This window comes from Arvicola amphibius, chromosome 6, assembly GCF_903992535.2.
Source record: "Arvicola amphibius chromosome 6, mArvAmp1.2, whole genome shotgun sequence".
In the NCBI taxonomy this organism is placed as follows: Eukaryota; Metazoa; Chordata; class Mammalia; order Rodentia; family Cricetidae; genus Arvicola; species Arvicola amphibius.
This window is the reverse complement of record NC_052052.2, coordinates 3,986,114-4,122,587: the sequence shown is the minus strand read 5'-3', so window position 1 is coordinate 4,122,587 and position 136,474 is coordinate 3,986,114. Positions and strand designations below refer to the sequence as shown.

Sequence of the window (136,474 nt, the reverse complement as noted above, 5' to 3'; positions counted from 1 at the left end):
GGAGTCTCTTAAGTCTAGATCTGAGAAAAAGAGAGGAGACAGAAGAAGGCAGAAAGAGAAAGAAAGGAGGGAGCCAGAAAAATGAGTGGGTAAAGTTTGGCTTTCTGCCAAACCTGACAACCTAAGTTCCGTCCCAGGGACTTAGAGGGTTGAAGGACAGAACCAACCCCCATGAGCTGTCTTCTGACCCCCACACGCACACGCACATGGACCCCCCAAATAAATAAATACAATGATTGAAAAACCAAGCCAAACCAAACCACCACCAACACCACCAAAACCAACCCAAACCCATAGGATCTTTTTTTTTTTTTTTTTTTTTGGTTTTTCGAGACAGGGCTTCTCTGTAGCTTTGGAGCCTGCCCTGGAACCAGCTCTTGTAGACCAGGTTGGTCTCAAATTTACAGAGATCCGCCTGCCTCTGTCTCCCAAAGGTTCTGTTTCTTAAATGAAAGGAAGGAAGGAAGGAAGGACAAGCATGTCGAGGTGTTTTAGAGTTGTTTGGAACAGGATGCTGGAGATTCTGATTAACCCAGGCTGCAGTGGGGGATGGGAGAGTGGATCACGAACTTGAAGGTGCAGGGCTGTCAAACAAAGAGACCAGAAATGAAGGACGTGAGGGCTGGGGGCTGGTAGGCAGACGCTCCAGTGCCTTCGTCCAAAGAGTAGGTATCACCACGTGATCAAGGACACTGGGACGTGTTTGGGGGTGCAGACAGGTAAGTACAAACCACCCTATGGGCCATGGCTGGACATAGATCATGGGAACTGGAGGAGGCAAGGTCTGCTGGACTGGAGCAAAGGCTCCCAGGAAGGAGTGTGTGAGCCGTGGGAGCGCAGCAAGCATATCGTGCAACCTTGAAACAGCTTGTGCTCTCCCTCTTCTTCCCCCACGCACAGCGGAGGTCTGTCAGAACCCAGGCACTTTCCCGGCCGATGTTTTCCAATCGAGTGCCTAACTCCTATCAGCCAGGGAGGCGCTGGAAACAGAGACGGAAGCTGTTTGCAGAACACTGAATCGTTAATCTCCTGGTCCTGAGCAGTCTCAACTACCATTTCTGTTTTCACCACATGGTGGCGCTATGCATGGTGGCTGGAGCTACCAGGTGAACTCCAACTTCGCTTTGTGCTCAAGTGAGCTTCCAAGCACTTCTGCCTAGCTGGTGAGGCCTCATTCCTGCTGTTACTGGGATCTGTGACCTTTCCCCAGAGATTTCTGGATTCCTTACTGTGTCATAACTATGCCTGCTTGGTAGACAGGCAGGAACCCCCGACTACCGGTAAGTGGCAGGAGTCTCTAAACTATGATGGCTGGACTTGGTCTCCATGCCCTGTGCCTCCTTCATGACAAAAACTCCTGCCATCCTTCCACCCTGTGAGGTTGCTGCCTTGACCCTGGACACCTCACATGGCTTTTTCATGCATTGCTCCTGCACTTAAAAGCCTCTGAGTCATTCCCAACTCAGCCAGTGACTCTGACATAAAGCCAGGTGTTACTACACGTCCTTGCTGACCAAGTAAGTCCTCAGATTCCTTGAGGACACAGCTGATCCTCAGCCTGAGAGCCAGGCCTTTCATCTGTGTGTCTGTCTGTTTGTCCTATCAGGACTTTTCCACTCCACTAAATTCTCCCCAACAGTTTTAAAGAGGTCGTCAGTGGTGATACAAATACAGAAACCCTTGCTACTAGCCAGGCATGGTGCCAAGCTCATCATTCAAATGGTTAATCCTTATAGGAGGGCTTTTATTTTATTTTGTTTCGGAGATTGGCTTTGAACTTGCTATTCATCCCAGGCTCGTCTTGAACTCCTGAATCTCATTTCCTCTTTATGATGCTAGGATCACAGGCATGAGATACCACAAGTGGCTCAGAGAGGGATTCAACTCTCATTTTACAGCTGTGGAGACAGAGGCATGAGAAGTTTGTATTCATTCGTGCGTGTGCGTGCATGCGTGTGTGTGTGTGTGCGCGCGCGCGCGCGCGTGTGTGTGTGTGTGTGGTTGGTGCTCTCAGTACATGTGGAAGGTATGTGGAGGTTAAAGAGCAACTTGCAGGAATTGGTTCTCTCCTCTCACAGAGTCCTGCCTGCATGTACATCTGCTGGCCAGAAGAGGGCACCAGATCCCCCCAGAACTGGCGTCACCGGTAGCTGTGAGCCACCTGTCCTGGATCCCCCCCAGAACTGGAGTCACAGGTAGCTGTGAGCCACCTGTCCTGGGTGCTGGGAATCAAGCTTGGGGTCTCCACAAGTGCAGTGCTTGCTCATAACCACGGAGCCCTGAAAAATTCTAAAGCCCTTTTTTGAGCTTTCTTTCTTTCTTTTTTGTTTTTGAGAACGGGTTTTTCTGTGTAGCCTTGCTGTCCTGGAACTTGCTCTGTATATCAGGCTGGCCTCGAACTCACAGAGATCCGCCTGCCACCACCACCGGCCCTTTTTGAGCTCTTAAGGAATAATTAATGAGTGAGGTGGTGCACACCTTTAGTCCCAGTACTCAGGGGGCAGAGGCAGGTGGATCTGTGTGAGTTTGAAGCCAGCCTGGTCTACGTAGTGAGGGACTAGCCCATAGACATGCTAGACCAGACTGTGAGAGAGAACTAGGGAATCAGGCATCTCAAGGCCTGCTGGGACAAATCCTCATGTTAGGACCATTGGGTTGATGGTCGAAAACAACGAGCTCTGAGCTTGCACAAAGTAACTCCTTGGTGGATGTTGTGGGACCTTGTGTGCCATAGATAGAAAGAGGAAGGCTGAGCTTTCATGCCCAGGCTGCCTTGCGCCCCCTTCCTGGTGCACTGGCCTCCATCGTTTTCGAAGGCCTGCTGTGGGGTTACTTCCAAGGATTTGGGGCTAGCGAAAGGAATGCGGCTCAAAGGCAGGAAGGAGGGGGTCCTTCCAGTACCCTGGACAGAGCATTCCCCGGCTCCGCCCCACGGGCACCTTCTACTGGTTCTGGTTGTGGGAACCTCGCTTTCCGGGCCTGAGACTGCCTCAAAGCTGCAACAGGGTCCGAGGAGGCGGCCGTTGCCCTGCCAGCCGACCCAGGGAGGGGAGCCGGCAGCAGATGGGCGGGGGACGCCTGCCAGTTTGCCGCAGCAACGGCCACGCGTTGTGGAGGCGTGTCTGGGCCCGCTGGGGCCGAGGGGAGCAGCCGGGGCACACACCCAGGACCGCCCCTACTCGCCAGCCATGTGACCTCCGACTGTCTTACAGCAGGAATCGAGAACCCAGAGCCCATTGAATTGAAAATGAACTTCGAAGATTTTGGGTTGCCTCATCCTTCGGGAGTGGGGCTCAGGTTTCCTTTTCACACTCTAGGGCCGGGGAACCAGGTGGGGTGCCCTAAATTCTACAAAGTGTTTAGAGACAGGGGTCCAGCGACCTCAGTTCTGGTTCTGGCAGTCCGAACCAGATTGGACCTTGCTAGGACTGGATTTCCAGCTCGGGGCAGTTGGTAGAGCGAATGATCTCTCTGAGGTCCAGGGCTCCGTAGCTTTGCAGCCGCTGGAGCCCTTGCGGCCCAGGGAGGAGCTCGAAGCTCGGTGGGCGTGAATGAAGCCATAGGGTGCTGGAGAAGAGTCAAAAATCGGTCCCACCCACCCTTCCTGTCCAGGGAGTCAGCGCCCGCACGTCGCGCGACCCTATCACAGATGGGACTCTAAGGCCAGAGTGGCATCTTTGGGGGGTAACACTGACTCGTCCTCTCCAGCCCCACCCTGAGCAGGGACAAAGGCGGGAGGTGGGAGTGGCGACTGGCCGGACTCTGTGAGGCGGGGCGGAGCAGGGACACAACCTTCTTAAAGGCCAGCGGCTGGCTGGGCGTGCACTTCTTTGGCGCGAGATTGGGCTAGGCTTTGAACTTGGTTCCCGGCTTCGTTCTTAGCTCTGCCTTGCAGCAGGGACAAGGATCCTCCACCTCGAGGTACCGGACCCTGCGCGCTCTTCGCTTCTCCCCGGAGCATGAGACTGCCTAGAAGAGCAGGGGACGCGGCGGAGCTGCGCAAGGTAGGAGTGGGAGGTAGGGACTCGTGGCAGGGTGGGTAGGCACCCGCGGTCTTCCTAACCGTGGCCTTTGCGCCCATCCACCTTCGGCCAGAGCCTGAAACCGCTGTTGGAGAAGCGCCGGCGCGCACGGATCAACGAGAGCCTGAGCCAGCTAAAGGGGCTGGTATTGCCGTTGCTGGGCGCGGAGGTGAGTGTCTCGGAGCTCGGAAAACCGAGGTGGAGAGTCCTGGGGCACACAGTGGGGGGGGGGGCGTTGTCCCGGGGCTCCTTCGGGATCAGAAGGCCTCCTGAAGAGATCTGAGCGATGGAGTGGTAGAGACCATTGGGCAACTGGCTAGCATTTGGATACAAGAACGAAGTGCCCAGCTGCCCGGTTTGTTATGGGGTATCTTTCTTGCCTGGCCTGGTGCAGACTTCCCGCTACTCGAAGCTGGAAAAAGCGGACATCCTGGAAATGACCGTGCGCTTCCTGCAGGAGCAGCCTGCGTCCCCCTACCCCACTGCAGCGCCGGGTGAGTGACCACGCTCCTGGCTCCCCACGGCTTTTGCTGCGAGCACAGTGCTTGCACCTGAGCCTCACGTTGCTCTCTGTCCGCAGGGTCCTTGGATAGCTACCTCGAGGGTTACCAAGCCTGTCTGGAGCGCCTGGCCCGCGTGCTGCCGGCCTGCAGCGTCTTGGAGCCGGCCGTGAGCGCGCGTCTGCTGGAGTACCTGCGGCAGAGGACTGTCAATGGTGGCCCGCCTTCACAGACGCCAACGCCCGCCCCTGCTCCAGCTCCCTCTCCGCAGGTGCCTTCTCCGTGCAGCCCTGGCCTCTGGCGGCCCTGGTAGGTAGGGTCCTGGATGTTCCAGGACGGGGACCTGGATGGGCTAGCTGACCAAGAAAGTTCCAGGTGGTGGCTACATCTCCCTCACTTCGAGAACAGTCGAGCGCCCACACCCTAGCAAGAATCCGATGCTCATGACCTATCCGGATGATGAAGACTTCAAGGGCTCAGCTGGAGGGAAAAGAGAATGTTTGGGAAGGAGAAGAAAGCAATGTCTGTCGGGTGAGGAAGAAGCCCAGACTTGGACGGGTCGAAATGGTTCTGGCACTGGGCCAGCCAAAGCTGCCTCAGCAGGGACAGACCTGCCCCAGTGTGGGCAGCAGACCAACCTCTGGTCTTGGAGCTCACTTGGGCCACCTGCTCTGCTCGGTGACGGCATTCCCGGCCACGCCTGAATATCAGCTGGGCTCGTGAACCTCTCCATAAACAGAGCAATGACGTGGGAGGACTTTGACCTTTGACCACTCGGAAGCTCATCAGAGCACTGAGCAGGGAGGGCTTGGCGCCCACCTCCTCCACTCCTAGGCTTCCCCTCCCAGTGACCTCTACTGCTGGTAGTGGTGGGGAGGACTTCCTAATTTACTCCTCCACACATTCTCTTTCCCATACACCAGGCCGAGTGGTCTTCACAGGTGACAAAGGATGAGACAAGTCTGAGGCTTCCCTGTGGCCTTAAGGAACTTGGTGGCTTCGGAGGAATGGAACCCAGCACAGACTGCAGAACTCAGACTTTGGGATGGCAGGGACCCAGGAGGTAGCAGCAGGCGAAGGAGCACGAACCACCTTGCCTGCTTTCTTTATTAAACCACTCCCTGAACCCAGGCAGTTGGGCTACTATAAGCAATTTGTTCAGAAGTTATTTCTCCCAAATGGAGACTCGGAAGCCTCTGAAGACCCAGAGAAGGGGCCTTGGGATCCCAGGAGTGAGTGCTCGGGGAAAGCGGAGAATTCATGGACCATGGTCACTCCAGGCCATGGGGATTTGCTAAGCCTTGCAGCAAGGTTGCTTCTCCCTCTGCCTGCGCTGGGGACCAGGACACTAAAGCCAAGGAGACAGACGGACCAGGAAAGGGACAGTCACCGCTCTGCTCTGCCATGTACATCTATGATGACTCTGAGCACTGATTTGGGTGGCGGGAAGGAGGTGGGGAAGTCGGAGGCATTCTTAAAAAAGAAAGAAAGAAAAATCCACATGAAGATGGCAGGGGCTCCCAGAAAAGCTGTGCTGGGCCCTGTCGCCTAGATTGTGATTCTGGGAGGCAGGGCAGGCAGAGTGCACCTGTGTATCTCTGAGGCATGGCATACAATGTTGCTCAATAAACGCAATGGATTAGAGGGTTCGATGTGACTGGCTCACATGGTGGTGAACCTTGGACAACCTGACTTTTGCTTTGACTGCCACTCCAAGTTCCTTGCCCAGAGGTTCTCAACCCTCCTAATGCTGCGACCCCTTAATATAGTTCTTTATTTTATGGTGACCCCACAACCATAAAAATATTCTCGTTGCTACTTCATAACTGTAACTTTGCTACTGTTTATGAACTATAATGTGAATATCTGTGTGTTCTGACAGTCTTAGGCGACCCCTACGAAAGGGTCGTTCGATCCCCAAAGGGGTTGTGACCCACAGGTTGAGAACTGCTGTCCTAACATCACCTGCTGGCTGAGGCTGCTTGTTCATTTCCCAGCCACCCAGACCCGAAATACAAAAACTATATGAATTGCAATACTGTTTGGCCAATGACTCTAGCATGTTTCGAGCTAGCTCTTACATCTTGAATTAACCCATTTCTACTAATCTATGTATTACCACTAGGCTGTGGCTTACTGGTGCCGGCATGTTACTCCTTTGGCAGCTACATGGTGTCTCTTTGACTCCGCTTACACTCTCTCTACATCTTTGTTCAGATTTTCCACCTGGCTTTATTCTGTTAAAGGATTGGCCAAAAGCAGCTTCTTGATTAACCAATGGCAATGAAACATATTCTCAGCATACAGAGGGGCATCCCACATCAGTTGCTCACCTAGCTAGATGTCCCACCAAGGCACAAGTGGGTTTTCGTGGAGCAGTAGAAGCAGAGGACCCTGCCTGTGGCCCACCTGTGGCTGGAGCTCATCCAATAGACTCTGGGCTTCTCCTTGAATCTAAAGGGACAACCTTCTGTCTCCATACATAAGAATTCTCCACACTGGTTTATGCTCCATCTCTCCCCATGGAGTGAGACTCTGTCTCAAAAATCCAAAAGCAAGGGCAGCAACAAGAAACAAAACAAAATCCCTAAAAACCTCAAAACGAGCAGCCAAGGTGGTACATGCCTATAGTCCAACGTTGGGAGGGGATAGAAGTATTGAGTTCAAGGTTAGCCAGGACTACCATTTCATGGCCCACCTCAAAAAACAAAGCAAGGAGCCGGGCGATGGTGGCGCACGCCTTTAATCCTAGCACTCGGGAGGCAGAGGCAGGTGGATCTCTGTGAGTTCGAGGCCAGCCTGGTCTACAAAAGCTAGTTCCAGGACAGGCTCCAAAGCCACAGAGAAACCCTGTCTCAAAAACCAAAAAAAAAAAAAAAAAAAAAAACAAACAAACAAACAAAAAAAAAAAACAAAGCAAGGGGCTGGAGAGATGGCTCAATGGTTAAGAGCATTGCCTGCTCTTCCAAAGGTTCTGAGTTCAATTCCCAGCAACCACAAGGTGGCTCACAACCATCTGTAATGACGTCTGGTGCTCTCTTCTGGCCTGCAGACATACACACAGACAGAACATTATATACATAATAAATAAATAAATAAATAAATATTTTTTAAAAAACAAAGCAAAAGGCTCTCAGCACTAATATTTTAGTTTACTGAGATTCACAGTTGTCTGCCTGCCTCTGCTTCGTGAGTGCTGGGATTAAAGGTATGTGCCACCACCCCAGTTTAAATGTATTTTTGTTGATTTATTTATTGTATGTGTATGGGTGTTTGGCTTGCAGCACATGGGTGTCTGAGGAAGTCAGAAGCCTTCAGATCCCTTGGAACTGGATACCCGTGGTTGTGAGTCGCCAGGTGGGTGACGGGACTCAAACCTGGGTCCTCTGCAAGAGCAACAAGCGCACTTAACTGCTGAGCCATCTTTCCAGAGTCCTGTTTTTATTTTTTGAAGTATGATCTCACTATGTAGCCCTGGCCTGTAACTCCTAGTGATCCGCCTGCCTCTGTCTCTCTCAAGTGCTGGGATTAAAGGTGCGGTCCACCACACCTGGCCCTCCACATGGGTTTAAACTCTGTGGGAACCGACAGACTGGAACCCTCCTTTTAGCTCTATGCCCTCCACGTCCTGCTTCTGAGTGCCTATCTTGGTTTCTAGTTCTCTGACACGTATTGACCTGGCCTCAGGCCATCAGGCAAGCAGCTCTGAAGCGGTGTGTGCATGGGTAAGCTGGTGACTCATAGGGTCAGGGCCCTGGCATGCCCAGGTGGGTGAGGTGCTCGGCCTGAGGCAGGAAGCCAGTTTCTCAGCGTAGTGTGCTGGAAGGTCTGGGCTGGAGTTCCCAGCAGGGTGGATGAAACACAGATGCTCACATCCTTTCCAGAAGACGCTGTGAGCTCTTCTCCCTGACAGCTCCTTCGCTGCCCCCAGAGACCTGCCTGGGATGAGCAGGCCAATGGCTCTTTCTGTGTTCAATAAAGGCTGCTTCAGAGAGGCTCTGGCGTGAGCGTGAGTGTGCACATGTGCACATGGCAGATGAGGGTCACTCCTCAGGTGCCTTTACCTTTGTTAGAGATAAGATCTCTTACTGGAACTTTCCCAAATAGGTTAGATTAGCGAGCTGCCAGGGTTCTACCTCTCTTCCATCCGGCTGTGATTGTTAAGTACCTGCTATGGGTCACAGCCAAGCAGACATTCTATGACCCTAAACAAGTCCATAACTGACCAAAAGCTATTCAGATATCTGTTCTGGGGTGTCTGCATGTTGAATCTAACTAGACATCACGCCAGCTGGAGAAAAGGTCTCTATTGTCTCTCAACTCCAGTGGCAGAGAGGACTGTGCCTCAAGGATGGGATGACAGGTGGCTGAGCTGCCTGGGAACCTACTCTTGCTGAGATGCCCACTTTGGAGGAGACCCACTTGCCCCTCTGGCACCAGAGAGTGAGGAGAGGTGGTATCCGCCTTCCATAAGACTGAGAGTAAAGGGCTGTTTGCTGCATGTAGAGGAAGCCTCTCCTGCACCTGTCGAGTTGTTCTGCCCCACCTGTGAGTTGATGCGGTGCCAGCGGAGGCCCCACTGGTCCGCTCCGGATGAGAGAAATGAGCATAACCTGCAGGAAACACCTAGATGAATCTGTAGCCCTGCAGAATCCTGCTAAGTTCCCTCTGAGCTGTGGGGTCTCCCCTGTGGAGTGGTGGTGGGGCTGAGGGATCTTCTTGTGTGTGTGTGGGGGGGGGGCATCTATAGCAGTCTCTGGCCACAGCAAAGCTGAAAGGGCAATGGACTCGCAAGGGAGGCTATTGAGGTGAGACACTGGGTACTGATCCAGGCAGCCCTAAAGAGCCAGGTTTGACCACTTGTCCTCAAGCCAAGCAGCTCATTAAGTAAAGGGGTTTGCATGCAAGACTGGTGACCCGAGTTCGATCCTCACATCCTGTGTAAAGGTGGACAGAGATAACCAACTGCACAACGTTGTCCTCTGACCTCCACATGCAGCCCATGGCTACCTGCATCCACCACATAATAATTAATAACCACCACCACCACCACCACAATCGTAATAATCTTAAAAGAGATAAAGTTGCCAGGTATGGGGGTATGCCTTTAATCCCAGCACTCGGGAGGCAGAGACAGGTGGATCTCTGTGAGTTTTGGGTCAGTCTGGTCTACAAAGTGAGTTCCAGGACAGCCAGGGCTACACAGAGAAACCCTATCTCCAAAAGAGAAGGGGTGGGGGCTGGAGAGATGGCTCAGAGGTTAAGAGCACAGGCTGCTTGCTCTTCCGGAGGATCGGAGTTCAATTCCCAGCAACCACATGGTGTTTCACAACCATCTGTAATGAGATCTGGTGCCCTCTTCTGGCCTGAAGAACACTGTATACATAATAAATAAATAAACCTTGAGACACACGGGGCGGGGGGGGGGGAGCAGTGTGGACACACCCAGAGAAGCACAGCAATCCCGTGACTTCTGGTAGTCTGTCTTACAGGGTTTAAACTGAAGACAAGAGATGTGTGAGCTAAGCAGTCCTGGTCAGAGTGTGGGCCCACCCCATCATGGTCTCAGCTCCCATCTCTCCAGCAAGATGGTCTGTGGTGTCAGAAGTGTGTAGAATCCTCTGGCTGGCATCAGGCCTCAGCCCTTTCTGTTTTCCAGGCTGAGCATGAAATGCCTGGGGAAATTCTAATTCACTGGGGTTCATTGTTCAACAGCTGGAGAGCCAAGGGGTGTCTGTTCATAATTTCTGCCCTGGGGGTTAAAGTCTCAGGCAGGCTGGCTGGGGATGACTTTATTCTCCTCACGGACTCTGGGAGCTTTCCCCAAGGAAATCCCAATTCCAATTATTTTTAAACCTTTTGCGTATTTATTTTGTAGAGCATGTCCGATGGTTCGAATTGTTGCAGAGAACAGCCAGCCCCGCCTGTGGCCCTTAGTTCCTATGTGGGCTGCCAACATGTGTGACACTCTCTGCCTGCACATCTCTGGGCTGCACCGGCCTCTGGGAGAGCTGCCTGGGCATGCGATATCCGGGAGAAGGCAGCCACCCATCGAGGCTTCCCAGTGAGTAACTAGTTTCTCTTGGGGTTTTCAGCAGCTCCAATAAATCATGAATAATGATTTTAGGAGCGTGAGAAAGGCGCTGGGGGACACACCCCATACACAGGGCGGCTTGTTATGTACGGACGACCGGCCGGGCCGCGGGGCCAAAGCGAGTCGCGGTTTGTCCCACGTAAGGTTTTTAAGTGGATGTAGCCACGTTGGGCGCCAGATGATGCGGCGAAGATTGGAAATAACCAAAAATAGTCCTTTTATAATTATTCAATTTTAATACAAAGGGAGATAAGGGAACTTACAGAACCAAGGGTCCAGCGGAGTGAGCGCGGGGCAAACGAACAGGGCACCTTCCGGCTCCCCAATCCTATTTAAGGGGCATGGCTACCCCGCTGGAGCAGCCACGCCCCTGAACGCAGGGATTGGGCCAGCTGCCCCAACAGTAACATCCACTAGGGGGCAGCAAGAAGCAGGGCTCTGTGGATTGTCACAGGGCCTGTCTGCAGGAATGTGGCGTTTCCTGGCATAGAGGTAAGGAGGGTGAAGGGAGAAGACTTCAGGCTGAGTATGTGCCTGCTGATGCTTCTGCTGTAGAGGGTTTGCCCAGAACCCTATCTTCTTGGGGTCTTATGATAGTTTTAACATTGGTTAAAGTGTGTCAGTGTGTGTGTCAGTGTGTGTGTGTGTGTTCGTGTGTTCGTGCACACCTGCCCTCAGAGTCCAGAGGACGCAGAAGTTACAGGTGGTGGGGTTATAAGCTGCCCAACATGGATGCTGGGAACTGTTCCTAACTGCTGATCCAGCTCTCCAGCCCTGCTCCTTGCATTTTGAATGGATATTTTATCCATGCAAGATTAGGTAGCTAGCATACCTCATTGGTCATCCGGAAAGTACTAGCTCGTAAAACCTGCTGCTGCACGATTCTCCCCACTGTTGTTCCTTTTTACAGTAGCACCACAGGACAGGGGGCTGCGGCCACCACCGCGCACTTGTGAGAGAATGAGACTGGGAAATGCCATCTGTGTTTAATACTGTGGTCAAACCATGTCTCATGGGCCGGGAAAGAGTCTTGGTACTTCTAGGATTCACAGAGAAAACTCGGAACTGCTTAAATGTGTACAATACAAAGCCATAAAAAATACAGAATCTGGGGGCTGGAGAGATGGCTCAGCCATTAAGGCCCTGAGTTCAATTCCCAGCAACCATATGGTGGCTCACAACTATGGCTGTAACGAGATCTGGCGCCCTCTTCATGTATACATATCTGCATAGTATACATGCAGATAGAACACTATACACAATAAATAAACTAATTAAAAATACAGAATCCATCAGCTGGGAGATGGCTCAGCAGTTATGAGCACTTGAGCATTTGTTGCCTTTCCAGAAGACCCCAGTTTGGTTCCCAGTACCCTTATTAGGTGGCTCACAACAGCCTGTTACTCAGATACCTCATTGTGGCCTGTATGGGCGCCCACGTGTACACACACACACACACACACACAAATAAAAGTAATTTAAAAATAAGTAGTTAACCAGGTGGTGGTAGTGCATGCCTTTAATCCTAGCACTTGGGAGACAGGTGGATCTCTGTGAGTTCAGGGCCAGCCTGGTCTAAGCTGTTCTAGGAGTTCTAGGTAAAGCGAGTTCTAAGACAGCCAGGGCTACGCAGAGAAACCCTGTCTCAAAAAATTAAAATAAACATATAAATATTTTGAAATACACAATCTAAATTCAGGCATTGAGACTTGCTCCTGTAATCCTAGCACTTGGGAAGCTGAGGCAGGAGGATATGGAGTTTGAGGAAGTCTGGGCTACATAGTGAGACCCTGTCTCAAAACAAGACAGAACATAAAGTTAGAGTAGCCACACTAAAAAAAAAATTATTTTGTCTGGGCATGGTGGCACATGCCTTTAATCCAAGAACTTGGGAGACAAATGCAGGCGATCTCTGTGAGCTCAAGGCCAGCCTGCTCTACAGAGTTAGTTCTAGTACAGCCAGGGCTGTTACACAGAGAAATCCTGTCTTGAAAAACAAACAACAACAAAACCAAAACCAACCAACCAACCCAAATAAACAAATAAATAATAAATTTGTATTTATTTGAGACAGGACTTCACTGTGTAGACCAGGCTGTCCTGGAACTCAGAGATTCCTCCTGCCTCTGCCTCTTAAGTGCTGAGGTTAAAGGCTTACATCACCATGCCTGGGAATTTTATTTTTGTAATTGTATATGTGTGTATGAGAATGTGCATGTGAGTGCAGATGCCTGCAAGAGCCAGAAGAGGGCGCCAGAGCCCCAAGAGCTGGAGTTGCAGGTAGTTGTGAGCCACCCCACCTGGGCTGGGAACCAATATAAGTCCTCCGAAAAGAAGCTGTTAAGTGCCGAGCTGTGTCCCCATCCTCTAGAGTAACCAAAAATTTATTGATTAGATCAAACAAAAATTAGCCACCCACCCACCCAACCAAACGGTTTGCAGATGTTATGGCTCCTCCGTGGTGAACGGGACATGGACATAGCCAAGGAGACAGATACAAATGATGCACGTGTAGTTACTGAGGAGGTCCTCGCTCAGTAGTGCTCAGTACCTGGGCTTCAAACTGCAAGGTGCAAAACACAGCTGGGGGCTGGGGCTGCGGTTCTGTGATAGAGCATGTGCCTAGCATGTGTAAGAGGCCCTTAGTTCGACCCCCAGTACAGAAAATATTTGACTGAAAAAAATAGTCAAATGTATGATTAAAGATTTAAAACCCGCCCCTCTATGTGGCTGGTAAACATATACAGAAAACCAGTAACGGTGTAGAAGACTAGAAGGTTAGCAACAAATTTAACCCAGTTGGTCCTCTGCCACCATCAGCAAAACAAGCACCATCTCGAGAGGTCACGGAACAGTTGTCAAGGAGACCATCTGCTGGGATGGAAGACAAGGCTCTGCAAATCTAAAGGAAATGAAATTACACAGAATGCCCTTCAACCACAACAGAATTCAATTAAAAGTCAACAACAGAGGGGGATGCAGGCAGCCAGCAAGGGCATGGATGCTGGGCAGAGAGACTTTTGAGACCTGAGGCTGAGCAGGGGTGAGGTACTTGAGACCTGAGGCTGAGCAGGGGTGAGGTACTTGAGGAGCTATATGTCTCAGGTGCCGGGCTGTAGAGATAAGCAGCATTTCCTTTGTAGGCTTGTATGTAGGTAGGTTAAATAGACAAAAGGAGTAGATTTGGGGGCTGGAGAGATGACTCTAGCTATCTGGTTAAGAGTACTGGCTGCTCTTCCAGAGGCCCCCAGTTCAGTGCTCGGCCATGCACATGGTGGCTCACAACCATCTGTAGCTCGGGTTCCAGGGGCTTCAATGTCTTCTTTTGACCTCTTCTGGCACACACATATTTTATGCATATGCACACAGGCAAAACACTCATATACATAAAGTAAAATAAGTCTTTAAAAAATCTGAAGCCTCGACCCAGAGGCGGTGTATGCCTTTAATCCCAGTACTTGGAAGGCAGAGAAAGTTGGATCTCTGTGAGTTTGAGGCCGGCCTGGTCTACCAAGTGAGTTCCAGGACAGCTAGGGCTGTCTTGACACAGAGAAGTCTTGTTTCAATCCCTGTTCCCTGCCCCAAACAAACCAAACCAAACCAAACAACAATGACAAAACCCCAAAACAAAACCCAGACAAACCTGAAGCCTGAGAAGTCATCTTGAGATTACCAAATGGGATGGAGCTGGCATATGGGTGTTGATATTCAATCTGGTTGGCCTTGAATTTAAGATATTCCTGCCTCAGCATCCTGAGTTCAAGGATTATAGGCATCACTGGACCCAGATATGACCTACTAACAATCCTAACTCCAAGATATACACTCAAGAGAAAGGAAATGTATTTACACAAAGCCTTGAAGTGAGTGGGCATGACAGCTTTATCATAAAAGCTGAAGGTTAGAAAAAAAAACGATGACCAGGTAGAGATAGATAACCCAACATGTCTGGGTGAAAGGAATTGTGCTGTCCCTTGGGAAATTATTTAACTGAGCCCTCTGGGAAACAGACTTCACCAGAGACACACATGCTCCCTGTCCGCTCAGGGAGGGAAAGGCTGGTGGGCATCAGGCACACTTACTCCAGTTACAAGGAAACGGAGATTGTGGAAATCACGTAGACGTGATACAAGTTATCTGTAGCTAGTGACCCATCAGAAAAGCCAGCAGAAGGTTGGGGTGTGGTGCAAACCCTTGGTTTCAGTGCTTGGGATACAGAGGCAGGCAGATCTCTCTGAGCTTAGGGCTGGCTTGGATCTACATATTGAGTCCCAGGTCAATCAGGGTTACACAGCAAGATCCTGACTTAGGAAGTAAGGGAGGAAGGGAGGGAGGGCTGAAGAGAAGAAAGCCTGCAGAGTCAATAGGAAGGCTCTTAAGGACCGGTAGAAGCTGAGCAGCCTGGCTGGTTGGCTGATGTGCCACAGCTCTCTAGGACAGCCACAGTCAATTACAAGTAAACTGAACCCAGGTGGCTGAGGTAGCTCGGTTGGGAGTACGTGCCAAGATGCACGAAGTCCTGGTTTGATCTCCAGCACTGAATAAACCGGCAGTGGCAGTGCAAACCCGTTATCCCAGCACTCAAAAGTGGAACCAGGAGAGCCAAAAGCTCAAAGTCTTCCTCGGGCAGGCAGTTTAATGCCCAGCCTGGGCTACACGAGACTGTCTTTTGCGAGAGATAAAGTGAGCAAAGCTCCCAGGTATCCACAAATTAAATTAGGCCGGTGTACGTGGGCCTGGGGGACTCTATGAAAACATCTGACTCTTTATAATGAGCCCTTCTTTCCCCGGAGGGACCAGCTCGGAGCCGAGGAATTATGGCAGCGTCCAGGGAGGAAGGTGTGGATCTCAGACACAGACCTGAGTTTCCTTGTTTAGAGCCGCTTTTGGCCAACAGTATCTAAGTCACCGCCTGGTGGCAGAGATGTCACCTCTGCTGAATTCCAGAGTGACTGAACCAGACCCAATTGCCAATCCCAGCTTCACTTGCTGACTGAACCCCCAGCTTCATACCACTGGGAGCCTGACAGCTCAGCCCCAGCTGCGAATCCTGTCAGCATCCTACAGGAAGGAGAGGTAAGAAGGTTACAGAACTGAGGTAGATCCCTGCTCAGCCACACCTCTAGGCTCCCCCCACCCTCTGCTCAGCCACACCTCTAGGCTCCCCCCCCCCCCCCCCGCTCAGCTACACCTCTGACCGTGCCCCCCCCCCAGCCACACCTCTGGTAGTCCCGTGTCTGTGTCTCCCCCCACACATACTCAGCCACACCTCTCGTCCCCCCCCCCCCCCCCCCCCCCCGCTCAGCCACAACCCTCGTTCCTCCCCTCTCTCCATCTTCCAGCTGCAGGTATCTGACCCTACCCTGGGACCCTTCAAAGAGTTCTTCTAATGCTTTTATCTGACCCAGATGTCACACAGCCTGGGGGAGCATTTACAACCTGGTAGACCCATAATAATGTGAGACACCAGCAAGTCAAATATGTATTAAATATTCATACTAAGCATATGAACTTAGTCCAACCCACATTGAATGTGCTAAAAACAAAGAAAAAGTTCAACATTAGCCCAAAACCAAATAAAATTATGGGGCACAAGCATTTTTAAAAAACAGATTTATTTTAGTTGGTTGTGTGGTAGTACATGTCTTTAATCCCAGCACTTGGGAGGCAGAGTCAGGGGGATCTCTTTGAGTTCAAGGCCAGGCTGGTCAATATACTGAGTTTCAGGACAACCACAGCTATATATATAGACCCTGCCTCAAAAATCAATCAATCAATCACCCCCCCAAAAAAACTAGGCTTATTTTATTTACCTATTTAGGTGGGTTTGTTTTTGTTTTTTTTTTTTTTTTGTTGTTGTTGTTTTTCCCCAGACAGGGTTTCTCTGTGTAGTCCTGACTGTCTTGGAACTTGCTCCATAGATCAGGCTGGCCTCGAACTCCCAGCTTATTTTATTTTAATGATGTGTATAGATATGTCTGTGTGTGGGTGTGCACATGTGTGAATACAGATGCCTGTGGAGGCCAGGAGAGGGCATTAGCTCCGCTGAAGCTGGAATGACAGGCGGCTGTGAGCCATGCGATGTAAGAGCTGGGAACTGAACCTGGGTCCTCTGTGAGGACAGTGTGTGCTCTTTCCTGCTGAGCCATCTCTCCAGCCCCAGTGAATTAATTTTGAGACAGAGACTCACTATGTAGTCCTGGCTGTCCTAGAACTCACTATGTAGAACTCACCTGCCTCTGCCTCCCCAGGGCTGGGACTAAAGGTGTACACTCCTATGCCTGGCTCTTCTCTTTCTTAAATTTGATTTTCTAATTAGTTTACAAAGCATGGGGTTTCCATAAGGCTTTTTCATACAACCTTAGTTTGTATCCTCTGATGTATGCTTAAGAATTGTTTTAGGGCTGGTCAGTGCCAGGGCACACCTTTAATCTCAGTACTCAGGAAGCAGAGGCAGACAGACAGATCTTTGTGAATTTGAGGCCAGCCTGGTCTCAGAGATAGTTCCAGGACAGAAAGGCCTACACCAAGAAACCCTGCCTCCAAAAACAAAACAAAACAAAAAATAATAATACAAATAATAAATTCTTATTCAGTGTGTGTGTGTGTGTGTGTGTGTGTGCGCGCGCGCGCGCGCGCGCTCCCCCTACATTAACATGTGGGTGCTGGGAATCAAACCCAGGTCCTCTGCAAGAACAAGTGAGTTGTCTTTCCGGCTCTGCAGTTGCTCCACCTTATATTTTGAGACAGGGTCTCTCCTGAGCCTGAGGCTCGCTATGCCAGCTGGAGTGGTTGGTCCGTGTGCACCTAGGATCCACCGTCTCCATCCCCAGCACTGCTATAGACACACATCTGACATGGTGTTGATCTGAACTCATGCTTACAAAGCCAGTGCTTCCCCTACTCCCCCAGCCCTTATCCTCATTCCTTAGAAAGCACCAAGGCCACATAGGTAGGAGGTGCCTGGAGATGGATTCATGCTGCACAGCTCTGGATTCTTCTGTCTTGTTTGTCTTTTGATGGGTATGGAGCCCATGACCTCTCAGGATGCGAGGTAAGTGCTCTACCACCAAGAGACACCCTGTCCCTCTCCCCACCTTGTTACTTCCTCTTCACTGTAATTAATGTCTTTGTGAATTACATTCAAAGCCTGGAACAGACTCCTAGGTTGGGGCCTCAGCCTCTAGGGTTTCCTAGGGTTTCCTCTGTCACTTTAATTTTTTTTTTTTAGCTTTTAGTTATTTTCTTTCCTTGTTTCCCCCTTCCCTTGCTCCATCTCTCCTTTTGTGGGTGCAGGACAGAAGCCAACCTCATTCCTCAGTCACTGTTCACTTTTTAAAAACGTGTTTAGCCTGCATATGGAAATGTACGCCACAAGCTCGCACACAGTGCTGCCAGGGAGAGCATCAAATCCCTGGGACTGGAGTTGGAGATGAGACTCGAATCTGGGTCCTCTGCAGGAGTTGCAACTGCTTTTGACCTCGGGGCCATCTCCCCAGCTCTACAAAAATAGTGGGGAAAGGAAAGGGAAAGGACAAGGGGAAAGGAAAGGAAAGGAGGAAAGGGGAAAGGGGAAAGGAAGAGGAAAGGGGAAAGGAGGAAAGGGGAAAGGAAGGAAACGGGGACAGGCGGAAAGGGGAAAGAAAGGCGGAAAGGGAAAGGGAACGGAGGAAAGGGAACGGAAAGGAAAGGGGAATGGTAAAGTTGCCTCCCTTCCCTTCCCTTTTCTTCCCTTTTCCCTTCCCTTCCCTTTTTCCTTCCCTTCCTTCCCTTCCCCTCCCCTCCCCTTCCTTCTTTCTCTTCTTTTCCTTTCCTTTCTTTTCTTTCTTTCTTTTTTTTTTTTTGATCAAGGAAATGTTTCTTCCAGGATCTGCAGGTGGGCTCTGGCCTCAGCAGCCAGATGGTGTGGAAATGTACTCTGCCTCTAGGTGGCGCCACAAGGCCACAAACAGAGCGCGCTGCTTTCAGATTCCAGCGCAAGGATGTCGAGGGAAGGGATCTTGAAGCTGTCTTCTCACTGACTCGTTAGTTTTCAGTCACCAGGCACGGACTAACTCCAGATTTAAAGTTAGTTCCTATCCTTTTTTACTTCATGCGTATGGATGTTTCGTCTGCACAAACGTAGGTGTAACACACGCACGCAATCCTATTGGTCCAGAAGAGGGCGTGGTGAGCCTCCATGCAGGGGTGCTGGGAACTGAACTCAGGTTCTCTGGAAGGGCTCTTAGTTGCTGGGTCATCTCCAGCCCTAAGAAGTGATGCTGGGGAATGAATACGTCCCTACTCCAGACTCATGGCTGCTGTTCCTCATCACGAACTCTTCATTCTCTCCCTCTTGGCAGTGAGTCCTATTTTGGAGTCCTTTATTAGTTTTGAGTTTCTCAGGGAGTTTGTGCTGGGCCAGAGGATGTGACTCTAAAGGTTAAGTTGGCAGCGGGGTGACATGAGGTCAGGGTCCTCCTCCCAGGAGCAATAAGTGCGGGGAAGTCCTTCAGGGGTTGCATAGACTTCCTGCTGGCAGCATACTTGGAGCTTTGCCCAGTAAGCACTAAGGACAGAAGGCAAGATTTCTCTGCCATTTCTCTGAACAGAGAGGGCACCACAGGGGTCTTTCCGGGATGCAGCTGCCTGAGCCACTGATACTCTTAGGGTCCAGTCTAATTTGGTTGTTGGCACAAAGTCTAGCATGCACCTTGTGATGTTAACAGCATGGCTGTGTTCGGCAGGTAGGCCTCTGCCTCGAGGGTGAGCTGTTGAACTCTCCACAGCTAGACTAGAGATCTTGCGCTCTGGCAGGCAGAAGTGGTGCTGGTCAGCTCATTGTCACAGCCTCAAGACACTCCGCAGGTTCTCAGGTGAATGAACACCCTACCCTGGAACGCCCAGGAAGCTCTTAGTGGTGTTTACAGGGCAGTTGAGCTTCTGAGTGGGGAGGAGTGCTCTCTGAGGTTCCTCAGAACCGGGACTCTTACCTCAAAGGCAAACACCAACGTTTGGGCAAGGGGCTTCAAACAGGTGTGTAAAGTATTGTTTCAATAAGCATTCATTCCTGTGTGCCTTCATTTCCTCCTCATTTCCACCTCTTCCCAACACATAAGTGCTCTGAGGTGAGAGAGAAAACAAACCTACAAACTGAAGAATACAACATAGGCTGAAGAGATGGATGAACTGTGAGGATGAGGAGGCCAGGGCCCTTCTCCTGGCTGTGTCCTCTGATGCAGGGGGTGGGGAGAACATGCGGGTCCTGGGACCCTGCAGCATGCGCCTCCTCTCTCAATCTCAGATTGAACCAGGCAGCATCAGGAAGGGGCTACTTCCCGGCCTGGACTCTTTGAATCACTTCATCAACACCCCTGTGGCTCCAGACTTCAGCGCAGCCCTTTGGTTTCCCTGCACCAGGTCCCTTTCCAAGCACCTGAAATGTTCATCAGATTACTCCTTGCACAACCTATGGTCAGGTGCTCTAGCGCTCCACATACGGGGACCTGAGCTGCAGCTGGCTGGGAGTCCTCTAAGCTACACATACTGGTGTTGGCTCCTTTTCTCTTAGTTCCTAATGTGCTACCCTGTCCCCGGTACTCTCTTGTCCCAGGTCTTCAGGGGGTCTTAATGAGACTCACACACAGGCTGGATGCTCCTTTAGGCTCTCAGAGGTCCTGCACTCCATGCGAAGATGGAAGCAAGCTGAGATGGAAGATCTGTACACATTCCCAGAATCCCTTCTGGAGTCCTGGAGCTCAGCAGCCACTCAGTCAGATGGACAGGCCACATGGCCACACTGACCACTCCCAGGAGCCATGCTCATTTGGTTGTTTCTATGGCAGAAAATTTGTGAATTCAAACTTCTACACGGACCAAATCTTTAGCCTATAATGATTTTTATTGGCTACAGGTAGTTTGGTGGTAGAAAGCTTGTCTTATACTCTTGACATAGTAGGTTTGAGCCCTATCAGCACATGCACAAGCAACACACACCCAAACACACACACACCCTACGCAATGTAGTTAAGTATGTGTTGTCAACTTGAAGGGATTCAGAATAGATTTAGGAGACACAGCTGAGTTGTGTCTTCGAGAGTACTCCAATAGGGCAGCTCAGATAGTCCAAGGGAAAAAAAAATCTAATGTTTCCTGACTGTCTCCACTTCTTCCTGAGGAAGGAGGGCATCTGTTTCTGCTGCTGTCACCTTCCAGTGACACGAGGCTCCAGTGACATCAGCCTTTCAATGCGGATCAAAAACTAGCAGCTTTGGATTGGGACTGCTGAGGCACCCAGTTTCATGGACTGAGCAGCGACCAGGTTCTCTGCCTCTCTAGCATGCGGACAGCCATTGATGGGCCATCCAGGCAATCCCTATCACGAGAGCCAACACATCAAATCCCTTTACAAGTTATTGTGTGCATGGGTGTCTTCCGCACATGGAAGCAAGCCTGCTAGGTAAGTGCAGTGCATAAGGGGCCCAGGAGAGGGCACTGGACTCCCTGGAGCTGAAGGTTGTGAGCCCCCTCCTGGGGCTGGAAACTTTGGAAGGAGCAGCAGATGCTGGTTGCAGCTAAGCCCCACAGTGGAGAAATATTATTATTCCCTGTGTCTCAACATCTGGAAAATTGACACAGGAGGATAGAGAGTTTGATGCTGGCCTGGATTACATATTCCATATTGGGTTTCTTTTTGTTTGTTTTTTGTTTTGTTTTTGGAGACAGGGTTTCTCTGTGGCTTTGGAGCCTTTCCTGGAACTAGCTCTTGTAGTCCAGGCTAGTCTTGAACTCACAGAGATCCGCCTGCCTCTGCCTCCCAAGTGCTGGGATTAAAGGCGTGCGCCATCACCTCCCGGCTTCCATACTGGGTTTCTTGGTCTGAGCTGATTAGTTCGACTAAGCAGGTCTCTTCCTCAGAACAGCCACTGAATGTGTATGAGACGGCACGTCTCAGCAGGATTCTAGGCATTACACAGGTTGCACAACGATGACATTAAGAAACATTTCCGGCCGGGCGGTGGTGGCGCACGCCTTTAATCCCAGCACTTGGGAGGCAGAGGCAGGCGGATCTCTGTGAGTTCGAGACCAGCCTGGTCTACAAGAGCTAGTTCCAGGACAGGCTCTAAAGCTGCAGAGAAACCCTGTCTCGAAAAACCAAAAAAAAAAAAAAAAAAAAAAAAAAAAAAAAAAAAAAAAAAAAGAAAGAAACATTTCCGGGAGAGGGAAATGGGAGGAGGTGAAAATTTGTAGTAATAATAATAATAAAGAAAAAAAGAAAAAGAAACATATTTCCAGCTACAGAATGAAGTAAACTACAGGATACAGCAACAATGCTTGAGCTACTTTGGCCATGTTATGAGAATGAATGACGCAGATACCTGAAGATAGCACTGTTTGGAGGAGTGCACAGGATAAGGCAAAGAGGGAGGTTCAGAAAACAATGGCTAGACAGCGTAAAGGAAGACTGTGGAACTTGGGTATGACAATAACACAGGCATCTAGGACTGCCCAGGACAGGAACAACTGAAGAACCGCCATAAACGGGCTGCCCATGCATGCTTCAGCACTGCTGGGGCATAAGTGATATGATGATGAGTTACATATTGATATTGTTTCGATACTTAAAAAATTCATAGTAGTACTTTTTTGAAGGTGTAGACAGTCTTAAAATTATGACTTGTAGACTTAATTATTTTTTAAATATGTATTTATTTATTATATATACAATATTCTGTCTGTGTGTGTGCCTACAGGCCAGAAGAGGGCACCAGACTCCATTACAGATGGTTGTGAGCCATCATGTGGTTGCTGGGAATTGAACTCAGGACCTTTGAAAGAGCAGGCAGTGCTCTTAACCTCTGAGCCATCTCTCCAGCCCTAGACTTAATTATTAATTATAAAATCTTGGCCGTAGCTTAGGTTTGTTCCTAACTAGTTCTTATAACTTAACTCCTAATTTTTTAGTCTACATTCTTCCACAGGGCACATTACTTCATCTCTGTACTGCTCATCCTGCTTCCTCTGGCTGGCAACTCTGCCTTTCTACTTCCCAGAGTTCTCTGCCTGCAAGTTCTGCCCACATTCTTCTCCTAGCTATTGACTGGTCAGCTATTTCTTACAACCGGCACAGCACCCCTTCTTCACACAGGGTACAAAAATCCCACAACTAAAATGAAAACACCTTTCCCAGCACAGTCATATGGCTCTGGAATTTGAGGGACAGGCGAGGCTGACTGCAGCTATGTGCCATGTAGAGGAGACTTAAATCATGGGACAGAGTGGGAAGCAGAAGGCTGTTCTGGGGTGGACGGTGGAGAGGGAGTGGAAGAGAGCATAGCAGAAGGAAGAATTTGGCCATGGGGGGGGGAACGAAGACAAGTGTGGGGGTGTGGAGGGAGAACCTAGAAGAGAGAGATCATGGTGAGTCAGGAAGGTGGCTTCTCCAGGAGAATTTTAGGGCTTACTGAATGGGAAGGATTGAAGTGTTGTGGTAAGGAGAAGAATCTAGATGGAGTGATCCCAGTGGAGACTGGGAAGACGGGAAGGCAGGGGCTGTGCTTGCAAGCAGCACTTCTGAGGAGTTCTGCTGACACAAGGGACAGAAAGGGTCTAGTAGTTTGAAGAAACCAGAAAGCCATCTCAAAGAGGAAGTGAGAGGCTGCAAAGACCAGAGCAAACTCACCAGCACTGTCGCTTAGCAACGGAGGGAGTGTCAGCCCAGAGAAGGGATCTCCTACATGCCCACAGGCCACTGTGATGGAGACAATTCCCCAATTCAGCTTCCCTCTTCCCAGGTGATTCTAGTTTGTGTCAAGTTGACAAAATTGAACCAGCATGCCATCTCTCTACCCACCTGGAAACCTTTCTTATTTCTTTGATGCATTCCAAGTGAAGCTAAGGGGCAAGAACAGTATTTCAGAGTGTAGCTGTGCTAGAATTTGTATCTGTTCACAATATTTTTGTGTGCCAGCACAGGTGAGAAGTTTACACACAGTTCTAATGATGCATCTATATCTATATCTATATCTATATCTATCTACATTCTGTGAGTTTTGAAAAACTTACCTAAGACCTATGTGCTGGCTATTCTTGGCTATTAACTACATCTGGAATGAATTTAAACCCCAAACAGATGGCACACTTGTGAGGGATTTTGCTTAATTTGCAGTGGGACAATCCACTTCTAATCTGGATTTTTGAGGTAGGAAGACATGCCTTTAATCCAGATCGTTTGAGGTAGGAAGACCTACCTCTGATCTGGGCCCTGCCTTCTGAAGGAAGCTTATATATGGACGTGGAAGGAGAAAGTATTTGCTCTTTGTCCGCTTGCTCTAGCCTTGCTTCCAAGTTCATTACTTCACTGGCATTAGCGCCTACTTCTTTGGGATTCGGGTATATACTGAAGACCAGTTGAGACCATGGAGTGAACAGCTACTGGAGTCTTGGACTTCCGGCTTATGGGCAGCCATTGTTGGATTAGCTGGACCACAGCCTGTAAACCATTCTAGTAAGTTCCTTTCTGTATATACAGAGAGATTCACTCTGGAAGTTGTTACTCTAGAGAACCCCGACTAACACACCCGAGAAAGTCATGGACTATTATCTCTCCAGAGCCTTCCCTCACAGCTCTTTCTAGTCTTTTGTCCCTGCTGGCAACCGTAGTTCTGTTTCCACAATAGCTTAGAACTTTCAGAACATTATATAAATGGCACTATGCTATTCTGTACTGTAGAATTGCACGTCACAACCCCCGTTCTAGTCACATTTTCTATTTTCTTTTTTTTTTTTTTTTCGAGACAGAGTTTCTCTGTGTAAAAGACCTGGCTGTCCTGGAACTAGCTCTTGTAGACCATGCTGGCCTCGAACTCAGAGATCCGTCTGCCTTGGCCTCCCAAGTGCTGGGATTAAAGGCTGAGCCACCACCGCATTTTATTTCTAATATTTGTGTGAGTGTAGTGTATGTTATGGAAAATCTCAAAAGAGGCATCGGCCCCCTGGATCTAGCGTTACAGATGAACCACTATGTGGGTGCATGCTAGGAACCGAATGTAGACCCTTGACAAAAACAGCAGTTAAGTTCTGAGGTATCTCTCTAGCCCAGAAAATCCCATTGTATTATTCTGCCAGACTTAATGCTCTCAGGGGTTTGGGGGTGTTGTGAGACCCAGCTAGTAAATAAGGAAAGCTCTAGGCTTAGCAACACCTTCCTCTTAGATCTGGACTCTGTAAGGGGAAGTGGTGGTATTTTAACAGTACCTAAACCCTGGAGGGCTTTCTCAATTCATACGTAAATGCTGGGAGAACACCGGGTAGAAGCCACTGCCACTAACCCTCTACTCCCAGCCCTAAAAACTGAACCCTTTGAATAATAATTGCGAAATCACAGGGAAGGCTGGGGTGTGTAACATGTGTCTGCTAGGCAAGGCCTGTATCACTAAGATCCATCTGCTGGCACCTGGTAATGCAGAAGTGGCAGCTCTCTCAGGGTTAGCGGGCTTTAGTTAAGTGGGTCGAAGTTCTGTTAACGGGTCAGTTTTCTTGGGAAACTGCACAGGTCGCAGAAGCCCTGCAATGATTTAGGTAGGGGTGGCTACATTTCTCTTCTTTGGTGGCTTCTGTGGCCTGCGACTTGGACGGACTCGATTTCCACGCATCTTAGGCACCTTTGGGGCAGCGGCTGCCCCTAGCTTGCGCTTGGGGGTCCCGGGGTGTCTTTTGGGAGGCGACCTGAGCAGTGTAAGCGGAGGCGGTGCTGGGGTAGGGGAGGGTCTGCGGCCCACAGGCTCCCCGGGTTCCGGGTCAGCTACCGGAGCCAAAGCCTGCCTGTCCAGGAGGCCTAGGCCGGGCGCCCGGGTCGGAGCGCGGCTCGCGGGCACCGTTCCCGTCCGGGTCGGGCCTCCCCCCGGTGACCTCATCGGGTGGCCGTCCCGGCTGGGCAGCGAATCGCCGCGCGGGCGCCCAGGAACGCCCCGCAGACGCTCGGCGGAGGGGGACTCTCGGCTCCTCGGCCTCCGGCCTGCGTGGTGCCGGCCGCTCGCCTGCTCCGCGCCGGCGCGTGGGGTGCGCGCGCGCGCCCTCGCTTGCGGGCGTCCGTCCGCGCTCGCGCCACCCAACGGCCACCGAACCTTCTGGAAGTGGAGTCCCACGGCCGCCCCCGCGCCCAACCGAGCTCGCCGCCCTCGCCGGCGCCGACGGCCGTGGAGGCCTCTGGGCAGGGGAGAGGGGAGGGGCCTGAGCGCGGGCGGGGCCTCCGGGGGGCGTCCGCTTGTGATTCGCCGCCTCCGCGCAGGCCCCGCCTCTCCGGCGCCATGGCCCCGCCTTCTTCCTCCCCCTCCATGGCGCCTCCCAGGCTCATTCATTCGGCGCCGGGCCTGCTAGACACCTGTTCTCAGCTCTCGCCGTCCTCCGCCGTAGCAGAGACGATGTCAGACCCCGGCACCGACACCCCGTCCGCCATCCAGATCTGCCGGTAAGACGGAGGCCTCTCGAGTCGACCCTTCCCCGCTCGCTCGTTCGCTCGCTCCGGCCGGGGCCGGCTGAGGCAATGCTCGCTCTTAGGCTCGCTAGGATGCCTCCCTCATCCTGGGCCGCCCTGCCCGGCTCCACGCTCCCGGGACCCCGATCCTGGAACCCGCCTTTGACCCTGTCTTTGGACCCAGGTCCGGGACCCCGCCTTGGATCCTTTTCCTGGTCCCCACCCTGGACCTCCGCGTACCCTCCTCAGGGATGCTCCCCGCCATGCTGCAGAACCCGGCCGGCTCGTCGGCTCCTCCCACCGGCCTCTGGCTGCATCCCAAGGGCGGCGGCCGCAATCCTGAGGAGCCTCGGGCTTCATAGACCGGGCCGTGCGGGACACTGGGACAGGGAGACTGGCAAAGGGTCTATCCTCCGTCTTCTTGTTCGTCCTACAGGGCTTGCCCCACCCCGGGCTCGGCTCGGCGCCTTATAGTCTGAGCTCAGCCTCCTGCGGGGTTGGGAAAGGATAACTCAGGCTCCAGAGGGTGGTGAGGAGGATGCCCAGCGCAGTGGGAGCTCATACGGATGGGTGTCTCCGTGAGAGCAGGCCCGGACCCGCTGTTCCTTCAGAACCCCGCCTCAGCTGAGAGGAGCGCAGGTGTGAGAAGGGGGAACTCATCCCTTCAAAGGCTTTATTGCCCAGGAAAAGGGAGTGAGTGGGTCATCTCACACAATAGGGGTAAAGGATTGTTCTAACCTATGCATCCTCCCCAGTCTTGCTCCTTTGGGGGTGCTGCTTAGATGTGGGTCCCCAGAGGAAGCTGGCGCTGATAAGCAAGCTCATCCTCCCCCCCCCCCCCCGCAGGGAGGGCAGCCTCAAGGTTACCCTGCGGTTTTGGTTCACAAAAGTGGAAGCCTAGGCTAGCTGGCGGGTTTACAGCAATACAGCAGCTAAGTAAGGGGCGGGGGGGGGGGGGCAGTGTGCGCTGCCCGCAGGGCATCTGCTCTGTCTGACAGACTGCTGAGAGTGAGAGATTTGGAGTGGGCTCTTCAGTTTGGATGCTGGGCTTCACACTGACCTTGTGTCCAAGCCGTACCCAGCAGAGGCAGGCTCCTTTTTTTTTTTTTTTTTTTTTTTTTTTTTTTTTTTTGTGGATAGCTGGAGCTCTTTGCTCTCAACCTCATGTTCTAGCCTGGAAGAGGCCATTTCCTGTCTTCAAGGACAGTTGTGACCTCCTAGAGAGCATTTGTTTAGGTCTCATGCTTCCGTATTGGCTATGCGGCTGCACTGACCCTTGTACTTGAACTCTCTGGGGTCCGAGAGTGCGCGTCACTGGCATTTGGAGATAACAGGAGTCTTGGGCATTAGTGTTTGGGAAGAACCTGTTCCTGTCCCATGGTACCTTTCCTGGGAGCTGGGTGGCAGTGTCCTTCCTCCTGCTGTATGGAGGAGGGAGTTGAGGAACTCAATAAAAGCCATCCAGCTCCAGAAGCTTCAGGGTCAGCTCTTACATGGGTTTGCTTCAATCAGCGGGGCTCTTAGTTTACATCACCAGGATGGCTGGTGACTAGACTATCTTTTCCCACTAGCTAACAGCTGATGGATCTTTATGTAGCTTGGATACTTTGATATGTTCACAAATGTCTTGTGTGTGACTTTTCTCATTGTATCCCACAGGGCCATCGCTCTGACTGTCAGAGTTACAATTGAATAATTTTTCCTAAGTGTCAGAAGGGCTTTATGGCCAGGAGGCCTGGCTGAGACGCTTCGGGTGCAGAACACGGCTGTCAAGGGAGGTGGGGCTGTGAAGTGCATTGTGGTCTTTTGGGTTTGACCCAGAGAAACTCTAGGATACTGGAGCGTGGACCTAACAGAGTGGAGAGCCCTTTAAAGACATGTGAGCCAACCCATTGAAAGAGGAAACTTCTGGCCTGGTACATTCAAGTCATGAATTTAACAAGACTTTACCAGACACCTCCAAGGAGCATGCCTTGGGAAGGACACCAAATAGAAAGTTTAGTCCTTATCTTAGGAGAGAGACAGTGTCATATAGATGGGTTCCCATCATCCTCGCTTTCAGTTCCCAAGCTGTTGAAGGGAGAAAGCTTTAAAGACAGGGGCCAGGGAGATGGGACCTGAGTGCAGAACTCTCGTAAAACCAAACAAGGTAGAGTGTGCCTGTAACTCCAGTGCTGGTACAGCAAGATTGGAAGTGGAGACTGAGAACATTCCTGGATGCTCGGGTCAGCTAGCCCTATAGCTGTTGCAGTGAGACCCTGTCTTCCCTGACCTCCACCCTCATACCATGGTATGAGTGCACCCGCGCACACACCCGCACACACACCTGCACACACACACCTCCTGCAAAGATAAAAATAAGTGTGGGATGTGGCCTCTGCCCTTGGTGACTGAGTGACCTGGAAGCCCACTGCTTAATTCTCCTGTGTCCCTGTTCTCTTGTGGGTCTGAGTATTGAGTAAGCGTCAAGATAGACGTGGTGCTGCACACCTTTAATCTGAGTTTCAGGTGGATCTCTGAGTTCAAGGCCAGCCTGGTCTACAGAGTCAACTCAGTACAGCCAGGGCTATGCAGAGAAACCTTGTCCTAAAAAAGCAAATTAATAAATAAAGAAAAGAAAGAAAGTGTGGCCAGACCTGGTAGGAAGGTTAGCACGTAAGTCAGCAGGCGCTCTTTATGTGGAAAGTGGGCCACCAGCTCGGGAGGCCGCCAACCTGACTCCACTCCTGAGTCTGACCCTTGCAGGTTGCTTGAGTGACTTACCTCACTTTCTTAATCTCACAGCAGAATCTCACTTGACCTTGATTTTCTTATCAAGAAGATCTGTTTATTGGAGCTTGTACAGGGCCTTTCTTCAACTTGCTGCAGTGATTGATACCTTTGTCCCATTTCCTGCTGGTAGAAACGTTACAAAGGGAGCCATTTGAGAGCCAGCTCTTTGGGTACTCACTCAGGCCACAGCAGGTCACTGTCCTGTCTTTGGGTTTGCTGCAAATATATTGTCAGCTTTCAAGCGATGTGCTGGTGAATGGGGCCTTGGTGCAAGATGAACTAGCAGGGCCATAAGCATGTGTTCATGTGTGCACATATATGTACATTTATGTGGAAGCAAGTTATCCATATTGGGTATCTTTCTGAATCACTCTCTATCCTGTATATTTCTTACATCTATTTGTTTATGACATCTGTCTTTTAGTGGCCCTTTTGTTTTTGTTTTTTTAAGACAGGGTTTCTCTGTGTAGCCCTACATGTCCTAGAACTAGCGCTGTAGACCAGGCTGACCTCAAACTCCGAGATCTGCCTGCCTCTGCCTTCCGAGTGTTGGACTTAAAGGCACTGCCCGTTGCCTCTGTTTTACTTATTTTCTTTTTTTTTTTAAGATTTATTTATTTATTATGTATACAACATTCTGCCTCGATGTATGCCCGCATGCCAGAGGAGGGCGCCAGATCTCAGTACAGATGGTTGTGAGCCACCATGTTGTTGCTGGGAATTGAACTCAGGACCTCTGGAAGAGCAGCCAGTGCTCTTAACCACTGAGCCATCTCTCCAGCCCTCTGTTTTACTTATTTATTGCCTTTCTTGCATCCAAGTTTCACTTTGTAGCCTATGCTAGTCTTGTCCTTGGCTTCTGCGCCAGCCTTGCCTGTGGAATCTGTGGTTTGGGGCTAAGGATGTGACGTCTGCAGGGTCTGTCTCACTGTGCTTGTCCTGCTCTCCTTTTCCTGGGAGCTGGGATGCACTATAGTGTGAGGATTCCTGCAGTGCCTCCTGGAGTCTGGCTTGAAGGTGGAATTAATGAAAACATAAAACATAGTGCTGGCTCTGTCCCTGGGAGGATGTATGGACCCTGATGAGGTGACACTCTCTGTAGCTCAGTAAGCCTGTGGTGGAGGGCACCTAAGTCTGCTATTGTCCTGTTAAATGTTCAAGGCAGCCCAGTGTCACTCTGGACTTCGCCCCTGCAGCTAGCCAGCTCCCTGGTATCATTCAGGACAGAAGGCGTCTTTCTCTTATTTCCTTAAATCTGATTTGCTTATTATGAGTATGGATGTTTTGCCTGCATATATGTCTATATACTGTGTGTGCCTGGTGCCAGAAGTACACATCGGATCTCCTGGGACTGGAGTTGTGTATTGCCATGTCGGTGCTGGGAACCAAACTCAGGTCTTCTGGAAGAGCAGCCAGTGTTCTTAACCAATGAGTCATTTCTCCAGCCGAGGTGCCTTCTCCTGAAGAGGACCCATGTGCCCATGTGAAGGGTTGGCCCTGTTCAAGTGGGTTCTTGTCAGGGCCGACCCCACAGGTGTCTTGAACTCCCATATGGGTGCTGGTTTTCACTCTTGGAGACTTCCTGGGAAGGAGTTATTGTATGTCCTCCCCACCAGCTGCCTACCTGTCCCCAAATAGCTGGGGAGGCTCTTCACCATTGTGGATGTCAATTCCTGAAAATAATATTTCAGTAGAGAATCAACAGAATACAGATTTTAAGTATTTATGGATGATATTCCTTGAAATCTGGGCAGTGTAGCCTTTATTCCCATAGACATAGTCATTCCCTCAATTGAGGATGAGGCAGGAGATTGAGTTTAAGGACAGGCTGGGATACAGAGTAAGTTCCAGGTTTATCTAGGCAACAGGGAGACTATCTCAAAAACAAATAAACAAACAAACACCCTCTTAGCTGGGAGAGAGTCTTAGAATAGAAATAAAAAAAAAATCTCTTGGGGCTAGAGAGATATCTCAGTGGTTAAGAATGTTTGCTGCTCCTCTGCAGGATTCTGGTTCAGTTCCTAGCATCTGTGTGGTCAGCTCACAACCATCTCTAGCTCTACCTTGAGAAAAACCAGCCCACTCCCTCATGTATACACATAATAAAAAATATTAAAATAAGTTAGAAAAAAATCTTAGTGTGAGCTGAATGACACTTGTCATTCTAGTATGTGGCAGGCAGAGAGAGGCAGAAGCCACCTGGACTGTGTGACGAGACGTTCTCCCTTTTTCCTCTTTTTTTTAAATTGATTTTTATTGAGCTCTACATTTTTCTCTGCTTCCCTCTCTGCCTCTCTCCTCCCCTTCAACCCTTCCCCAAGGTCCCCATTTTACTCCCAATTTACTCAGGAGATCTTGTCTTTTTCTACTTCCCATGTAGATTAGATCCATGTATGTATGTCTCTCTTAGGGTCCTCATCGTTGTCTAAGTTCTATGGGATTGTGATTTGTGGGCTGGTTTTCTTTGCTTTATGTTTAAAAACCACTTATGAGTGAGTACATGTGATAATTGTCTTTCTGTGTCTGGGTTACGTCACTTAAAATGATGTTTTCCAGCTCCATCCATTTTCCTGCGTAGTTCAAGATGTTATTTTTTTCTGCTGTGTAGTACTCCATTGTGTGAATGTACCACATTTTCCTTATCCATTCTTTGGTCAAGGGGCATTTAGGTTGTTTCCAGGTTCTGGCTATGACAAACAAAACTGCTATGAACATAGTTGAGCTCGTGTCCTTGGGGTACGATTGAGCATCCTTTGGGTATATACCCAAAAGTGTTATTACTGGGTCTTGAGGAAGGTTGTTTTCTAATTCTCTGAGAAATCGCCATACTGACATCCAAAGGGGCTGTACCAGCTTGCATTCTTACCAGCAATGCAGAAGTGTTCCCTTTAATCTAAAACTTCTTCAGCATAAGTTGTCATCAGTGTTTTTGATCTTGGTCATTTTTACAGGTGTAAGATGGAATCTCAGAGTTGTTTTGATTTGCATTTCTCTGATGACTAAGGATGTTGAGCATTTCCTTAAGTATCTTTCAGCCATTTTAGATTCCTCTGTTGAGAGTTCTCTGTTTAGGTCTGTACTTTATTTTTTTTTTTATTGGATTATTTGTTCTTTTGATGACCAATTTCTTAAGTTCTTTGTATATTTTGGAGATCAGACTTCTGTGTGATGTGGGGTTAGTGAAGATCTTTTCCCATTCTGTAGGCTGTTGTTTTGTCTTGTTGACTGTGTTCTTTGTTTTACAGAAGCTTTTCAGTTTCAGGAGGTTCCATTTATTAATTGTTTCTCTCAGTGTATGGGCTGCTGGGATTCTATTTAGGAAGTGGTTCCCTGTGCCAATGCATTCAAGTGTACTTCCTACTTTCTCTTCCATAAGGTTCAGTGTAGCTGGGTTTATGTTGAGGTCTTTGATCCATTTGGACTTGAGTTTTGTGCATGGTGATAGATATGGGTCTATTTTCATTCTTCTATATATTGATATCCAGTTATGCCAGCAGCACTTGTTAAATATGCTTTCTTTTTTTCCATTTTATATTTTTTTGCTTCTTTGTCAAAAATCAGGTGTTCGAAGGTGTGTGGATTAATATCTGGGACTTCTATTCTGTTCCATTGGTCCTCCTGTCTGTTCTTATGCCAGTACCAGGCTGTTTTCAATACTGTAGCTCTGTAGTAGAGTTTGAAGTCAGGGATTGTGGTGCTTCCAGAAGTTCTTTTATTGTACAGGATAGTTTTGGCTATCCTGGGTTTTTTGCTTTTCCATATGAAGTTGAGTACCGTTCTTTCGAGGTCTGTGAAGATCCCTTTTCCTTTTAAAGTATAATTAATGTTATTAATGCCAGGTAAAGACACGTGAGATGACTCAGCTCTTGAAGGTGCCTACCTGCTAAACTTGATGAGCGATTGGAGTTTGGTCCTTGGAACAAGGCAAGAACCAACTCTTGTAAATTGTTCCCTTCCACTCACCTGTGATATACAGGCAGTGGTAAGCCCACCTCTTTTCTATATATAAATACGTGGAAAAAATTGCTCCCCCACCCTATGTTTGACCCAGGGCCTTATGTATGCAGGCAGCTGGTTGTCATTTATTATGTATTTCACACACAAAAGAGGCATTTATTATTATTTATTTATTTATTTATTTATTGGTTTTTCAAGACAGGGTTTCTCTGTGTAGCTTTGTAGCCTGTCCTGGAACTATCTCTGTAGACCAGGCTGGCCTCAAACTCACAGAGATTCATCTGCCTCTGCCTCCCAAGTGCTGCACCACCACTGCCCGGCTTATTTTTTATTCTATGTATGTAGGTGTTTTTGCCTGCATGTGCACACAGTGCCTGTGGAGGCCAGAAGAGGGCGTCAGACCCTCTGGGACAGGAGTTAGAGATGGTTGTGGGTTAGAGATGTAGCTGCCTTGTGGGTTCTGGTAACTGAACCCATGTCCTCTGCAAGAGTAAGTGCTCATAACCACTGAACCTTCTCAGTTGTCATATTGTCCTTTGCTGTTAAAAAATATTTATTTTAAATATTTATAAAATGTTTTGTCTTTCTGCAGGGGAATGAAGCTTAGGGCCTTGTCTCTGGCACCTGAGTGCTTTCCCACCAAGCTGTAGTTCTATATTGAGCTTTGCTTTTGTGAAAGCCTTTTTAACATATAGATGCAATTAAAACGGCGCACACTCTATAAACCATTCTGTCTAAAATGCAGCTGCGTTAAATGTACATTTCACTGAAGTTTGTTTTCTTTTAAAGCGGAGTCTCATATAGCCCAGGCTATTTTCAAATTTGCATGTGGTGGAGGATGGTCTTGAACTCCTGATCCTCCTGCTTCCATCTCCCACCACATTGCAGGTGTGTGTGCCCATGTGCGACCATCTGACTGTGACCCAGGATATCTTTATCACATTTGATAGGGAGGGGCATTATTTCCTTCCTTAGCGACTGGCATCCAGCAAGCAGGTCAGGGGCTTGTTCTACGATTTGCCTGGGGAGGACATCATACTTAGCATAGTGCCTGTGAGCATCACCCGGGTGGGTGCCAAACTGGTTTCTGTGAACATTTGTGATTTTAGCTGTTTGGGGATATGGTTTACAAATGCAGGTTTCCTAGGCATTGGGATGTAATCTAGGGCATGGAAACAGTCACTTGGCGTTTGATGAGGCTGAGGGATTTTTATTATTTGTTCTAGGTGTATTTATTTATTTATTCATGTGTTTACTTATTTTAAAATGGGAAGCCAGGCTTGGTAGTGCATGACTCTAATCCCAGCACTTGGAGGCAGAGGAAGCCTTGGGCATCTTTATGGGTGTGAGGCCAACCTGGCTTACATAGGTGAGTTCTAGGTAAGCCAGGGAGACATAGTAAGACCCTGCTTTAAAAACCATACCGCACCACGTGTAAGGCTTCACTGTGTTGCCCAGGTTACCCTGAAATTCTGGGCTCAAGTGAGCCTCTTTTTCTGCTTCCTAAGCTTCCAGCAAATGGAAGAACAAATGCTACCTTGCCTGTGGTGGGTTTGAGATGCCCCATTGCCTGTGGTGTTTTAGAGAGGATGCTGAAGTATCTGTGGATTCCAAGCCATGCTGGGATTTGCTGCAAGATAACTTGGCATTGGAGCTTGCTGGGAGCGGTTGAACTGACTTTTTGTTTTGGAGCCACAGGGTGGGGGACAGGGGACTCTGAGCTTCTGGTTCTTTCCAGGATAGAGAGTCAGCTCTGGAGCCTCAGTCCCTGGAATGTGAGGGCAGGCAGAGTCCAGCCCTGTGTTTTCCTCTGTGGTCCGTCCCACTGCAGCCCTTTCTTGTCCTCTGCCCTACTTGGCAGCCCAGCCTTGCTGAGGCTCTTTTGGCCCAGGTGGGACCTGTGCTTTAACTTGGCATAAGCCAAGCAGGGTGAAGCTTAGCTTCAAGTTCTTGGAGATGGGGGTCCTGGAGGGAGCTCTGTCAATTCGCAGTAGGCGATTTGTCTCTCCTCCCCATTTCCTCCCTCAGAGAGGTAAAGCAAGGCTGAGTGACTTTACACCTCCTCACCTCCTCGTGAGCTGCTTGCATCACTGGGCCGCAGGAACAGGCCCACCAGCTTGCCTGCCTGCCCAGCAATCATTTCCCTACTCGCTAGTGGTGGAAAGAGGAGCCAGTCAGATTCCCTTGAGGAGGCCCCTTCGCTAAGCTGGGTGCTAGCTGGTGGCTGGTGGACGCGGCAGCTAAGCCTTTGGCCGAGAGGGAGGAGTTTGTTTGTCCCACTCTACAGGATGAAACTGCTTTCCAGGACTCTGCGCCTCTGGGAGGTGGCGAGGCAGGTAGCCTCCTGGAGCCTGGTGACAGACCAGGGGTGTTTGGGGCTCAGGGAAAGAAGACGCTGGGCTTCCATGAGGGCTGTCGGAACCAGAGCATATCACCAAAAGCCTGATGATTGCGTCATTGCCACGAGAAGGTAGGATGACTGGTGAAATTCCGTTCCCTCAGGACTCTGCCCAGGGCCTCAGGTTGTAAAACACCGAGGGTGTGCTGTGACTTCTTCAGAATGAGGGTTGGTGAAAGGCCTCTTGTCACTAGGTAGTCATCATTTGAGACCTGTAGTGCAGTTCTTTTGGGGACCAGTAGCTCCTGGACTCTAGGCCTCGCAGCTCCAGGCTGTAGGAAGCTGGGCCCTTCCTAGTCATGAATTCCTTTGGGTATGGTTGAAAATCACCACTAAGAACCAGCAGCTGTGCCTGCCCATGCCCTCTTCCAAGCTGCTGTTCCTGGTGGCCTAGAGGCGAGGCAACTTCCGCACATGTCCTGTTTGGTCCCGGATAAATGAATGGGCTTTTATTTCGCCTGAGCTTTGCAGAAACTTTGTTGGGATGTAATTCACGTCTGTACCTTTTACCCATTAAAGTTCACAACCTGGGGGCTGGAGAGATGGCTCAGTGGTTAAGAGCACTGACTGCTCTTCCAGATGGACCTGGGTTCAATTCCCAGCACCCATATGGTAGCTCACACCTGTCTGTAATTCTAGTTCCAGGGAATCTTCACACCACTGCACATAAAATAAAGTTTTTTTTTTTTTTTTTAAGAGGTATACTCTTAAAAAAAGTTCACAACCTGGTGGCTTTAGCACCTTCTCTGAGCTATGTCACTATCACTTGCCACAATTTTGCCAGGGACGATAAGGTGTTCTCCCAGGTCTTCAGACACGGGGAGTACAGGGAATGTTTTTGTATGCTAATGAGGCGACTGGGGGGAGGGGCGGGGGCTGGCCTCTTGAAAGACTGCGGGAAGGACAGAAGGGTTTGAACTTTTGGCTCCACCCCATTACTTGCTACTCCCGGGGTAGAGGAGGGTCTCAGCTTGAGTTAATCACCCATGACCAATGATTTGAGCAGTCACGAAATCCCCTTTAAAGCTCCTGATGCTGAGGTTAGCATTTATTTCCGAGAGTCCCATTGGCAACCACCCCATCAATCTGGCTGATCCTGGTTGTGTCTTTTATTATTTGTGTAATTTTGAGCTAAAACCTTAGGATATAATTCAGGCTGTCTCTCAGCTCTCTTCTGGACCTGCCCGCCCAGTGCCAGGATCCCAGCAGAGTGCCCGGTGCCGGCAATCTTGGCCTGGGTAACCAGTCTCTGAGATAGCAGATGGAGGAGGGGCTTGTGGGAAGACTGATTTAGGTGACAGTGACGAATGGGCTTGTGTCTGGTGTCTAAAGCAGCTGGTCTCTGGGGACTGACAGAGCCTTGGGCTGGTGGAGTTGGTGGCACAGGGGCACTGAGTTGAAGGAGTGGAAATGTCACCTGATTTGTCAACAGAGGTGGTGTGTGCAGAAACAGCTCACTTCTCTGGGAGTCAGAACCACCTTTGGGGCATGCAGGGTGACCCGGGTTCATCAACCTCTCCTGGCCTGTGGGAGGGCTCAGTGTCCCCACATCCTGGCCAGTACTTGCTTGTTAGTGGGTGTGAAGTACTGTCCCACTGCAGGTCTGATTGGCACTCCCTGGATGATTCAGGTTTTTCTTTGCTTTCTTATTCCAAGACAGGGTTACACGGTTTCTCTGTAACAGCCCTGGCTGGGAACTTGCTTTTTTTTGTCTTTTTGTTTTTCCTGACAATGTTTTTTTAGCCCTGACTGTCCTGAAAGTAGCTCTGTACATCATGCTGGCCTCAAACTCAACAGAGATCTGCCTGCCTCTGCATCCAAGTGCTGGGATTAAAGCTGTGTGCCACTACACTTGGCTTCTTTTTCTTTTTAAGGATTTATTATTTTTTAATGTATGTATATTATGTGTGTAGGTCATGTGTGTAGCTGCCCTCAGAGGCCAAAAGAGGGTGTTGGGTCTTTTGGAGCTGGAGTAATAGGAGGATGTGACCGTCTGTGGGTGCTGGGAATTGAACTTGGGTCCTCTGGAAGAGCAGCAAGCATTTTTAACCAATGAGCCAGCTGTTTACCACACTTCCTCTGACTCCTCCCCACCCTTTGAGAGATGATGTCACTATTTAGCTGGGTTGTCCAGGAATGAGCTCTGTGGACCGGACTGGCCTTGAAGTCACAGAGCTCCATCTAAGGCATGCGTCACTGCACTCAGCCTTCTTTTGACTTTCTGGGGACAGAGTCTGATATCAAGACTAGCCTCAGACTCGATTCTAGTGGAAGCTGGCAGTGAACTCTGACCTTTCCGCCTCCACTTCCTGAGTAGCTGGGGTTGCAGGTGTGCGCCACCACACCTGATCTTGGCCTGCTTTCTGGTAGGCTTGTTTTTTTATTAGTTGAGTTCATAAAAGTTCTTTATACATTTTAATACAATTTTCCTTCTCAGATATTTTTCCTAGCTGCCAAAAATTTGTTAAAGTTCAGATAAGATCACATTTATGAACGTAACTATTTCAGAGTGTGGAATTCAGTGCTGTTTAGTTCTATCCATACCACATTGTCTCCAGAGAAACTCTAGTCCAGCCCCATCAAACTGCCCCCCCAGTCTCTGGCAGCCCCCCTTCTATGGTAGCGAAGGTAGAACTTTCTGAATCTGACTGCTCTGGGGCTCCGGGTGAGTTGTACAGTGTCTCGTGATAGTGTATTCATTAGTACAGGGCCTTGCTCATTCGCGTGGTTGGATGTGTCCTTCCTTCCTTCCTTCCTTCCTTCCTTCCTTTTTCCCTTTTGTTTGTTTGTATGATATATGGTCTCATGTAAACCAGCCCACCTTGAGCTTTTCCATTTTATTTATATGTATGGGTGTTTTGCCTGTATGTGTATTTGTGCACCATGTATGTGCAGTGCCCTAGGAGGCCAGAAGAAGGTGTCCCATCCCCTAGCACTGGAGTTGCCGACTGCTTGAGCTGCCATGTGGGTGCTGGGAATGAAATGTGAGTCCTCTGTAAAAACAACCAGTGCTCCTTACCCACTGAACCATGTCTCCTGTTGTCAGACTTGGTGCCTGGTTTATGCAGGGCTTAGAATCAAACCCAGGGTCTCATGCTTTGTGGGCAAGTGTCACCTCTAGAGGTGGTGGGACCTGGGAGAATGAAGCGGAGAGATGAGATGGGTGCTTTATTCAGAGCCTCTGACAGTTTATACGCCGAGGGTTGAGGGTCACATGAGTAAAAGTCTCTGAATTCAAGCTGTATACAATCACAAAGATTAGCCACTCATGGCAAAAACGTGTTTTTCCATAGAGCCATGGAAAGGACAGGTTAAACATTTAACTGAATGACAGCAGCAAGCAATGATGTGTTCTCTGAAGTGAACTCACTTCTGTCCACTCCACCTGGGAGAGTGTGAAAACACATTCAAAGAACAGTTCCATGTTTGAAGAAACTGAGGTCACGACACTCTTGATCTCTTGGAGTGCTCTCGCAGTACCCAGAATTGTCTCTCATGGCTTTGCTCCTGGGCTGTGTGCCGACAGGTGAGGACTCTGCCCACGGTGCTGTGTCCTCGGCCTCTTTCTTCCCTTTTAAAGGCAGGGTAATGTTCCTCATGTGGACAGCACATGCTTCCTGTTTACATGCCTGATGGTGGTTCGTGAGCAGGTCCCCTGTGCTGACTGTGACATAATGCTGCTGTGAGCATGACCCATTGGGATAGCTCTTTTGATTGTTCCAACTGGACATACTCCCGGAAATGGTTCACGAGATGATAGGATAATTGGCTCTAGTTCTAATTTTTTACGGAGCACACCAGGTCCCAACCCCAAACCAGCACACTTGTTATTTTCTGTTGTTTTTAGTGGGACAAACCACTATCATGCTGTGTCACCTAGCTGGTCCTCGACCTTACTGTGTCCGTCTCTCCTCTTGAGACAGTGTCTCATTGTGTATTCAGACCCTACCCTGTACAGGCCTCCTCGGCTTTGTGAATATTGGGTGTTAAGGTGCTTCATGCCCGGCTTGCTTATTAATTTGTTTATTTATTTTTAATCTATTTTTTTATATCTGTAAGACTTATCGCAGCTTTCCAGGAGGTAGAAAAGTTAACTGTTTCAATAAGAAAGTCTTGGTCATCCCAGGAGCTAGCGGATAGGGCGCTGCCTTCCTTGGTCATTCCAGGAGCTAGCGGATGGCCTCAGGGTAGGGCGCAGCCTTCCGTGGTCATCCCAGGAGCTAGCGGATGGCCTCAGGGTAGGGTGCAGCCTTCCGTGGTGTAGGTGTCACAAAGTTCACTCTGCAGCCTCCATTCCTGAGCAGTCACCAAGCTGAGTGAGAAGCTGCGGGAGACACCCTGGGTGGGCGGAGTCTTCAGTTTCACTTGGCGGAGCCATCTTGCTCTTCATTCTCTGACCCTCTGGTGTCCTCAAACACCTGGGAAGCAAGGAAGAGGGCTTGGGTAGCCATCTACCACACAGGCTTTTGGGTTCTCCCTCTAGTGGAGGTACCTGTTGGCGGGTGTCAATTCTTCTCCACAGGCCACCTCTCCGTGTGTCCCTTGACAGTCAGAGTGAGACGGGGTGACCTCATATTTGACACTCAAAGTGAGATGGGGGTGACTTCATATTTGGGATTGTTTGGGGCACTCTAGCCTGCTGCCTTGCCCATGGTGCATCCCTGTAGATATATAAGTATCCTCATAATTGTAGATATGTAAGTATAAATATCTCCCATCTGGGACCGCTCTCCTAAGTAGCCTCGGCTTGCCTGGAATTTGCTTTGTAGACCAGTCTGACTTCGATCGTTCTGCCTGTGCTTCCCAGTTGCTAGGATTGCAGGTATGTACCACTATGTCCAACTCTTCTGGGGGCCATGTGCCAGCATGGTGTCTGTTAGTGCAAGGCTGCAGTGTTCTCAGTGATGTCCTTCCTGGGGGTCACGAGGCACAGAGGGCTTGGGATGGGACCAAGTCTCAGTCTCCATCCCATAATTGTACTTACTGAAATGGACTGAACTCTGAGAGTGCACCCAGGGTCAGTGTGTCAATCCGAAACCAAAGGCAGCTGCCAAGAGCATAGGCTCCTGTGAAGGGACAGTGGGGGTGGAGTTGGCACTTGTTCAAACTACTTTATGGAGGCATAATTTGTGTATTTCAACCCACTTAATGTATTTGCTCAACTTTGATCTATATGCAAACATGCCTGCAAGGCCAGGCCATGGTCAAGATAAGGGACAGGCCATCACCCTTGGGAGTTTCCTCCTGTTAAGTTTTATTTCTCCCTGCCTGTGGTGGTTTGAGTAGGCATAATCCCCATGGGCTCATATATTTGAAAGCATGGTCATTGGGAGGGGCGATACTTGAGAGGGATTAGAAGGTGTGGCCTTGTTGGAGGAAGTGTGTCACTGGGAGTGGGCTTTGGGGTTTCAGAAGCCTAAGCCAGGTCCAGTGGCTCACCTCTCTCTTCCTGCTACCCTTAGATGCAGATGTAGGACTGTCATGGTGCTTCTCTAGTACCATGTCTGCCTGTGTGCTGCCACACTTCCTACCAGGGCAATAGTAGGCTAAGCCTCTGAAACTGTTAAGCAAGCTCCAGTTAAATACTTTCTTTTCTAAGAGTTGCCGTGGTCATGGCGTCTCTTCACAGCAACAGAACACTGACTGAGACACTACCCTCTTGCCTTCCCACCTTCAGGCACCTGCTTGACTGGCTTTTAGTGTTGTGGTTTTCGTTTCCCTAGAATTTTATAAAAATGGAGTTTGAGCAATGACTTTGGTGATGCATGTCTAACACAGGCAGCAGTGTTGCAAATTCAGAACTAGCCTGAACTACACAGTAAGGACTGTCTCAATAACCAAGAACATGGGGCTCAGCAGTTAGGAGCCCTACTGCCCTTGCAGAGGATCCAGGTTTGGTTCCCAGAACCCACATGGGACACCTGGCAACCACCTGAAACTCCTGCCCTCTTTTGGCCTTCACAGATACCTGCACACATGTGGTAGGCGCGCGCACACACACACACACACACACACACACACACACACACACACACCCCTAGCATGTGCAGGGTATGAATGGATTCTTAGGGGGCTTAGGCTGTTGTATAGAAGACTGATGTGAATACTTGATCACAGGCCTCACTGGTGCCTGTGGGTGATTGTAGGGACAGGCACGCTGCAGGTGGATGTAGGCTGGTGTGCTCAGCATTGGTCCTTGAATAATACACATGCTCTCCGGACTGGATCTGCTCCTTATACAGTCATTCAGGGTTCCCTCAACTCCCCACAGCCTTGCTGGCTCTAAGCTTATTTCTGTACGTGCTTAGAGCAAATGAATACATTCAGATATCTCTGCAAAAACAGAAGAATTAAATGTTAGTGCCTGGGATCCTTAGATGCCAGGTTTAGTGAAGTTTCCCACAAAGACTTACTCGTTATATAAGCTTCAGGGCTCATCTCCATCTTCAGGTCAAGCTACTGAGGTTTTTACTTCTTTGCTTAAGTGTCCATGAAATAGCTGGGGTGAGACAGTGATGTTGGAGATCCCAACCCTGGTGTTGGGTGTTCCCCTCTTTGGACGGCTGTAAGAAGGTGCAGAGAGGTGATTGTCTCAGGCTGTAGTTCCATTTTCCAAGTCTTCAATTTCCTCACTGTTTTCTTTAACCCTTCAAGCAATAGTTGGAATTTTCTGGGTTAGCTTATTGCGTTCGTATGAGTCTGCGACTTCCTGCCACCCTGCACTCAGCTTTCAGTCTCATAATGAGCTGTGCTGTCCACATGGTGATCTCACATCAGCTAGTGTTTGTTTTGGAACTCAGATTCAGAACTGAGCCCACACTTCACTGGGTGGAAAAGTACTGGGGAAACTGGTCACGCTAGCAGAGGACCTGGTGACTGTGTCAAAGTGGCTTCTTTCTGGTGTCAGTGTGTGTGTGTGTGTGTGTGTGTGGGGTTCTTTCTACTTCTTACTGAGACAGGGTTTCTGGAGGCTCAAGGACACAGGTTCAGGGGTATTAGCCCATTGTTGTCAGGAGGGCGGAGCAAAAGAGTTACGCCACCGTGGTCAGGAAGCCTGAAGCACAGGTTCTAAGAGATCATTTTATTTACTTATAGTTAGGATAATGAATAACCGGTTTTATTATTAGTTCTTCCTTTTCCTTCTTGGTTTATATATATATATATATAATATATTTATATATATTATATATATATATATATATATATATATATATATATATATATATATGTCTGTGCACCATGTACATGTCTGGTGTCCATGAAGTTGAAAAGAGGGAGTCAGATCCTGTAGTGTGGGGTTGCAGGCTGGCTTCCCGCCGCCCTGCTCCCCCATGCTTAGCTTTACACGCGAAATATCAACACACAAACTGTATTCATTTAAACACTGCCTGGTTCATTAGTTCCAGCCTCTTACTCACATCTTGACTAACCCATATTGAATAATCTGTGTAATACCACAAAGTGGTGTCTTACCAGGAAAGATTCAGCACGCCTGACCTGGTGGCTGGCTTCATGGCATCTGGTGGTAGAGGCAGGGCAATTGTCTGAGCCATCTACCTCACTTCCTTCTTCCTGTTCTGTCTACTCCACCCACCTATTTTCTAACCTATTAGGCCAAGCAGTTTTCTTTATTAATTAACCAATGAAATCAACAGATTGATAGAAGACCCGCCTCCATCAAGATCCCCTGGGACTGGAGTTCCAGACAGTTGTAAGACATCATGCAGATGCTGGGAACCAAATCTGGGTCCTTTGGGAGAGCAATAAGTGCCTTAATCTCTGAGCCAAAACTAGCCCATCAATATGACATTTAATACACTTGTGTCATTGTCTTTTGTTGACATTTGCATACCCATCATCTTTCTGTCCCCACCCTTCTGTCCTCTTCCTTCCTTTCCACAAATAGTTCTCTTCTGTTTTCATGTGTGTGTGCGTGCAAGTGCATGTGCCACATGCACGCACACACACTCACATACACACGCACACACTCACACAATACACACGTACACAAGCACACACGTGCACACATGCACACTCAAACACATGCACGCACGCACACACAATCACACATACAATGCATGCATGCATGCACACACGCACACACACACACACACACACACACACACACTCACATTCAACTTTTTCGAGATATCTTTTTTTTTTTTTTTTTTTTTGGTTTTTCGAGACAGGGTTTCTCTGCAGCTTTTTTTTAGAGCCTGTCCTGGAACTAGCTCTTGTAGACCAGGCTGGCCTCGAACTCACAGAGATCCACCTGCCTCTGCCTCCCGAGTGCTGGGATTAAAGGCGTGCGCCACCACCGCCCGGCCCATGTGGCTTTCTATATCCGATTGGCTATTTATAATTTCTTGAGATAAAACTTGCAAACCATAAAGTTTACCCCTTAGGCTATACATGCTGTCCCTAATGTTTAGTGAACTCAGATAGTGCCCAACCTGTGTTCCTGGGCACTTTCATCAGCCACAGAATTGCACCTGTGCTCTACACAGGTTCCTCCATTCCCCCACCCAGGCCCTGGCAGCCGTCGTCGGTCTACCATCTGCCTTCTTCTACTCTATTCTTTGTGGTTTCGATGAGTGTTTAGTACTGAGTCCACAGCCCTTTGCTTCTCGGAGAAAGACTGACAGTGTCGCCGTCAGCCCCAGTCACAGCCTTCCTGCCTCAGCTCTGAGTGCACAGGTGGACCACCACTCTCTCTGCTTCTGATACTGTTGGTGTGTAGGCCCCTCAGTCCTTTTTAAAAAGTTAATTTGTTTATTCTTGTTCGTGTGTATGTGTGGTGTGTGCATGTGTGTGTACATGTCTGTGCAGGTGTATGTGCCTGTGCTTATGTGTGGAGCCCCAAGTTCCTGTGAGGTGTTTCCCTCCATTATTCTCCACTGGTTTCTTGTTTTGTTGGACAGGGTCTACCTCTCCACTGGAACTTCCTGATTTGGCTAGACTGGCATGTTCTGCAAATGCCTTGAGGTCTTCCTGCCTGCACCTCCCAGCTCTGGGATTACAACACTATTGAGCCTGGCTTTTATGTGGATGCTGAGAATACAAGCTCAGGTCCTCTGAGTCATCTGTCGATCTCCCCACCAATCCTCTTTAGGGTCAAATGATGCTCCGTTTGTGGACTTAGGAGTGATGGACATGAGGGTTGTTTCCATCTTTTGGTACATGAGTGGGGCCGCGGTGAAGGCTCCCAGACGTCTGGTTTTGTCACATAGGTGACTTCTGGTTGACTTAGTAGGCAGAAGCATCAGCTCTGACTGTTCTTTTTTGGAATTATTTATTCATGTGGCTGAACCTGGGCTGTCATCCTCTGTCATGCTCAGTCACCGTTACTGTGGAGGCCTAGTAGGTGCCTTACTGCTTGGGGTGGGTAGTGTGCCTGATATAGCTGGGGCCAGGCATGGGAGAAGCGGGGGTTGCTTAGGGAGGAAGCAATGCCTACCTGGAGGGAGGGGGCAAGTCCAAAGGGCACAGCACTGGGTGCCAGGGCTGCTCCCCTACTTGCTTTTGACTGCAGCTTCTGGAGGGAGCAGAGACGGAAGAACATGTTCCTTCTGCAGCGAGCCTTGTCTCTCCAAGTCCGCAGAAAGGGAGTCACCCAGGCCTGCCTCAGGGAGAAGGTCAAACAGTGAGTTAGGACCTGGGAGGACCTGGGAGGAACTGGGAGGAACTGGGGTTCCCCAAGTAGGAGAAGTATGTTGAGACCTGCCTTGATACTTGGGTGGTCGGAGCTGTGGTGTCCAGCTCTGGGTCCTAGGATGCTTTGGTGTCCTTGGGGTGCTTTCTTCTGACTTGAAGGTAAGAAATAGACTGGAACAGCGAGGCTCTGGAGCCTTGTGGTGTCTGGTGCTTGCAGGCATGATGCCTGCTCCCAGGTCTTTCTGAAGCAATACTCTGTCTCTTGGTCCAGGAGAGGGAGTGGGGGTAGGGAATGCCTATCCTGGCCAGGAGATCTTTGACTGACCCAGGGAACCCCATCTTGCCTAGTGTACAAGGCATGGGGTAAAGATGGGAGAGATGCGCTTGGTCCTGTCTTGTAGTGTGACTGTTTAGTACTGAGTCCACAGCCCTTTGCTTCTCGGAGAAAGACAGTGTCGCCGTCAGCCCCAGTCACAGCCTTCCTGCCTCAGCTCTGAGTGCACAGGTGGACCACCACTCTCTCTGCTTCTGATACTGTTGGTGTGTAGGCCCCTCAGTCCTTTTTAAAAAGTTAATTTGTTTATTCTTGTTCGTGTGTATGTGTGGTGTGTGCATCTGACACGATCATGTTGATTTGCCTGGATAGGCTGCAGTCAGGTCTGGCACATCCCAAGCCTGCCCACTGTGCTCTCTGCAAATGAAGGCGTTTCTCCTCAGGATAAAGTACCTCTGGGCAATCAAAGACCCAGGTTCTGCTTCCCAGGGGTGGGGGAAGGCCCTGAGGTCTCCACAGAGTTGGTCTCTGACTTAGAGCTCTGAGGGCTGTGGCCTCTGGCTTCCCTCTGGGGAGAAGTTTGGTGTAGTTTGGGGAAACTTGTTTAGAACCATCTGTCCCCAGCTTCTAGGTGTGCACTAGCCCTAGGCTGTCAGACCAGGAAGGGAGGGCCAGGGAGTCCAGGGGGCAGGGCTGCACACCCTCTCCTTGGGGCCTAGCTCTTGTGGTGATCAGGGGAACAGGGTTACTACCCTCCTTCAGGGAGGCTGGCTTATAGAGGTACCTGTAATAATTTGCCTTGGTTGCTTTTATCAGATAGTCACCTAATTAGGAAGTCCCTCAGGGCTGGGCCTGTCAGGAGAGGAAGCTGGAAGCAGGTCCTTTGATGGGCCTGGCTGCTGCTTTTTGTCTGCTAGGCTTTCTGGCCTCAATCCCTGTGACCGTATATATATATACACGCAAGGCCTGGGCCAGGTCAAGATGCTCTTTCTGGAAGGACACCGAATAACCTACAGTTGGCTGTGTCCACTGCATAAGCCTGTTAGCCCTGTAGCTTAGTTTCCATTTCAGTACTGCCTGCAGGTTTATGGGGAGCAGTGCTGTGGAGGGTGCTTTGGGAGTCGTGTGAAGTCTGGTCCCTCCCCAGGGACCAGCCAGTGCACTTGTCCCTGGCCACTGTGGCTTTTGACTTTGCTAATGAATGGTGGGAAGTGGGCGTGGTGAGAAGAACTGGCACTGGGGACCCTCGGGGTAGCTGGTAGCTCTAGAGCTGTCCTGTCTGAGGAGTGGTAGGAGCAGACTGTGAGGCCCAGACAGTTCCCATGATCATGTGAGGTCCTGCTGCTAGAGTCAGATCTGAGATTCAGTGGGATGCAGGCTTAGATTAGGCAGGCTCCTTGCCCATCAGCCTTTCGGCAAGTCTAGATGGCTGGCAATAGCTTCTGCTGCGGCTCTTCCTGTCTGAGCAGGGCTCCAGACGGCATACTGAGTACTGCTCAGTGGGGACACCTCGGCTTTCCGCTCCTCTGGTGTAGTTGCCAGAAAGGGCTGCAGAGTTGCTTCTTCTGTAATGATCGGTAAAACAGTTTCCATGACAACTGGCTTCGGTTACTACAGCCTCTTCCTGTTTAGATTAAGCAGTTCAGGAAGTCAGCACCATAGTCCCTGAAGCCTGGTCTGTCAGTGGTTTGTTGAGATGGGATTGGTCCAGGCAGGCCTTGCCCACTTCTAAGGATGAGTGGCTCTAGCTACCATTATCCTTGCTTCCTCCTCTTCTTATTCCCTCCTCCCATTCTTTTTTGTTTTTTGTTTTTTTTTTTTTTTTGTTTTGTTTTTTGTTTTGTTTTTGAGACAGGCTTTTTTTCTATGTAACCTTCCTGGAACTCACTTTGTAGACCAGGCTGGCCTCAAAACTCATAGAGATCCACCTGCCTCTGTCTCCCAAATGCTAGGTGGGATTAAAGGTATACACCATCATTTTTCTTCTTCTCTGAGCTTGTTTGGAGGTTGTAGCAGGGGAGTGCAGCTACTCATATACCCTTGACTGAAGATAAACCCTCCTATATACAAGGAAGATCATCCTCTTCCATCAAGAGCACTGAGTGCACAGCTTTGGGGCGGATGCACATGAAGCAGTGAGGGAGGAAGAGGACACTTACTTAGCCAGCCAGATCAGCCAAATCAGCCATTGTGATGGGGTGACAGATGTCACAGCCAAATTGCCTTTGTATCCTGTTTTTGTTTTTGAGACAGGGTCTCACTTTATAGCTTTGAATGGCTTGGATTCTCTTTGTAGATCAGGCTGGTCTCGAACTCAAAGAGATCTGCCTGCTTCTGCCTCCTGAATGCTGGGACTAAAGGTGTCTTTCATGAGGGCTTTCTTGACCCCTTTCTGAGTCCCAGTCTGGGGAGCCCTAGTTTCATGGTTTCCTAGCCCAGCAGGTACTGTTTATCACACAGCTCTATCCAGTGCCAGATTGAATATGTGGGGGACACTTGGATGTAGCTCCTGTGCCAGGCAGCCTGGGTAGCCTCGTGTAGCCAGGGAGGCCATCAGGAATACCCTGGTCCTGTGTCTACTCACTGTTAGGAATTTTTCCTCATGCGAGCTCTCTGCCAATGCAAAATCCCAATCAAGCCAAATTAAGAAATATCCAGGTTTAATGGGATTCTTGGCGCTCTCGGGTGGGTGGCCCCAGGGGCAACCAGGAGGTCACTAATGCCACCACCAGGAGGAAGGAAAAAGGGACCATGTGATCCTTTTTTGGGAGTTCACTTAGATATTCTGTGGGAGTGGTCCTGCTCCCTGTCCCTGATCTGGCATCCTGGGATTTGGAGTCCAGACCAATACAACTCTCAGGCCTGGCGGCTGGGGGCTACGCTCCCTACTTAACACTCACCCTAGACATTAGGAGGCACCCAAAGCTGAGACAGGAAGGGAGAGGACGGGAAGTCAGCACAAGACACCCAAAGACCAAGTTCTCAGTACAAAGGAGATTGACTTGCCCCAGAGGGACAGAGGTCAGGGAATAAGAGACAAAGACAGGAGACAGAGAATAAGGGAGAAGGAAAAATAATAAACAAGAGATAAGGGGAAGAGATATTTGCCCCAGAGGGACAAAGGACTGCCTCTGGATAGAGCGGAGACAGACTTGACCCACAGGAAAAAGGCAGTTTATGAAGGGAAAAGGGAGACCCTGTGTTAGGATGAGTTGGTTAATTTTGATTGGGCATGTTAATTAGGGTCGCCACAAGGAGATTTTTGATTACTGGACTTCAGTATTTTGATAGCTGGACCTTGGTAGCCAGCCTCAGGTGGAGGAAGTGGCCAAATAAATAGCCAGCTTTAGGAATGTAATCTAATGGTTTTTAGCAAGGCAGAGGGAATGGGGGAGAAGGGCAAAATGCAAAACCTGTGGCGCCATGTTTGAGATGTTAGTGCCTGCATTTGCCATGCTCTGGCCTGCTAGAGCCCTTCAGGAAGTCTAGCCCTGGTGACCTGGCTCTGGATGGAGTCAGAATGTTCCCCATTTGGAGCCTCTGGGGTTGTGGCTGGTCTCTAGTCCCAGCCTCACCCTGCTCCCTGTTAGGAATTTTTCCTAATGTGAGCTCTCTACCCACGCAAAAATCCCATTCGAGCCAAATCATGACAAGCCAAATTAAGAAATATCCAGGTTTAATGGTATTCCTGCACTCGTGGGTGGCCCCTAGAGGGAACCGGGAGGCTGTGAACATGACCACTGGACCACTGGCGGGAGAGGAAAGAGACCACACATTTCTCCTTTGGGATCTCACTTAAATACCCTGTGGGAGTGGTCCTGACCCCTCCCTGGAGGGATCTTGGCATGCTGGGATTTGAAGTCCAGACCAATACAACTCTCAGGCCTGGTGACTGGGATGGATGTGAGGGGCTGGGGGCTGCGCTCGCAACTTAACACTCCCTCTCTTTCTCACCTGCCTGTGTCAGACTGTCTTGTTGACGTTGTGGGTGCTGGTCTGTGGGCCACACATGGAGTCTTTGGTCATTTCCCTGCCCCAAGCATGTATGAGGTCGGGAGTCTGGGAAAGGTTGTTGGCTCTTTCCCCTTCTGCTGTGGAGCCTAGAATACCCTTAGAACCTTTTCTTGCTGTAGACAGTTCTCCTACCCCTGCCCACTTCTGGGGTTTGTAGTTTTGTGGCCATGTGGGAACACACACCCTCTCCTTGTTCTCTGGGCACCTGCTGAGACCCAGGGAGCTTCTGACCTGTCTGTGCTGGAGCTAGTATGACTCAGCCCTGCCCACACCCCTGCAATAGGCTCAAGGGTCCTTCCTGTCCTTGTCTTTGGGTGGGACCACGTCTTAGTCCTTTAGGTTTTCTCTGTTGAGTGGAGGGAGCCGGCACACCCCTCCCCTAGTTGTCATGGTTTCCACACAGCAGTGGTTTAATTTTAGCACTGACATTTCCAAGGCGGATTTAGAGATACTGGCCGCAGTCTCAGTGGGCTGCGGGAGGAGGAGACAGAGGTCATCCCCCCCCTCCCAAGCAGCTGCCAAAACGGGGTGTGGGGCCTCTGAATGGCTCACTAGTGCCACACACTGTTGCCTCAGTGGAAGAAGGAAAGGCGTCTGAAGGGGATAGGATGGATTTGGGGGTGTGGCCCTGCTACGGGAGTGACTTAGAGCAGCCGAAATGTCAGATCCAGGAGTCAGAGTCTTTCCTGCCTCGTGGTTTCTGCTGGCTTCCAGGGATCTCCGGCGTTTCCTGGCTGTAGCCGAGGCATGCTAGTCTCTTACTCTCTCTGCAGTGGCTTTTCTCTGTGTCTCATAATTTCCCTGTTCCTATAAGGGCATTAGAGCCCGTTTTGGATGTGAACCTTAAAATACTCATGCGTTGAAAGCCTGGTTCCTGATGCAAGAGGTGCGGCTTTGAGGAAGTGGCAGGCTTTCTGAGGGCTCTGCCCTCATCAGTGAGTTAGTTCATGGGTGGATTTGGAACTGGAATAAAAGTGTGTGTGCATGCGGGAGCGCGTGTTGGGGGGGCATGTGGAGCAGCAAGTCACTGGTTGTATAACTTTGAAGAGTCCCCCCTACCTCGTCTTCTCTCCACTTTCCAGACCACAGCGGTTGACATATAGGAAGGGAAGATTGGGTCTGGCTCCTGGTTTCCTTCAGTCCATGGTGGTGGGGAAAGCAAAGGCGTGGCAGGGCAGGCAAAGGTTCATATCATGGTTGCCTAAGAAGCAGAGAGTGAGGCAGGAACTGGGCCTACCCCTGCTTCTGCCAAGGCTCTGCACCCCACTCTCAGAATCTCTCCAGCTAGTGCTCCCAGCTGGGGAACAAGTGTCTAAAGCATGGGCCTGTGGAGGAGGACATTTCACCCCCTGTAACAGGTGAGCCTCTGCTGTCCCTCCGTCCCCATGCTGCTCTGCTGCGGGCTCTAGGGCCGAAATCCATCTGCCCTGCTTTTAGATTGCTCCAGGTCTTTGTCACGAAGTCTGGCTACAAGCAGTGTGGGTTAATTAACATCTGCAAATCAGCCACTTTCCTAATTGTTGGGTGAGGCTTGGTCCTAGAAATAAACCAGGTTCAACCCAGGTTATGGGTTCCATGCAGGGCTCTGGGCTGGGCTCTACCTTGGAAAGATCCCAAGGAGTTTGGGGCCAGGTACCATCAGAACAGGTGTGGCCAGAATGCCTGCTGTGAGGCTGTGGCTTAGAATGGCTTCTTGGCTGGAGAGGTGGCTCAGCGATTAAGAGCACTGACTGCTCTTTCAGAGGACCTGGGTTCAATTCCCAGCACCCACATCACAGCTCACAACTGTCTGTAACTCCAGTTTCAGAGGATCTGACAACCTCACACTGACACACACAGACAAAACACCAATATACATAAAATAAAAATAAATAATTCATAAAAAAGAATGGCTACCCCAGCACTCTGGAGTCAGAGGCAGGTATATCTCTTGAGTTCAAGGCCAGCCTGGTCTACAGAGTGAAGAGCTACACAGAGAAACCCTATCTTGAAAAACAAACAAAAACCAAAAACTACAGAAAAGAATGGCTCCCTGACCTCGGTCCTTCTCCCTTATTCTGATGCTTGCGTTTGCTTTAGAACAGCATTCCCTGCCTCACATATGCTCCCTGGACTGCATGGACTGCATGGGTATCTGCAGTCCCACGGGCAGATATGGGCTGCACCCTGAGAATACACCTGCAGGGTGCTGCAGGAATGGGTGGGCCTGGCCAGTCTGTGAGTGCGGAGGAGATGGCCAAGTAGACTATTAGGCTGATGGGATGTAAAACTGAAACCCAGTCCCAATCCAGTTGACATCTCCCTTCTCCAGGGGCAGCTGGAGCTTCTAGCTGGTCACTCTCAAATGTGCTTCCAGGTCAGATTGTTCCCACTATTATTCTTTATTCTTTCTGAGACAAGGTCTTGCTATGTTGCCCATGCTAGCCGAAAGGTAATGTTAATCCTCCTGCTTCAGCTTCCTGAGTGCTGGGATTACAGGTGTGAGTCACTATATCTGGCTTTGTACCCATCATTATTTTTTTAAAAAATTATTGTTGAGCGGCTAGAGAAATGACATAGCAGTTGAGAGCATTTGCTGCTCTTCCAGAGGACCTGAGTTCAATTCTGAGCACCTACATTGCATGGCTCATAGCCATCTACAGCATTGCTCTAGGGGATCTGACACCCACTTCTGGCCTTCAGAGGTCCCTGCACACATGTAGCATACACTCATACAGACACATAAACACAACTAAATCCTTAAATTATTGTGTGTGTATACACATCCACGCATAAATAGCTTTAGATGAGCTCTGTGTGTGCAGGTATTTGTGGGGAACTTGTAATAGGTCTGGCTCCCTCCTCTAGCAGTCACCATCTGCCACCACCTCCTCTAGCTAGGGTGGGGGTCGTCACCCCCTTCCCAGGGCTCCCCTTAGCTGTAGTGTTGATTTGTGGTGCTGGTCTGGCAGGCACCTGTAGCTGGTGTGAGTCCCTTCATGTCTGGAAGACATTGCTTTGTCCCAGTCCTCCTCAACCTCTGGTTCTTAGTCTCTACCCTGTCTCTTCCATGATGCTCCTTGAGCCTTGGGGAGAGGGCTGGGATACAGCTGCCCCAGTTTTGGCTGAGCACCCTAGATACTAATTTTTTTGTACTTTATTTGGTAGCTTCTGCGAAAACCACAAATTCTTACAATACTTAAGTGAAGGTTCTAGAAGCTGCCTTCATAGTCTAGGATTCCTTGTGCATTGTTAAACCTCATGTTAGCATTACAGCGTGCAGCCACTCTGCAGCTCCGCACCCCAGTGTCAGGCAGGCTTGGTTGCCATGTGCCGTTTCACTTGGTGAAGGAGTGGCCTTGAAGGTGGGTGGCATCAAGAGTGTTTGCCATTTGCTTCTGGCTCTTTCTTAAAGCTTCCAGCCCTGCTGGCTAAGTATGTGGTGAAGGGAGCAGCACGGCTTAGCATGTGCTGGGTGCCAGCTGTGCACAGTCCCCTGGCTGGGCAGCAGGGCCCTGGCATGTTCCCAGGCTCTTTGTCTACCTGAGCCATCGTTGAGGCATCCCTGCTGTGACATGTCCATTTTACAGGTGAAGAGGTGAAGGAATGATTAATCCAGTTAGTAATTGATTGGCAGCTTGTTCTGGAGTCCCGCCTGCTCAGAACTGGGGCCAGGCCTGATCTCTCAGAGTCCTGACTTGCTCAGACTGCCAGCTGCTGCTGTTAGAAGGCTTGGCATCTCTAGGCCTGAGACTGCTGGTCTGGGACCTCACTCAGTAGGAGTGAGCCGCAGACAGCTTAGACACATAGGCATGCTCCCATTACGTGCTATTAGTGATGTGGATGTCTGGGATGTTGCTAGTGCTGCCAGGGTGGTTTGTGATAGCACCGAACTGGCTTGTTGAGAGCCCTGAGGTTTTGTGCAGCCTCTGAGTGACTGTCTGCTGACAGGAAGTGCAACATCTCTTTTCTGGAAGAATGAGCTAGTGTTTCTATTCTCCCTGACCCTGAGAGCTCCCAGTTCCCAGCCTTGGGTCTTTGGTACCACGTTGCATCCCTTGAGGACAGGCAACCAGTGGACCTGTGAGTATTTAGTCCAGAGGTCTTGAGGCTGTGGCCTATGCCTAATTTTTAGAACAGCTCCAACTACCCTGTCCTCTGGGCCTCCTGATAAGTTCTGCTCTGGGGTTTGCTCCTGGGTTGGCACCCAGCCTGTCTTTGTGCTTGTTTATCTCACCTATAATCAGAGACCCGGCCCATGGTGAATCTGGCACATGCTCTCTGAGGGACTTGTGCAGCTGAGCCACCTCCTTCCTAGTGGTCTTGGAAAAGCTGTTTCTGTCAGTCCTTTCAGACCAGGATAGGAGTCTCCCTATGGCACCTGTGACCTCAGGAAGGGAAGGTCCCCTGCTTGCCTTCTGTTCCTTATAAAGAGGACTATGAAGCCCCCTCCATGCCTGTCAGATTAGCCTTGGTGGACACGCTGTATTGAGGGAGAGCCAAGATGTGTGGGAAGTTCTTGTCCTTCCTGTGGGAGCCAACCAGAGGGTACACTCGCTTCTCTCTCCAGGGGTTAATGTTATAGTAGCGTTCTCTTGAAGAGGCTTACCTCGTTTCTCTTACCTGCTGTAGGATCATGCGGCCAGATGATGCCAACGTGGCTGGCAATGTTCATGGAGGGACCATCCTGAAGATGATTGAGGAGGCGGGGGCCATCATCAGCACCCGGCACTGTAACAGCCAGAATGGGGTAAGTGCCCGGGCCCCTGTTCACATGTGCTACAATTACCCATGAGATTCTGGACTCCACAACGCCATAGCAGTGTGGGGGTCTGGACAGCAGTTCACGGGGAGGCCACATCTGCGGCATATTGCCTTGTCTACTAGGTCCGGGTGTCTGGAGGTTCTGGCACAGTCAACCCTGCTTGGGTCCCAGGGAATAATAAGGTTTGGCCTTGGCCTCAGTGTGGAGGGTGGGACATCAGGGACAAAGTTGCTGAGCGGCTGAAGGGTCTGCTTACTACCTCCATGCTGGGTCCTGTAGGAGCTGTGGCTCGCACGTGGTCTTGTCTTGAGCCTTGCTAGCTCCTTGGTTGTGGTCAGAAATATTGTATGCCTATGTGAATCTACCATTTATTTAAGAGCTGAAGTGTGGGTGACAGGCTGCCCGAGTCCCATTTGTGTCCCTGACTGAACTCTGGTGTTGTGGGCAAATGCTTTGGCTTTCTGGGTTTCAGCTATAGTCTGAGCATTGCTGGCCCTGCATATTGCTGGGCCAGTGTTTGACCTGCTCAGGAGCTGTGCAGTTGGAGGTGACCCTGCATATTGCTGGGCCAGTGTTTGACCTGCTCAGGAGCTGTGCAGTGGGAGGTGACCCTGCATATTGCTGGGGCTACTGTTTTACCTGCTTAGGAGCTGTTCAGTAGAAGGTGACCCTGCAGCTATTTTGGGGTCTGTAGGACAGTCTCTCTGGGTTTAGAACCTTAGGTCTCTATAAGTTGTCATGAGATGAAAGCTGGAAGGACCTGACATTTTTCGGAAGGCTAACCAGGGAGAGAGCATCTCCCTTGACAGCAGCTGCCTGTTGGGATAGGTACAGAGGTGGGCCTGCAGGGGGTCTGCAGTGCATCGCCTCTGTGAGCTGTGGGTCTCAGCTAGAGCCCTGCTGGGCATAGAGGAGGAAGACCCTACCTCATTTAAAGACCCCTCTTTGGGCTGATGTGAACACAGGGTTTATTCAGGACAGGGAATCCCAGAAAGGCCCTGTGTATTTTGACCTGGCAAAGTTGGCACAAGGGACATACTGGCCTGGCTGTGCAGCCTGCCATGACAAGGCTCGGATGCCTTTGTGGCTCCTTGTTTATTGTTCTCACATTGTCCTTTCACACTTGGCATTGAACAAATAAATCTATTGATGCTGTTTAAGCAGGAATGTCCTGGCTGTATGAATGTGTATGAGCCTGTGGAACCTTTTGATAATTCTTCTGTTGTTCACTCTTTGTTCACCAGATCTGCTCTGAGGCAGTTTTTAAGATTTTTAAATAAGAAAAATATGTGTGTGTGTGTTTGTGTATGTGTGTGTGTGTATACATGAGTGCAGGTGCCATGGAAGCCAGAAGAGAGTGTCAGGTGCCCTAGAGCTGGAGTCTTAGGCAGTTGTGAGCTGCCCAGCTGCTGGGAACAGAATTCTGGTCTTGTATAAGATCAGAACATGCACCCAACCATCTATCTCTCCAGCCCCAATATCCTGGGTCTTGTGCCTGCTTAGGCAAGTGAGTGATTCTGATCAGTTATTACTGTTGTAACTTCCCCCCAGGACGGGATTTCTCTGTGTAGCCTTGGCTGTTCTGGAATTCACTCTTGAAGTGCATGCTGTGGTGCTGTGTGTCTGGGAAGGGCAGCTCCACTGTGACCTCATTGTCCTACCTGAAGATAATCTGGAGTGCCTGCCATCCTGGCACCTGCCACCCTGGTACCTACCATCCTGGCACCTGCCATCCTGGTACCTACCATCCTGGCACCTGCCATCCTGGCTAGCCAGCAGCCACCCACGCGGAGGCAGCTGAAGGCTTAGGTCATGGTTAACAGATTGTCAAGGCTGCACCAGACATTTGAACCAGGGTTTTGCTATGTACGCCAGTGTTCCTGGAGTGAGGCTGTTTCTTAGTTTTTTGGTATCATGCCGTTGCATCCTTGGCAGGCCACTGCAGTGCGAGCAGTTTCTCACAGAATGCCTCTGGGTTGCTTGCTTATATTTTCTTTATTATGGTATCCTGATGAGTCTCTCTGGTAGGCTCCAGAAATCCAGGATGGCCTGTGGGCAGCAGAAGCTGATCTCTCACCCGCGAATTGTCTGGGTAAGACCTGCTCCCTAGATCACTGTTGGTGCCGTCTCATGGTTGGGTTCACGTGGGACCTCTGTTTGTCTAAAGAGCACTTACCTTACCTCATTTAAAGGATGTGCCCCTGGCCCCATCACCCCAAGCACTGCCCAAAGCTCCTCTTCCAGTTCTGTCCCTTTGGTGGGTGGAGTTTACACAATGAATTTAGACCAGAGCACAGCATTCAGTCTGGTCAGGGAGCCACCCATGTCACAGCTGGAAGGAGGAGCTTGTGTGTGTAGAACGAACCCTGCCAGCCATTTGGGGTGGCTGTACGGGCCTTGGCGGGGTGGTGGAAGCTGGCTTCCTTCTTTTGGAAGGTGCTGCCCTTAGAGCTTGGTGCATCTGGGTGCCCTCTGGTGGCTGTAGGAAGGAGGTGACAGTCTCAGAGGCCACCCTTTCTGTAGAGAAGCTTCAAGAGAAAAAGACAGTGTGCATGCACCTCAGGAAAGCTTGACAAGAGAATGGACTTGGGAAGAGGAAGCTGCCTGAGCTTGGGGATGAAGGAAGAGGACGACTTGGGAGGACAAGTGGGCAATGATGTCAATAAAAATTGTAGCACTCAGGCTGGACATGGTGGCACATGTCTTTATGACCAGCACTCAGGTGGGTCTCTGTGAGTTCAAGGCCAGCCTGGTCTACATAGTGAGTTCCAGGGTAGCCAAGGCCTTGTTTCCAAAAAAATTTAAAAATGTGGAGTAGCGGGGGGCTGGAGAGATGGCTTAATGGTTAAGAGCACTGGCCGTTTTTCCAGAGGTCCTGAGTTCAATTCCCAGCAACCACATGGTGGCTCACAACCATCTGTCATGAGATCTGGCACCCTCTGCTGGCGGGCGGGCATACATGGAGGCAGAATGTTGTATACATAATAAATAAATAAATAAATCTTTAAAAAAATGTGGAATAGCTATCACCATCCTGGAAGATGTGCTTTGGCTCATGTGACCTTATCTTACCCTAGAGATGTGGTGACATTGTCACTGCTGCTGTCTCTGAGGGTTTGGGCCACTTAAGGAGGCAGGTGGCAAGTCTGGTCCATGGAGCTTGAGTCCCTGCTTCCTCGGGATTCAAATCTGTTTGGATATTGTTGTGTTATGCCTTAGACACCGGACATAGGTGACTCCTAGTCTGAGCACCCTGATTGGCAGTGCCACCTCATGTCCTTGCATAGTTGGGAGAGCCTTTTGGCAGAGTGCCTTTCTGGTCATTGCCCACCTCCTGTGGTGTCTGTACCCAGAATAGTAGCCCAAATCTCTTTAGATGTGACTGGAGCACACCACACAATAGGGCAGCAGGCGCTAGTCCTGGAGTCCAAGCCCAGCCCACACCCAGACCCTCCTTTGCCCCCTACTCCGGAGCTTACTTCCTGTGGCTCTTTCTCCTCGTCTGCCCTGGGTGTGTTCCTGCCTCCAGGCTTTTGTTGTGCTCTCCTCTGGTCTGAGCTGCTCTTCCGTAGATGCCTGCAGGGTTTCTTCCTCTCTGTGGACAGGGCTATTGGGGACCGAGAGGGAGCAGGGGGTGCAGGCTGGACTCTGCTTTCTTTGGACCAGAAGCAAATCAGAAGACTCCTGAGGTCTATCCTGGGGACAGCATAGGGGGAGGTCTGTGTTGTCCTCCTGCCTCACTGAGGAGACTGTCCTTGCTGTCCTTGCCTCCCGCCCCAGGGCCCTTGGTCTGCCTTTGACTGCAGCTCTCCTGACTTCACATGTGGTGCTGGGCCTGCCTCAGGACGACTGTCATTGCTGCTCTGGTCTGCCCCTCCTGACCTCCTTTCTCCCAGCTTGTCACCTGGGTTTCAGTCCAGTGTCCCCTCATCTGACCTTGTCTGTGTGCGTCATCCCACCGGGACTTCTGAGCATCTAACTGTGCTGCCTCATTTGTCATCTTGGCCCCAGGGCAGTGCTCTGACCTGTCCCACTGGAGATGGCCTCCATGATTCAAGGGAGAAGTGACCTTAGTATTCTAGGTAAGCAGCGGAGCGGTTGAGCTTCGAGGCTCCTGCCTCCCAGACCTGGACATGTGCACGAGTTTGTGCTCATGTTTTGTCTGTATTGGGGTCTGTGCTACTCTTCGGCAATGCTGCCTGGCCCTATGCACCGCTTGGTTTGCTAACAGTGCCTGGGTGAATAGGGCCAGGCGGCATTACCAAAGAGTAACACAGACCCCAACACAGACACCAAGGTAGTATTGCCATGCTCAGAGTCATGCCTGCACTCTCCTGGTTCTGGTTAGCCTTTGCCTTTCCAGCTTCTGCCAGTGGGTGGTGCCATAGTCATGAGAATGAACTTGAGGGAAAACTAACTCCTCCTTGATCTTTTTATTTTGCATAAATAGGCAATGTGGCGGGTGGGAGGGCACAAAGCCCTGCAGATCCAAATCGGAAAGTCCAGGGCAGGAAAACATAACACCCCTCTTGAACTTTCTGTTTCCTGCCCAGGCTTAGTTGCCTTGCTGAGATCTGCCTCTGTGTTTGTTGTCTGTAAGATCAGAAGCTCACAGTCTCCAGCCTGTTTGTGTACGAGTTACCCGGGAAAGCGTTGAGCAAGGTTCTTGGTCCCATTTCCAAAGAGGTGGGTTCTAGGAGGGAGGCGTGCTCCTGACTCCTTTCCTCATCTGCCAGGGCCAGTGAGTTCTCAGGCAGATGGGAGAGCTGTCTATGTACTGGGGTAGAGACAGACTCAGCAGGCGAGGAGCACCTGCTGTGCAAACGGGGACCAGAGTTTAGATCCCCAGCTTCCGTGTTAAAACTGGCCCTGGCCGAATTTGCCTCTGATTCCCGTGCTGGCAGGGGTGCTGAGTCGGAATGCTGAGGTTTGCTGGCTGCCAGTTTACTCAAAAAACTGTGGTGGCGCAGGCCTCTAATCCCAGAGGCAGGCAGATTTCTGTGAGTTCAAAGCCAGCCTGTTCTACAAAGCGAGTTCCAGGACAGGCTCCAAAGCTACAGAGAAGCCCTGTCTTGGGAGAAACAAAACAAGCAAACAGCGAGTTCAGGTCCAGTGAGAATTCCTGTCTTGAGGCAGAAGATGGAGAACTGTGCGCTGCTACAGGGCTTGGATATCGAACCCTGACTGGGGCAGCAGGGGAATGAAGAAAGAACACAGACACAGGGTCAGGTGGGGACATGCGCACTCTGATGGAAGGCACCTAACCACACCCAGCTCATTAGGTGCAGCACAGGAGAGGGCCTAGATAGTCTCTAGGAGGTCTCCGTGGGGGAGCAAACATCTTGGAGAGGAGGGAGCTAAGCTGCAAGTCCTTGCGGGCACCGATGACTCTCACACTGGACTCTGGAGGGAAGCTTTGCCATCCCTCCTGATCCTTGGCAGGCTTTGCCACTCTTGTAAGGCTGAAGAGTTGGAGCCCTCAACATGGCTGTACCCATGTCAACACAACATATTCTCTGCGGTCTTTAGTCCTTCAGGGGCTCCTCCGTTCCCTATAGTGGAGGCTGATAGAGGACTCCTGATGCCTCCCTCTGGCCTCCCTATGTGTGCACACCTTCACACATGTGTGAGCACATGCATAAATCATATGCACACATGGAGGATACAACAAAGGCTGGAACTGTTACCTGCCTGCTGTGCAGTCACAGGCAGCTGCCCTTCTATCTTGGTTCTTGTCAAGGGCTACTATGAGGCTTGGCTGAGAACTGACACCAGGGCTGCTTATGTCCTCGTCAGTCCAGTTGCTGCCCAGGTGCTTGGTCAGTGGAGGGTCCCAAAGTGCCGAGTGCTCCTGTGGGAAATGATGGCTCACAGTGCCACTGCGAGGCACCAGACAGACCATCTTGTCATTGTCTTGGTAGGGATGGAAGAGAGGCTGATTGAGTAAGGGCGCCCTGAGGTCCTGTGGCCATGTGGGTCACTGCTAGCCTTCTAAAAAGGCCTTTGTGATTGTGTATCAGAACCCTGACTCCTAAAGTGCAGATGACGTTGGATGGGCAAGGTTGTCCACTATAGTTATTGCTTATGCCACAGCTGAAGCTGGCACGTGTCTAACAAAAGATGGGGTTCCTATTCTGTCTGATCATGAGAGCAGCTGTGCAGTGGGAGCCTAGGAACAGGTTAAGGAGGTTCATACTGCTATGGTCTCAGTGTCCTGAAAGGGGAGGGTTGTGGAAGGGAGCGCTCTTCAGGTGGTGGGTCTTCAGCTTGTGTGAGGGGCTCAGCGCCCCATTGATTTATTTACTTATTCTTTGTGAGACCAGGTCTTGTTTTGTACTCTAAATTCACAGTGTAGCCCAAGCTTCTCTTGCAGCCCTCCACTTCCTGCCAAGTCCTCCTGTTTTACATAGTCCTGGAATTGCAGGTGTATGCAAGCAGGCCCTGCTCAATGGCCTTATGTTAAGGAACAATCATGTCCTCTTGGTCTTTCATTATGAACCTGAGGAAGGGCTTTAGCAGACTCAAGTATACCTGTGTCTTTATCTTGGACTTATAGACTGAGAAATGGAGAGATGAGAGATGAATTGCTCTTGTTTATAGCCCACCTAGCTTATTTTCTGTTTCAGCAGCTCTAACAGACCATGAAAGAGCCTGTAGGACCGACTGAACTAGACTAGTACTCGGCCTGTAGGACCGACTGAACTAGACTAGTACTCGGCCTGTAGGACTGTCTGAACTAGACTAGGACTGGGCTTGTAGACTGTGAGAGATTTTTTTTTTTTTTTTTTTGAGTGAAGGGCATCAGTCTGCATGCTTGCATCTACCATCTGGGCTTTACCATGGGGTTGAGGCTGTATATCCAGGGCTCCCAGGTGACTCGGGGACAAGGTGACTGGAGGCACACCTGGTGCCAGATGCTCTTTTAATAATTTTTTTTTTGTTTTGTTTTTCGAGACAGGGTTTCCCTGTAGTTTCTAGAGCCTGTCCTGGAGCTAGCTCTTGTAGACCAGGCTGGCCTCGAACTCAGAGATCCGCCTGCCTCTGCCTCCCGAGTGCTGGGATTAAAGGCGTGCGCCACCACCGCCCGGCCTCTTTTAATAATTTTTAATCATAAGACTGGGTTATCTGTTTAAAGGTTGGAGGGTGTGTGTGTGTGTGTGTGTGTGTGTGTGTGTGTGAGAGAGAGAGAGAGAGAGAGAGAGAGAGAGAGAGAGAGAGAGAGAGAGAATCTATTAGTGTCTAGTACCCTGGGCATGCCACTTCCATAGGTGACCTTTCCTGTGACCCATTCACCCTGTGGGCTGGTCTTTCTGGGATCCACATTTTGCACTTGGACAACATAGTGACAACAGGCAGGTTCTTTTCCTCTGATAATTGTGGAGATCAGAATGTGAAGTATTTAGAAGGTGCACAGCCACCTAAGACTGAAGCAGAGGAAGAGACAAGGCAGCCGAGCCCTGTCCTGAGGGTGGAGCCTAGAAAGACCCAGATGGTAACTGCTTCTCTTAGAAAGGGAGTGCTGCCGCCCCCTTCACTTCTGTGTGCTTCTTGCTATTCCGTATGAAGCAGTATGTGTTATTGTAGACAAATAAGAAGAAATGGCCCAGTTCAGTCAGTGGCAGCTCTGAGGTACTCGCTGCTGCTGCTCCGCACTTAGGCCGCCAATCAGCCATATTATTTCACAGTGAGGAACAGAACAGGTGGTTCTGAGGGAGCATTTCTGTGGTAGGGACTTGCTGGCTTGGACTAATGGCCTTCTCTGGTCTCTACAGGAGCGCTGTGTGGCTGCCCTGGCCCGGGTGGAGCGCACTGACTTCCTGTCACCCATGTGCATCGGCGAGGTGGCTCACGTCAGTGCGGAGCTCACCTATACTTCCAAGCATTCTGTGGAAGTCCAGGTCCACGTGATGTCAGAGAACATCCTCACAGGTGAGTCCCGGTGTTTCTCACCAGCCAGCGTGGCTCAGAGTCAGTGCTCTGCTTCGCTTTCTGTGCTGTGATTAAACCTGAGCCAAATCTCACTGGGGAAGAAAGGCTTTGTTTGAGCTGAGAAGCCACAGCCATCACTTGGGGGAAGCTGAATCAGGAATTTAAGGTAAGAGCCTGGAGGGAGAAACTGAAGCAGAGATGGTGGAGGAACGGAACGCTGTTTACCAGCTCCCTAACTCCGGCTTGCTTGCCTACCTTTCTTTTTTTCTTTTTTCTTTTTTTTTTAATATTTATTTATTATGTATACAATATTCTGTGTGTATATGCCTGCAGGCCAGAAGAGGGCACCAGACCTCATTACAGATGGTTGTGAGCCACCATTTGTTTGCCGGGAATTGAACTCAGGACCTTTGGAAGAGCAGGCAATGCTCTTAACTACTGAGCCATCTCTCCAGTCCTCACCTACCTTTCTTACACAGCCCACTATAGCCCCTACATCAATTAGCAGTTAAGAAAATGGCTCCCAGACATGGTCACAGGCCAGTCTGATCTGGGTAGTTCTTTTTTTTTTTTTTTTTTTCTTTTTTCTTTTTTTGGTTTTTCGAGACAGGGTTTCTCTGCAGCTTTCTTAGAGCCTGTCCTGGAACTAGCTCTTGTAGACCAGGCTGGCCTCGAACTCACAGAGATCCGCCTGCCTCTGCCTCCCGAGTGCTGGGATTAAAGGCGTGCGCCACCACCGCCCGGCTGGGTAGTTCTTTAGGTGACTCTCGGTTTGTGTCAAGTTGACAGCTGAAGCCAACTGACAGACAGCTTGCTCCTACTTGGAGGGTTGGCCATTCCCATGGGCTGGCTACATCTCTGTCTGACTTCTTTGGTCCTCATGGACCCTGTGGGCAGATTTTCGCGATCCATTTTTTTGCAGTTTGCAGATGGGAACACTGGTGGGTTATGAAGTCCACTTGAGCCCCTCCAGCGAGAACTGGATGCATTCCCAGCCTCCTTCCCCTCCTTCTTGAGACCAGCTAGTCCGTGGCACCATCCCCTGCTCTTCTGGATCATGGCTTGTATGGCTGTGCTGAGATTGCTAGGAAAATCTGCCCCTGCCCATTAGAGACCAGGCTTTTATAGAAGCTGTTGGGTCAACCTTAGCTTTGATTCATCTGAACCTTTTCTGTAGCTGTGGTAACCATGGAAACCCTTCTCCTTTTCCCTACTGGCACCACAGGGGAGCAGAGCTCCTTCTCATAAAGTACTTATATTTCTTTTATAACCTGGCTGTTGACTGGGAAGACAGGCCCTTCATTCCACTCTGTCTACTTACCACCACCCTGTGGTCCCATGAGCCTTAGAGGCCCAGCTGGTTTATTCCTTTTCTCCTTCCCCAGGTTCTCTGCAGTGGTAACCCCATGGAGTGATGGCTGAGGGCTGATTAAGGGGCTTGGACTGTCTTGGAAGGGCTAAAAACACAATTGTGCATCTGGAACATTCTGATGACATCAGCAGGGATGGATCAGAATGGGCTGGGTCACCTCAGCCACTATGCACTGGAAGACTGTGAGACAGCACTCTTGCTCCTCAGTCTGTGGTCCTTTGGCATTAGAGTGTTTTTTGGATGCCGGTCTCAGGCTGTGACACAGGAAGGGGCCCTGTGCCCCACTAGGGGAAGGCAGGCTCAGGGCAGAGAGGAGTTGCCGTGGTCTGTTTTGTGGGTCTTCCTCTGCTGGGCCTACCTAGGGTGGCTGGTCACCCCTGAGCAGGAGAGAGGCTCTTTGGAGCACCCTGGTCTTCGTGCTTGTTTGTAACCAGCCAGTAGATCTTTTTGTTGTGGGAGCCTTCAGATTCAGAAACTGTGGGGCCCATCGTACTGGAGTCCTACCGTGGGTGGCAGTAGCACACCTTTAATCCCAGCCCTCGGCAGTCAGAGGCAGTCAGAACTCTGTGAATTTGAGGTCAAAGAGTACAGAAAAATGAAGATATATCCTATCAAAAAAATACAGCCTAGACTATAGCACAAGTTCTAGGACAGTCATGGCTACACAGAGAAACCCTTTCTGGGGCAGGGCGGGGCGGCGGGAGGGGGAGGATTCCTTAGTGCTGGATAGATGGCTCAGTGGTTAACAGCACTGACTGCTCATACAGAGGACCTGGGTTTGATTCCCAGCACCCACATGTTAACTCACATCTGTCTGTACCTCCAGTTCTGAGTATCTATCTGGTGCCGTCTTCTTGCCTCCAATGGCACCATATGGATACGTGGTGCACATACATACATGCAGCAAAACCTACTCATAAAGTGAACCAATAAACAAGAACATATTTCTGCCTCACCTGAACAGCCAAAGCCTCAGCCCTCGCAAACCCAGTGACCAGAGGCCACTGTAGTGTGCGTCGGGAGAGCGGCAGGGCACAAAGGTATTCTGCAGCTTTCAGAATTGTGAGGGCACGCATGTGGTGCACAGACACACGTGTAGACAAAATACTCATACACATACAATACATTTTTAAAGCAATAAAATAATAATTCTTAGAAGGAGAAGCCTGAAGCAGCAATGCTGCCCTTTGCACTCCAAGACCCTCCTGTAGAGTCTCCCTTCCCTGAGGGGTGGGTGCAGGGGGCCTGGCAGAGGGACAGACCTTGAAGGGCAGAGACAGTGCTGGTGCAGTCTCCCGGGACACAGGACAGGCACTGTTTACTCTTAGTGCTCAGGGGAGGCAGTGCATGGCAGCTTTTCTCAGTGGGGCCTGGCCATTGCCTCAGATCCCCTTGGTCCCTCCTTCCTGGACCACGGATGGGCATAGTCTGGTCTAAGAGCAGGAAGGCTCAGAGGCTTCTTTCCATGTCTTCGTTGTCTTACCCCAGAGCTCATTATTGTAGACTGACCTCTGGCATGCCAGGGTTCTCTGCCATTTCCCTCCCAACATGTCCACTGGAAGGTGAGCCTGATGCCTGCATACAGCCATCTGACCCAACACCACCCTGACCACATGCCCTGGCTGATTGGATGAGTGACGGGAACACTGAGTCTAGGGGCGCTAGGTGTACACCCAGGGCTATAGCCCTTGTGAACGCAAAACTTGCTGTAATTAGCATGACCTTACTACAAGAGCAAGGACCCCAGTCACCATGCTCCCTTTCGTGGGGCTTAGCTGCAGTCCAGACTCCTCTGCGTGAGCACAAACCTGGCTCACTACTCTTACATCTTCTCCCCTGAGAAGCTGCGCGCTCACCTCTGCTACTGCAGAGTTTGGGGCGGGGGGGGGGGGGGGTGTCGTGGCTGCAGGCTGCTCTGGCAAACAAAACAGCACAGGGCCCGGAGGCATTTGTAGCAACAGTCCTGACATGGTTCCACTCGAGGGTGGGGATTGCACAATTAGTGTGTTTGCCTCATTTTGCTCAGTGCTGTTCATTTTGGTTTAGTGGGCCACTTGGGTTTCCATGGAAACCAGCTCTTCATGCTGGCATTGAGTCCAACAGGAAATCTTTATTCCCAAAAGCAGGTTGTCAGTTTCATTCAGTCAAAGCGTGGGGAAAATATTTTCCTATCGTGTCTGCCTATAGTTCCCAGGCATGGGAGCCTACAGCCTTATTCTAGGAGTGCCATGTGTCTGGGTGGGACTGTGAGGCTTGCCATTATGGAATAGGAGGGCCCCTGTGGGCCTGTCTTTTAATACTCCCTCCCCCCCCCCCACCACGGCAGTGCTTGACTGGGAGCCTGGGGCTGTCTGGTGTAACCGTAGGGAAACCCAAGGTTCCTAGGGAAGGTTCTCTAGAGGTAGCTGGAGGCACTCTTCTCCAGGGTGGAGAGCCCACCGTTGCTGCTCCTGCCTCCCTTGTCTCCGGTCTCTTGATGTCCCTGTACTCCCAGGAGCCTTCTATGTTGTCAAAGCCACGTCTTAAAGGCACATTCACACACTTTCTGAAGTGACTGGAACTGGAGAGACTTGGTGTGTGCTTAGGATGTCACCAAGCTGCCCTTTGACCTTAGTCAAAGCTCTTGACCTCTCTGGGCTTCTAGCTTCTTATGATAAGCAGGGCCATGGACCAGTGGACTGTGGATTCCTTTGATGCCCAAAGACCATGAGCTGTGGCTCTCAGTCCAGATGGGCTTTCCTGCTTTGGAAGCTTCATTCTACTCCGTGTCTGGACTCAATGTCTCAAGTGAGTCAGAGCCTATCACCCCTCTTGTGGCAGAAGCTCTGGATTGGACTATGTGGGGGAGAGGATGGGGAGAAGCAACTGACCTGTCGGCACTGGGCCTGAGGAACTGACCTCTGTGCTTTGGGCAGTGGTTGGCCTTGCCTGTTGCTGCCACCTCAGGACCTACTCAGTTCTGCAATCTCTCGATATGCCACGAGGTTTGGTTGTATGCACCCTTTAGGCTGCCCGCCCGCCTTTTCTCTTCTCTCTCTCTCTCTCTCTCTCTCTCTCTCTCTCTCTCTCTCTCTCTCTCTCTCTCTCTCTCTCTCTCTCTCTCTCTCGTTTCCCGCTGGTGGGAATTCTTGTAGCACCTGGACAGGTGAACAGAATCTTCTGAAAGGTTGTACTAGTCTGGACTGAGGATGTCAGGTGTTCAACAGGCAACAGCAATGTCTACTGGTGGGGACTTGGGCGAGCTAGCAGCTTGGCCCAGCCTCCTCAGCCTCCTGTATATGACAGGACTCCTTCTGCTGCAGGTTTATAGCTGTACCCCGTTTCTGTGAAACCAGCTCTGGGGCTGACTTCACTTAGCACCTGAGTCTGCAGCCCTTCCAGTAGCCTCTGTAAGGGGAAAACTTCCGCAGATGCAACTCCTGGGACTGTGAGGGACTCTGGTCCAATACGTCCACAATGGCAGTGCCCTCAAGCCAGGTGGCTGGACGCGACCTTGGGGATTTGGAGCCAGAGGTGACAGCATTGCAGCTCTGGCTGCTCAGGGCTGGAGGCAGCACCTGCCTGGTGCCAAACTGAAGCATCACTCATGTGATTTTCTTCTCTTAAGGTACCAAAAAGATGACCAATAAGGCCACCTTGTGGTATGTGCCCCTGTCACTGAAGAATGTGGACAAGGTCCTCGAGGTGCCTCCTATTGTGGTAAGGTGACCCTTTCTCGTGTCTCTTGGAGCAACTGTAGATGCTGGGCCCCTTGGAGCTGTGGGAGGCCCACTTAGCCGTAGGAGCAGCCCAGAGGATTGTGGGGTAGACTGTAGCACCAGGGCTCCTTGCAGACCTGGCAGGAATCTCTCTGGATGGGTGAAGAAACATTGAGCTCATGCCCTGAGGAAGTGCTGGTCTTGCAGTGCCTGTGACTCCTGGAATGCGCCTGTCAGTGGCCCACATTCCAGGGTAGGGTGTCCCTCTGTGTCACACTTGCTCAGGGGAAGGAAAGCTAATGACAGGACTGTCTCTGATTAGTGCTGGGTCTGCTAAGAGCAGGCTGACTGGGCCAAGCAAGCCACTCCCCGAATCATCTCAGCCTCTGAGGTACCCGTGGGAGGACTTGGTCTTATGTGAGCCTTGACTTCCCCTCTGCTGCCTCTTCTGGCATCGGCCTCCTCTTTTGAGTGTCTCTCATTGCATACGTGCATACATATATGCACATGCGCGCACACACACGTGCACACACGCACATAACTTAGTAGGATGAGAAGAGCCGTGTTTGTCTCTGCAGGGTCCACTATAGGCAGGCAGTCTAGGGCAGTGTCGTGTGACAAAACTTTTGCTGCGAGATGAGCAGTGGTGGCGCACGCCTTTAGTGATGGCACTCAGGAGGCAGAGGCAGGAGGATCTCTGTGAGTTCGAGGCCAGCCTGGTCTACAGAGCTAGTTCCAGGACAGCTAGGGCTGTTAAACAGAGAAACCCTGTCTTGAAAAACCAAACCAAAACAAAACAAGAGAAAACAACAACTTTTGTTGGGGAGGTACAACACACAGGTCTACTTATTCCGGCCAGTGTAGTAAACCAATGAGTTGTATTGGGATTACTTACAGGAACAGGAATGACTCAAAGACAGCTGCATCACCAAAATGCATCCCAATATGTGTGACAGCCCACAAAGTTAGGAACCTTCTGGAGCACACTGTTAGGCTTACAACTGTCAACAGGCTGGAGAGTGTCCTTTCCAAGTGACAGGACTGGTCTAAACCCCCCACTCCCCAAGCAGCCCGGCTGGTTTCTGATTCTCTCAGGGTCATCTTTGCAGCTCACCTGTCTGAGTCTTCTTTGCAGCTTGGCTCAGCTCTTCTGAGGGTGATGCATTACTGCTTCTCTGGTAGAGAAGGGCCTAGTGTATCTGCTCAGTTTCAGGGACTTCTTGGAGCTATTTGGAGTTGTTTCCCTTCTGTGTGTTGACACCTAGGGCCAAGGGCCCTTTGGTTGTGGTGAGGGTTTGTGTGGAATGTGATGAAGTGGGCACAGGAGGGTTAGGAAGGGCCTGCCCTCTGCTTGCAGAGCCACCAGAGACGGACAGTGCTGGCACCCACAGCCCTTGTTCCTTTTGGGCGTCTTCTCTTCCTCAATGTGCTGAGCAGGGGCAGGGGGCTTCCCGTGGGTGAGTCAGTTCTCTCATCTCTTCCTACTGGCTCTGGGTCGCTTGGGTCCATGGAGACTTATTCCTCGTCATCCCCCCACCCCCATCACTGCTCAGTGCCCAGCTGGACTAGGATACAGGTCAAGGTGTGCTTGATAACGTCCTCATCCTCTTGTCTCAGTGCCACCCCCACCCCCGCCAATGTGCTAGCAGTACTGCTATGCACCACTACACCTAGCTACTCGTTGTTGTTGTTATTGCTGTTTAGTTAGCTAGGGTGGTTTGGATGGGAAGGCTTGAGACAGGCTGACCTCTAGAAATTGTTGTGTCCCAGGGTGACCTGAACTCCTGATCATCCTGCCTATACCTCTCCAAGTGCTGTGATTATGGGTGCTACCACATGCACTTTTATTTATTTATTCTATAGCCCATGTTAACTTATAACTTTCCATGCCGTTTAGACTGACCTCAACCTTGCCATCCTGCCTCAACTTCCTGAGTTGTCAGGATCTCAGGCGTGCTCTACCACAGTTTGATAGTCTACGTATTTTTAAGTTTTTATTTTATGTGCATTGGTGTTTTACCTGTCTGTATGCCTGTGTAAGGGTGTCAGGTCCCCTGGAACTAGAGTTACTAGTTGCTAGCTGCCATGTGGGTGCTGGGAATTGAACTCAGGGCCTCTGGAAGAACAGCCAGTGTTCTTAACCACTAAGCCATCCATCTCTCCAGCCCCAAGTCTAGGTATTTTAAAAGAACCCTCTGGTGACAGAGAACTCCTGCTTCTGAGAAAGGGTAGCTTAGCCTTGGCCTGGCTGTGCTGGTCAGCAGTTGTGCTCAGCAGGTCTCTTCCTGTGAGCAAAGCAGAGGCCGGTGGTCCACAGTCCTGCCTGTGGTACTGTCCTGAGACAGATGTGACAAAGTGTTATGGCTATGGGTGGTTTAAAAACTAAAGAAGAGCTGGCCAGTGGTGGCATATGCCTTTAGTCCCAATACTAGGGAGGCAGAAGTAGGGGCAGGCAGATCTCTTGAGTTCCAGGACAGCAAGGGTTACACAGAGAAACCCTGTTTCTAAACCACCCCCAAGAAAAGTAAAAATAAAAACTAAAGAAGGCCAGAAATAGTGAGCACACACTTTTAATCCTAGCACTTGGGAAGTAGAGGCAGGTGAATCTCTGTGAGTTCAAGGCCAATCTGATCCACAAAGAGTTCTGGGACAACTGGGGCTACATAGAGAGAGACCCTGTCTCAAAAGTAAAATAAAATAAAAATTTAAAACTATAGAAGATTATTTGTTCACAGTTCTGATTGTCAAACCCCAAATCCTGTGTGACCAGGGCCACATGCCCTGTGGTGCTCAAGGGGAAGTTCCCATGTCCTGTTGTAGCTCCTCGTGGTGCAAGCCTATGGCCTCACCTGTCCGCCTCACCTTCCCTTTGGACGTGTCTTTGTATGGTCTTAGACACCGGCTGTAGGACTTAAGGCTACCCCACGCCAACTGCATTTGCAAAGTCCATTTCCAGAAATGTCCCCGTTCTGAGGTTCCATGGTTCTCTCTTGATGAACCCTATTCAATCCTGGGTGTGCTTCATGGGCCAGAGCCCACCCTCCCTCTCTCACTCCCTCCCACCCTCCTGAGCTCTGCTGCTCCGCCTGCTTCTTGGTTTGGCTGCTGCCTGGGGCTCAGGCCTAGTGGCAATCAAATGCATGGTAACAGCCACTAGAGCACATGTGCACTCTCCCTTGTCTCAGCAAGATCCCACAGGAGCACCCCATGCAGCCCTTGATGCTCTTGTCTCTCTAGTTGTTCTATATGGCTGCAAGGCTCTGTGCTGTTGCCTCCGGACAGCCCTAGACTGAGCACGTGACTGCTTTTCAAATATCAGGTCCCTAAAGGCTGGAGCCACTCAGGCTCCGGCCAGTTGCATGGGTGATCCAGAAAGTCGTTACCACAGGGACCGGCTCTGGCTCTCTGCGCTCTTACCCCATGCTCCTTGTGCAGTCACGAGTGCCCCCATGTGCGGAAGGAGGCCTGCAGTCTTTTAGTTTGTTTTGTGTGTCGGGGTTGATGACACATAAATACTAGTTGGGCTTTGTAGAGGAGTGTGTTGAAACTGGGCCACCAAGCTGAGGCCAAGGGGGCCGAGGAAGGAAGTACACCAGCCCCAGCTGCAGCAGCTGCTGGAATGATCTGGAGTCTTCCCACAGATACCAACCAATTTCCTGGGAATATAGGCCCTTATATTCCTTGGCAGGGCCCAGAAGAGATCGGTCCTGACCCTGGAAATCATGACTCCCTTCCTTGTTCTAGGAGGTACAGGTACTTGGAACTTGAAATCAGGCTTCAGATGCTACAAGCATTCTCCTACCAACCTTTCACAGAGAGTGACAGTCATTCAAGAAAGTGTGCAGCTGTCTGTTGCTATGTGTAGCACACATGCACACACACCTGTGCCCAGGTTGGTTACCAGGTGTGACTGTGGTCACTGTGTCACTTTAGAGTATGGCATGTCGAGCCTGGCGAACTGCAACTTTCCCTGTGATTATTAAAGAAGTCAGTGGGACTGCTGTGCCCGGAGGCCCCTGGTGCTGAACATACCAGCTCCTCTGGAGTGCACTTGCTCTAGGAGGCCCCTAAGTCTGAGGACCTGAACTCATTGTCTGCTGCTCTGGTTTTTATGTTTTGTTCCTGAATGTATATCTGTGCTCCACATATGAGCAGTGCCCCGTAGAGGCCAGAAGAGGGTGTGGGATCACCTAGGACTGGAGTTACAGATGGATGCGGGTCTTCTGCAAGAGCAGCTGGTGCTCCTAACCACGGAGCCATCTCTCTAGACAGTGCTCCTATCCACTGAGCCATCTCCAGCCAGTGCTTGGCCTTGTTGTTGTGGTGGGAGTGTGGAGGGAACCCAGCGCCTTGTGCATCCTGTCTAAAATTTCTGGAAGGCATTTCTTGAGGATGTTGGAATCTGACCATCAGTTCTGTGTGATGGACCAAACACAGGCAGATGCTACTCTTGCCCCCCAAACACTGGGCATGAGCGTCAAGAAGTAGTCAGTTCACAGAAGGGAAGGTTGAATGTCTCCTGCAGTGTTAAATGCTCCTGGCAGTGGCGCTTGACTTTTATCTTTTGAGCAAACCTCTCAGCTCCCTCCTTGGCCTACTTTGAAGAAGCATTCTTCAGTTGAAGGGGATGGATAGTTAATCCTCAGAATTCTGCCCAGCTGCTCAGCCAAGCCTGGAGCAGGAGCAGGTCTTTAGAAAGGAGGTCTAAAGCTACCATTCAGCGTGATTTATGGTCAGAGAGGTTTTGACAGGTAGGGAGGAACCAGAGGACTTGAGTGGGCAGTGCTCAGCACGGAGGGCAGGGACAGTGACTGGGTGGTGCTCAGCACGGAGGGCCGGGTTAAGGGGAGTGTGTACTGCCTCTGGGGGCTCAGCACGGAGGCTTCCGAGGGTGGGTTGACAGTAGACTTGGTACATACCTGAGGCTAGCACACAGGACTCCAAGGATCCCAGGGAGGAAATGAGGCAGTGTGGTATTAAAAATCCTTTATCCCCATCATGCCCAGGATTTGAGAAGTCTCAGCTTGTGTAATAGATTTTATTGATATTTAGTTGTTGTTGTTTTTTCTACACAGAGTTTCTCTGTGTAGCTGTGGCTGTCCTGGAAGTCGCTCTGAGAACCAGACTGGCCTCTGACTCAGAGATCTGCCTGCCTCTGCCTCCCTAATGCTGGGATCAAAGGTGTGCATTATAATAGATTATATATTTACACTTCCTGGACCAAAGTCCTGTGATTCTTTAGGAGCGCCTTGGGGGCTGTTTTAGCCATGGCTGCCTGGCTGTGCAAAGGTCCTGCCTGCTGATTGGCTGGTGGATAACAAAGATAGCAGGAGGGTGATCTGGGTGGGATTCTGCAGCTTAATGTTCAGGACAGAGTTGGGTGCCAAGTGATAGGATGTGGCCAAGAATCATCAGAATGGTGTCATTTTAATAGCAGAGAGGGACACTGCTAAATGACTATCAGTCACATAGACTGTGTTGCAGTGACATAATGAAGCAGGGTTGTTTAACTCTCATGTCAGGAACAGGACTTTGTATATCCATAGGTATACTGAGATCTAACTGTGATGTCTACCAGGCTGTCTGGTGAGGGGCACACTGTGACACTCTCATCTGTCCTGTGTTCTTGTTATATAGTGGTCATGCCGTCAGAAGAAAGGGGGCAGTTCTGATTACAGAGTGCTAGAAGGGAGGGGCTCTGGCCTGGAGCCTGGAGGGAATGGAGGAAGGCTGGGTGCCCCCACACTTGACCCTCTCTTTGGCTTCCTTTCCACAGTATTCGCGGCAGGAACTGGAGGAAGAGGGTCGGAAGCGCTATGAAGCCCAAAAGCTAGAACGCATGGAGACCAAGTGGAGGAACGGGGACATCGTCCAGCCTGTCCTGAACCCAGGTGAATTGGGGACTGGAGTAGGCTGATACCAGGGACAAATGCCATTCCTCAGGGTGCCTCACAGGCCACAGAAGCTTACCAGTGTGCTTTCACTACCCTCCGGGCTCTTGGGTGTTGAATTCTCTCCTGGAGCCAGGCTTTGTCCATTGTCCTGCCCTTGGCTAGGTAGACCTCTTTCTGTAGCACAGCTGGCAGGCAGAGGTGGCATTGGCTCTTTCTGAGAGTCTGGGTGGGGACTGCCATCCTGGCTCATGCTGGTCTCAGGAGAGGGCTGCTTGCTCATGATAGCATTTGTTTTTTGCTGTCACTCCCGAGTTTTCTCAGGAACTTGTTTTTGAGCAAATGTCTATAGCATTAGCAGAAACGGTCTGGGTCAGGAGACTACCACAGATTGAAGTACCTTTTCTCCACAGGCTCCGTAGGTAGACATTTGCCTCTGTGTAACTTGGTCGTTCTCACCATGTAAGTGACAAGCTTCAACTCTCATTGTGGGATCTTTCCTTTTCCTTTCCTCTGTCCCCTACCAGGCTGGTATATGTTTCCATGCAGTGTCTGTCCAAAACTAAATAGGGGCCTCCCCAGGTTCCTTGGTGACAGTTGGGGCAGGAACTTGGTGAGGGATTATTGTGGGCCCACCGTTAGAGGGAGGTTTTCCAGGTAACTCCTGTGACTCCCTGCACATGCATTCGCCAGAGTTTAATAGTCTCGAGAGAATACTTTCTTTCTAAAATGTACTAGGAGCTTCTCTATCTTGCTGGAAATGGTCTGCACCCATTCTAATAATCAGGATTCTGTTTTTGGTTCCTTGTTGTCCCTGAGCAGAGGACTTCCTGGCCTCCAGTTTCTCAGGTCTCTGGGTAGGTGGAAGTTTGTTGTCTCTGTTTGGCTCTCTCAGTCGCCATGTGGCCTGAGCACACTCTGTGGGACTGTCCATGCAATGGCATTGCTGTGCACAGGTGTCTCACCCCATGTCCGCCTGAGTTTGCCTGTCATTCTTCTTCCTTTCTCAGCTTACCACACCCGAAACACCCGTCATCCAGAGCCCGTGACCTGGGCAGGATATAAAATCTTCATTCTTGGTTGGGCTCTTCTACCCCTACATCTGCTTTTAACAAAAGAGAAAGGAGGAGGGAGGGAGAATGAGAACTCTACTGGAATCCCAGTGTTTAGAGGGCTGAGGCAGGATTGCAGCGAGTTCAGCTCTAGCCTGGACTATATAACGAGACTCCATCTCAAAGAAACCCCAAAGAGCCCAGTTTTTGGGTGTTAGACCTTATCTGACCATCTCGGAATCTGAAATTACTCGGCTGTCAATCAGAGTAGCTTCCTCGACTCTGGAGACTGTCATCCCCACCATCTCCTGCTTGTGAATCTGATTCTTAGATGTCGTCACAGTCCATTGCTTGATGACAGTGATTGAAGTTGGCAGTGTGAACTTGGGGCTTTCTGGGGGATTTTTACATTTTGTTTTTCTGTCTCTTGTAAAAACACATCTCCCTCAGCTGATTGGATCTGAGAAGTGGAACGGGGGTCACATGTCTGCTCTTTACTCTTTATCATTTCTTTCTTGGGTAGCGGGGCTTGAATCCAGAGCCCCGTGAAGCTGGGCAAGTGTTCGCCCTTTTCATGGTCTCTTGTGATACTGTGTTTCCGACTTTCATTTCCTGGCAGAACCATCCTTGTTCTCTTGGGTCCACTGTACCTGTTCTCCTGCTTGTGTGGTGGGCTCTGCTGAGTGAGTGGGCTGGTGGGGTGCTGTGTCCACAGGAGCAGTGTGGATGAGGTTTGTGTCTTTCCCAGATGGGGCTGTTGTGTTATCCTTCCTAGGGAGACAGGAACAAATGTTCCAAATTTGGAGCCCCAAAGGCAGAAGAAGGAAGTCATTTCACCCCAGCCTCCCTTGGTGTGCTGGCTAGTTAGGAGTGTAGGTGATGGATTGGTGACTCACAGGTGTTACAGGTGCCCCCTCTCCCAGCAGCGGCTGTGTGCCCTGGCAGGAAGGCAACACACACCGCCTCTTGGACATCCTGTGAAGTCTGAAGTCCTCCTCTCTTCACTAGGGTGTTTTATGGGCAAGGGTCTCAATCGTAGCTGCTTTACTTCAGGATGGCAGTGCCCCTCATTCTTGGAGGGCAGAGCTCTACAATGCAGCATTCATGCTTCCCCTCCTCCACTGCATTCACCTTTGGCCTCACCCCTACCTACTTATGCAACTAGAACCTGAGCTCAGTGTTGCCTAGCAACCTAGGGACCCACTGTCTTTCAGGTAGGTGTCCTTGGGGAGTCTGATAATTCTTTGTAGCCCCCTTTCTGTGCCATTTTCTCTGTCTGACAAGAGAAAAGTTGCTTTTGAGCTGCCGGGTTTGTGACCATCATCCGCCCAGCTTTAACACCGCGGGGACTCAGACCACAAGACCATTTCCAGGTCGGCTGGGTTTATGATGCCATCAGCATTACCTCAGACGTGACCAAGTGCTGTTTTCACTTGTCCTTGAAATAGTGTTCACTTCCCAGGCTACCTCAGGCAGAGCAATGGGGAGCCTTGGCAGGCCATCAAGCTCCTGATCCTGGATTAAGCTCTGCCTTCCAGGGTCAGCAGTGCCCAGGCAGATCCGCTTAGAGCCACTCCCTGCAGGGCAAGCTACTCCCTGCATGGCTTTTGGTCCTAGTCCTGTATCTGAAGTGCCTCTCCGACATCCGTGACCATCCAGTTTGGCCATAATCCTGGTTCCTTCAACACTGGTCTTGGGGGGGATCTGGCATGTGGAGACAGGAGGAAAGGTTCTGGAGTTTGCTTGGTTTCAATCCCAGTTCTCTGGGCATCTAATCCTCGCTTTCCTTGGTGGAGACAGACAAGGCAACACTGAGCTGCAGGCTTGTAGGGTGAAAGGGCGCTGGATGTGACCTGAGCAGGTAAGTAGCTCCTGGCAGGTGGGTGGGCTCGGAGAGAGTGTGTGTCTAGAGCCTATGAAACCTTGCCTGGTGCTTCCCTAGGGGTTCCCACATGGTTTGGAAACTTCAGGTTTAAAGGTCAGAGTCATAGTAACTGCTGCAGCAGGTAAACCCTAGCATGTTAGTGCGTAAATAGGGATGCAGTTCCTGCTTAGGCAGATTCAAAACTGGGTTTCCCTGAGGGTGGATTGCCCTTCAAATGGTGAAGACTTGGGGGACTCAGGCCCCTTTTTTTCTGTAGTTTTGTAATCTGTTTGATGAAATTGAATATATTTATCATATACAATATAAGACTGTGTGTGTGTGTGTGTGTGTGTGTGTGTGTGTGTGTGGGTGGGAGTGAGGGAGAGGGAGAGGGAGAGAGAGAGAGAGAGAGAGAGAGCGATAGATGTCTTCTCTTGGCATCCATGGGGGATGGGTTCCAGAACCCAAGGGTGAACAAAATCTCATGTCTAAAATGAGTGGGGCTTGCATATAACCTCACACACTGTATCAAACATATGGAACCTATACATGCAAACCTCCTATATATGCTAATATTTCTTGTAATTATGAATAATACCTAACATAATGTAAGTGCTATTAAATAATAGTAATTAACCTGTTTTATTTGAGAAATAATGACCAAAAGCTCCTCTCTATATGTCCATTCAGACATACTCCCCTCCTCGCAATTCTTTTTAGACAGGTCTCACTGTAGCTCGGGCAGCCCTTGGTCTCAGCCTCCTGAGTGTTGGGATCACCGGTGTGCATCACTGCTTGTGTTGCAAGTGCTTTTTGGTTTTCTGAGACATGGTTTCTTGTCTGTGTAGCCCTGGCTGTCCTAGAACTCGCTCTGTAGATCAGGATGGCCTCAAACTCAAGAGATCCACCTGCATCTGCCTCCTGAGTGCTGGGACTAAAGGTGTGCGCCCTACTGCCCAGCTGCTGCAGGTATTTTTGTTTAAAAGTTGGTTGACTCCATCGATAACAAAGGCCGCTTGCCTGCTGTGGAAGCTGATTGAACTGTTACCATCCACTGTCAATAACAAGTGGCTTGGAAGAGCCTCTAGGAAGGATCATTGCAGGGGGCACACATTCCAGATTTTAGATAGTTCAGGTCTAAAAGCAACCCACAGCTCTTCTGAGACTCGTAGGTAGTGTGGCCAGTTCCTTTTCCCCACACTGGAGCCAGGCAAGCATGGTCCGCTGTGTATGTGGGACAGGAAGAGAACAGGCCTGACAGTCACTTGGCTCCGCATGTCCTGTGTCTGCTCACATCTCCATCCCAGTGTCTCTGCACATGGAGAACCTGTCTCAAGGGCAGTCATGAGGTCCTGTTTAGACGTGGTGGTGTGTAGTCCTCTCCACACTGTTTGCATGCAACACCTCATAGTCCTGCATCTGATGCCCTGGGAAGATAGGTGTTGTGCTTGCCCAAGGGCTTGATTATGGTTGATGAGGGAGCAGAAGCCTGGGAACTGCAAAATGACAGACACCTGAGCCCAGCTGAACCACACAGTAGTAAACCCTCCAGTGTCTCAGGCCAAAGCCGTGGGGATAGCTCTTAATTGGATTCTGTTTTGTTTTCTTGGGGTATTCCAAGATGCTGCTACTAACTGGAAGCTTCTTCCATGTCTGTTATTGGCACGGGCATCCTTCACAGTGGGTACAGGGAAATGGGGTCACCACCCACCTGCCTCTGAGTGTGAGACTTGACCCGTCAGAGCTTCTTCAGGTGCCAGTTTCCAGGACAGTGACTCTACCCAAAGATCTCCCCAGGGTACTTTCCATTCTTCCTCACCCCACCGCACTCTTCCTCCATGGACACATGTGGGTAAGGAAGTCACACTATCTCAGAGTTCTTGATTCAAGTTTCCCTCAGCCCCAGGTGTGGAGGCAGGACGTCTATCTATCTGACCTTAGATGCCGCGAGTCCCTGAACTCAGATCACCCTGGGTTCTGCTTACAAACTGGCTGCTGCTTTCTGGAGCTTCTGTCTTTCCTGACCAAGACCAACGGAGGCAAAGGTTTCCATGACCTGTTTCTATTCAGCCATTTACTTCAGCACCATAACTCAGTGGCTGTGCAATTTAGATTTGTGCCCTGCCTTTTATGCGGACAAGATGGTAGTAACCTCTTGGGCTCTGCAAACAAGGCTCTTTGAGCAGCACCTCGCTGGTGCCTGTATTCAAGTCACTCTCCTTTCTGTGGGTGTATCTGCTTGTAGCCGACCCCTTTCCCATGTTCCTTGTGTCACTTAAAATGTAGAATGTGGGGGACATGGGAGGGGCTCTTTTGGATTCACTGCCCAGAGAAGGAAGTGCTCACCCCAGGAGCTGTGAAACAGTAGAAAGAAAATGGACATCACCTGATCCCACAGCTCCCTGGGGAGTTAGCTAATGGCCAAAGAAGGAGGAAACCAGAGAGCACTTGTGCTTGGGCGCATTGAAAGCTTCTGCGTGCAGGTTAAGCACTGAGCACTGGCCTCACCAGTGTTCTCAGACTGTGGAAGAGCGGGTGTCGCTCTGTCCTGCAGCTGCAGTTACCTCCTGCTGCCGTGTGGAGTCAGTCTTCAATGTGAGAACCAAGGGTAGGTGGTAGACAGCTTGTTTAGCATAGATAAGATTCTAGGTTCTGTTGCACGAATAATAAAACCCAGAGACAGATATTTGGGTTCAACCTGAAGATCAGAAAAGAAAAGCAGCCAACCACTAGAGAGACCTTTTACCTCTACCAAAGCTTCAACCAAAAGGGCGAGATCCTGTCTCCACAAATCCTCAGACTTCACACTCCAGTGAGTTCCTGTCTCTTCCCCTTTATATTCCTCTCTCTGCCCATCCATATCTCCTGTCTCCACCTCGCTAGTGCTGGGGTGAAAGGTGTGTGACTCCCAAACACTGGGATTAAAGGTGTGAGCCACCACCACCTGGATCTGTTTCTGTATCGATCCTGTGTAGCCTAGGGTAGCCTTGTACTCACAGAGATCCACCTGCCTCTGTCTCCCTAGTCCTGGGATTAAAGGTGTGTGCCACCGCTCCCTGGCCTATATAGCTGACTAGTGTGGCTACTTTGCCCTCTGATCGTCAGGCAAACTTTATTTATTAAAACACAAGTAATATACCACTATAAGGTTCGATCCCCAGCACCACGTAGGTTGGACTTGGTGGTTCCCACCTGTTATACAAGCAGAAGCCCAACCTCATAGATACAGATGGAGTTGGAGATCAGCTGGGACACTTAAGATCCTTCTATCAAAAGGAATAAAAACATACTGGGTGTGGTAGGTCCACATGGTGAGTTTAGCCCAGCCAGGGTATGCAGTGAGACTTAAGCATAAAAGTAAAACAATCATTGTAAGAAGGATCTCTGGGGTGGGGGGGGGAGAATGTGTATGTATATGTGTGTGTGTGTGTGTGTGTACACTCATGTCCCTGTGGGTAGGCACAGGCATGCCACCAACTATTTTGCTGCTGAACAGTATTGTTCAAGGCCCGATGAGGACAACATCTCTCGGACCTGACATGTGCCTGTTGTGTGACCCTGGCCCAGCAGTTCCTTCAGCAGCCGGGGCAGGAATGGGTGCCTCTCGCTGATCCCAGCATGGAAGGAATGAGGGCTTCTTCATGACCAAAGGCTTTTGGCAGGATGTGCGTACCTGCTGAGGAGAGGGAGCCTGGAGGAGTGGCATCTGCCCCCAGGGACAGAATTTGTGCCCTGTTTTAAGTGAAGCCTTTCCCAGCCAGTTGGCAGCAACGCTGAGTGGCAGAAACTCTGCTGCAGTCCACTGTTCTTGGAAGGTTTGCACTGACAGAGGCATGCATGGAAGAGGGGTACTCAGGGAAGCCAGCCCAGACACCTGTCAAGCCTGAGACTTCCTGGGCCGATGCAGGAAGCAAGAAACACTGTCCTTGCTCTTTGTGTCATTGGAACGGAAAATTAACTGAATGATGGCATCCTGTGAAGGATCAGAGTCAGGCCTGGAACCTTCTGGCCAAGGGATGCAATTACTGCCATAAGCAGGGTCTAGTGAGTACCATCATACCCAGAGTGCACTGTGACTCGCTGGTAGAGGCTCCTCAGTACTGCCGGACACCTCCATTGTCTTCAGAGAAACCCACCTACGTGACTGCAGTCATAGTCCTGGTGACAGAGAATGCAGGGTAATCGTAGCCTTGCTACCTTTGGACTCTGGGGACCCATCTGTACAGCATCTGATCTCTTTCCTGTTCTTTTCCAGAGCCGAACACCGTGAGCTACAGCCAGTCCAGCCTGATCCACCTGGTGGGGCCCTCGGACTGCACCCTTCACGGCTTCGTGCATGGAGGTAGGGATAAAATTGTTCTGGCCAGCGCTCTATCCCCTGCCAGGGCAGCAACCCCCAGGAGGCCCCTCTCCTGCCTGCCCTGAGCATCCCCCAGGAGGCCATTGCTCTGTCCACTTCCCCTGCCTGCTCTGAGCATCCCCCAGGAGGCTGGGCTGCTTACTGACCTAGTTTAGACTTTCGTGTCTGGTGAAGTATAAATTTAAACTTTCAAGAGGTTGCATGAAAAATTACTGAAATACCTCTGGTGTCTGTTTTTAAAATTGGAAATGAAAGTTGGATGGATGAGGGCCCAGGAGAGGGCCACATGGAACCCAGGGACCTCAGAGCTGTGTGGTGTCAGGGCTTGGTCTTGCAGTCTGGGAGAGTCCCCGGTAACCCACTGTCAGCTGCTATTTAGAAATGTTCTTCCAGGCGAGTGCCTTTACCGTTTTGAGTTGCTGAGCTCTTACTCTCACGACATAGGCCTTAAAGGTCCTGGCCAGGTTCCTCTGACTGTGACACAGAAGATGTGGCTCTTGGCTCATGGAGGACAGTTTTTACTTTTATAATGTACGATTATTTCTTTGTGATATAAGACAAACATACGGAACCCATCGATTGCACAAATGGATATTGTCATCCTGGGTGAGAGTAAAGTATAAACCACGAAATTGAGTCTAGGGCTGGCGAGATGGTGGATGGTGTGTGTGGGGGAGGAGAGGGGTGCAGAGATGCGTGGATTCCCAGTGTGTCGAGAGTGGAGGGCTGGCCAGATGGTGGATGGCTGTGGAGGAGGGAGTGCTCCCTCTACAGGCATGCGGCAGAGATGCGTGGATTCCCAGTGTGTTGTGTTGAGAGTGGAGGGTGGAGGGCTGGCAGGATGGTGGTCGGCTGAGGGGCAGGGGAGAGTGCGGCAGAGATGCGTGGATTCCCAGTGTGTCAAGAGGCTCAGATGGGAGGCTTACTCAAGGCCAGGAACTGGAGATCAGCCTGGGCAGCAACAAGACCCTGCTTCTAAAACAGCCATAAATGGATCTGATTAAAGAGAAATGCCAGACCAAAGCAGCGAAGCAGTGCAGAGGATGGCAGGAGTTGGGAGGTGACATGTGGTTCAAGGTCTGAGCACATCTGGTCCTCAGACCTCCGGTGTAGGAGGTGCTTTTGTCCATCACTGTCCCTTCTGCCCTCATCTCAGTGCCTGGAACACTGCATTCCCGTTCGTCCTCTGTAGAAGATGCCGGTTTTATTTTTATCCCCAGTTTAGATGGCTTCACTAGGTTTCTACCAGGGATTCCTCAAGAATGGGGACCAGATTCTATCTTTACCTGGGAAGTAGTGCCTCACACAGATGCAAAGAGGCATGGCTTACTTTTGAGTTGAAGGATCACAAGGCCTCTGATTTGAGAGAGGTTTTTAAGCCTTGGTCTTCCTATTTTTAACCAATCTCCCTTTGTGTGGTTCTATTTTCAATTTCAGGATTGTTTGCGTCTTTCCACTAACGAAAGACTAATGGCTGTCTGCACACCTCTTTTGATTGGCAGAGGTCCCACCCGGGTCCCACCTGTGGGAAGTTTGTGTCCTTAGTGCGAGCAGCTGTGTCCTTGCCAGTGCCCCACACCCCGCCTCACTGTCTCAACTCCAGATGGACAGCAGCCCTCCCTCTTCTAAGCGCAGCCACTGCTGGCGCAGGCTTCTCAGAGCCCAACTCTCCAGCTCCTCAGAGCCCTGTTCTGGGAGGTTGTAAAATCCCACGCCGCAGTATAGCTTATTCTGTTTACATGCTAGAGTTTTCCAGCAAGACTGGCAGCTCCATCTTACTGCTCCTTGGTGAAAGTACACATCTTAAGTGGGTCCTCTTGGCTTTGTCTGTGAGGCGTCAGCAAGAATGAAGTGAAGACGTTAAGAATTCTTGGAAAACCCTTGAGAAGCCATGCTTGTTTATAGAGTGCGAGCAGTCATCTGGTCTAGGCCCTTTTAAATGTGTGTGTAGGAAGCATTCACAGTAGCCTTATGATTCTGAATGCCTGTTTTCTTAGTTCCGTGTGCATGATTTATAAAATGTGCCTTCCAATTTTTTTTTTTTTTTTTTTTTTGGTTTTTCGAGACAGGGTTTCCCTGTAGTTTCTAGAGCCTGTCCTGGAACTAGCTCTTGTAGACCTGGCTGGCTTCGAACTCAGAGATCCGCCTGCCTCTGCCTCCCGAGTGCTGGGATTAAAGGCGTGCGCCACCACCGCCTGGCGCGTCCCAATTTTTACAGACCCCAACATTTCCTGCGTGCCTGTCAGTTTTCCAGGAGTGGGTGAATAACAGCACCAGCAGCTACTCTCCCATTGCAGTCCCTGTCGGTGTTGTTAACCAGGGTGTCTGAAACGGCTGAATCAGTCTTGACCGAGCCATAACAGTCACATGAGGGGATGGTGAACCTGGACGCAAGGGAATGTTGCCACAGTCCCTGGTTCTGTGCTATGGGACTTTGGAAAGGTGCTGACCGAGTGACCCAGATGCTGGTTGAGCTTGGCCCTGGTGTGACAGGGTTGTGGAAGGCACATTAGGATGGGAACCGTTCTGTTAAGAACCACAGTGGAACCCAGGTATCAGCTTCCCAGCATCTCACCCCATCCAGCACATGGACAGAGCCTCCTCTCGTTGCCTGAGGGATGGTGGTCAGAGTGGCCGTGGCTTGTGGGAGATAGTCATTTTCCTCTCCAATGGGGAGTTCTGAGTTGGGGCTCATTCCTAACTTTGGCTTCTGCCTTCTTCTGAACCCCAAATGAAACCTTACGGCTCCTTCTGAACCCAAATGAATTACAGCCCCTTCTTCTGAACCCCAAGTGAGACCTGACAGCCCCTTCTTCTGAACCCCAAGTGATACCTTACAGCCCCTTCTGAGCCCCAAAATGAGATCTTACTGCCACTTCTTCTGAACCCCAAATGAAACTTTACGGCCCCTTCTTCTGAACCCCAAATGAGTCCTTACAGCCCCTTCTCTTCCTGACAGTGCCAGGAATCAGCTTGTAAGGATCCATTTCCTTTCTGGTTGTTCCCCTCCCCCTACTTGCATTATAGCTTACTGGGGTGATTGACAAGCGTTGGGATCAGAGTACAAGTAAGAGAGATTCCAAGGGGCCAGCCAGCAGCTCCATTCAGGGTGGATCCTAGAGGAATGGTCAGTTCTCAGCTCCAAGGCCCTAGCCTTTTTGTTGGTGCCTGCCTGCTTGCTTGCTTGCTTGCTTGCTTGCTTCCTTCCTTCCTTCCTTCCTTCCTTCCTTCCTTCCTTCCTTCCTTCCTTCCTTCCTTCCTTCCTTCCTTTCCTGCTCTAGAACTCACTCTGTAGAACATGCTGGCTTCAAACTTACAGAGATCCGTCTACCTCTGCCTCCCAAGTGCTGGGATTAAAGGTGTATACCACCACCACTCAGCTTATTTTTAAAATTTTTTTATTTCATTATTTTGAACCTAAAGTATGACAGAATGTCACTACCTCTTGTTCCCTCCTTATTCCTCTCTTGTAGCTACTTTAGATACTGCTTCTGTTCTTCTAAACCACCTGCTGTCCTAACATATAAGGTCAGACTGTAACTACAGGAAAGGGTCCAGGCTGCACCAGGAGGGCTGCAGTTGCCTTCTGGGTAAGGTGGTTTCCACAGCACTCATGATTGCTGGGTCCAACCCTTGCTCTGTGCCAGTGTTCCCTTAAGATTCCATCGTTCAGGGTGCCTTTCATCTGGGTTGGATGTATGACTCCTGGGCCTTGGGTTGTCCTCTGCTGGTTTGGGTGGGTTCCATCCTCCAGTGCTTCCCACAGCAGATGACAGCTTCCCCAGGATGAGGACATGCCGCTGTGCAAATGCCCTCAGAGGCAGCTGCTACCACAAGGGACAGTGTGGCCATGAGTGACCAGGGCTGAAGTGACAGCTTGGTGGTGGTGGGGTGCTAGAGAGATGGCTCAGTGGTTAAGGCACTGGCTGCTCTTCCAGAAGTCCTGAGTTCAGTTCCTAGCGTCCCCATGGTGGCTCACAACTATCAGTAATGAGATCTGGTGTGCTCTTCTGGCCTGCAGGCAGAACACTGTATACATAATAAATAAATGTTTAAAACAAAGTTTAGTGGGGGCATTCCACAGGGTCGTGGGCCACTGGATGGTGTGAGACATGTCATTACACTGTGAAGGAAAAACTCACTTGCAGTCATATTCTCTGTCATGGGGTGTTGGAGGAAATTTTTCTGAATTTTGCATATCTGAAAACATGAACTGGCTAAGTGTGGTTCTTTTGGAGAGTCCTTCTACCCATAGGGCTTTGGTCCACATCTTCAGCTTCCTTGGTTTTAGCCAGCAAATGCACGGCTGAATTCCCTTACACCTGTGCATTGTGGCCTCTGCTGTCTGCTGATGTGGTTCTCACAGTTGCAGAGGCCTCTGACCTGTTGGCTACCCCCATCTTTATGTGACTCTCCACTGGCCCCAGACACCCAGACATTGCCATTTGATGGACAGTTACATTGGACAAGAGCTATTTGAAGCTGCTTCAGACCTTACCAACAATCAGCAAGGTTAGGGGCCGAGAACCGGGGTTTCTGTCAGGCTCCATGGGGAGTGGGGTCTCACTGCTGCCCTGGAGCTCCTCTTGGGAGAACCGTCCCCAGCGAGAGTCCCTCCTGCACCTGTTGGGCTCACGATTTCTATAGCTCTGACCTGCCTGGCTTTATCATGAAAAGATCTGCATCCTGTCCATGGTCAGCTTGCTGTGACCTCCCTTTTCTGTCTGGGAGCCCTTGCCCTAGCATAAGTTCATTTCCTGTCTCTCTGCCCTCTCGGCCCATTTGTGTTGTTAGTCTCTTTACAAAGCCAAGCCGCATTCTTCCGCTGCCTACACCTTTAGGGCTGCGCACTGTGCTTTTTGAGGACTACAGCTGTGTCCTTAGGCCTGCTGGGCCTCCCCAGGTGGCTGGTTGTGGACAAGCTGTCCCGTGGTCCAGGTGGCCAGCCGGGAGTCCAGCAGGCACTGTAATCGAGAGTACAGAGCTGTGCAGAACCCATTCTGTGCTGTCAGGAGAAGCTGGGTGGAGGAGAACTCATTCCCACAGCTGACTCTCCGATCTCCTGTACTAACTTCCCGAAGGTACCAAGGGTACTGTGAGAGAGTGGACAAAGTCATAGTCAAGGCCGAATTGGGGGCTCCAGTGTTTTCGTTCAGCCACGCTCTTGGGTTCAGCCTAGACGTGGCCATAGTTGATGCAGATGATCTGGCAGCCTCTGAAGTTGAAGCTCCCGGTCTTCAGAGGACAAGGGAGGGGGAGGGGCGGTGGGCTGCTGTTGTGTTCTGTTTTAAAGAGGAATCTTCTGGTTTGCATTTGGTTCTGGGTCAAACTGATTCTTCTCAGCAATGCTCCCTCCCAGGGTTTCTTCCTAGGGAGAGGCTTGAGCACTGCTGAGATGCCTGGAGGGGAGGGAGGTGCTTGTGGTAGCAAACTGGGGACCGGGTGGCTTCCTAAACTTGTCTGATGGTTGGCAGTTCTCTTGGTACTCGAGGGCACTGTGGCTGCAGTCACAGACCACAACCAGGGTAGTTGATGGGTCACAGAGTGAGATCCTAAGAAAAACAAATTCCTGGCCCCTCCCAAAGGGATGTGCTGGTGCCTAGGGCCTTCTCTTTTCATAAGGAGTGCCTGGCTGGCTCTGATGACTTAGAAGGTGAGAAATCCATTTGGAACTTGTCTTTGTCCCAGCAGTTCAGTGATGCTGTCCTTATGCCCCTTTCCCTCAAATTTTTCAAGCTAAGTGTACGTATTATTTGTGGGCATGTGTGTGCACACAGGATGGGAGGGGTGCATGGGCGGTCAGAGGACAAGTTTGCAGTTCTCTCTTTCTGGACTTGAGCTCAGGTTGAGCTTTTGCAGCCAGTGCTCTACCTGCTGAGCCATCTTCTAACTCTTGCTCGCAGTTTCCGAAAAGCGTTATTATTGGCCCTGAAGCCAGCTGCCTCTGGCTCAGCATTTGTTCACTTGCTTACCTTTGGGTGGGAAGGAGTGGCACACATGCAGTGAGCATCCTGTGCCCGCGGCGGTCAGAGGACACTGGAGGGAGTTGGTTCTGTCCTTCTACCGTGTGGACTGTGTGGACTCCGGCGCAATCTCAGCCATCAGTCTTGGTGGCAGGTGTACTTCCCTGCTGAGTCATCTTTCTGGCCCTCTTTATGGTTGAGATGGGTCTTGCTGGTGCTCAGCTGGTTTTGAACTCCTGGCTCAAGTGATCCTCCTGCTTGAGCCTCCACGTTGTTGGAACTACAGGTGAGTTCTATGTTCATCTCTACTTTGAGAATTTGTCCTGTTTACTCTTTTAGTTTCTTGTCATGGGCAGAAAGAGAGGATATCTTGGGCAGTTAAGCATTTGTCTGTTCAGAGGGCATTTATGCAATATCGTTTGATTTTTTTTGACTGTAAATATGATGCCCCGAAGCAGGTTTCGTAAAGCACAAGCATTGACAAGAACATTGCTCCTAAAACCAAGCAGCTGAGCTTTAGGTAAACCCCGAAGTGCTGGGCCTGGGTAAGTTAAGCCTGGATGGCACGCGTCCTAAAGTAAGGAGAAGGAGCTGCTTCCCCACAGTCGGGGAAGAGGGCCAAAGTGTTCGCAGGAAAAGTGGGCAGCTTCGAGCCTGTGGGACTTAAAAAGAAAAATTAAAAATACCAAAGTGTTGGTGCTGAGAACAGACTCTGCCATGGAAAGAGAGATGGGTGGGCTTGGGAGAGGCTTCCTTCCCGCCTCTGTCAGGGCTTCTAGGTCCCTGTGCTCCCCTTGATCCTCATTCTATCATAGAAGACACCTGAGTTCATCTCACTCCCCAGTGTCCTGTACTGCCTCCTCCCGCCCCCCATCACTGCACGAGACCCCATCCCCTCCTGTAGAGCTGACTTTCTCCTCAGGACCCCTCTGCTCTCTGCTGTGAGCTCCTCTGACACCTGAGGACTGAAATGCAGCCTCAGGCTGCATGCTTGGTTGATTCTGCTTCCACCAGCAGGCCAAGGCCAGGAGAGGGAGTGACTAGTGGCCAGCCTCCGTGGGGTTGGTGACCAGGGCATGGGCAGCTTTCATCCTGTGTTCTCTCCATGGGAGTAGAGGGAAGCCTGCATTCACAGGGCCACCTCGTAGAGCACTAGTTCCCTGACTCTGGTGCTGGCTTACTTTTGGGAAAGAGTAATAGAGTTACCTTTGTGAGCTAGGTGGCAGGGCTGTGCTTGTGAAACTGTCTAAGTGGGTGTGGCCACAAGGACAGCGGCAGTGAGGCCGCCTTCTCCCTGGTAAAGGGTTCAGGCAGCCACCTGGGCCTCTCCCCTCTCAGTCTTGTACTGCACCCTGGGCCTGCTGCTCTCCTGAACCTGCCCGCCTGCACTGGATAGGCGCTCAGGGCTTCTGCAGGACTTGCCGCTTATTGCTCCCCTGCACACCTCCCGGGCCAGTCCTTCATCCCCTCTGCCACTGCCCCTTCAGGCCCTTTTACTGTGCCCTCTGCCTGCCCGCCTGCTTCAGGCCTCAGTGCCTCGTCTCTGGGCCCATTCATATGAGGCTGTGGCTCCTGTATCCACAGCTCCAGCCCATCGTCTGCCCTGGACTCTGACAGCAGCGCTGTTTTGGAGCTGTGACCCTTCCTTCCCAGCAGTCTCTGTCCTCTGTCTGACTAGCATTTCTGCAGGTGGCCCTGACTCAGATCCATCCCAGAAAACCTCCATCTCCCCTCTTGGCTCGTCCTCTCTCATCGTGTCAGGATCTGAGCACATACACCCTATTTCCTCCTGGTCCAAACCCTGGCTACACTGTTGACTCCCCACTTCTCCACATGCCTCCCCAACATAGCGCCATCCTTGTAAACAGGAGCCACGCTCTGGGACCTGAGAGGCAGAAGGTGAAGGTTCTTTACTTGGCCATTTCTGTCTTTGTGAGTTCATCCCCCTGAGGCCAACTGGCCTGCCTGCCACCTCTCCAAAGCTCAGACTCCTGGTATGTCAGGGTCCAGGAGAGTACAGGTACTACCCCTAGGGTCCCTCTGCCCCATCTCCCACTACCCCATTGCTGTCCCTAGACTACTGACTCCTTCATGTTCCCTATTGACCACACGAACCAACCTTTTCTCCCTCTTTGGCTGTGACTTCATTAGGGTGCCCAGGGCAGGTGGCCTCTAACTTGGGTGTCCTATCCCAAGTGACCAGTGTGTTAGTCTAAACCAGCCTGTCTCTGCTCCAGTCCTGACTCCCTGAAGGAGCCTGCCCTTTTATGGCCTTAGGTTGAGGCTAAGCCTGTCCTCTGGCCTATTTTCCTGGGTCTGGATTTACACTGCCCTAGTCTCTCCACAAGTCCCCAAGGCACTGCGTGACAAATGCACCCTGCTGCTCTGCTGCTGCCAGTGACCCTTGAGCAGCAGTCAGCCCTGATTGCTAGTTTCCTGAGGCAGACTGGCTATCCTTGTCTTCCTGGTCTGTGATGCTCTGGCCCGGCGTTACTACCTGGGACATTGCATAGTATCTGCTTCTTAAAAACATTCCATGTCCTGTGTGCTGTGGCTTGAACGTGACTGTACAGGACAACTTGCTAGGATGGTTCTTTCCCTCCACCAACTGTCTGCTTCGGTGGCAAGAACTTTACCTGCTGCGCTGTCTGTCTGCTTGCTGAAGTTCCACTTGTGACATTTTGTTACTGTCTTTAGAAATTTGTGGTTGTTTGTACGCTCCTTGCCAAAAATGACCTGTATTAACTGCCTTAATTAAGATTCCTGTGTCAGGGATTCCTTGGTTCTGGCCCAGTGCCGCAGGGTGATAGGACCCAGAGGAGCCAGGGCCATGAGGGAGCGCTCACTCACCTGCATCCCATAATAACCTCTTGTCATCACCAAAGGGTAGGATGTATAAAATAAGATGAAGTTACTATCATTTGCTTAATATAGGAGGCTCTTACCCACGCTCCGTCAAATAGGATTAAATTTAGAAATGGGGGCATCTCAGATCCCACCCACAGAGCAGGCGGCACCGGCTTCAGCTTCAAGCTGCTGGCTGCTGCTATGGGTTTGTAGGCAGGCCTGACCCAGCCAGCCAGCAGCCTTGGGAAGAGAAAATTAAACCTCTATTTTTAATCCAGTCAGCATGTTGTCGATACTTAAAGAAAAATCAAAACAAAAATCTGTAAGCAGTTAAATGTTAAGATACAAAAATATCTCTACCGCCCGGTGTTTATTTCCATGTTAGTGGCCAACAAGCCTGCTTCTTTTCCTCCCCATAGTTCCTGAAGTGAATGCAGTCTCTAACGACAGCAGATCCTGCAATTTTGTTGGCGTCTTTTCAAATTACCAATCTTGAGAAGCAGGGACAGCCTGTGGTGGATTGTATAATTTACCAAACTTGTTTCTTTGATGTTGATTCCAGTAATGTCTGAAAGGGAAGCAGGTGAGGAGGCTTTCCGTGGACACGAGCTGGGGGCGCAGAGCCGGCTCCCCTCCCCCGCATTGTTCCTGCTTGTGAGCTCAGTCAGAGGGTGGAAGAGCAAGCAAGTGCAGTCCTGGCTGTTTCCCCTGTCTGGGACTTGTCACAGAGATGGCCAATGTAAACAACACAGAAGATGGGTACTAGGGAAGTGGAGTCATTTTACTGAGCACAACACCAGGTTGTTCTTAGGCCGGAGGGATTTGGGAGAGTTTGGGGGAGGAGACTAGAGAACTAATGTGTGATTATGCTGGCGCTCAGAAGAGACAAAAGTACAGACAGTGACCAGCAGCAGCGCTCACCTTTAACCAGCACTGGAGAGGCAGAGGAATCTCTGTGAGTTCAAGGCCAGCCTGGTCTATAGAGCAAGTTCCAGGACAACCAGGCTACAGAGAAACAAAAACGAAAGAAATATGGGCAGTGGTGAGCCAAGTTCATGAAGTTTCAGAAGGGAGCTGGACTAGAGACCAGCCGTTGTGTGTGCTCTGGCAAAGGTGTCTGCGTTTGTCACTGTCCTGAGACTTTGAGGCCAAACTTAAAAGAAAAGGATTAAGCCGGGCGGTGGTGGCGCACGCCTTTAATCCCAGCACTCGGGAGGCAGAGGCAGGCAGATCTCTGAGTTCGAGGCCAGCCTGGTCTACAAGAGCTAGATCCAGGACAGGCTCTAGAAACTACAGGGAAACCCTGTCTCGAAAAACCAAAAAAAAAAGAAAAGAAAAGAAAAGGATTAATTGCTGTGGCAGAGGAGTAGCAAGCAGGTTAGCATGGTTGGTGGGAATTTTTTGTTGTTTTTTTTTGGGGGTTTTTTTTTTTATTGGTTATTTTTTACTCTTTATTCTTTTTTGGGGGGTGGGGGGAGGCTGCCACCCAGCTCCTAAGTAAATCACACACATGGAGTTTTATTCTTCTTATAAAACCGGACCTTAGTTTGGCTCGTTTCCAGCCAGCTCTGTTAAGTCACTCGTCTGCCCTTCTCTCACTTCTGTGTGTCTCTCTCTCTCTTGCTCCGTGGCTGGCTGCGTGGCTGACCCCAGTGTCCTCCTCTCTTTTAGTGTTCCTTCCAGATTTCTCCTTTTATATATTCTCTCTGCTTGCCAGTTCCTCCTTTCCTTTCTTCTGCCTTACTATTGGCCGTTCAGCTCTTTATTAGACCCATCAGGTGTTTTAGACAGGCAGAGACTCACAGCTTCACAGAGTTAAACAAATGCAACATAAAGGAATGCAGCACATCTTTGCATCATTAAACAAATGTTCCAGCCCATAAACAAATGTAACCATCTTAAGATAGTATTCCACAACACATGGATGCTGCTAAGAGTAAAAGCTTTTTTTTTTTTCAAAAGTTTTAAGGGTTTTGTTGTTTTTTTGTTTTTTAACTGTCAAGTTTGGATTGAGAAGGAATACATTTAGAGTATGTTTGTCTTGGAGGGAAAGGGTTGTTAAAAGAGATTAATGACATTAAAATGAAATCAAGAGCCAGTGAGATGCTTAGTATGTGAAAGTACTCACTGCCAAGCCTAATGACCCGAGTTTGGTCCCAGGACCCTTATGGTGGAAGGAGAGAACACAGAAATAAAGCAGTTTGCACTGGGGCCTCTCGGAAAGATGCCCCAGGACACTCCACAAACTGCAGCTCCAGAGTGTACAGACTCTGGCTCATTTGAAAAATGTGGCTTTGTGCTGGACATGGTGGTGCACACTGTTAGGAATATTTCCTAACGCGAGCTCCCTGCTGATGCAAAATTCCCAGTCAAGCCAAATAAATCAAAACAAGCCAAATTAAGAAATATCCAGGTTTGATGGGATTCCTGCACTCTCGGGAGGCCCCAAGGGGGACCAACAAGGGAGCTCATTTAAATACCCTGGCCTGCTGGGATTTGGAGTCTAGAGTGCTACTCTCAGGGTCAGGGGGCTAGGATAGATTCAAGGGGCTGGGGCCTAAGCTCCCAACTTGACACATACCTTTAATCTTAGTTTTCCTGAGGCAGAGGCAGGCGGATCTCTGAGTTTCAGGTCAGCTTGGTCTACAGAGCAAGTTTCAGGATAGACAGGGCTACACAGAGAAACCCTGTCTCAACAAGAAAGCAAACAAAATAAACAAAACCAAAAAGTGGCTTGAGCTGAGACCACACAATGAGCTGCCCAGGGAAGGGTTTTTCCCTTGTCTACTTCCTGCCTAGGGAAGGGTTTTTCTGTGTCTACTTACTGCCCAGGGGAGGGTTTTCCCGTGTCTACTTACTGCCCAGGCATTCAGAAGCCTCTGTAGCCATGATTGGGGGTGGGGAGCCCTGACTACTGTTCGAGCTGGCAGCAGTCCTTGGCATGGTCTCCACCTAGGCATGCAGAATTCAAAATTTGTGGAATCATTGAGTCTTGTACCCAGATTTCAAAGGAAGACCTGGGGGGTAGGCAGTGTGTGGTGGGTTAGGATCCCTGCAGGCAGCTCTCAGCGCTACCTGTGAAGCCGTGGGCTGAATGAAGCCTGTCTCACTGGAGACCCCAGGGTGTCAGAGAAGCTAATACAGCGGAAACTCTGCAGGAGAAACCCTGAGGGGCTAAGAGATAACTAGACCTATCCAGAAGAGACTGTAGGGCTACGTGGCGAGACAGAGGGGTGGGGGCTCCCCAGACCTCCTGTTGGTTCTGTTTAAAATAGAAGTGGACTCTGAACCATTGCATGTTGGTAGTATGTGACTTTGCGGTTTTTCCAAGGACTGACAATTGCCCTGAGTCTCCAAGGAAACTTAACTCTTGGCTTTTGACTCTTGTTAGAACTCTTAAAAACCTCTGGGGGTTCTTGGAGGTGAGCTGGTGAGCTTGGATGCATTTTGCATGAGATGGACAGGAGTCTGTTGGGCTTGAGGGTAGAACAGTACTGTTTAGAGTGATAGTTTGGGGTCTTCCGTGTCTGTTTCTCTATCCGTGTATTCATCTCCAGTAGCCATCTCTTGAGCACCAAGAGCCAGGATCTGTCTTGGGCCAGGGAAACTGAGGTACAGACCAGATATCTTGTCACACATTATCCACTGCAGTTATTGTGGAGTCACATATGGGCCAACATGCCATCTGTGAACCAGAAACTCACCCAGCAATGCTTGTTTCCTCCCAGATCTACTGGGGATCTCAGCCTTGTATGTTAGAACTCTCAGCATTTTAGAGACAGTGGCCCCTGGCCCCTTAGTGGAGTTGATGGTAACTAGCTGGCATTTTTGATAAATGAGGCAAAACTATATTTTAAAATGTTTATATCAATCTCTTACATTTTTAACAAATTTTACTTGTAAACAAGGGACCAATTATAGGTGTAGTAAGTTCTGGATTTTTTATTGTTGTTGTTGTTTTGAGACAGGGTTTCTCTACTCTATGTATCCCTGGCTGTGTAGAACAGGCTGGCCTTGAACCCGGAGAAGTTGGCCTTCCTCTGCCTCCCAAGAACTGGGATTAAAGTCATGTGCCATGACTGCCATTCGAATCCTAGATTTTTAACAATCTTGTTCTTTCCTTCTTTGTCCCCTCCCATAACTAAACAGTGGAAAGGCCAGTGACATGCTTTGGGCCATGACCCCCTCTACGCACACAGCAATTTTCCTGCCACCCTGCTATTCACCATGATCTTGAAATCGTTGCCATCACCCTACCTAAGAATTCCTCTTCACTTTTGATCTGGCCAACCATGTTGGAAAGAAGCATTGCTTGGCCTCAGCCCCCTGAGCAGGGTCTGGACCCAGTTCCTGCTGTGTGTCTGGGACACACAACTCCTTGTGTCTCCGTGCCCTGATTTGTGAGACACACAGCAATGTGCCTGTCTTCTGGGGCTTTCCAGGGAAGCTCAGCATCTTTTTTTGTCTGTGTTTGTTGAGAGGCCAGAGGCCCGGGTCTTCCCGGAGCTGACTCCCCCCAGGTCCCTGAGCTCTGCCCAGCACCAGTGCTTCTGCAGTGCAGCTGGTCCTGAACGTCCGAGTCCCAGGAGGCCTTATGGCATCTCCAGGTGTGTATCTGTCTTTTCTCCCGTGTGCCAATGCCAGGATTCTTCTGCACCCTTTGTACTGTCTTCTGGACTTTTTTACTTTCTTCTGGAAAGAGCCAGCTCATCTTTGTCAGATGGACTGTCTCCTAAAAAGGACAGCTATCCTGAAGGTATAGTGCTATGAACCCAGCATCTAAAGAGTGTTGTCCCAGTAAGGCCAGCAGCCATGATTCCTAGACTCCTGTCTCTTAGCCTTTCTCTGCTTGACTGATAGGTGTGATCTAAGCCCACATTTGAATTCTGGACACATCTCTTCTTAGTGTGCTCACACTGTCAGTGTTGTACAGCAAGTGTCTTGATGTTGATCTGAGCCCAGGGAGCTTCTGTGGTCACCAGGGTGCTGCTCATGGTTGAAGGATGTTCTGTGGGAAAGCACCTGAGTGCAAGCCAGTGCCTCGTGCTGATTCTGCTGTGCGTCTGGCCGCTGCCCAGCTGCTGTCACTGCTGGTTTTTATGGAGAAAATCTGCCTAGAAGAACTCAGTCTGTGAGCCCCCCTTACTCCATCCTCTCCAAAGTCCTTACATAAGTGTGCACACAGAGACTTGTCATGAAGCCACGGCCCAATCAGGAGGTAGTGGCATGGCCCAGATGTGCCTGTGAGTGGCACCTGGCCAGGGGAGGTTGACTTTCTCTGACCCCTGTGCCCACCTGAGCAGAGTGTGGGTGCTGCCAGGTCTCCCTTCTCCTCCAGAGACATCCTAGTTCTCTTTTCTTGTGTGTTCATTTCCAGTCCTAAGTTGGCAAAGATGCACAGGAAATTGGTGTTCAGTTCAACAACATATGTTGTTTTCCGTGGCGGCGGCAGCAACCACTGGCCCATCATCAACTCATGCGATTGCTCCTCCTCAGTCACCCTGCATATGTGCTGATACCTCTTCAGCACAGATGGCAAGTGCCACCTGCCCACCTGGAGGCATCCAGTCATGCTCTCATGCCGTCCACCTGTGTGCACAGGGTTTGGAGAGGGATTGTGGGTGCTGAGGCCCTTCCAGGGATCAGGCATGGTGTTGTACACTCAGCTTGCCCAACTCTAGACCCTGTGCTCTGATCCACTGTGGTGGGCTCCTATACTCACTTAACTCAGAACCCAATCTTTCCAAGGCTGTGAGTATTGACTCATAGATGATCCTAGGCTAGGGAATTAATCTTACAGGTCCCTCCTCTGCTGAGCCTTGCCTGGTCTCAACCTCCACGAGGGTCCTGGCCTAGGGTCGGGGGAAGGATCCTGTGATGGGCTCAGGTAGGGCTGTAAATGTTTCTGTAATAAGTCTTCGTCTTTGCAAACACCAAGCCCAGTGGGACCCCTGCCCAGACTTGGAGTGCAGAGCTGCAGCCCCTTTGGCACCCGCCCCTCCCCTGCTCAGGAGGCAGGATGCGGATGCAGTGGTGTATCATTTGTCCTATGCTTAGAACTGGGCGCTCTGACTCTGCCCCTGTTTTTGTTTTGAGAAGTGAACTCCTGACCTCCTGTGTAGGCTGAGCAGGACGGGCACCTGTGTGCCTGCAGCTCTCCGCATTTCCTTCCCTTCCTCCACCATGGTTAGTCAAACCTTCCACTTAATAAGAGTATAATTCTCTAAAACCAGGACCACTAAACTCTGAGGTAGTTTTGTTTGTTTTTGTTTCTTCACTGGGGAGTACCCAAATGGAAAAGCCAAAGGAAGTGGGTGTTGAACCAGGCCATCCACACCCTTGTGTCCATGACACACCTGGACATTGCTTTTCATTGCTTACCGCTGGAGCTCGTCAGGGGCAATCTCAGGTGTCATAAGCTCAGTGTCTTTCTGTCTTCTAGCACTCACCCTGCTGGTCTCACATCCTTTGAAATTAGATGTATAGATCCTTTGTATCAAGTTGTCCCTCTGTGCCCAGTTGACCCCTCAACTGCTTGTCACTTTTTCAATCAGGTACAATTAGAATCCAGCCAAGGCCTTTGTAGCCTTGAAGATGGTTGGCAGGAGCTGAGCAGCAGAGGGCCTCGGCTTGCCAGTGGTGTCACGTGCCAGCACATCAACTTGTGACTGCACTAGAGCCTCGACCTCGTGGCGGGGGGGGGGGGGGGGGCGGGGGATGCTCCCAGCTTTGCTCCTCACTCTGCATCTTTAGAAGCCAGTATGTCCGAGAATAATGAGCACTTAGCTTTCTAAAGTCCTGACGTCTGTTGTGTGGATCAATATCACTTGGATGCTTTTGTAGGTTATAATCCCAGTGCTTGGGACACGAAGGCAGGAGAATCTTGAGTCTAAGACCAATCTGGGTTACATCACTAGGACCTTGTCTCAAAAATAGACAGGCAGGAACTGAAAAGATGGCTGGCTCAGTGAGGACAGCACTTGCCATACACGCCCAGGGCACAACCCACATAGTGGTAGAAGGAGAGAACCAATGCCACAGAACTGTCCTCCGACTGCCACATATGTGCTGTGGTACATACAACACACACGCTTAAATAAATAGGAATGTAGTAATAAAAAGGCGGGCAGTGCCGCTGGTGTGTCCTCTGGCTCTGAGGAAGTAGGTGGCTGCATTGTGGGTGCTGTGTTTCCAGTGTTTTGAGGACCCTCTGTGCTGTTGTCCACAGTGGGTCTGCAGTCTCACATTCCCACTGGGTGCTGTTGTTAATAATTGTATGCGTTAAACAGTTTTGCAGTGTGATGTCTACTTGTGGTCACACTGGTGCCCAGAGTCTGGCTTGGAGACTCCAGGTTCAGCCTTTGATTGGGAAACATTGAATTCCCTCTAGAAGAGAAATCCTGTGCCCCCTGGCAGTCACCCCTATTACCCTTTGGTCTACCATCGCTAGGGATCCTTGGGTCTCCCTCCTATAACACAAGAGCCTCTTACTGAATGTGGCCCTCAGCATCCGGCTGGCTTCCCTCTGTGCCTGTTTTAGGTTCACCCGTGTTAATGTGGGTAGGCGGGCCACATCGTGCAGACCTTTGTCAGTTGGTGGTTGGTGCTGTCACTTCTGGCAGTGATGAGTGAGACCGCCTTTGAATTTGCATTTGCAGGTTTTTTTCTCTGGGGCATCTCTGTCCCTAGGCATGGAACAGTTGAAGTATACTGTTTCTTTCTACAAATTCCAAACATTTTCCAGAAATTGCCCCTTCTCAGTTCCTTTAGGAAGGACTGGTGATGCTGGGCAATGGTGGTGCCCGCCTTTAATCTCAGCACTTGGAAGGGAGAGGTAGGTCAATCTCTGAGTTTGAGGCCAGTCTGATCTACAGAGTGAGTTCCAGGGCAGCCAGGGCTACACAGAGAAACCCTGTCTGTCTCTGAATAGATAGGAAGGACTGATGATTCTGAGCTGCCCTTGCCTTGGATTATCTGACTTTGTCATTATTTTGAGACAGGACAGGGTCTTGTGCTAGGTATCCCAGGCTGGCATCAAACTCAAGATCCTCCTGCCTCAGCCTCTTAGATATATGGGTCACAGATGTGTGTTACCATATCTAACTAGCTGATGTTTTGGCTGGCGTCCTCCCAGGGGACATTGTTATGACCTTTTTCTGGCAGTGAGATTTGTGGAGAACTTTGTCAGGTTCCTTGAATCTCATCTGAGGCCATTTTCAGATGCTGCTGAGGAAGTCAACTTTAAAATGAGAGTCAGGGCGTGCCACACCCCAGTCCCCTGCTGATTGGAGCCCCTGCTGGTGTGGGTGGGAGGACTTGTTCCCTCTTCCTCCAGGGCTCACCAGCCACGTGCCCTTCTTCTGTGCAGGTGTCACCATGAAGCTCATGGATGAAGTGGCTGGGATTGTGGCTGCACGCCACTGCAAGACCAACATAGTCACAGCTTCCGTGGATGCCATCAATTTCCACAACAAAATCCGGAAAGGTAAGCGAGCTCTTTCTGCGAGAATGAGGGGGAGTAGCTCTTTAGGGTCTCTGGGTCCCTGGTGCCGTTCGTTTTGTGCTCACACCTGGAAGACAAAACTCTGCTTTGTCCTTTTCACACATCCGCGAGGCTGCTATTTATTGATCTGACTTCACTTGGAAACTCTGGGATGTGGAGGCTTTTGTCCCTGACGCCCAACATTAATTCATCCTCCTAAGACAGACTGAGCCCGGCGATGCCCTTGTTTGAGCAGCCGCCACTACACCTTGTAGGTTTCTTCTTGTGGAATAAGAGGTGACGCACGGCAGGATGGACAAAGACGGCAGGACAGTGCTGAGGAGCCTCAGGCGCCCCCTCCTTGGCTAGCCCCGCTCACCTTGCTTGAGGGCTGCTCAGGAGTTCACATGGAAATCTAATTGTGTGGCTGCAGCTCCTGCAGCAAGTTCATCAGCGCCTCAGCCTTGGGAGTTGCAGGGGTGGGGGGGTGAGTCCAAAGCTGAGCCCTGGCTCTGGGATGCTGCACCTTGAGAGAAGCTCACGGGAGGGGCAGTGGATAAGGCCAGGCCCTTGCCGTGCTGATTGCAGACTAGGAGCCATGCAGTTCACGCCACTTCACTGCCTTGTACTCCTGGTGCTGAGGCCAGAGCCCTGTGGCCCTGGGTGCTTCCCAGCACCTGGTAGGGGCTGCTGCATGGTCAGTGGGAGCACTCCGAGATAGAGCAGGTGCGGGGCTCCCCCCATTGCCATACCCTGCTGTGGACACGGGCTGTCTAGTAAGAATAGCTAGCAGAGACATGGCTCCTGCTGCTTCCAAGAATCTGTCTTGATTGACAGGTATTTGCCAGAAACACAGACAATAGTATCGCTTTAACAGTTGCCCGGGACAGGTGGGTCTTGTCTACTTCAGCTTGTTTCTTGGGGCCTTGTGTGTCAGAAACCCTGAGTACTGTGCTCCTTGTAGCTCATTCCATGAGCCTTTTGGGAGGGGAGAGTACTGAGTGTCAGGGTTACATAGTGAGACCCTATCTTTAATTAAAAAAAAAATCTGTGATAGGCACCCCCTTCCCCTAGATAGCCCCTGTAATGTCCGTACTACTATGTGTTCTATGGTCCATTAGCGCCTGCACTATGTGTACTATGGTACCACTCCTGTAGGTACAGTCTGCACTACAGACCATCTGAACCATTGGGCAAGGGGCTAGAGATTAAAACACACAGAGACAGAGACATGGGTCATCTGTGAATTTCCCAAGAACGGCCCCTTTATTGTGTTCCAGGGCAGCCTATATAGGGATCCTTAATGGAGAGCCCCGCCCCAGCCAAACCCACCAGAAACCACTCCCTGCCATCAGGAACTCCTGAGGGTCTCCTGCTCAGAGCAGCTGCAAGCATAACAAGTTGTTTACAGGAAATTCAGGGTCTGGGGGTCCACAGCCCCCAACAAACCCCCTTCCTCAGTGACTGCCACAACTTTGTCTTTGCCCTTGTACTGTTAGAGCCTTCTGGTCTAGCGACTTCTGAGAGAGACGCTTGGCTCCTCGCAGGGAGCAGCAGAAATGACATCTTGCTTGGGATGTGCAGGGACTGAGGCAGTAATGAAACAGTGGCTATGGAGTCTGGCTGCTTCTGTGCCGGTGTCCTCGAGTTTTTACACACTGTCACCTGTTTCCACTGAGAGGTCCCCTGTGAGGTCCTTGTACACAGGAGCCATCCTGGAGTGTGTCCAGGGAGGAGGGTCCCTCTTCAGGTGGCACAGGCTGTATCTTTATCACATGTGGTTGTGACATTCCATCTTGGGTTCCTCAGTAGAGAGGCCAGTGAGTTCTGTTCTTCACCAGAGGCTCAGGATCGGCAAGTCCCTTCTGCCTCTGGGTTTGTGATGGTACAGTCCATGTGTGTCAGCAGCTGTGTGGAGAGAGGAGCTGACAGGCCTGTTCTGATAAACCTGCTGAGGTCACCTTAAGCCTTCAAGGCTCTGGCGCTTCTTGAGCCCCTTCCCTGTGCCTTTTCTTTGTCTCACTCCTCAGCTCTAGCAGGGAGGAGGTCACAGGGAACAGTTGCCACCTCCTCAGAAGAGGTGTGACATGCATCAGTGTGCACAGGATAAGGCAGCAGCATCTACAGAGCCCTGGGAACCTTGCCTACAAGATAGGCCTGGCACACGTGGACTCTGTGAAGAAGTGTTGGCCCCCTGGGGCTGCGGTGTCTGATGCTCACAAACTGGGATGTTTAAAATGACAGGAACGAATTTTCTGCTGATCTTGAAAGCTAACATCTGAGTCCAGGAGGTTCTCAGAGCTGCATACCCTCTGAGGACCTGTACTGCCTCCTCTGGCTCTCTGTGTCCTTGGCCACAGGCCATTTTGGGGATATGTCTCTCAGAAGATTTTTTTCTGTCAACTGTAGTATGGTTAATAAAAATGAAGAGACTGATTTTGGGGTTCAACCTGAATATCTGAAAAGTAAAGCAGCCAACCACTAGCTCTTATCTCTACCTCAGTGCAAAATGGCAATCCTGCCTCCAGGAGTCTCAGAATGAGACTGTGTCTGAAAGCTGTGTCCTTCCGTTTTATAATTCTCTCTAGGGCTGGGATTAAAGACATACACCGCCCGATTTCTATGGCAACTAGTGTGGCTACTGGGATTAAATGTGTGTGTCACCACTGCCTGGTCTATAAGACTGACCAGAACGGCTGTTTTACTCTCTGGTCTTCATGCAAGCTTTATTAATTAAAATACAATGAAATATCACTACAGTCAACCAATAGGATGTCTGTCAGAAAGCTTTAGTGACAGCGTTCTATGGTCAGAAGAGAATGTGGGAAATGTGCTAAGGTACAGTTAGCTGCTCCGGGTTTGCACACATAGGCTGTTTCCAGGGCCAGGCCTTCCATATGGCAACTCGGGCTACGGTTCCCCTGCTCCTGCAGAACAGCCAACTTGCTGTTTACAAACTTGATTCTCCAAGGTTAACTCTTCACTTGTTCTGAGAACAGAGAGGACCATCCCGCTGTGGCTCACAGCCTCCACGGCCCCCTGTGACCCCCTGCGTTCAGGCCACTCAGCCTGGCATCCTGGCACACTGAGGACAGCTGCCACCTGTGTACACTGAAGGTGTAGGTTGAGTTAAACTCTCCAGCGACTTCACTCACATACTAGATGGGTGTCTAGCCCTGTATCTCTGATCCCTCCTGTGTCACTTAACTCCTTGCCCAGTAAGAAATGGGGAGGACAGAAATCAGCTCCTTAAGTGCTGCTGGCCCAGCAAGAGCATCTCAGGCTCTCCATGCCGGTACCGTGGATGCTGGGGACAGTGGGAGCCTGAGCTGTGTCAGGCCGAGTTTGATGAGGATCCTGGACAGCACACAGCACAGGGAGCCTGCTGTGGACAGAGCGCCATCTTTTTTTTACATCCTGGATCATGTGTGTTCCTGGTATTTGTGGACTAGAACCGGAGTTTGGATGGTTGTAAGCTCCCATGTCGGTGCTGGGAATTGAATGTAGGGTCTCAGCAAGGGCAACAAGTACTCTAAGCTACTAGACCATCTCTTTAGCCCCTTAGCTTTGTTTTTAACTACTGTGCTGCCCACAAAATAGTCCCAGTCCACACATGACTATTAAGAGTATAATTAAAATGACAATTAAAGCTGGCCACACTGAGGTGTGCTTATAGTCCCAGTGTAGCCCGGCCAACACAGTGAGGCCATTCCGGGAAGGCAGAAAGATCGCAAGTCCTAGGCAGCCTGGGCTGTGTAGTGAAACATCTAAAGAAGAAAGACCAGAAGGGGGGACAGAAGGAAAGAAAGAGAAGGGGCAAAGAGAGAGAAGGGATTAAGAGTATTGATCCTCATTGTCCCGGCCGCCTTCTGACGTGCAGAGCCCTGTGCGGCTGCGGTACAGGCAGTAAGCCGTTCCATTGTGTCGCATGTATGTCCAGACACCTGCAACTTTGAGTGTGGGTGGCCCAGGTGCTATGTGCTGGCATTAGTTGTGGTGCTTGCTTACCCACGAGGCCACTGCCCTAGGCAGAGGGACAGAGCTGCAGGAGCTGTTGGCATTGGGGCTGGCCTGCTCCTCCACCAGCTGAACATATATCCACAGATGCATCAGGTTTCATCTTCCCACTGCCTGGGTGCTGAGGTCTCTTTGCTAACAAGTGTGTTGTAACCACAAGGGTCATTATGAGCCTGGACTCCCCATTCTTTATTCACTTCATCTCTGTGCACCTGGAATTCTGGGTGCCTATGGAGTGGCTGCCCTGCTTCCTCCTGGGGAGGAGATTGTAGGGCAGCCATTCAGAGGATGGAAGTGGGAGGATGCATCGCCTGGCAGTGTTTTGGTGGAGGCCTGTGCTGTGCTTCTAAACCACGCAGTCCAGGCCTGTCCAGGGCCTCTGGATGCTCTGTGCCTCCCGGTCACTGGGGGCTGAGGATTTTCGACATGGGGTTTCAATTTGATCCTGTTCTCTCAGTGACCTGGTCAGGTGCCAGCTCCATAGTGGATTCCTGTGTCTGTGGGGTTCCCCCGAGGTGTATGCATGACATGGTGATGTGGCTCTCTTGGGAGTGAAAAGGCCCAGTCTTGGGGTGTTGCATGGCATCCCTGGCTCTCCAGACCCTTCCATCTGCTGGTCCGCTGGCCCAGTACTCAGAACCAATCACTTCTTCTTTAGACTTGGAGATAGGAGCTGTGGACTTCCAGCTCAGATGCTAAACCCTGAGCAGCCAGGGTTTCGCTGTGAGCCATGGTAGGAAATGTTTCCTGGTTGACAACAGGACACATTTCCACTTATCCTCTGGAGCTCACAGTGTTTGGAGAGCCTAGAATTTACCTTTTGTAGCAGTGTATGACGCCTGCCCTTCACACAGTGGCCCCCATGAGCCTTGGACTTTGGGGAAATCTTGCCGACTTCCTCTTTCCCGTGTCTAGCCTCACAGCCCAGCTCTCAGTGGGCATTTAGGAGAGGACAGAAGCATTGCGAGACATGTGGTGATTAGTCTAAGCTGCTAGACCCTGAGCGGGTGACAGTCCCAGGATGTGGCACATGTGTGTTCACCTGTTAGATGCTTACATGTGACTGAGCACTCCAGCTCTTACCAGGCCACCTGTCGCTGACCTCCTGGCTCCTTCCTTCCCTCCCAGAAATGGCCATGTCCTGCACCGAAGCTCCCTGTGTAAGTATGAAGTTGAATGTGGAGTGGAGCTTTCTGATCTTCTTAACAGAAAGCCCTGCTACCTCCACTCTCTCTCTCTCTCTCTCTCTCTCTCTCTCTCTCTCTCTGGCTGTCTCGGTGTGTCCTGTAGGGACTGTCTTGAAACTAGGATGCTAGATACGTGTTGTAGGGCCCTACAGCCAGCACTGGTCCCTGCTGAGTAGGTCCTGTGACCCACATGGCTGGCCCAGGAGAAGACTGTGCTGGAGGTGGGAGGAAGATTCTGGTCACACATCAGTCAGAAATGGCAGCAGCCAAAGCCCTCACAGGCCAGCACACCTGTGTCCAAACCCATCACGGATGGGAATGATGACCCTTGGCAAGCACTAGACTAGGTACTGGGTCTACTGCCTTTCCTTTCACAGGTCCCTGAAGGGCAAGTTCCCTTGTGCCCATTTGTGAGATCAGAACTGAGCTCCCTGAGACCAGGGTTGAGAGACCTGGCAGTGGAGGGGGTCTGTGTGGAAGGGTGAGTGGTGGCAGGGGAGAGGAATCAAGCCCAGAAGCAGAAACCATGCTGACACACCATGTGCCAAGGTTGTAGTAGTATGAGTTGGCTTCAAGTTGAGGGGGGTCACTCGGGCATTTACAGAGAGCCAGACTGTAGACTAAGGTCATGGCCACTTGACACCTGCTGGTGTTGAGAAGAGGTGAACCTGGGCACAATTTTGACATGACGTCAGAGGATGAAACTTTAGCAGACCTGACAGATAGTCACATGACTCCACCCAAAACTTGATGTCATGGCTTGTGTTAATCCAGCATAAAGATTGTAAGCCTCTGGGGTATTCTTCTCTGGTACTCAGAACATCACAGGGGGGCAGCTGTGTGGCCCTAGAGGACAGGGAAGGTGGCAGGTGTGACCTTCACCAGAGGCATGACTGAGCAAGCCCACCCACAGCCTGGCTGACAGCCTGCCCCTCCTGGCCCTGTGTCAGTGGGGCTGGACCCAGTGGCTGCCAGAACTGCTGGGGCGGCAGGGAACGTATGCTCAGGAGACAGACGACTCACATCGACTAATAATGGCACTCACGAATAGTTCGTTGTCCTTGTAGTTGCTGCTGCCTGTGTTGCCTAACCCAGTCTCTTAACTGTCCTCAGTAACGTGGGTTTCCCGCTGACCTGCCTCTGCCCACCTGGTGCCCTCGTGGGTAGAGCCCAAGCTGGCATCCGCTAACGCAGTGGCTCCGTGCACTCCACAGGCTGTGTCATCACCATCTCTGGACGCATGACCTTCACGAGCAATAAGTCCATGGAGATTGAGGTCCTGGTGGACGCTGACCCTGTGGTGGACAACTCACAGAAGCGGTACCGGGCCGCCAGTGCCTTCTTCACCTACGTGTCCCTGAACCAGGAGGGCAAGCCACTTCCCGTACCTCAGCTTGTGGTGAGTGTGCCATCCTGTCCTAAACAGGGCAGGACCCAAGCCTGTGATCATGGACTGTGCCCAGGTCTAGTGAAGTCTCGAGAAGGGGTACCTTGTAAGATGCAGGATGGGCTCTCTGAGCTCGTCACCATGGCTGGCACAGTGCCTATGTCCTCCAGCTCATCAGGGGGCCTGGGAGGATTGAGGGGTGTGCCCTCCCAACATGACTTTGGCCTGATGAAAAGCAAGCTTCAGTTCTGTACTTCTAGGAGCTCGTGCAGATGAGAAGGGTAGCCACTGATCAACTGTGATGTTAGGCATGTGCCTTCTGTGTGCCTCGGTTTCTCAAATGGGCACAGGATGAGGCAGCTCCAGTTCTGGGTGGGCGGTCTGCATCTTGACAGGGCTCCATCTGATAAATCTGCCACGTCTGGAAGTAGAGAAGGCTGGTGCTACTGTGGGCGTGGTCACAGCCCCCTGAATGAAGCCATGAGTTTCCCTTCCTGGCTACATGGTCAAGTGCACCCCGCAGCACCTTCTTCTGGTTCCCAGGACTGTGGAAGCCCAACACTGAGGTCAGGGTAGACTGGTCATGTGCCCCATGTGCCCTGTTTCTATTGAGTCCAACCTCAGGGGTACAGTCAGGGGGCCTGACCCGTGGCCTTCACTGAATCCATGGAAAGCTGCATCGACCTGAAGAGAGGAGGCACCAGGCCATGCAGGGCTGCAGAGGGTGGGAGAAAGACACTTAGCAGGTGGTGGGAGTGGTGTCTGTCCCCAGGTTTGAGGTTCTGCCCTTCATGGCGTCTGTGGGTCCAGCCACTCTGCCTGCTACTCTGGACTTGTTGAAGGTGCTCCTTGTTCTTCTCTGAGGTGTGCTGGGGCCCACTGATGGGGGTGAGAGCAGTTGGCGAGGGCAAAGGGAAAGATTCTAGAGACAGATTCTCTGGGCTTGGCTGTGCTTAGAAGCAGCCACACAAGCAAAAGTCCTAGACCTCGGTACACACATGTGTACTGCACACAGCTACACGAGTGCGTGTGCTGCCTGCCCTGCTTCTGCCGGTCCCCTACACACACATACCGTTGCCAACCATCTTCAAGCTCGTGTCTATTTTTAGCTCCCTCCCTAGGGCCCTGCTGACACGGAATGCAGCCTCTCCTCATTTGCTTCTGTGGAGGTGTTTCCTGGTGTGGGGAGGGCTTCCCCGCCAGGGTCTCTGCAGCTCCTGCCATGTCCAGGCCGACCATTAGCAGCACAGCATTTCCCACACCTTCAGCCACCCATCCTCTCTGGGGCAGTGCCCTCTCCTTGGGGTAGGAATGAGCCACAGGGTTCTGACTAGGACTGTGGATAGTAGTAATGGGAAGGCATTGTGGGAGAGCTGCCTCTGATGGTTTAGGACCTGTGACTCTCTGGGGCCCCTAGGACCTATTCCATGTGATTTTCCCCTCTTTTTGGCTGAGGTAAAGAAAGTGCTTTGAGAAAGGTAAGAACCATATAGAGTTGATATTGGGCCGAGGATATCTCTGGCCCTTTGTATGGATGGTAATTGCCCCAGGTAGAGTGCCACACCCTAGACCCTCCCCCCCCCCAAAAAAAAAAGATGCACTCTGTAAGCCAGAGAATGTCCACCCTGGGTCTGAGGAGATAGGGGACACACAAAACAGATTTGATTTGTATGTTCTCAGAAAATCTGGATCTGACTCCAGAGCCGGATGCTCATCATAGAATGCCCCAGGCCATGCCGCTGCCTTCCGTGCCTGCTAGAGTGCACCTGACGAATGCACACGGGCAGGCAGGACCAGACCCTGCCTTAGTCAACAGCCCTCAGCTCATGAGAACATGTGTTGTAGGTTAAAGTGGGGGCAGTGAAGAAATGGGGTGGTGGCCAACTTTCTTCTTCCAAACTGAAGCTTGCTCATTGCCAGAGGAGCTCAATTAAGGGTTAGTAAAATGTGCGCTTTTGTATCTTCTCAGCTGTAGCGTGCCTCACCCGGTGCAGCAGCTGAAGTCCCTGGGGCAGTGAGCTAGGTTTACCAAAGGCTTCCCATGATCCGTGACTTCCCATCGCTAGGACAGAATACCCGAGGAAAACAGTTGCTCCTTTTGGTTTTTGGTTTTTGAGGGGCTTATGATTTCAGATGATGCAGTCCATGGTGCCTTGGCTCCGTCATTGTGGGCCTCAGGAAGGGAAGCATCGTGCACAGGGGAAAGCATGATAGAGCAGACCTCTATCTTAGGCAGCTAGAGAGCGAGCAAGGGAGAACTGTGCACGGACTCTGCAAAGGGCATACCCTGTGCCTGTGTCCTGAGTAAGCCTCCTTTCTTTTGTGTGTGTGTGTGTGTGTGTGTGTGTGTGTGTGTGTGTTTTATTGTTTTTTCAATATGGGGTTTCTCTGTGTAGCTTTGGAACCTGTCCTGTAACTTGCTCTGTAGACCAGGCTGGCCTCAAACTCACAGACATCTGCCTGCCTCTGCTTCCCAAGTGCTGGGATTAAAAACATGTGACCCCACTGCCCGGCAAGCCTACATTTCAAAGATGCCACAGCTAGAAACCACGTGTTCACTGTGTGACGGTCTTCAGAGCTGTCCTCAGCAGGGATGTTGCCTGCTTAGAAGGAGGCGACCACTGAGCCATTCCTCACCTCTTAAGGTGAACGTAGAGGGGTCTGAGGAGCGAAAGGGGCAAGTAGTTGGGGTCCTTGGTGCTGTCCAAGATCATGGAGTCTTCACCAAGCTCCCCACTCTGTGTGTGTGGCATGTCTGGAGTTAGGAGATGGCATTCTCGTCCTGAGAGGAAGACCTGAGGCAGGGTAGGACAGGGACTTCCCAGCCTTCGCAGTAGTCAGGCCAGAGGAGGGCAGCTCACTGCTTCCAGACCTCATTGTACTTCCTTGGAATCAGACCTGCTGGTTTGGCCTTGGGAGTGTTGGCCTCAGTTCAGGTTCTGGGACAGGTGTCCACAGTGGGGCTGCAGCCAGAGCCTGCAATGTGACCAAGAACCTGTTAGCTCTCACACACCTGCTCTGCCTAGCCTGCTGCACACAGGGAACTTTGTATCGGCTCCAGATGATTCTGGAGCCACCTTGGCATTTGGTACACAGTGCCTTTCCCGGGTGGCAACACCACCACCTGGCACTGGCCAGAGTAGTATTTAATCCCGGGCCTCTGATTTCCCACAGAGGCTGAAACCCAGTTTCTCTTCAGCCTCTCTCTCCTGGGCTCAGCACAGACCCCAGAATATTCCAGAATGCACCTACTTCCTGTCCTTGGGACCCATTCTGCCGCTTTACCTCCAACCTCAGTGGACACATCTGCACAGTGGGTACAGAGCCAGCCACCCAGTCTACTTCAGCTAGCCAGGAGGTGTGACATGTGACCAAGGGACTGTCAACCTTCTGCCCTAGCCTTGGGTAGATGAAACGCTGCCTTTGGAACTGTCTGCAGTGTGGTGTCAAAGCTGTGTTGTGGTGATGTGCTGTGAGATTGTGGGTAAAGGAGCCCTTGGCTGCTGGCTGCCCCTTCCATCTTAGGGCCTTGGTACCTGGCTGGAGTCATTAGCAGCCATACTGCTGCTCTTTGAGGTCCCTCTGTGTGGTGCAATAACAACTCACTCGAAAATCCTTCAAGCCATTATGCTAAGGAGGAGACAGGACAAGAGTTTCTATGGCAGTCAGCTGCCTTCCCCGTGGTCCCCAAGTCTGATCCCAGTCCCATAGCACAGAGGGGCCCGGGCATAGGGAGGCTACAGCTCCTGGCCAGCACTGCAGAAGGGACACACATCCTGCTTCCAGGAAACAGGAAGAACTCACCCTGGGGTAGGAGACAGGGGCTCTGTTCTCTCTGTCATGGACTTCTCAGCCCACAGGCTTCTGCAGGTTCTGAGGGGCCATGATCAAGCTGGAGAACTCTAGGGCCACGCATAGGACCATCGAACACTTCTGTGGTTGGGACACTGCCATCTTGTCCCTTGGCTAGCCGAGGCTGTGCATCTGTTCCTTCACTTATCTATAAAGTGGTTCTCAGTGGCCTTGGGCAGAGGCAGGAAGCACAGCAGTTTGGGGCATCTTTTCCAGGAAGGCATGGGAATGGCCCAGCTCAGGAGCGAGGCAGGCCCCTACCGTGCCAGCTCTCGGGAATGAGTCACAGATGAGGACATCCAGGATGTTCTCTGTCCAGTATCTCTCTGCCTCTGGGTTTGCAAGATGACTCTACTGATGAAAAAAATGTCAGAACCTTAAAGCTGACTGTTGGGAACATAGAGGGACTTATGAGCCCTTGTAGTCCCCAGAGCCATGATGAGTATCATACAAGCGTTTGGCTCAGCTAAGAGGACACAGCATCCTCCGCAGGCCTGCCTCTGTCTCCATCCCAACCTCTTCATCCTTTTGCCCTTCAAGCTTAGGTGTCTCTTGAGGACCCCTCAGGTCCAGGCTACCATACACAATGTGTGTGCTGACTTGTGCCTAGCCGTCTGCTGAGTTGCCCCTGTTCTTCCCCTGTAGGTCTACCAAGGGGGTCCACTCAGGCCAGTCCAATAGAGCATGCTGGAGAACAGGGGCCTGTCACCTCCAGTCATGATGTACAAGACCCACTGACCACATGGATGCCACCGTGTGATGGGATGAGCCCTGCCAGCTCAGTGGCCAGAAGGTGGGGAAGGAGTGGTCACAGCCCACTCACTCCAGTCTAAAAAAGGAAGTGTTAAGGGCGGGAGACAAGGTGAAACCTGGGCCACTAAGACAGGTTTTATGGTGGCAGCTCTGGCCCCTTGTATATCCTGGGGCGGGATACCCCCACCCCAGTCTTCAGCCTACAACACACTGTTAGTACGCCATATTAGAGTGCTGTGGCCAAGGCCCTCAGACCAGACCCATTCAGGTTCAGAGAGAAGTTCTGGGAGTCTGTGGTGGGGAGGATATGGGGAGGCCCTCTCCACTAGTCTGCATGTGTGCACAGTGTAGAATCAACAAAGCACACCACTGTCAGCAGGAGAGCTGCATTCCTGGACAGTTCACCGCCCACACCCAGTCACGTCTGTGTTGTCATCGCTGGCCCTGGCAAGCCTGCTGCAGTTGATTGGCAGGTGGTGTCAGTGTTTGTTACAAAGCCATCAGTCTTGAATCTGAACATGAAGGCCACACACGCCTGTGTAGATTAAGACTTCCTACTGGGTGGTAGTGGCATGCGCCTTTAATCCCGCATTTGGGGAGGCAGAAGCAGGTGGATTTCTAAGTTTGAGGCCAGCCTGATCTACAAAGTAATTTCCAGGACAGCCAGGGCTGTTACACAGAGAAACCCTGTCTCAAAAAAAAAGCAAACAAAAACCTCAAAAACAAGCAAAAATATTTCCTTGTTTTGATCAGTTATTCATCCTGTTTCTTGCCTCCACCAGGATGAGAAGGACCACAGGGCAGAGCCTGAGATGAGGACCCAGCTCTGGCAGGGGGTGTCGAGCCAATGAACTGCCCTTCTTATCTTTGTTGTTGTGGAGACAGCTAACATGGGAGCTATGACTATAGCTGCAGAGACTAACACGCCTGTACCGTGGGAGAGGCCCTCACAGGGCTAACTCCTCCCTTCTGCACAACTGATTCCCCTGCTCCCAGCCTCCTGGTGGCCTTTATACATGGGATTTCTCAGCTCTGTGGGAATAGTGGATTCGGTGTGAACCCATCCCTGCAGATAAGAGATGCCCTGTGAGGGCACTGATAACTCTCCATGGGGAGACTTCTGCAGGGGACCCTAGAACTGACCAAGCTAGCTGTTGGGACGGAAGTGTGCATTCTGCCTTCCAGGGGCCTGGCCTGACCTTGCTGTGCTCAGGTTCTCAGGCAGAGCTGGACTGTGTTACTCTCTCCATTTTCTCACTGGGGAGACTGTGAGTTCTGTACTGAGTCTCCCTATCCGGCCCGATGGCCTTCCACACACTGCGGTCCCTCAACAGCACCAATCAGATGTTTCCATTGATTCTGTGAGTGTCTGGTACCCCTCTTGTCTCCCGGTGGATCATGAGAGTGAGTGCACCGTGTGGCTTCCTAATTAAGGTTTGTGTCCCTCAGGCTAACAGGAAGGTGTTTTGTCACCTCTGGAAGCCTCCTTTGACCAGACACTCACTAATTACAAAAAGGACAAGCTATTGATTGTGTGGAGGGCAGGACTCAGCCACTCATCCTCTGTTCTCTGTTCTAAACGTGTTCTTGAAGCACAGAAAATGCAGAATGGAAAACACTTGGTTTGCAGCATGAGGCTCTGAAAGCCACAGGCTTCCCTCTGGTGGAAGCGGGCCCAGGAGATGGCACTTGGCAGGACATACGGAGGAGGGAGGAAAAGATGCAGATTGAGGCCTGGAGCTGCCAGGCAGGGGGAAGGGCTTGGTACTCAGTGCCAGGCAGAGCCCTGAGTATCCAGAAGGCAGTGGACTTTTAACCTGTAGCTGTACGACACTACCCTTGGCGTGCAGTTCCGAGTGGACAAGCTGTCCTCAAGGTCCAGCTGACCTAGATGACCCCCCGGGCATCTGGCCCTCCTCCTGGACCACTGCCTTGAGTTAGCAGTGGTTGCCTCCTTGAACACACTCCGGCCCTAGGAGTGCATGTGGCCTCAGGAAGCAGGATGACTCCACAGACGCCCGTGCCTGTGACCACATGTGAGGGACACATATGCTAGGCCCCATAGGGCATACTTTGACTGCCCCTCAGAGTTCTTATTTCATGGTGTGGGAGCCTAGCAATAGTGCATGGGAGATTTCCCAACCAGATCCATGGACCCAGACCGTGCCCTGTGTCACCTCTCCATCCTTCCCACTACCTTCCATTCCGACAGTTCCCTTTGTCTTGCCTTTTGCCTTTGGCATGGCATGGGGAACCTGCTCGGGGCTGCGGGTGGATACTCTAGCAGCCAGGAGCTGCATGGCCCAGTGCTCGCTAACTCCTTTTCTCTGCTGCCAGTCTTGGGTCTCCATGGAAGAGCTTTTGCCTTCCTCCCACCTCCCTAACTCCATGAGAAATGGCACAGCCAACACCGTATGTTTATTTACTTTGCCCATGGAGGGGGTCAGGCTGTAGGAAGTGGCAGCTGTGTCGTGGTGAGGGCTGTGCACAGGGAGCCATCTGTCTCCTGTCAGCTCCAGACCCAACAGGGCACGGCAGTTCTGTTAGTCCCGAGGTAGGAAAGCCCACCAGCCCCTCAGAGCTAGCGGCCTTGTTTTCATGTGAGGCAGGCTCTGCTGTCTCCTCTGGCTGGCAATGAAAGGTCCTTGGCTCTTGCCCTGCCCTGCCCTGCTAGGCCCTCCAGGGGAAGGGGGCTTTTGTTGTCTTGGGATGGCAGTGAAGCAGGACTCCTTGACCTGCTTGGATTCCCATCTCTGGGTACAGAATACTGAGTGCAAGCCACAGTCCCTAGAGAGAAGCGCAGTGAGGCCGTCAGTTGGCACCTTCCTCACAGGCTCCTGCAAAGCCATGGCCATGCCCTCCTGGACGCCCTCCCACACATCCGTCACCAGGCAGCTTTCATCTTGGCTGAGGGCAAACCCTGGAGATGAGGTCACTGCAGATATCAAACATCAGAGACACAGCACCCTCAAGGCCCAGCGCCAGACCCCACTTTGCCCTCCGCCCTGAGCTGACCGTTAAAATTTCCTGTACTTTGGCCCATGCCCTCCTTGGGTCCTACCCTCACATCCTAGTGAGACAAGCATCCTGTGCCTTTGGCACATGCTGGAGCCACTAAGGCCTTTTGGCTGTTGAGGCTGTGTCAGAGAATGGCTCGGGCAGTCTCTGTCACAGCTGGACGTGGTCACCTTGTCTATCCCTGACCCTGCATGGATGGCACCCAGTATGATGTCTGCATACTGTTTCAGTTGGCAGTGATTCCCAAATGAACCCCCCCATCCCTCCCAAATTTCATTGTCTGGAAGGAAGTTTCCTCACATCCTTGATGAGAGTAAGCGTGACGGCCCAGGGCTGACTTTTCCTGTGTGTTAGCAAGTGTAAGCGTGACGGCCCCGGGTCTGACGCTCTATGTTGTGATGTCGTTCGTGTTGCTCTCTGGGATCTGGAGGCCTGGTATCCAGTACCGTGGTAAACCTGGGCTCTGCTCCCATGCATGACCGATACACTTACTGATCACTGTAGCCCATTGTATTGGCTATGGCTATGGGTGTTCTGAGTTACAGTCCACCTCCGGGCTCTAGGAGCCTGGCTCAAGGACATTACTACCCAAGTGAGGAAGAGCTGGACTTGGGGCCAGGAACTCTGTAGGGGGAGGAGCTGCTAGGCCACTCTCTGGAAGCCTTTCTGCTGTGAGACAGAGAGCCCCCCCCCCATCCTTTACAGGCCCCATCTGCCTGTGAACCTCTGTCTTTATGGGCACCAGAGTCTTCCTACGGAGGAGCTGATTCAGCTTAAGATCTAGGAAAACAGCTCCTTTCTCACAGGGACAGATGATCAGAGAACCCAAAGAGGGGCTCTGTCTGGATCAACAGCACAGATGGCAAACACTGGCAGGCCATAGCTCAGCGACCGCAACCCCATATGCCCTCATTAGATATGTTGAGAGAACACTCAGGACAGTATCTGAACATTCCAGTCTTGCTCCCAGGTGAGGGCAGTGCCACCATCTCCTAGTGTCTCAAGCTGAAGATAGCCACGGGTAGGGCCAAGTGGAACATGGGTGTGACTGCCCCAGCTTTGGCACCTGCAGAATGAAATCCTGACCAGCCTTTACCCGGTGAGGACTAAAGGTCGCGTGGGGTTAACTCAGAGGAGGGATGAAAGCCATAGGCGCCTGCCTCAGAGTCCCTGTACACACTGGGAACCAATGCACGCACAGCAGCCCCCACCACAGGCTGGAGGCTGCAGCACTATAGGAAGACGAGAAAGTGAAGCCCAGAGAGGTTGCCTAACTGCCCAAAGTAACACAGTGGGTGAGTGGCAGAGCCTCCCTCTGGACTCTCTCACTGTAGCCGCCTGCTAGGTCAGGGTTTATCAGGAGGATAAGACAATAAACCTAAGGGTTTCTGAGGTGGATTCCTGTGCACCAGCCTGCCCAGAGACCAGGGTAGGATAGTTTCTGTCTTGAGTCACTTGCCTTCTGAGTTCAGAGCCCCTGCGCAGAAGCACTAGGCCATGTGCTAAGTGGATCTGTCCAGGTGCCCACTGGGAACCAGTGCCTCCCCCTACAGAGTTCTTGGCCCATGATCTGCCTCTTCTTCACCCAGAGAGCTTTCTCCTTGTGCCAAAGTCACAAGTTCCCAGCCTGCTAGAGCTCATGGGGAGAGGTAACTCAGAACACTCATAGCCGTAGCCAAAAAGCATAGACCAGGCAGTTCATAGCCGACAACACAGTGCCTCCGGGCTCTTAGAGGCCAAAGAAAAGAGCACGTGAGCAGGTGGATGAGCAGAAAGTGGGGTTTTCTTAGTGCTGATGCTCACAAACCAGTGTGAGGAAGCCTCAGTTTAGCTAAGTTAATAAGCAAATGATTTTGAGATTCCAGTGTCGGTGTACATAGCTTCCCGTGAGAGATCACTTAGCATGTAGGCGCTTCCGCCATGGACCCTGGCTGTCAGAAAAGCAGTACCTAGCTCGGGAGTTGCTCTGCACTTTTTATTTGGCACCCTATGTCTTCTGGGAGGAGCATTCTCCTGTGTAGGGTAACCCTAACTAAACTTCTGTATGGCAGGGCATTGGTGGCGCATGCCTTTAATCCCAGCATTCAGGAGGCAGAGGCAGGAAGATCTCTATGAGTTTGAGGTCAGCCTGGTTTATAGAAGGAGTTCCGGGACAGCCAGGGCCACATTCCGTGTGTGCTCTGAAGATAGTGCAAATAATAACTGGAATCCTTGTGGAGAGCATGTCCGTGTCTTTAAATATCTCGTGTCCCATTGACGCCCAGCTGGCACAGCCTGGACAGTTTACACCTGGTGACATTTAGAGGAAAGCTGGAGGAAGGGAATATTTGGTGTGACTTGACATTAAGTCCTCTGGCTGGTGGTTCTCCTTTGCCAATATACCGAATATCTATAAAGCATGTAGGCCTAAAAATAGCTGCCACGACTTGGTGTCATACCGGATGAAGGGCACCTGCCCCATTTCCTTGGCTTTCGGATACCCTCATAATGTCACAATGAAATGCCATCCCAGCAGAATTAGCACAGCTCATTAAGCCCAGCTCCTTGGCCAGGGCAGTGTCAGATGGGACCTCAAAAGTGACCACCCAATTGCTGCTGCCATGGCATCTGCCCAGGGGTTCATAGTGAATTCAGGCTGCTCCTAAAGTGAAGTTCCAGTAGGCACCAATCATAACCATCCCCAGGAAAACCCAGCCTGCAGCTACAGCCCTCTGGTCGGGCGGTCCTGCCGCTGATGCTTTGCCCCTTCTGCTTAAGTTGCTCAGCCCAAGGTACCACTGCCTGAGGATCTCACAGTCCAGGACAGGGTGGTAGGAACCCCTCCCCCCTGGTGATACTGTTGCTCTTAATGTAAGGCAGAGACCTTTCTAAGGCCACAGCTCACATGGTGTCCCTGCCTTCCCTTTGTAACAAAGGCTGAGCAGTTGTTCCCTGGAGTGGAGCAATTCTGCTTTCCTTCATGACACAGAATTTCTAACCCCGCTGTTCCCTAGGATTGGGGACTCGACGTGCTATGGAAGGTGTGCAGGATACTAGTGCCTGGCGCCTTGAAGTCCCTTGGCAGAGGTCCTTAGCACCCTCTGGGGACAGTGCAGACACCCCCAGCTCTCTGGTGTCTAACGTGCCCTCTTTTGTTATACCACAGCCTGAGACGGAGGACGAGAAGAAGCGCTTTGAAGAAGGCAAAGGCCGCTATCTGCAGATGAAGGCGAAGCGACAGGGCCACACAGAGCCGCAGCCCTAGGAGTCTTCCTCCTGCCTGGGGTCAGCACACTGTGGCAACAGCCCCATGTGCAGTCACTTAGAAGTAGCCCCCATGGCAAAACCCCAATTTCCATTGAGAGCTGGTGTTGTGTGGTGTTGTGTGGCAGTGTTACCTGTGCACCAAAGCTTTATTTATAACCCTCCAGTAACTGCTCCCCAGTGTTGTCCCCAAGGCCACCATGGACACCAGAGCACACTGAATGGTCTGTGAAGAAACCAGCACCACTAATAAAGCTGCTGTCTGGCTGGACCCATGACGCCTAGGTGGTCATTTGTCTGAGGTGGGGGGGGGGTCTGTTTTCTCACTGGGGGTCAGCCTCCTGTGTGTGGCCTCAGCCTTCCATTCCTGGGGGCTCACTGCCTTCCTCCCAGGCCCCACCCCTCCCAGCACCAGCTCTGGAATCTCAGAGAGGTGTACATGGGGCCTTGTATTGTAGTGGGAACCCTGGGACCCTACTGCCCCTATGCTGCCTGAGTTTTGTGTGCATCCCCTCAGCAAGAGCTCTTGTCCGTCTCTGTGCTTTTAGGCCTAAGGAGATGATGGGTGGGGAGAATCTGCACTGCCTGGTCCGATCCCTGGAAAGAAGGTCCAGATGCCACATCTGCTGGGAGACTCCCAGCTACTCAGGCGGGGGCTACTTGGAGAGGCTTGTGTGGATGTGGGTCTGGGAGGCCATGTGTCAGTGGAGTCAGGGAACGGCTGTGTAACTGCAGGCAGCGGGGTGTGTGTGGTGTGTGTGTGTGTGGTGGGGCACATGTGCATGTCTGTTTTACTGTATGCATATGTGCTGTGAGGTTCTGTGCACATCCATCTGTGGTGCTGTATGTTGCAGTTGATGTGTGCTATGGAGCTGTCTTTGTCACCAGGATATGTGTGTGTGTGTTTGTGACCCAGCTGTCTTAGGTGTGTGGGGGGGGGGGGGTATACAAATAGCCACCAAGGCCTCTCCAGGACTCCACCCCCTGCCCACCAAACAGCCAGAGGTGGCGCCTGGGTTTATCCCTGAAGTCCAAACATCTGTCCCACCGCACGGGGAAGGCAAAGTGTCCTGCCAACAGCTACAGCCTATCATACAGCTCCCTGAGGCCCCTGGAGGAAGAACCCGGCTCCAGATGTGCAGAAACACCAGCCAAGAGCTTCAGCTTCGGAATCTGTCTCGGCCTGGGTCCCAGAAGACGGGGTTACTTCCTGCCTGGAAGTAGGGGAGAGGACCAGCTCTCCCATATACAGCCATATCAACTCTGCCTGTCCCACAGATCCCTAGACAACCTTCAGGTCTCCAGCCTGTGCCACAAGGACACCCTTGATGCAGTGATGAGGCCACTCTCGGACCAGCAGAAAGCACACTAACAAGATCTGTGAACCCAGAACCACCATGGCGTCCTAAGCAGGACCTAGGCCTTGGGCTCCCTGAGGCATGTCCTTCATAGACCCAGCAATAAAATGCTACACTTGATTACAACCGCCCTCTGCTGGCAATCTATTTATAACCAGGGTCGCCTGCACGGGAGCCCTGACCACTCCCAGAAACCCTGGGGAGTGTTGGGGGACACATATAGAGCCTTCCCAAGCCCTGCATATTACTATGAACCCTCTATTTAAAAAATCTCGACTTCTGAGGAGTGACCCTAAGGCCCACCTGGCACCCAGGTACAGAAGGTAAGCTCCTGAGTGAGGGTAGCTTGTAGGACACCAGGCATCTATTGGATTGCAACTAAGGTGTGTCTGGTCCTTGGTACCCATCTTCCTGTGGGCACAGGTCTCCGGCCCAGGGAGGCTAAAGGATGGTCCTGTCCCACACAACCCTGAGTGGCCCAGAAGATATTGTGCCAATTGTGTCACCTGGATGGGGGTCAGGATGTCAGCTCTGCTCTGACTGGAGAGATATGAAGAATTCCCATGGAGAACAAGACACTTCCCTCACATAGGAGTTGGGCAGTGTAGGGGTGACAAGCCTCACAAGTGTTAACCAAAGGTGGGTTCCAGAAGAGGAGGAAGAGCCAGGAGTCAAGCTTCAGATCCTGGCTTCTGCTAATCAGCTTGGTCGGCCCAAACATCAGAGGGGACAAGACAAGAGTCCACTGGAGAGGGTCAGTCACCCTGCATCCCCGAGGTTCCCGCACTGTTCCCAGCAGCGCCCAAGGCACAGGTATTAAGTTGGAACCTTTGGTTGGCCCAACCCTGCCTCCTGCTACTCTGATTCCTAGAAGCCACTAGTCTTCAGGCGCACGAATCCTGTCGCTCGTTGTCAAGGATGCTAACATATGACATGGCTTCCTCCCTGACTCCCCATATCCCCTGTCCTGTGTTCTATCCACCTCCAAACGCCCCTTTCTCTGGTCTGAGAGGCCCGCCCTTCAACTCCAGGCGGTTTAGAGGCAGCTGCGCGAGTGACCCAGTCCCAAGAGGCCCCAACGTGGGCGGGTCCCGTCGTGCGCTCTAAGGGACTTCAGTGCGGCTGCTGGGGCTACGTGGCTGCCGGGAGTGGGGGGCCAGCGCGACGCGGCCGGGAAGGCGGGGCGCGGCCAGGGGGCGGCGCGGAGGCCCCGGCAGAGGCATGCGCCGTGAACCGCCCCCCGCCCCCGGCCGCTTGAGCTCAGCCAGCGGAGCGGCGGGAGCCGAGAGCGGCCGCGGCGGAGGCGGTGCCCAGGGAGGGAGGGCGGCGGGGCCGAGCGCAGCGCAGCGCTCTGGCCATCGGCAGCCGCCGCCAGGATGCCCAGACCCGCGGGCTGCTCCTCCGCCAGCCACCCCCGCAGCCCCTGGCGGCGGGGTCTCAGTGCCGGGGCGCGGGAACCTCAGCCGGAGCCGGAGGCGGGAGCAGCGAGCTAGAGCCTCGGGCGCCCGAATGCTGGGTGAGCGCCGCCGCCCCGGCCCAGGGACACCGAAGGGGAAATCCGGACGGGAGGACGGGACAAGGCGGCGCTGCGAGCACCTGGTGGGACGCGGGGTTCGTCGGAGTGGCCGTGGACAGCCTTTAGGGTCAGATCGCCCCACCACCACCAACTTGGGGACCTTCAGGGTAACTTCTCCGAGCCAGCCTCTCCCTCGGCTCCCCGCCTCCAGGGCTGGCAGCGCAGTCCTTGGCTGCTGGCAGCGGGCAGGCGTGGCTACTTTGGGGGTCCCAGGCCCCTATGCCCAACGCAAATTGAGGGTGCGGGTTTGAGACACAGTCCCACTCCTAAGCTGGCTCCCCAGGCCGTCACTTGGACGCGCCCTCGGGCTGGAAACTGGAAGATCTATAAGAGCCAGGCCGGCAGGGCTGCGCCTTTTAGGGGCGGGTAAAAATACCAACCGAACCCCGGGAGACCGAAACCTATAAGTGGGGTATCAAGAGGTGTGCACTGCATTCTGTGCCCTGGGCCGCCGTCCATCTGGGCCTTTGGAGACCTTTAGGCAGACCAGAGGCCAGCTAGGAGGCGATATCACCAAGCGTAGGCTTTTTGGAGACCGGTGGGCGCAGCCCGAACCCGGGGAATCCTTTCAAGTTCTGGGTTCTCTTTGTTGCGCAATACAGCCCCGGGGCTGAGCGGCCTCATTGGCCCGGGGTCGTGACGTCACGGCCTGGCCCTGCCCGCAGACCCTCCGGAGGGAGGAGGCTTCAAGGCCTGGGAGGGTCTCTAGATGGTCTCACCTGCTTTGTGGCCTGCCTTGGGGGAGGGCGATTTGAGGGGTTCCCGGTATGGAGGTGGGAAGCATCCTCCTGGAAATGTTGGAGACGCTTGGAATCCGTTGCAGAAGGAGCTTTGCTGGCTAGAGTCGCCAAATCGCGGTGGGGCCCAGTGGGGTCTGGCCCCCAGTGACTGCTGCTGTGGGCATCAACAGCGCGTCCCCATCGTCTCTTCATTTAAGAGGATCTAATATCCACCCCCACCCCCCCAGCACTCCAGAACATCCCTTCCCTCCCAGAATACAACCTCCAGGATTCCTGGGGTCAAATATGGCCTGCCCTGGCCCATTGCTCTCAGCTGCCCTCAGCTTGGTTAGGATCTATCCTTCAGGGACAAGCAGCTCAGACAGACCTTGCTTCTAGGAGCAGTGAAGTACCTTGTTGGGGACTTTTTAGAAGGACTTGGAGACCATGACGTTGGTGTCTGATGCACGCAGTTTGAATCCTGGCTTGGGTTCATAAAGATGTTGGCAGGTGATCTATCTCTCTGCCTCCATCAAAATGCCTTTCTGTCATGAGGATGGCAGCAGTACCACCCATTAAAGACGCTGGAGAAATGTGCCTCCCTCACCACTGGTACCCGGGGTCTCTGTCCTCTAGACGGCTGAATTGAAGCCCCGTGAGGACCTCGGTTTGGCTCTAATCCATGCTTCCCTTTGGCCTAGGGAAGTGTTTACTGATGGCTCACTGTGCCTCTGGCTCCAATCTAAGTACTTTGCCTGGCAGAGTGCACCAACTCTCTTCAAGAAAGGCACTGTCACGTCTCATTTGTGGATTAGAAAATGGAGGTGCAGGGGTGGTATCCGGTAACAAGCAGGGAGCTGGGGCTGGACTCCAGCTTCCTGAGTCCAGTCCACAAAGCTCTTCCTCTCTCACCTTTGTAGACTCCAGTCTGCAGCTGAGAAAGTTGGCTAGACCCAGATGCTGGTGGAGGGTTCAGTCGGATAGGGCCACCCTGCCACCCACCCTAGTCTCTGCAAGCATCAACCTAATGTTTGGGCAGAAATTGCCCTGCCTGCAGCAGGCAGCAGTAGACCCTTCCTCTGGGTCAGAGTCTGGGCAGGTCTGGAGCAGACACACAAAAGCAAACGAAGAGTCCACAGCAGGCTTAAAGAACTGTGCAGACAAGGGCTGGGTGTGGTGCCTGCCTTTAATCCCGCACTGGGGAGGCAGAGGCAGGCGGATCTCTGGACGTTTAAGGCCAGTCTGGTCTACAGAGCGAGCCCCAGTACAGTCAAGGCTACATTGAGTGATCTTGTCTCAAAATTATTTTTTTTAAAGAAAAGAAATTGTAGACAAGACCTGCAGAGAATGTCTGCTCTGTTGGCCAGGACAATTTGGTTTTCCCTGCCTGAGAACTGGGAAACGTGACTAAGGCTGCGATTGTCCTTCTGTCCCCAGCTGGAGGCACCGTGTAAGGCTGAGTGTGTGCTAGGTCCTCAGTAGCGCAACTAATAGGGCTGCAGGGAGCCTTCACTTCCTCTGGGAGTGGGACCTGGCTCCCAGCACACTGCTGTCCCCCACAGCCCTTGCTGGGTGTGGAACCCAGCTCCCAGAACACTTCTGTCCCCACTCACAGCACCTGCTGGGTGATATCTGGGCCCTAAGCTTTTGAGATATGCTGTCTGCTGTTTATTCCCTTAGCATCCCCACAGAACCAGCATAATGCTCCTCAGGAGGGGACCAGGCCCCAAAGCCTGTAATGCAGTTCTGGTCATAGTCTCTGGCTGTGCCAGGGTCTGTGCAGAGGCCCACTATGAGAGATGGTCTACCCACTCTCAGGGTGGGTGTGAGAGTGGTGGCCAGCTCGTGTCTACCTCACAGGTTACCTGGGGGATCAGAGAAGGCAAAGGGAGGTATGGGGGGGCTGGGTAAATGGTCAAAGTGCCTGGGATGTCTGTGTAGGGAGGGTGAGAGGACTCGCTGTGAGACATTACCTGGTCTACACAGCAGTTCCAGGCTCTCCAGGGTTGCATAGTGAGACATTGTCCCTTAAAACCCCAGACTGAGGATGGAGAGATGGCTCAGCGATGAAGAACACTTGTGCTTCCAAAGGACCTGGGTTCAATTCCCAGCACCCTCATCTAGTGGCTTACATCTGCCTGTAACTCCAGTTCCAGGGGATCTGATGCCCTCTTCTGGACTCTGCAGGCACTGCATGCATATAGTACAAACACTGAACATTCAGGTACACGCAACGTACATTACATAAATCTTATAAAGAAAACTCAGTGGAAATGAGGGAATGTGTACTTACTCGACAACCCTGTATACTGACTGCCCCTTGGGCCTCCTGCACAATAACTGATGAGTTCTTCTGGAATAGCAGCTTGGTGTAAGCTAGGGCCATACAGGACTCTTCGCCTCTCCTTTGGTAGCTCGGTGCTGTTGTCTGATATCTCACTGAGTGTTCATTGCTCCCTCCCCAGCTGCTTGGCCCCTGGCATCACCAAGCCCCGACGTGTGAGGGCTGCTGCATCGTGAGGAAGAGGAGGATGCCTCAGCCACTCGCCAGCTCCCGTCTGCACCATGAGTGATGAGCGGCGGCTGCCTGGCAGTGCGGTAGGCTGGCTGGCGTGCGGAGGCCTGTCGCTGCTAGCCAACGCCTGGGGCATCCTCAGTGTGGGTGCCAAGCAGAGGAAGTGGAAGCCTCTGGAGTTCCTGCTGTGTACACTGGCGGCCACCCACATGCTCAACGTAGCGGTGCCCATTGCCACCTACGCCGTCGTGCAGCTGCGGAGGCAGCGTCCCGACTACGAGTGGAACGAGGGCCTCTGCAAAGTCTTCGTGTCCACCTTCTACACCCTCACTCTGGCCACCTGCTTCTCCGTCACCTCCATCGCCTACCACCGCATGTGGATGGTCCGCTGGCCAGTCAACTACCGGTGAGCACCGACGTCTGGGTGTGCTATGCCAGGATGGGTGAGAAGGTCCAGGAGCGGGGGCGTGGCATGCAGGTGGAGTGCTCATGACTGAACAGGGGTGTCGCAGCACACAAATGCCTGATGAGAGGGACAGGTGCACGAATGGCTGTCCAGTGAGGAGCCAAGGTCCTGCAGTGCTGGCTGGGTGGAGACTGTACTGTCAGTGGGGAAGGTTTGTTGGGGCCCTCTGTGGTCCCTTGGTAATGCCAGGTTTCTCTGTCCTGCCCCGCCCCATGCCAGGCTGAGCAATGCCAAGAAGCAGGCGGTGCACACAGTCATGGGCATCTGGATGGTGTCCTTTATCCTTTCGGCCCTTCCTGCCGTTGGCTGGCACGACACCAGTGAACGCTTCTACACCCATGGCTGCCGCTTCATCGTGGCTGAGATCGGCCTTGGCTTCGGCGTCTGCTTCTTGCTACTGGTGGGTGGCAGCGTGGCCATGGGCGTGGTCTGCACAGCCATTGCCCTCTTCCAGACACTGACTACGCAGGTGGGGCACCGGGCGGACCGCCGTGCCTTCACTGTGCCCACCATCGTGGTGGAGGATACGCAGGGCAAGCGTCGCTCCTCTATTGACGGCTCGGAGCCTGCCAAAACCTCGCTGCAGATTACGGGCCTGGTGGTCACCATCGTGGTCATCTATGACTGCCTCATGGGCTTCCCTGTGCTGGTGGGTGAGGCTGTTGGGTAGGGAGCTTCTAGGACAGCCTAGGGACTGGGCATCAGGTGGCTGAAACCTCAGGCTTGATTTCTGAGCTGTGAATTATCGCTCCCATTTTACAGATTTGGAAGGCAGAGTTCAGAGAGGTAGAGAACCTGCCTAAAGTCAGGGTAGATGTGATGAGACTTGAGCCCTTGTCAGCTGACTAGGTAGGGTCTTTTTGTCACACCGCAGAGGTACTTTCTCCCATGCCCCAAGGCCCTTTCCATGAGAAGCAATGCAACTGCCTTCCCCTGCCCAGGTCCCAGGATGTGGCCAGTAGGTAGGGGACGTTGAATTGGCATAGGGAGGCCCCTAATACCTTCTCTGAAGTTGCACTTCATTGTCAGCCTGGAGAAGGAAGGTAAATTAAAGGCTCCCTGGATGAAGGCCTTGCTAGCCATGGTGCAGCGGGACTGCCTGCAGTTCGCGGAACAGCTTGGACGAGGCTGGCTCAAGATTGAAGTTTACACTCAGTAAACAGCTCCTGCCTTACTCCTGCCTCAAAAGGTCTGGGAGAGACAAGAGCCAGACCACAGCCAGCCTGCCCACATAGCCGTGAGTTGCTGCTGGACACAGTCCCAGAGAAGACCCAGATCCGGGGCAGCTTCAGAATCAAGGGCCTCTCGGGCTGCATCCCTGGCTCTCTCTGACACTGTCCCTCAGCAGACCAATCACCCTCCCATCTAAGGTCCTCATCTACAGTTGGGCCTTTATGTCAATGGTAAGAGCTAAGAATCTGTCCTGAGCAGCACAAAGCACTGTAAAGATGGGAGGGGCCACCCCAGCATGTTCTCAGAGTTGGGACCCACCCCAGCATGTTCTTGGAGCTGGGAAGTGGATGCCATCAATGGAGCCTCTCTGCTTGTCACAAGCATTATCAACAGTTCCTACGTCAGGGCTGGAGAGATGGTTCGGTAGTTAAGAACATGGCTGTTCCTGCAGAGGACCTGGTTTTGTTCCCTACCAGTATCCACATGGTGATTCACAGCTACCCATAGGCACATGCGTGGTGTACATACAAGCAGGCAAAACATACATAAATAAATGCTTTAAAAAGTGAAACTAGCCAAACACTGGTGGCGCAGGCCTTTAATCCCAGCACTAGGGAGGCAGAGGTACGTGGATCTCTGTGAGTTCGAGGCCAGCCTGGTCTACAATGTGAGTTTCAGGACAGACTTCAAGGCTACAGAGAAACCCTGTCTCAGAGAAAGGAAAAAAAAAAAAAAAAGCCCATTTCACAGACGGAGGAAATGGAGCCCCTGAGAAATCCAGCGGCTTTCCAGGGATTACCCAGATGGCAGAACAGATACGCTTTGCCCAATTTTGCTTTGTTGCAGCGTCATTAAACATTTCCCAAGCTGAGGAGGGGACCCTGGGAAGAGCCCTTTGGCTGCTGGGTCTCCTCTGGAGTCTGAGCTTGGAGGGCCAGAGCTTAGGAGGCCATTGCCCCAGGGAGATATGGCAGGGACAGGAACAGGCTTGAGGCCTGTTTTTCCTGGCCTGTTCCTTTGCAGGCAGGTGGCAGTAACTCCTGTCACATCATCCCATGGGCACCCGTGAGGCTGCTGCCCAGCACACTGAGGGGTGATATGCACAGCTGAGCTATATACTCAGGGTGGGTACGGGACCCTGCCAGTTTCCTGCAGCCACCACCTAGTCCTCCTTTTCCTCTGGGCAGTGGGTGATGGGTTCTGCCACTCTGGCGGTGCAGCTGTGGCTAGGAGGGATGTTGTAGGGAGGGACCTGTAGGTCAGGCCCAGCCCTGTGTCCACAGGTGGTGAGCGTCAGCAGCCTGCGGGCTGACGCCTCGGCGCCCTGGATGGTGTTGTGTGTCCTATGGTGCTCTGTGGCCCAGGCCTTGCTGCTCCCTGTCTTCCTCTGGACCTGTGACCGCTACCGGGCAGACCTCAAGGCAGTCTGGGAGAAGTGCATGGCCCTGATGTCCAATGATGAGGACTCTGACAATGGTAGGATGGCCTCCGGGTGGCCTCTGGGGAGGGACAGCGCTTGGGTGAGATCACTGGGTGTCAGGTGAGGTAGTCATTTGGTATATTCCCACCACATGGCACTTAAGTGACCATGTTCACCACCACCAGATATTCCTGTAGTGATAGTCTGTATGCCAGGAGCTGTCAGCCTGTGGGGGTGTTTAGTCCCATGGAGTTCCCACCCCAAATCTCAGAGGAGCAAAGTAGCCCAATATGTCAGCCTTCAGACTCACAGCTAAAGTGTTCTGTAGCTGGGATTTGAACTCTGAACCCTTGCCTGCCCTTCCAGCAAACAAGTCCCTTCCTTATGGAGATCCCTAAAAACCTTACTGTTGCTACCACGTTTTCATGATGCTATGCTTCTGTCCTGTCCTGCAGAGACCAGCTTAGATGGCAGCATCTCCCCCGACCTAGTATTGGAGCGCTCCCTTGACTACAGCTATGGAGGTGACTTTGTGGCCTTGGACAGGATGGCCAAGTATGAGCTCTCTGCCTTGGAGGGAGGCTTACCCCAGCTCTACCCTCTGCGGCCCCTGCAGGAGGATCGGATGCAGTATCTGCAGGTAAGGTTGAGGCAGAACAGAGGGACCTCAAAAGTCTCTCCCTCTCTCTTTCACCTGCTTGCTCTTGCTCTCCTTCTCTCTCCCTCTCTCGCTTGCATGCACGCATGCATGCACGCACGCACGCACGCATGCACGCACGCATGCACGCACGCAGAGATCAGTGGCAGTGGATGGCTGTCAGCCTTTGGTTTTTACCTCGAGGTCCCAGTCTGTGCGGGTGGGCCCATCCCCGTGCCCTGGAAGAGGGATCCATTGGTGTCTGTGAACCTTCCCATGAGACTTTCCAACTGACCCAAGCTCAGTCAACACCGAGTTTCAGAGAGGTTGTCACATGCCCCAAATCTCAAAGCGCCGATCCAGGGGGTCCTAGTCCCTGACCCACAAACTGCTCTGCAGGGCGCGGGGAGGCATCAGTGCGGGTTTCCAGGAGGGCAGCCCCGTTTCAGCCCGGCCGGGTGCTCGCAGGTCCCACCCACACGGCGGTTCTCCCACGATGACGCCGACGTATGGGCCGCCGTCCCGCTGCCCACTTTCCTACCGCGCTGGAGCTCCGGCGAGGACCTGGCAGCCCTGAAACACCTAATGCTGCCCGCGGGGCCCGACCGGCGGCGCGGGAGCCTGCTGGCTTTCGCTGAGGACGCACCCCCATTCCGCCCGCGCCGTCGTTCGGCCGAGAGCCTGCTGTCCCTGCAGCCCTCGTCCGTGGATGGCGGCCCGCGTCGCACCCACGACTCGCCTCCAGGCAGCCCGCGTCGCCGCCCCGGGCCCGGCGCCCGCTCCGCCTCGGTCTCGCTGCTGCCCGATGCCTTAGCGCTGACAGCCTTCGAGCGCGAGCCCCAGGCCCTGCGTCGTCTACCCGCCCCAGCGCGGCCCTTCCCGGCCGCCTCCTACTGCACAGAGCCTTGTGAGGTCCCGACGCCTCCTGGCGGCCGTGCGCAACGCAGCCATGGACGCAGGGCCACGCGCGCGCATGCGGGGCCCCTGCAGACCGGCCTGAGCGCGTCGTGGGGCGAGCCCGGAGGCTTGCACGTGGTGGGCGGCGGCAGCACCAGCAGCTTTCTGAGCTCGCCTTCAGAGTCCTCGGGCTACGTCACGCTGCACTCGGACTCACTGGGCTCTGCGTCCTAGGGCCTTCACGGGCCTCTCCAGAGATGCCATGCAGATGGGAGAGGCTCTGCACCAAAGATGTCACCGCATGTAGTTAGGAGCGCGGACAAGAGCCACCCACCCTAGGGGTGATTGGATGGTTGTCTCTGCGCCCCTCTTGTGGTTCCTTCCTTCTGATATCGCCTGGAGGAATGATGGCCGCCCTTGATGGCTGCATAGGACACAGACCTGCTGCTTAGCACAGCACCTCCCAGGAATGGACAGACTGTGCCTTTGAAGTGAGTGGCATCTGCACATTTGGTACACCTCCCCTAGGCTCTGAGGCTAGACTGGGGTATATAGGGGACCCTGAGACCCGTCCACCATGAGAAAGGACAAAATAAGTCTCTTCTCGGAGAAGCTTAAGCTAGAAGCTACAGGACGACGTTTATCTTTACTGGCCCTGCATCTGCCTCCCCTCAAGGGTATGGCCTGTAGAGCTTCTGTGAGCACAGGGGTCTTCAGAACCCAAACAAGTTCTACTGAGCAGGCTTCCCCGTGACCTGCCTCAGTTTCCCTTCTCTGATGAGTGGATGACCATGATACATCTCTCAGGGCTGTTTGAAGAATAATCCTGGTCTATGTGCCCTCGTACTTGAATGGACCAGATGCGAGAGGTAGTCTAGGGCCCTTTGTGAGGGTTAGCCTTTAGCACGTGACCCCCTGGATCTGAGGCCTCCCCATCTCAATGACCCTTGCCCTCTTGGAAACTCACCTTAGCTAAAGCACAACACCATGGGTATAACAGCCACCTTGGCCCCCATTAGTGTCCCCGTGCTCAAGACTCCACCGTATTGCCTGTCTCCCACTATGCCAGCCACTTCTGTATCCTCTCTGTACCTGGTGCAGAGAGCTGGAGCAATGGAAGTGGCTTCCCTGTCTTGGTGCCCATCTCCAGCTTTGCCTGCAACTCACACAGGCAAAGGCCCCACAAAGGGTGTCCTCTACCCCTCCTCAGCCACAAAGAAGGGCTCTGCTCTCCTGGGTAGACTGCTCTCTGGACTGTGCCAGGGACATAGGTCTTCCCAGGAGATACCCAGGCTGTGAGCTGGGAATGGGGTAGCACAGCCGTGTCAGGCAGAGCCTTTGTGCTGGGACCTGGAGATGGTCTTAAGGCCAGCACAGAGCAGCCTGTGCCCCCACCCCCTTTTCACTGCCCAATGGCCAGGCCCATCTCATCTCCCTCTCCAGGTGGAGTTCCAACTCCAGCTGGGGATGGGGGTGGGTGACTGCCCTATCCTAGGCCTCAGAGGTCCCTGTAGTCCCTGGGTATGGGGTCAGCGAAAGATAAGCCACCCCAAATGAGCAAAGCAGGGGACTGCAGTCTGTCCATCTCTGGACGTGGGAGAAGCTTCCTCTGGCCCATTTGCTGCTGTGCCTTTAGGGACTGATGTCATGTGGGTGGGGGCAGGGGCCACCAGCTAGCCGCTGTCTGCCTCACCGGCCTCAAATCGTCTCGGTTTTCACTCTGTTTTGTATCCAATGGCAATACTCATAACGGGGACATGGGTCCCCCCAAGTCTCTTCTACTTTTTACAAAACTTTAAGGGCAAACCCCAAGCAGAACACGCTAGGCACCAGGGCTCTTTCCCAGTCCTTCCTTGTTCGGCCTCCCTGTTTGCTGACACCTGTAAGGACCTCGGCCACGGGTTACCAGTAAGAATGCTAACTGTATACCACCGCCCAGCCCTGAGTCAGGGATTCGTTTGTAGATTTTTGAAAAACAGCTTTTCTCTCTGTACAGGACCCAATAAAAATGTCCTCATGGTTTGCACACAGCCTTCTGAGGCTGGTTCACGGAAACCTGTCTTTGCAGCCCTAACCAGTTACTCCCCAGCTACTGACGTCTACAGATCCTGACGTCTAGACCCGTGTACTATTCCCTTGGACTTGCCATTTCTCCAAGCAGGTGCTGCAGTCCTGGCCAGCGCGACAGACCTGGGCCCACAACTGTAGGAAGCAGCGGGTGGGCTCCAAAACCCACCAGTCAGAGAAAGGTCCTCTGACACGGGTGGCAACCTGGCACCTGTGCATGGCGCCAGGATTTGGTCGCCCCTGTGAGGTTGTCTAGGTACCTCTAAGACTGGCTTGGAGACCTCCCTCTCAGACACTGGTTGATTCACCGACCACTCCTTCTGATCCTCGCTGAGAGGCCGCCACCTAGCGGTAGAGGAGAGAAAAGTCTTGGCTTTTCTCTCACCAGGTTGGCTGACCAGAGGCCGCCTTGAGATGGCCAGGGCTGGGCTCTGTACTGGTTCTTGCTCCAGAAAGCCCGCGGTGTGGGAATGGGTTAGTGTGGGAGAGCCAAGTTGCGGAGAATCCTGAGTAGACCAGAGCGTGTTTATCGGCAGGGCAAGAGCCGCCCCAAACTTAATATTACGTCGTACACTCACGTCTCAGTCTCTGTACAAACAGCCAGTTTTTATTCAGAATTGCACGTTGGTACTAAGAGGTGCTGGACCCCAGGCTGGCCCACGACAGGAGCCTGGGAGCAAAAAGCTCTCCTCTGTAGTCGCAGCACATATATAACAGGTGCAAGAGCACTCCAAGAGCCTAGGGCTCAGAAGGCGCTCTGTGGTCCCGGGCACCCGTCTTTTCAGAACACAAAATGCGCAGCTCTTGGAAGTGCCGAGCTTTGCACGGGTGGTGCCACGCAGCGATGGGTGGGACCTGGGATTGTGACGAAGCAGCGACATTGGAGCACTCATTGCACCTTAGGGGCGGAGCCCCTGCTCTGCATCAGCACCCTGAAGCCGTGGGCATCCGCGAAGGGAGGATCTTGGAGAGCGCGCCCACAGGGTGGGCCCCGTGCAGAGGCGGAGGAGGGTGCGATGGTAGTGAGAAGGTCTTAGGTGGGGGTGGGATGGGATGGAAGCCCCTCGCTGGAGGGGCGGGGCTCTGTGCGCTTTGTGCTCGTGGGAACGGAGCGCCCGAGGCCAGTTGAATGGACCAGGGCGGAGCAGCGATTCTCCTCGCTGTGAGGGGTCCGCTCTGCGCCGCTGGCGACCGCAACCTTCCCACCGTGACGCAGTCGTGGAGAGGGGGGTCAGGGGCGGAATGCCAGCCCTGGGTCCCTGGGAAAGGGGCACATTCCACACGTCCCCTCCTAGCTCCACTAGAGGTGGGAGGAGGGAGCTGATCTGGCTGGTAGGTGGGACCGGAGTGGGTGAATTCACGTAGACCCCCATCCGCAAGTGGGCCACCGATTGAAAGAGTTCCTGCAGTCACCATAGGGGCGCCCCAAATAGTTTCCGTGTCCCCAGACTAGACAGCGGGTAATGGGGCGGGGGAAGGGTCTTGAGTCTGAATCCTTGCCTGGGACTCACCAAGGACGCCACACCCCAAGCCCGGGTCTCGGGTTCTCGGTTTGGTAGTTTGACGCTGGTTGCGGTGCGGGAACGCCGGTAGAGGACTCGGGGAGACCTCTAGGGAGAGGGAACGGGGACAGCGGGGACTGGGAGTCACCTGCGACGGTAGCAGGAGCCCAGATGGCCGGGAGGCAGGGCCTGAGAATAGAGACCGCCTGCGGGCTGGCGCTGTCCATGGTGCTGCCCGCCCTGCGCTCCAGCACCAGGGGGCAGCGCAGGCCGCTGCCATCTTCTCCGCGCCGAAGCCGCTGGCTCACGCCGGGCAAGCAGCCTTGGAAGCCAGACGGGTGGTCGATCCCAGTGGGTACTGGCCAGAGTCCTGAAGAAAGGAAGGGAGGAGAGGAGGGAACAGAAGAGGTGTGGAGGATAAAAGGAAGGGGAGATGCATAAGGACATCCAGGGAGAAGATGGTTTCCTGGGTGGGGCAGACCTATGCTCACACTCAGGCTGCAAGGCTACAGACAGGCCAGACAGGCCTTGGCTGTCCTTCCCCACATCCACCCCAGCTAGGTGGTGGACCGTCTCTACCCATCCCCCATCCTACCCTAGGCTATCACTTGTAGCTCAGACTGCTCTCCAGCTCTCCATCCTCCTGCCTCAGCTTCCCAAGCGCAGGGTTTACTGGCAAACGATGCCACGCCTAGCCCCAAGACCCCATGGCTCGCTCTCACATGTCCCTCCCAATGTCTCATTGTAGATCTTTGAGCCCTTACTTCGCTACCTTGCAATGAATTCTGAAGACTTTTCATGTACTTGACACTCAGCTCCAGGATGTCAGCCTTTTCCAACTTCCGTTTTCGTATCTGCCAAGTCACAAGATGCTCTCTTAACAGGCAGACTGGGGAGGGCTGGACCAGTTGCTCCCCTCCTCTCCTGCCTTACCTGATGTGAGTAGTGTCTCTCCAGAAGAGATCTGAGCTGCTCCAGTGACATGTTGATGCGTGCACGGCGCTTCTTCTCCATCAGAGGCTTGGAGATCTGTGGGCCAGCCGGTAATCTTCAGAGGGAGAGCCCTAGCTTCCCAGGCCTCCATTCCCTCCACCCCAGGGGTCCCCAACCCCGGGAGTCCTCATCCCAGACCCTTCAGGACCCCCAGACCTTTCGGAAGCTGCTGGCTGAGCCACTGGGGCTGCCCCTCAACGTGGGCTCGGTGCCCATTTTGTGATGTCTGCGCAGATAGTAGGCTGTGGTGCCTTTATAGGGGTACCTCGTTTGCATGTCAATGAGGCTCTAGGAACTGGAAAAGCCCAGAGGGGGAGGGGAGGGGACAGAAAAGGGATGCCATACAGGGGAGCTGTCCCTGTGTCCCTCTATGGGGCCCCTTCCAATGGCCCAGGCTGCCTCTGGCTTTCAAGATGCTTTCTGCTTCCCTGAGGACTCCATTTATTTATTTATTTATTTATTTATTTATTTATTTATTTATTTATTTATTTATTATTTATTATTTTAAATTTCTTCCTTGAGCCACCACTACTCTTTCAGTATGAAGACTTTTCCCAAACCCATCCTCTCCAGGCATTGTTGAGCCAGCTACTGTAGGTTCTGAGCCTCAACCACAGTCTCTACTTGCCAAGTCTTGGCGCTTCTCATCTCCCAACATTCTTCTGGTGGTCCTCCAGTGTCACAGGGAGCTTTGTGGGCTGCATGCCACCCTAAATGATGACGATGGAGCCCTAGGTGTCCTGAGGTCTGATGAAGACGGCGAGGAGTGCTGGCCTTTCCTTTCATGCTCTGGCCACGCTGAGATGCTAAATTAGTCTCTCTAATGTCGGGACAATGTAGCAATTTTCTGCCTGTGGCTGCTCAAAGCCAGTCGCAAGCGGAGCCTGTTGGGGCCATGCGGCAACATGTGTCCCATTAAAGCATGCAGCCCGCCCGCAGGGCCACAATAGGCCTCCTCCATCCAAGGACCCAGTGCCTGGAGTATTGGCTGATAGGACCCAATGTAGAGACTTCCAGCTAGGAGGCAGACCACCCCAGCCCCAGCCCTGGGCTTTCAGGCTTGTGACCCTGGTGAAGGACCAGTCTTTAAGAGGAAAAGCAACTGAACTGTGTGTGATAGCTTGCACCTTTAATCCCAGCATTAAGAAGGCAGAGGCAGACAGATCTCTGAGTTCGAGGCCAGTCTGGTCTATAGAGAGGATTTCAGGACGGACAGTGCTACACAGAGAAAACCTGTCTCGAAGTGGTGGGGGGTGGGATGGAGGAGGAGAACAACTGGGGTTCAGTTCTGTGGACCTCTTAAGTTCAGTGAGTGGGGAGTCGGGAGTGGGGACCACTGATGCTCCGAGGAGAGTCCAGACTGCATCGTATGTCCCTGTCTGCTTGTCCATTTTCCATGTTGTGAGGACACAGGAGGCCCTGGGACCACCTACTATATAGGACAGGGCAGCAATCCCTCACTCCACTCCCATTGCTTCCGGGAAGTCAGAATCACAGCTGTGACTGACAAGGCTGACCTCCAGGGAAATTCTTGGGTTCAAACCTAAATAACGCCTTTTCTTGCACTCTCTGGGTCTTAGTTTGGGGGCCAGAAGACTGAAGTGGCATTCCTGACAATGCCTATGAGGCCAAAGAAGTCGCACAAGTCCTACAGTTTTCTCTGTGGTCACGGAATGAAAACAAGGACCTCTGTAGGGGTTCACAAGGATATTGCTGGGTCAAGACGCCCCCAAGCCGGGCATCTTTCTGACCCCTTCACTCTCCCTCCCCCACCCCACTCTGGGCATTGACGGGCCTTGTCGGTGCTCTCCCAAGCGCCAAGCAGCGTGGAGAATCGAGATCCGCCCTCCCCCTTTCAGGCCTGGGCAAAGGCGACCAGAACTCTGGAACGTTCTCCTGCCCCCACCGCAGGGTGGGTGGACCAGGTCCGGCTGGGTTTGTACCCTGGGCTGGTGACGGGGCTGAAGCCCAGTGGCGAGCGCTGCCACGCGCCGGATAGCTTTAAAGCGCCAGGGCCAGCCAGGTCGGGACGGCCTCCGTGCGCCTAGCTGTGGCTTTGGGGAGGTGGCGGCGAGGTACAAAGGCGCCGCGGGGCAGGCGGGCGGGAGGCTCAGCACAAAGGGAGCAGCCGAGTGTTAAGGGCATTGTGCGGGTTGTACAAAGCGGGACCCGCGCCCGCGTCCGCCTTCTCGGGGACAAACTCCTGGCTCCCCGCGGCGCTCAGGCTTCCAGCTGCCGCACATCTGTAGGGAGGCCGGGCGCGAGCCTCACCTCGACGGGTCCCCTCCACCCTCCTCGCTCTCAAGCCAATCAAGAAGCAGAGCAATTTGTCTTGTAATTACAATACTTCCCCATAAACTGCAGCCCGCGCCTTTCAGTCCAGTGCATTAGCAAACCAATGGTTCTGTGCACAGCTTTCCCGGAGCGCTGCGGGGCGCGGGGTACTGGTCCCGCCCCCTCTCCAGAATTAGGGTCACTATTAAGTTTCCCTCTCTTGCTCCCGCTCGCACCCCACTACCCTCCACTGTTTGGGCCATCACCCCTCCCAAACCTACGCCCAGGGATCCCGGCTGCACTATGTGGGGCGGTTCATGTGGGTGGCTAAGTGTTTCTTAGGTAGTGGAAAATTGACCACAAAATGTACTAATCTGCAATGTTCTGCTTTGGCTGGGGGAAATGAGGCCCGCCACGGGGCCAGGACCGGATTCTCAGCGGTTGTACTCTGCTAAGATCTGTTTAACAGTCCTGCTGCTTGGCTGCATCGTGCCTCCCACCTCCCCTTTCCCGTGGGCTGGTCCTTGGGCATGGGTCTCTCTACCTGTGAAGACTTCCCTGGTTTTCCTTCCTCTGATACTACAACTCCTCTCCCCGTCCCTGTGCCTGCTCCTTGGCTGAGGGTTGTGCAAGCTCACGACCAGGAGGGACCATCTCGCTCCCCCCTGCCCGCCCCCAGCTCCGAAACCATCTTCTTCATTCTACTGCAGTGGTTTCCATTTCGGCTTCGTCCTCTGGGTAGCCTCCTCTCCCGCTAAGTTAGAGCCAGACCTTTGTATCCAGCAAGGTCACTGGAAAAGGTAAAGAGATGCAGGCTGAGGACAGCTGTTCCATCTGTCCACGAGGGACGTCTTACCTCCACCCGCAGGCAGACCCACCAGGGAGAACGCAAAGCTTTCCCAGAGGTGAGGAGAGACAGCTGCTCACCGTACTCTCTATGAGCAAGCTGGGCACAGTACACTGTCTTTTGGACTGCCGAGAAGGTCATGGACCAACTTAGAAACCCTGCTTATGCAAACCAGGATGTAGGCCACCAACTCCTTTTCTGTCTTTAGCACTCAGAGTCCCCAAGGTACCTGGAAAGGAGCACAGGCCCAGGAGGAGCAAGGGGGAAAACCCAGGCCCCTTTTGTTCATTCAAGGAAAAATGTTTGCTCTCAGTCCACCCTTGCTCCCACCCCTTTCTCACACTGAGGAGTTTAAGGCTGAAAATGACCCAGTGTCTTTGTGCCTTTCCCATTTGCTTTCTTGACTTTGGAAAACACACACACACACACACACGTCTGGAAACAAAGCAAGAAAGGGGTTTGGAGCCCCCATACAAGAGCCCTCCCAGATGTCCCACCTCCCATCTCAGACACCAGCCCTAGTGTCCTCCTGAGTGGTGAGAACCCTTCCTTCCTGAACTTTCTGCTTTAATCAGTGCTAAAGGATAAGCCGGGCCTGCAGAGCACTGTGGGTGCTGGTGGTAACTGGAGGAAGAGCCTGTTTCCCTCGCAGATGTGGGACCAAGTGATGGCTGTGTGTAATTAACTATCAGGGACACAGCAAAGGCCTGAAAGGACTCAGTGGATTGTCTCCAGATGGGGTTGGAGAGGCTGCGATTGTTTAACTCTGTTTAGCTGTGGGGAGACTTTGAATTGCACAGCAGCCAAGGGCCCTTCAGGGGACAAAGGCTGGGACTTCAGTGAGTGCATCAACACTGACCAGGCCAGCCCAGCTCAGGAAGAGTGAATTCAGAGAGAACCTCTTTGTCCTGGCCTTTTGTGTCTCTCCGGAGCTGGCTCTAATCTTTAAATATTTACCCGGCCCCTTTGTGCACATATGACTTACGCACCGTGGGCTGATGTACTCATAAATCACGCGTCATTTACCAGACTGGAAAGAGCCGCTTTCATTCCTCCAGCCTGTGACTGCCAGAAAAGAGGAGAGAAAACTTTCTTTTGGAAGACCCATAGCCACGCTGGCCAGACTCCTCCCCACTGCCCTCTGGATAGGCCCAGAAGCCCTGAATAGCCAGGAACTGCAGAGGGGGAAACAGCCCTCTGCAGATGACTGACCTGGCATCCATCACTGGGGAGGGTGCTAAGAGAGCCTCTGGGCTTTTCTCCTGCTTGGCTCCAGGCTTGAATGAAATAACACAGCCAGCTTCCACCCTGGGGATTTTCTGTGTAGGATGACGAAGGGCTTGCCAATGCTCATCTCATCCACGCACCTGTACCTGCCTTGGACTTGGTCTCTTCTTCATAATCCCTCTCACTCAATAAACTCATGCGGCTTCAGAAACTAAAGTCTAGGGGCTAGAGAGGTGGCTCAGTGGTTAAGAATGTATATTGTTCTTGCGGAAGACAGCTCACAGCCACCTGTAACCCCCAGCTTGAGGGGGTTCAACTGGCCTTTGGCTTCCCCTGGCATCTACACTCGTGCGTGCACACACACACACACACACACACACACACACACACACAACTTAAAATAAGAAAAATGAATCTTTAAAAAGTCTGAAAACGATTTCATCTCAGCTTGTGGTTTTATTTGGAGATGTTAAGGTGATTCTTAGTGTTGGTAATCACCTCAAGTCATGAAGAATTGAGCCAAGTTGTACCGGGCAATAGTCTCTAGCCATCAAGAATTGGTTGGCCCCAGCCTGACCACTCTGCTCCACTTGTAGAAACAATATGCCTGGGTACAGAAACAACCCACCTTGCTTCCAGTCAAACGAAAAATACCTGTAACTTCCTGTAGCTACCTACATACGTGTGCATGTGTACAGACATGTCTCCAGCCTCTCTAAGTGCAGGCAGCCTTCATCCAGAGGAAAGATTGGAGCTCAGTGCTGTTGATAAAGCAGTCTCAGCCTGTCCAGATCAAGTTTGTCTGCTTCTCTGCCTCAGTTTCCTTAGTGTCTGAAACAAGACAGCTCTCCAGCAGGGCCCAGACAGGAAGGCTGCTTTAGCATCTAAGGATGGTGGCATCTAAGGATGGGGAAGGCACACGCTGCGGAGGGACCCTACTGCCTGAGAAGGAGAAGGAGCTCCTCTTGTGCTTGCCTGGAAGATGCTGGGACAAAACACTCAGGCGCTTATTTTCAAGGAGAGGAGCAGTGCACCCCAGGACTTCCCCTGTCCTTTTCACCACTCTGGAGATCTGTCACCTCCTGTGTTTGGAGGAGAGCCGGGGACACAGCGAGACTGTTCCGTCAGACTCCTTTCCTCTCTGGTAGGAAAGCAAGCCTGCATTTCCCTATGTGCACATCTGGCTGTTTCAGTGTGTGGCTGTTTCCCTGAGTCTGCATGTGCTCTTTGGTCACATCCCTGGATATATGCATGCTCTCCACGCGACTGTTCCTCTGGTTATCTGTACTCCCTGTGTATAACTGTTTCCTTGGGTGTAGATACTCTTTGTGTGTAGCTATATGTCCGGGTGTGCTGTGCTGTGCTGTGTGGCTGTTCCCCTGGGTATATACATTGTGATGGAGGACTCTCATTGGTTAATAAAGAAACTGCCTTGGCTTTTTGATAGGGCAGGATTTAGATAGGTGGAGTAGACAGAACAGAATGCTAGAAGTGAGGCAGATGCCTTGGGCAACCGTCATGCCTCTCCTCTCTGAGACAGTCGCCATGATTCTCTGACCTGAGTCAGATGCGATGGAGCCAGCCGCCAGGTCAGACATGCTGAATCTTTCCCGGTAAGACACCACTTCATGGTGCTACACAGATTATTAGTAATGGGTTAATCAAGATGTGAAAATTAGACAATAAGAGCTTGAACTAATGGGCCAGGCAGTGTTTAAATGAATACAGCTAGTGTTTTGTTATTTCGGGGCATAAGCTAGCCAGGTGGCCAGGAGCTGGGTGGCAGGAACGCAGCCCGCTGCTCCTCACTACAACACTGTCTGAATGTGATTGCTTCTCTGGCCATGGGTACTATCTGCAACTGTTTCCTGAGCATGTACATCCTCTGTGCCACCGTTTCTCTGGTTACACACATGCTCAGATGTGCATAAACTTGCCTGGTTGCCTCTCCATCACTGCACTATGAGATTTAGGCCCCAACGCTTACAGCCATCCCAGCGATCCC

General features: G+C 51.7%; 4 protein-coding genes across 4 annotated transcripts; 3 read left to right on the top strand and 1 right to left on the bottom strand.

The window, feature by feature from the left end:
* Positions 1-3,852: 3,852 nt before the first annotated feature.
* On the top strand, positions 3,853-4,835 carry Hes2 (hes family bHLH transcription factor 2). Its single transcript, XM_038334844.2, has 4 exons — positions 3,853-4,004; positions 4,096-4,191; positions 4,417-4,516; positions 4,603-4,835. The coding sequence occupies exons 1-4, from the start codon at positions 3,960-3,962 to the stop codon at positions 4,833-4,835; spliced, it is 474 nt and encodes a 157-aa protein (XP_038190772.1). The 5' UTR covers positions 3,853-3,959.
* Positions 4,836-50,006: 45,171 nt separating this feature from the next.
* On the top strand, positions 50,007-115,069 carry Acot7 (acyl-CoA thioesterase 7). Its single transcript, XM_042055246.1, is given in 11 exon segments — positions 50,007-50,497; positions 53,751-53,868; positions 61,656-61,812; positions 66,792-66,883; positions 72,659-72,773; positions 79,945-80,031; positions 97,228-97,344; positions 103,760-103,944; positions 114,701-114,766; positions 114,768-114,820; positions 114,822-115,069. Coding segments are annotated over 11 exon segments (1,500 nt in total). The 5' UTR covers positions 50,007-50,123; the 3' UTR covers positions 114,958-115,069.
* Positions 115,070-117,536: 2,467 nt separating this feature from the next.
* Positions 117,537-127,530, top strand: Gpr153 (G protein-coupled receptor 153). The gene is made up of 6 exons (XM_042055343.1): positions 117,537-117,672; positions 120,917-121,372; positions 121,652-122,081; positions 123,889-124,081; positions 124,481-124,665; positions 125,131-127,530. The coding sequence occupies exons 2-6, from the start codon at positions 121,017-121,019 to the stop codon at positions 125,791-125,793; spliced, it is 1,827 nt and encodes a 608-aa protein (XP_041911277.1). The 5' UTR covers positions 117,537-117,672; positions 120,917-121,016; the 3' UTR covers positions 125,794-127,530.
* Positions 127,531-129,133: 1,603 nt separating this feature from the next.
* Hes3 (hes family bHLH transcription factor 3) lies at positions 129,134-130,337 on the bottom strand. The gene is made up of 4 exons (XM_038332300.1): positions 130,278-130,337; positions 130,062-130,157; positions 129,901-129,982; positions 129,134-129,498 (listed from the first exon to the last, which is right to left on the bottom strand). Exons 1-4 carry the CDS (start codon positions 130,335-130,337, stop codon positions 129,134-129,136), a joined length of 603 nt encoding a protein of 200 aa, XP_038188228.1.
* Between the last annotated feature and the right edge of the window lie 6,137 nt (positions 130,338-136,474).

Coding starts and splice junctions, on each gene's coding strand:
- Hes2 (XM_038334844.2), top strand. CDS start 3,960: ATGAGACTGCCTAGAAGAGCAGGGGACGCGGCGGAGCTGCGCAAG. Junction 4,005..4,095: donor ACGCGGCGGAGCTGCGCAAG/GTAGGAGTGGGA, acceptor ACCTTCGGCCAG/AGCCTGAAACCGCTGTTGGA. Junction 4,517..4,602: donor CTACCCCACTGCAGCGCCGG/GTGAGTGACCAC, acceptor CTCTGTCCGCAG/GGTCCTTGGATAGCTACCTC.
- Gpr153 (XM_042055343.1), top strand. CDS start 121,017: ATGAGTGATGAGCGGCGGCTGCCTGGCAGTGCGGTAGGCTGGCTGGCG. Junction 122,082..123,888: donor TCATGGGCTTCCCTGTGCTG/GTGGGTGAGGCT, acceptor CTGTGTCCACAG/GTGGTGAGCGTCAGCAGCCT. Junction 124,666..125,130: donor ATCGGATGCAGTATCTGCAG/GTAAGGTTGAGG, acceptor GGGTGCTCGCAG/GTCCCACCCACACGGCGGTT.
- Hes3 (XM_038332300.1), bottom strand. CDS start 130,337: ATGGGCACCGAGCCCACGTTGAGGGGCAGCCCCAGTGGCTCAGCCAGC. Junction 129,983..130,061: donor AGAGACACTACTCACATCAG/GTAAGGCAGGAG, acceptor GTGACTTGGCAG/ATACGAAAACGGAAGTTGGA. Junction 129,499..129,900: donor TCTTCAGAATTCATTGCAAG/GTAGCGAAGTAA, acceptor TCCTTTCTTCAG/GACTCTGGCCAGTACCCACT.